This window comes from Lepus europaeus, chromosome 13, assembly GCF_033115175.1.
Source record: "Lepus europaeus isolate LE1 chromosome 13, mLepTim1.pri, whole genome shotgun sequence".
In the NCBI taxonomy this organism is placed as follows: Eukaryota; Metazoa; Chordata; class Mammalia; order Lagomorpha; family Leporidae; genus Lepus; species Lepus europaeus.
Genome location: NC_084839.1, coordinates 90,841,689 through 90,973,370, shown reverse-complemented (window position 1 = coordinate 90,973,370; position 131,682 = coordinate 90,841,689). Strand labels below are relative to the sequence as shown.

The following is a 131,682-nucleotide window of genomic DNA, read 5'->3' as shown; positions in this document are numbered from 1 at the left end:
ATTAAGGTACCACATCATAATCACCATTCCACACATCATTGGCCTAAGTGTTCAAGGTAGAACTGGTGACGTTAGACACAGTGAGACAAAAGCATGCATGAGAGCACTCGTTGTGTTAATAGCAAAGGCTCAGGGCTGGCGCCATGCACAGTAAGTTAATCCTCTGTCTGTGGCGCTGGCATTCTATATGGGTGCCGGTTCGAGTCCCGGTTGCTCCAATTTTGATCTAGCTCTCTACTATGGCCTGGGAAAGCAGTGGAAGATGGCCCAAGTCCTTGGGCTCCTGCACCCATGTGGGAGCCCCGGAGGAGGTGCCTGGTTCCTGCTTCAGATCTGCACAGCTCTGTCTATTACGGCCGTTTGGGGGAATGAACCAGCAGATGGAAGACCTCTCTCTCTCTCTGTCTCTCCCTCTCACTGTAACTCTGCCTCTCAAATAAATAAATAAAATCTTTAAAAAAAATTAGCGAAGGCTCCTGTGACAGGCTGAAGGCCAGTGGTGTGTGCATTGTTACACTCTTAAAAAGTACGGAGGATTCCAACGTGCTTTTGTCTACATAGTCTGTCAATATCACTTTATTAGAAGTTAGAGGGGTTTTTAAACATTTATTTCCAATTTAATTAACAACTGTAAACTCCTTACATGTTAACATAGATATTGGGGCTGGTGCTATGGTGCAGTGGGTTAAAGCCCTGGCCTGAAACATTCCGTATGGGATGTCAAATAAATAAACATAAATCTTTTTTAAAAACATAGATATCATATATTTTATAAAAAATGGCTATGTTCTCTAAAACAGACTCATTAAGGAAAGTGACCTTATTCTGTCTGGAAATTTCTTTAATGTCTGGCTTCATAGATGATGCAGTGGACAGTGGACTCTCATATCTGCTTTCACCATATAACACATCATGTCATCTCTGCACAAGTCCACCAGACATGAGTGAAAGAGTAAGAGTTCAAAAAGATATAATGGCAGGGGCTGGCACTGTGGCATAGTGGGTAAAGCTGCCACCTGCAGTGCTAGCATTCATATGGGCACCAGTTCGAGTCCCAGCTGCTCCACTTCTGACCCAGCTCTCTGCTATGGCCTAGGAAAGTAGTAGAAGATGCCCCAAGTCCTTGGGCCCCTGCACCCATGTGGAAGAACAGGAAGAAGCTCCTGGCTCCTGGCTTCAGATCAGCGCAGCTCCGGTCATTGCAGCCAATTGGGGAGTGAACCAGTAGATGGAAGACTCTCTCGCTCGCTCGCTCTCTCTCTTTATCCCCCCCCCCCGTGTGTGTGTGTGTGTGTGTGTTTGCGTGTAACTCTGATTTTCAAATAGATAAATAAAAAGACAAATGGCAGAGGGTGTTTGCACCAGCAGTAAGCCACCATTTAGGACAATCAGGACACCCACGTGCTGTGTCGGGGTGCCTGGGTTTCAGTCCTGTTTCTGTCTCTTTTTTTAACAGATGCCTGCTAATGCAAACCATGGGAGGCAATAGATAAATGGTTCAAGTAGTTGGATCTCTGCCACCCGCATGGATTAAGCTCCTGGTTGCTGGCTTCGGTTTGCCCAACACTGAACCAGTGCAGGCGTTTGGGGAGGGAACCTGCAGATGGACGCTCTCTGCTTTTCTCTGGCTCTGATTCTCACTCTCTTCCATTTGAACATATATTTTATTTCCAAAGAAATCTTTTATTTCATGAGTACAGATTTCATAAGTACAACTTAGTGATGCTTCCCACCACACTCGCCCTCCCATCCCACCTCCTCCTATATTTTTAAATGCAAACAAATTCTTAATATTATTAGGAAAGGAGTTCCAATTTCATAGATCTCTTCAAAGTCTTTCCCAGAGACTCCTAGGGCTTCCATACTTTGAATATCCATTTCTGAAGCTACAAGTGATCATTATTATGGTTCTCTAACCTCAGGACAAAGTGGGATTCATTTGTACACTCACTCTATTTAGGATTTATGTCCTCATCCCAAACAGAACCAAGACGTTATTTTTAAAAAGTCATCTGATCCACATACAGAACTGTTGTTAGGAGCAATGTAAAAAGTTGCTTCTGAATCTTTTTTATTTATGTTTTTTCCATTTCCTTTCATGAACACTTGTATTTGTGTCCTTTTAAAAAAATTATTTATTTGAAAGGCAGAGTTACAGAAAGCCAGAGAGAGAGAGAGAGAGAGAGAAAGAGAGAGAGAGAGAGGTCTTATCCATTGGTTCACTCCTCAATTGGCTGCAATGGCCGGAGCTGTGCCGATATGAAGCCAGGAGCCAGGAGCTTCTTCTGGGTCTCCCATGTGGGTGCAGGAGCCCAAGGACTTGAGTCATCTTCCACTGCTTTCCCAGGCCATAGCAGAGAGCTGGATCAGAAATGAAGCAGCCGGGACTCGAACTGGCGCCCATATGGGATGCTGGCACTGCAAGTGGTGGCTTTACCTGCTACCCCACAGTGCCGGCCCCTTGTGTTCTATCTTTTTATAGTTTGAGGAGTGCCATGTGGGCCAAATGCAATTGATGCAATTGCCACAAAGCACACCCCATTAGGATGGAACATCACGGTTACCTGGCAAGTCTTGGGTCTCAGGAAGATTTCTGAATTACAACTTTCCTAGTGATTCCCTAAATCTGAAAGTAATGCTTCCGGGGATAGTCTGAACATCAGATACATTTCCTGATACCCGGAGAATGAGTCATGTGGCTTTGGAGGTTTGTAAACTTTGCAATTAAAACCAATGAGAAAGCCTGGCGTTTACTGAAAGTTCCCAATCACCCTGCAAAACCCATAGACACTGATGGCTATGTATGCTGGTGAGAAAAGAGGAAGGAAGAAACAAACAAGATTTCTTTACAGAGGATTCAAGTAGCCAAGTTCAGGTTTGCTTTATTTGGGTCACGAGAAATGCTACTTTATGCTGAAACTTCCTGGATTCAATCATTTCCTTTTCCCACGCTGCTTTCCACTTTTACCTTTTTGATTTTATTTTATTTCATTTTTTAAAAGATTTATTTTACTGATTTGAAAGGCACAATAACAGAGGAAAAGGGAGAGAGAGATTGAGAGAGAGAGAGCAAGGGGAGAGAAGTTTTCCATCTGTTGGTTAACTCCTCAACAGCCTCAACAGTAGGAGTTGGGCCAATATGAAGCCAGGAGTCAGGAGCTTCTTCCAGGTCTCCCATGTGGTTGCAGGGGCCCAAGCACATGGGTTTCCTCCACCACTTTCCCAGGCACATTAATAAGTAACTGAATCTGGACCAGAAGTAAAGCAACCGGGACTCGAACCAGCACCAATATAAGATGCTGGCTTTACAGGCAGCAGCTTGACCTGCTACGCCACAATGCTGGCCCTCAACTTGTTTATTTTAAGTGCATATTGGGCAATATTATAGTTAGATAATTCTGAACAAGTCCTAAGTCATCTAAGCAAAACCCAACCTCAGAAACAGTAATCTTTAAGCTCCTGTATATATCCCTCCCAATCCCCCAATTCATTATTATTTTTAAAGAAAGATTTATGTTAGTTATTTGAAAGGCAGAATGATAGAGAGTGGGAGAGAAAGAGAGATTTTTCCATCTACTGGTTCACTTCTCAAATGGCAGCAGCAGACAGGGCTGGGCCAGGCTGAAGCCAACGACCCAGAACTCTATCCTGGATTGCATGGGTCCAAATACTTGGGCCATCTTCCGCTGTCTTAGCAGACACATTAGCAGGAAGCTGAATCAGAAGTGAAGCAGCTGGGAGTGGGACCAGTGCTCCCAATGGGATGCCCGTGTCTCAAGCATCAGCTTAACTTGGCTGTGTCACAACGCCAGCCCCCAACTCACTGTCTTACACGTGATGCTTATTGCTGTGATGTGAATGTGTGTGTGTTAAGTAACGTAAGGTGTTCTTGTGTAGGTTTTCTTACTCTTTTATATAAAATCTTCATGCTTATGTATTGAATACTTACATAACTTATTCACAAAAGCACTGCATTTATGAGACTTAAGCATTTTGGTAAGTGATGTTCTATAATCCAAGCTCACGGCTATAAGAATATATCCCAATTTATGTATCCCAATCCAAAATTAGTGCTGTATGAATACATCACAATTTATATGTCCCTCTCCTTTGGACATTTCTTCCTGTTTTTGTTGTGTTTCCAACTTCTTTTTTAAAAAAATTATCAGCCTGCGCCGTGGCTCAATAGGCTAATCCTCCGCCTGCGGCGCCGGCACACTGGGTTCTAGTCCCGGTCAGGGCGCCGGATTCTGTCCCGGTTGCTCCTCTTCCAGTCCAGCTCTCTGCTGTGGCCCGGGGGTGCAGTGGAGGATGGCCCAGGTCCTTGGGTCCTGTACCCGCATGGGAGACCAGGAGAAGCACCTGGCTCCTGCCTTCGGATCAGCGCGGTGTGCCGGCCGCAGCGCACTGGCTGCAGTGGCCATTGGAGGGTGAACCAACGGAAGGAAGACCTTTCTCTCTGTCTCTCTCTTTCTCACTGTCTACTCTGCCTGTCAAAAAAAAAAAAGAATAAAAAAATTATCATTTAATTGTACTGTCATTGTGTGGCTATTTGAGAGGGAGTGCAATTGCAAGATCATTGAGTTGATGCGTCTTTTGCTGTATTAGCAAGTCTCTAACTTTTCCATAGTAGTACCTTTTAGAGGATAAGGGTTTTATTGCTTCACGTTCTTGCCAATATTCGCTAATGTTAAACTTTTGTTGTTTTTGTTGAGAGGCAGAGAGACAGACAAATCCCCAGAGAGCGAGAGTTCCCATCCTCGGGTGCACTTCTCAAATGCCCATAAAGGCTAGGGCTGGGCTCCACCAGGCCACAGCGGGAGCCTGCAACTTAATCCTGGTCTCCCACACAGGTGGCAGGGATCCAACCGTTTGAGCCACTACCTGCTGCCTTCCACAGTCTGCGTCAACAGAAAGCTAGAGTTGTGAGCTGGAGCTGGGGATCAGACTCAAGCTGTCCAATGGGAGAAGCAGGGTTCTTAACCACTAGGCCAAAGCCTGGCCCCTATTGTACTTTTAAGACTGTCATTGGGCTGGTGCTGTGGCACAGCGGGTTAACACCCTGGCCTGAAGTGCTGGCATCCCATATGGGCAACAGGTTCGAGACCTGGCTGCTCCACTTCTGATCCAGCTCTCTGCTATGGCCTGGGAAAACAGTAGAAGATGGCCCAAGTCCTTGAGCCCCTGCACCCACATGGGAGACCCGGAAGAAGCTCCTGGCTCCTGGCTTTGGATTGGCACAGATCCAGCCATTGAAGCCGTTTGGGGAGTGAACCATCGGATGGAAGACTTCTCTCTCTCTCTCTCTCTCTCTCTCTCTCTCTCCCCCTCTGGCTCTCCTCTCTGCGTAACTCTGACTTTCAAATAAATAAATAAATCTTAAAAAAAAAAGACTGTCTTTTGATTTTTATTTTGTATATATCTCTTTACTGGTAAAGTGGAGCATGATCACCTGTGTTTGTCAGCCATTTGTGTGTCCTCCATATGAATTTCTTCCATGTTTCTCCCTATGATCCATTTGGTTGTGTGCCGTCCTCTAGTGGATTTGTAGAGAACATACTACATCCCACCTCTGATACCTCGTGGGTTACTGTCACAGGGGGCTCTCATGGCCATCTCACGGCCCGGATTTCCCAATTCCAGCAGCAAACCTGAGCTATGAGATAGGGAGGCCACAAGACCACACCCACTTTTCCAGAAGCAACACTAAGAGCTCCTAGGCAGAGTGCCTGAGATGTAATAGATGCTAATGACAAATTCACGATTTTTATCATGGTTCTCCCATCGACTCACGTGCAGTGATTTTTGCAATGGGATCATTCTTAGTTGTTTCTCCCATCAGTGACCAGCTATGGGTGACAGACTCTTACAATTGGTTTATGTATCTTCTGAAGTAAGTCAGCTCCCTCTAGGGAGTCATCACTTTATTCCAGGAGGAAGCATAAAGCAATGAAGCATTGCAGAGTTCTGATTGCTGAAATTCTACCTTTGATGCATGTAATCCTCGGAGCACGAAGTGATATATAATTCAGAGTAGAAGGGCAATAGTTTTTATTAAAAATTTCATATACAAATGGATATTTTACATAAGGCAAAGTGCATTGGGATTTGTTACAACTAAATATCTCTTGATTTTCCTTTGGACATAAGTTGCAGGTAAAGTTTCCCAGTGAGAATGGAGCAGAAATGTGTTTACACAAAACGATCAAGTGAAGACATTGCTTCGGACTCCTGCATCCTCCCTCAGAGTACCTGATTTGAGTCCTAGCTCTGCTTCAATTCCAGTTTTCTGCTAATGCACACCCCAGGAGGCACCAGATGATGGCTCAAGTGCTCGGATCCCAGCCACCCACGTGGAAGACCTGAATGGAGTTCTGGATGCCTGGCTTTGTCTTGGCCCATCCCCAGCTGTTGTAGGCTTTTGGGGAGTGAACCAACAGACAGAATATCTACTTCTCTGCTTCTCTTTCTCTCTCTCTTTAAAATTTTTTTTTTTGAAAAATGGAGATAAAAGAAATTCATTTTACTACAAAGACATTTTGAAATCCATGCACAGTTGTCTCATAATACACATTTTCCACAAACTCTTTGAAGTTCCCTCATATGCACGGATTTTCAAAAGATTTGCCCCAAAATAAAATTATCTTTTTAATTTCACTTCTTGGGAACATTTTGAAGTACCCTTGAATACATTTCAGGTACTTAAATTCTCTTGTTTCTTCTCTGTGAGGCTTGGGAAGATGGAGCAAGAATTCGGTGGTGAAATGAAGCTGGCAGGCCAGAGGGTGGTGCTGAAAGCATTTGGTTCCCTGTTGGCCTGGCCCTAAGCTTAGTCCATTCACAAACATTAAATGCTCCTATGGTTCCCACAATGCGCCCACTGGTGTTTCAAGAGTTGGAAACACAGCTGAAGAGAAGGCAGATCCCCTTACAGCTACAGTCACAGTCCTAGGTTGTTAAGGAAAAATTTAAAAATGGTTTCTGCTTGGTGAGGCAAGGAAAGATATCAAATATGATGATAGTACGGGTGCTGGGGACAACCCAACTGTGGCAGTGATGGCATAGCTGAAGCTTGAGCTATGACAGGGAGTCCACCATGCAGAGAACTTGAGCTCACAGCCAATTGCAAAGTCTCTGAAGAAGGGAAGTCTTGGCAAATTTCAAAGGAGCAGAAATGAAGCCAGTATAATGAGACTACCACAAATAAGGCGGAGAGTAGGGTGATTGAAATCATAGGGTAGAGATGAGCTGGGCCATACAGGGGCCTATAGGCAAAAAAAAAAAAAAAAAAAAAAAAAGAGGGTTGGGGCTTTATTCTGGGCAAAATCAAAAGCTGGCAGAAAATGTAAAGCAGGAAACATATAACCCTATTTACATTTTTTAATATTACTAAAGCCAAAATTATAGAGACTGATAATACCAAGACCAATAGATGAAACCCCATTGGACAGTATTGCCCAGAGAGGTTTGTTTTGGGGAATTCCAGGTCCAGGCAGGGAAATGCCAGGCTGGGGGCAGAAGGTATGCAGCTTACATGTAACTGAGCAAACACGGAACCCAACAAACTGCAGCTCACCTGGCCATCATACAAATTCCCTGAAGAACACAGCACCACCAAGCGACCAAAGAAAGGTCACAAGCTCCACTGGCCAACCAAGAGCTTGGACGTGAGCTGAACACACACCCTCAACCCCAAACTCAATCTATGAAAACCTTCACTGCTAACTCCTAGTGGGGCTCAGGAGTTAAGCAATAGCTGCTCATCTCCTTCTCTGCACTTTGTGATGAATGCCTACTTTCTCTCACTGATTGGCTTTCTGCACGGTGGCTAGAGGACTCAGGTTTGGGAGTTCCGTAAAAACACCTCCAGGTGGGTTGCAGTGTTGTTCTGTAACAATGGTGAGCGTTGATTAGAATGTTACAAGCTGGAGCTCTTATAACTCACTGATAGTAACACAAAGTGGCACCACCACTTAGGAAAAGCCATTTGGTAGTCGCTACTAAAGCTAACTCAGCACATCCGTGTCGAGAGATACCACAATAGAAATGCACACATAGGTTCACCAAAATAGACACTTGCTAAAATACTCATAACAATGATATTCAAAACAGTCAAAAACTGGAAATTTCGGTAGATATTTGAGATACCAACACCCCATATCAGAGTTGCCTGGGTTGCAGTCCTCAGTCCAATCCCAGTTCCAGCGTCTTGCTAATGTGCACCTTGGGAGGCAGCAGGTGATGATATAAGTGCTCAGATAATAGAATAGGTAAAAAGAATATTAAGGGGGGTTGTGGCCTAGCAGGTAAAGCTACTGCCTGCAATGCCAGTATCCTATACAGGTGCCAGTTTGTGTCCCAGCTGTCCCACTCCCAATCCACCTCCCTGTTAAAGGCCTGGGAAGAGCAGTGGAAGATGGCTCAAGTGCTTGTGCAGACCTGGAAGAAGCTGCTGGCCCCTGGCTTCAGCCTGGCCCAGTCCTGATCATTGTTGCTATTTGGGGAGTACACCAGAGGATGGAAGATCTCTTTCTCACTCTCTCTCTCTGATTTTCAAATAAAGGAATAAATATTTTAAAAAACAATATTAAACTCACACACTGAACTATTATACAGCCATGAGAAAGAACTACAAACAAATATAGGCAACAAGATGGATTAAATTCATAGATGAATCTCATAATAACATAAATAAAAAGGAGACCATACTACATGATTCCATTAACATAAAGTTTAAAAAAGACAAAATTAATTTATGCTGTTGAGCATCAGGATGATGGTCTCCCTTGGGGCAGGGGCAGTAGGGGGACAGCCCAAGGAGGATGTTCCCCTGTTGATCCTTTCTCCATCTGGGTGCTGGTAGTGTGGATGTGATCTGTGTGAGACTTCATGGTGCTGTTCACTCATAATAATATGTGCTGTTTCCTAAATGTACGTCATACTTCAATAACAAGTCAAAGACCGTTCAGTCCGCTGTGGAAAGAATTGGTTCTGAAGGGTGGGGTGAAGACTAGAGGGGTGAGGAGACATGGCCCCAATGAGGAGGCTGCTGGGTAGAGCAGCAAGAAGTACCATGGTTAAGTCTGGGCCCAAGACACTGGAGGTGAGTATATGGAGATCCATTTGGGATCTATTGTTTCTCAGTTTCAACTTACTTAAAATTAAATTCGGAGGCTCACAAAATCACCAGGTTGGAATAGAACCTAAGGTTTGGCTCTCACTTGGGTAGAGTAATGAGCACCCTCCACATACAGGGCATGAGTGGTGCACGAATCAACACTTTTAGGTCTTTACAATTTAATGACCCACACACTTGTTCATTAGGCTTAGGCTTGAGAGAACTCACTTCTTCCAAGGGAGTCCATTCCCAACTATGGTCTTGGAAGCAAATCAGAACTTCCTTATGAGAAGAGGAAAACACATCCCTATAACTTCAGTTAGAGATTCTTCTTACCCTCAAGAATCTGGTATTCCACATTGCCATGCATCTAACCTTGCTAATTCTCCCCTTCTTGGATCCTTCTCTCCAAGACAAGGATGTGGTAGGCAAGACTCCTGTAGGCCTCAAGGCCACTTGACTGCCAGCTGGTGTCTCCTAGGCTGTCAAACAGGGGCAGACTAATACCCTCATCCCCACCGTTCTACTGGTTGGACTTGTGCTCATGTGGCCTATGGTCTGGTTGGGTTTGCATGTGTTTGGGTTTGTTTTTCCTTCTACACTGCACATCCACTCATTCCTTCTGGGGTTAAGGTATACCAGCAACCTAAATTTTTTCTCTTTTGTTGCTGTTCAGCTCTATTTTGCACTTGTGCATATGCACTTTCCTTGTCAATGTCGTTTGGTAACAGTGGTTGCTTGGACAAATCTGGAAGTCAGAACACCTTGGTTCAAGTCTTGGCCCAATTATTAACTGGAGCATGTTGAAATGAATTTTAGGGCAAGGACTACTTCCCCAGGAGCTGTCATTGTTAAGTGAGACTTTCAACCACATTACTATTTAACTGCTAATGAAATGCTCATCATAAAGGACATCCTTTATGTCTATCAAATTGGCAGTGATTTTAGAAATGAGCATTTCCAGGGCCACACACTGCTTGTGGGAGTGCAGAGCAAATGTCCACACAGGATGCAGTTAGTCAAGCTAGAAAGCTCCATTGCCCTGAGGCCACACATGTCACATGATCAGAGAAGGGGACAAACGTATCTGGCCAATTATGACTATGTCATTTTAACTTCTGATAACTATGAACTAGAAATAATCTAGATATCCAAACAAAGCAGAAAAGCTAAATGGACCACTCATTTTATAGACTTACAGACCATGGGTAGATCATATATCTAATAATAGTAATGTGGGCACATATTTTTGCTAAGTTTTAAAATCTTAGGGTATTAAATTGCATATATTATATGATCTCAGGCATATCCATAGAAATATTGAACTATTACTATTACATGAACTACTACTAATTATTTTTAGGTTCTAAGGTTATGCATAACCTCAGAATATTTTTTATGGATAACCTGATTTTTTTTTCTTTTTCAGTTCAGAAATGTCTATATTGTCTCAATATATTATGTATTCCATAATACAAAAAGTTTCTTTTAAATGTGTTTATATAGGGGCCAGCACCATGGTGTAGCAGGTAAAGCAGCCACCTGCAGTGCTGGCATCCCATATGGGTGCCGGTTCAAGTCCCAGATGCTTCACTTTGAATCCAGCTCTCTGCTATGGACTGGGAAAGCAGTAGAAGATAGCCAAGTCCTTGAGCCCCTGCACCCATGTGGGAAACCTGGAAGAAGCTCCTGGCTCCTGGCTTTGGACTGGCGCAGATCCAGCCATTGAAGCCATTTGGGGAGTGAACCATTGGATGGAAGAGTGCTCTCTCTCTCTCTCTCTCTCTCTCTCTCTGCCTCTCCTCTTTCTGTGTAACTCTGACTTTCAAATCAATAAATAAATCTTTAAAAAATGTGTTTCTAGGCCGGCGCCATGGCTCACTAGGCTAATCTTCCACCTTGCGGCGCCGGCACACCGGGTTCTAGTCCCGGTTGCCCCTCTTCCAGGCCAGCTCTCTGCTGTGGCCAGGAAGTGCAGTGGAGGATGGCCCAAGTGCTTGGGCCCTGCACCCCATGGGAGACCAGGAGAAGCACCTGGCTCCTGCCTTAGGATCAGCGCGGTGCGCTGGCCACAGCGCACCGGCCACGGCAGCCATTGGAGGGTGAACCAACGGCAAAAGGAAGACCTTTCTCTCTGTCTCTCTCTCTCTCACTGTCCACTCTGCCTGTCAAAAAAAATGGGGGAAAAATGTGTTTCTATAAACAATAAAAGCACTTCTAAGGTAATCAACACACAGGAAAGGGATCAGCAAATACCTCCCTACCTAACTTTTTACTACCTCTTATTTCTGCTACAATGGTGCTTTTCAATTTTATTCTTTATGCTGAATGTTCTGCCAACCAAAGGTTGTCAGTATTTCCCACATACCTACTCCAAATGCCCAAGCCCACGTGCTAAGTCAAGGATTTAAGGTTCTCTCTCTTATGAATTTGTTTCCTAATTGATGTTATCTTACAACACTAGTTAGTTTTGCATTTTTTCTTACTTTGTAATTAATATATTGCTAGGTGTGTGGTTAGCATTTTTCAACTGTCTCAAAGTAAGTTTGAGAGCAAAAATGTTTCATCTCTGTTTTGGAACTTGAACCAGGACATGGCAACTTGTTCGAGAAAACTCAACAGTTCAGAATTATAATGGAGGATATCACTTAACAATAACACAAGTTCAAATCAGTGGCCGCTGTCCACGGCTTTGACGACAAAGGAGAAGCTCGTCTGTGTCCTGCTCAGCAAGACAGGTGTGGAAGGTGGCTGAGGAGAGAACATGGAAGTGGTAGCCAAGGCAGGATCAACCACATGGGCAAATGCAGACGTGCAAGGGACTGTGAAACCTGCCATCCCCTCTCACTGACAGCATGAAGAATTCATTCTCACGTTGGATGAATGGGGCCCCGACAAACCCTGAGGAATGGTAGCCAGTGCAACTCCTCCCAGAACCGGAAGCTAAAATGAAGTGACACTCAGGATCACTTCCTGTTCAAAGGCTCGATGAAAAACAAGCTTCTTGGACTTTCCCTCTATGAGTAAGTTAATCAGACATGGTGCTAGAGAAGTCAGCAAGATCCCAGGAGCCTAGACCCAAGTGGAACAGGTTCAACTGGTCCAACAGCTGCAAATTTTAGTGACTTGTGTTCATGTGTTGGGTTCGGATTTAAGGTGAACATATGGGATTTGCATACCTTAATAAGCCAAGCCTTCTTGAGAAGAAATGTGATATGTGGTTAGATAAAGTTTCATCATTGTGGTGTGCTTAAAAATCTACTGGAGCAGGCGTGGTGGCACAGCGAATTAAGCCGCTTCTTAGGACACCCACATCCCGTATCCTAGTGCCTGGTTCTAGTCCTGGCTGCTCTGAATCCAGTCCAGCTTCCTGCTATGCACATCCCGGGAGGCAGCAGATGATGGCTGAAATACTTGGGTCCCTGCCACACCCAAGTAGGAGAACTAGCTTGGCCCAGCCCTGGTTGCTCAGGGCATTTGGAGAGTGAACCAGCAAATGGAAATTCAGTCTCTCTCTCTGCCCCTCTGCTGCTCCCTTGCCGTGTGTGTGTGTTCTCCTGGTTTTCAAATAAGTAAAAATAATTTTTTTAATCTTTCAAGTAATATTTGGGAAAGCTGCTTTTCAAAAATGCCAAACTGGGGGCCGCTGCTGTGGCGTAGCAGGTAAAGCCGCCACCTGCAGTGCCGGCACCCCATATGGGCGCCAGTTTGAGTCCCAGCTGCTCCACTTCCAATCCAGCCCTCTGCTATGGCCTGGGAAAGCAGTAGGAGATGGCCCTAGTCCTTGGTCCCCTGAACCCATGTGGGAGACTGGGAAAAAACTCCTGGCTCCTGGCTTTGGATCAGCACAGCTCCAGCCATTGCAGCCAACTGGGGAGTGAACCAGCAGATGGAAGATCTCTCTCTCCCTCTCTCTCTCTCTCTCTCTCTCTCTCTCTCTCTCTCTGCCTCTCCTTCTCTCTGTGTGTAACTCTGACTTTCAAATAAATAAATAAATCTTTAAAAAAAAAGAACAACTGAAAACAAACAAAAAAAATGCCAAATTGGCCTCAAGGTTCAGTATAGTAGTTAAGACTACTTGTGTGCTTTGTCTCATATCAGAGTGCTTGCGTTCAAATCCCGGCTCCACTCTCAATTCCAGCTTCCTGATAATGTGCACCCTGGGAGGCAGCAGGTGATGGGTCAAGTATTGAATCCCTGCCACGTACAAGGGAGACCCAGATTGAGCTCCCTGGTTCTGGCTGTGTCCTGGCCCAGCCCCAGCCATTATGGGTATTTAGGGAGTGAGCTAGAAGATCAAATAGGATCTCTCTCTCTCATATATATCATATATATATATATATATATATACATGTGTTTATATATATATATGTAAGTAGATAGATATATAGATCAGATAAGTAAATGGAAATAGCCCAGTTTTTAAAAAACACTGAACCACATCCTGACTTGCTAAAATTGGATGAAGTTGAAGCTATTATCATTTTTCAAAACTAACACCAAGATTGTCCTCATGTACCGAATTATGACATCTCCATGACTGACCACAACAATGGTGCTGTAAGATATTACCTGATGATGTCACAGCTGTCTGAATTTGTGCAAGTGCCCTCTTTGATGTGTGCACAGTGGCAAAAGCACCTAATGAGGCACTTCTCAGAGGGTGTCCCTCTCATTGGGCGACTGTGACTGTATATCCCCTCCTCTCTCCATACCCAAAACCCCAGAATTTGAAGATGGTACATGCTGGATAAGAGGATTTTCTGTTTTATCTGTACTCTTCAAATGGAACAATTAAGAAAATACATTTGAGATTCTATCTGAAGCTACCAGAGAGAGGCTTTCCACATAGAAACATCTTACTGGGCTTCAAAACAACCAGGTAGTTTGCTCTAATTTCAGAACTAAAACAGCTCAAGAATTTATACCAGGCTTTTTCCCCCCTACCTGATGGCACTCCTTTTGATAAAATAAAGCTATTTTGCATTTGCTCAAGAAAAGTTATCTGACAAAGAGAGGGGAGAAAATACGACTTTGAAATGGTGGATAGCATTGCTTTTTCAAGTGGATTTGATAAAAGATAAAAATACACATTAGCTGATAAAATAAAGAGAACCTGATAACTGTATTCTTTTGGTGAGCAAGTCTGGATAGGCAAGTTTTCTAGATAGCTGATTCCTAACTCTTTATAAGTTCTTGCATTTTTGTTATTGAGAGCTTTGTTTAAACATCCCTCAGGAATATCTTAAATGAATCTGTCTTAATTTAGACTCCTAAACATCCTTTCTCCTTTGGGATTGGTAATGGGGCTACAGGCTGAGCAAGGCCCCTGGCCCCTGGATGCTGTATGAAGGCATGGATTTTCAAATGTTGTGCCCCAAAGTAAATGTACATTTTAATTCTGCTTTTTGCAAGCCTTTCACAAAGAGCCCTCATATATTTTATTTTGATATCTGCTATGGTTTGAATACTGAATGCTCCCCAGAGGCTCATGTGTTAAAGGCTTGGTCCCCAGGGTTGCACTACTGGTAGGTGGTGGAATTGTGAGGAGTCAGACTGGTCAAAAGGCAGTGAGGTTGGTCCCAGTAGAAAATAAGGAAAGGAGAGTCCCTCCAAGAGGGTGCAGATGTTTGCTTTCCACAAAAGTTATCTTTAGCAATATCAAAGTGCCTATCCTGTTCCTTGGGAGCTTCCAGTCTTAGGGGAATACCAAGGGAGTGGTGATCCCACCCTTCTGATTTTTTTTTTTTTTTTTTTGTCTTATCATAAGCAAGCAAGACAGGACAGGCAAGATTACAAACCCAGACTTTTGATGGGTTTTGTCCCCACCTTCTTTTTTTTAACTTTCATTTAGCAAATATAAATTTCCAATTACAGCTTATGGATTACAGTGGCTTTCCCCCCCATAACTTCCCTCCCACCAACAGCCCTCCCATCTCCCGCTCCCTCTTCCATTCCATTCACATCAAGATTCATTTTCAATCATCTTATATACAGAAGATCAATTTAGTATATATTAAGTAAAGATTTCAACAGTTTGCACCCACACAGAAACACAAAGTGTAAAGTACTGTTTGAGTACTAGTTATAGCATTAATTCACATTGTACAACACATTAAGGACAGAGATCCTACATGGGGAGTAAGTGCACAGTGACTCCTGTTGTTGACTTAACAATTGACATTCTTGTTTATGGCGTCGGTAATCACCCTAGGCTCTTGTCATGAGTTGCCAAGGCTATGGAAGCCTTTTGAGTTTGCCAACTCCAATCTTATTTAGACAAGGTCATAGTCAAAGTGGAAGTTCTCTCCTCCCTTCAGAGAAAGGGACCTCCTTCTTTGATGGCTTTTTCTTTCCACTAGGATGTCACTTGCAGATATCTTTCATTTAGGTGTTTTTGTTTTGTTTTGTTTTGTTTTGTTTTTTGCCAGAATGTCTTGGCTTTCCGTGCCTAAAATACTCTCATGGGCTGTTCGGCCAGATCTGAATGCCTTAAGGGCTGATTCTGCGGCCAGAGTGCTGTTTAGGACATCTGCCATTCTATGAGTCTGCTGTGTATCCCGCTTCCCATGTTGGTTCGTTCTCTCCTTTTTAATTCTATCAGTTAGTATTAGCAGACACTAGCCTTGTTTATGTGACCCCTTTGACTCTTAGACCTATCATTATGGTCTATTGTGACCTGAAATTGATCACTTGGACTAGTGAGGTGGCGTTGGTACATGCCACCTTGATGGGACTGAATTGGAATCCCCTGGCACGTTTCTAACTCTACCATTTGGGGCAATTCAGATTGAGCATGTCCCATATTGTACATCTCCTCCCTCTCTTATTCCCACTCTTATATTTAACAGGGATCACTTTTCAGTTAAATTTAAACACCTAAGAATAATTGTGTGTTAATTAAAGAGTTCAACCAATAGTATTAAGCAGAACAAAAAAATACTAAAAGGGATAAAGTATTAAGTTGTTCAACAACATTCGGGACAAGGGCTGATCAAGTCACTGTTTCTCATAGAGTCCGTTTCACTTCAACAGGTTTCCTTTTAGGTGCTCGGTTAGTTGTCACCGATCAGGAAGAACATATGATACTTGCCCCTTTGGGACTGGCTTATTTCACTCAGTACGATGTTTTCCAGATTCCTCCATTTTGTTGCAAATGACCGGATTTCATAGTTTTTGACTGCTGTATAGTATTCTATAGAGTACATGTCCCATAATTTCTTTATTGAGTCTACTGTTGATAGGCATTTAGGTTGATTCCAGGTCTTAGCTATTGTAAATTGAGCCGCAATAAACATTAAGGTGCAGACAGCTTTTTTGTTTGCCAATTTAAATTTCCTTTGGGTAAATTCCAAGGAGTAGGATGGCTGGGTTGTGTGGTAGGGTTATATTCAGGTTTCTTAGGAATCTCCAGACTGACTTCCATAGTGGCTTTACCAGTTCGCATTCCCACCAACAGTGGCTTAGTGTCCCTTTTCCCCACATCCTCGCCAGCATCTGTTGTTGGTAGATTTCTGTATGTGAGCCATTCTAACCAGGGTGAGGTGAAACTTCAATGTGGTTTTGATTTGCATTTCCCTGATTGCTAGTGATCCTGAACATTTTTTCATGTGTCTGTTGGCCATTTGGATTTCCTCTTTTGAAAAATGTCTATTAGGCCGGCGCCGCGGCTCACTAGGCTAATCCTCCGCCTTGCGGCGCCGGCACACCGGGTTCTAGTCCCGGTCGGGGCACCGATCCTGTCCCGGTTGCCCCTCTTCCAGGCCAGCTCTCTGCTGTGGCCAGGAAGTGCAGTGGAGGATGGCTCAAGTGCTTGGGCCCTGCACCCCATGGGAGACCAGGATAAGCACCTGGCTCCTGCCATCGGATCAGCGCGGTGCGCCGGCCGCAGCGCGCCTACCGCGGCAGCCATTGGAGGGTGAACCAACGGCAAAAGGAAGACCTTTCTCTCTGTCTCTCTCTCACTGTCCACTCTGCCTGTCAAAAAAAAAAAAAAAATGTCTATTGAGGTCCTTGGCCCATCTCTTAAGTGGGTTGTTTGTTTTGTTGTTGTGGAGTTTCTTGTGCCCGCCTTCTACCTGATTATTAGCTTGTGTTCCAAAGTGTGCTTAAAAGACTCAGCCCCTTCAGATCACTCCAGCAGGAGGTTTCTGACATAAATAAATCCTGCTTTTCTCTCCGCCTTGTCGACCATGGAAATTCTCTTCTCATGTGAGACAAAGAACCGAGGTCATCTTTCTTTGCTGCCATGTCACCTGTAACAGAACTCTGAGAGGAGGCCTGGGGGGAGGGCCTTGTGCCCTGGTCCTCAGTAGGCAGCCTTCATAAGAGGGTTGTTATAAGAACTTGACTTTGAGCTTAGTCTCTCTCTCTGCTCCCTGGCTCGGGATGTCCTCCTCCAACATCTGCTCCCACCATGGCCATCTGCCACCCTCACCAGAGGCCAAACCAATGAGGCCATCTGGTTGTAGGCTTGAACCTCCAGAACTAAGTCTTTTCTCTTTATAAAATTAGTTGCCTCAGGTATGTCATTGTAACAGCAAGAAGCTGAGTAATACAGCACCTGTTGCTATTCCTAATTAATAACACAGTTCCATCCCTCTCTTTATAGATTATAACATGCCTTGAGAGGACCAAATTTTTTCATAGAACTGCTGCTACCAAAGTGACAATTTTATGAGGACCTACACAATATGTTGGACACCATGCCTGCCATAATACACATCATGTTTTCAACCTCCCATAGGAATGAGGTTTTAGACCCATTTAACCAGGCGAGGAAGTTGGGGCTTGAGTACTGTGTTTAAGGTATCTGACAGTTACCGCTGGTTTGAACCCCAGGAACTTGTTCTATTGACGAGGAAGTGTGAGGCCAATGAACAAAAAGACAAGAAGGCGACTAGCAAAGCATTTTATTGGGAAAAAAAAAAAAACATGAAGAGTCAGAAATCCCTACACATGATAGACCAGGTGGGTAAGGACAGAGACCCCAGTCGGTATTCAGGCTGGTATTTCTATGGACATGAGTATGGGTCCCCCGGTTCTTCTTCTTCTACAGCCTCTCTGGGATACCTGGTGGAAGGTTTTCTGGGTGTGGAATCCCTCCCACAACCTCTCAATAGTCCTCTTGGTGAAGGGCGGATGAGATTCCCCAGAGCTGCCCACAGAGTGAGGGCTGAAACCTATCAAACAGGGTTGTAACCCAAGATCAATTATTTAAGTGTGGAATTTCCCTAAGCGAACTCCTCTGGGCAGTACTGGCCATCAAGGTTTTAAATCTATCACAGAAGCACATGTCTCCTTCAGTGCAGTGATCAGAACCTTGTGGAGCCAGCTGGATTTCTTTTGATAAAGGATAGGCAAGGCTACCTTGGGCTAAGGCGGACAGACCACAGGCTGGGTCTTGCTTTCAGAACTTGTTTCCTCATCCCAGTGCACATACATTGATTTTTCTTTACAACTTCTCATTTTCTTTGGCTGCTCTTTTATGCATAGGCTAATAGCTACCCGGGCAGGTAGAATTCACGGCGGCCTCTCTGGCTTTTAAGCTGACATGCCACTTCCCCTTCTCTTGGGTACTGACAGAGCCACTTTCCATTGCAATTGCTGGGAAGTAAGAATCAGAACGGGGACCAGTGCTGTGCCATAATGGGCTAAGCCTCCACCTGTGGAGCCAGCATCCTATATGGGCATCGGTTCGAGTCCTGGCTGCTCCTCTTCTGACCCAGCTCTCTGCTTATCACCTGGAAATGCAGTGGAAGATAGCCCGAGTTCTTGGGCCCCTGCACCTGCATGGGAGACCTGGAAGAAGCTCCTGGTTCCTGGCTTCAGATGGGCCTATCTCTGGCCATTGGGGCCATTTGCAGGGTGAACCAGTGGATGGAAGACCTTGTTCTCTATCTCTCCCTCTCTGTAACTCTACTTCTCAAATAAAAAAAGAATAAGGAGGCAGTGACAGGGACTAAGGGCTCTCTGATCATTTGAGTTTACAGCATGCTTTTTTTTTTTTTTTTTTTTTTTTTTTTTGACAGGCAGAGTGGACAGTGAGAGAGAGAGAAACAGAGAGAAAGGTTTTCCTTTGCCGTTGGTTCACCCTCCAATGGCTACCGCAGCTGGCGCGCTGCGGCCGGCGCACCGCGCTGTTCCGATGGCAGGAGCCAGGTGCTTCTCCTGATCTCCCATGGGCTGCAGGGCCCAAAGACTTGGGCCATCCTCCACTGCACTCCCTGGCCACAGCAGAGAGCTGACCTGGAAGAGGGGCAACTGGGACTAGAACCTGGTGTGCCGGCGCCGCAAGGCGGAGGATTAGCCTAGTGAGCCACGGCGCCGGCAGCATGCTTTTGAGAAAAGAAATGGAAGCCTTTGGTGAAGTGTAAAAGTCCATACAGATGTTGCCCTTAGTATTTGAACAGGTAAAGGGTTACTAATACTAAGTCATGGCTTAACTGATTAGAAGGAGGCATATATGGGAAGTAGGCTCTTTGCTTGGTGAGCTTCACTCCCATCCCCTCCCGCAAGGAGAACTCTCTGCAGTGGGTGACCCTGGCCACCCTCAGGCCTAGGATTGTGCAGGAACATTGTGGGGAGAGCAGCAAAGAAGTGGGTTTTCAATGACAATAATCACTCCATGGTTTGGCAATTTTATTGGAAAACAAGTACAGTCTATTGATCAACAATGTGTGCTGTACGTGAATTTGGCGTTTTGAGATATAAAAATATTTGACATCTGCTGCAGAAGTATACAAACAAGTTTTAAAAATACCCTTCATCATCAACCAGTACAAACATAATACATCAACAATGTCATTTACAAAATGGCTCAATACTTTTCCTCTTATTGCAAATAAGATGAAAAAGAAAGGCAGGATAGGGGAAATCCAGATTCTGTGCAGTCTGTTTTATGGTCTGGTAATGAAATCCTCTGTTGCCTTTGCAAACCCTTCATCAACACATAGGGTCGACCTAGGAAAAAAATCACTAACACAAAGTGCAATGCAATCTAATCAACAGGGAAGGAAGAGCTTTCAAAAGTTTGGGGTGGGAGAGAGGAGACAAAAGGCAAAGGAAGTTCAAGGGACCCTGGAATGTGGCTTCTTCCTCTGGAATCCTCCCAGGTACCCTGAGAGTGACATTGCACTTCCTGTTTGGGAGGCACCTCAGCTGGCCCAGGCTTCTCCCTTAACTCTGTCCTTTCCCAGATTCCAGGGACTGGCTACTTGTATTCCATGGTTGTCCCCCATTTCCTTATTTTCTGGCCCGTTTTGTCACTACTTGTAATGTTTAGGACTGCCTTGCCTTCCTGGCGCGGTGCGTGCCGACATGTTTTCCAGAAAAGAGACTAAAAGTCACCGACCACACTGCACTTTGAAAGCGTCTCACAGACGCAGGGGACAGGACACTCCTCTGCACCGCTGTACGCTGTGCTGCCACGTGCAAACCAGGCCTTTCCCTCAAAGCAGCAGCTGTGGGACAGCATTATCACGGTGCTGTCAGGCCAGACAAGTAGAAGTGCAAATACACCCATAAGATTGCACATGAAAGCTAGAAAACATGTCCCTGGTCATATACTTGTTCAAACTGTGCAACTGTCCTGCAATAAATGGCCCATAACCTTGACTTTGCCGTTGTGTGGGGGGTTTTCCGAGTTATCCCAAGCTCTGAAATCATACTAAAAATACATATTTGTTCTATATTAAAAAAATGTCATCTTTGATTAAAAATATTTAAAGGAAAATTATAAGAAAACAGGTTTTATAAACTCTAAATATGATTTTTCATAAATTCTAACAATCAAAAGTTTGGAATTTGATTTCTTAAATACAAGTATTCCCAGATTCATTAGCTTCCTAGAAAACTATCATTTCTTCTCTCAAAAATATCGAGTTGGGGGTAAAAGGATCAGTTACGGACCTGAAACCTAAACACTCAGAACCCCAGGCCGAAAGCCAGACACACAAGTCCAAGTCCTAGTTGGAATAGAACTAACGGTGTGACTTTTTAAAAATAGGTCACTTTCTCCATATATAAAATTTGAATCATTGCAAAACTTAAATAAGATAATCTAAGAATGCTTTAAACCCTAAGGCATCACTCAAATCTACATCACGTGTGCAAAGTACTTGCAGAAGGCAGTGAGAAAAAGAGGAGCGACACCAGGGCCCCTGCAGCAGAGAGCAGATTGCAGCTGGAAAGGGAACCCCTCTAAGGCGGTCACCAGCAGCAGCACTCTCACACTGGCAGGAGAGAGAGGCCGTCACGAGTTGTCTCTCGAGGAACATCCTGTGGGGACTGTGGAGTTAGACTCCGTTCTGTATTTCGGTACGTGTTGGGCTGACTAGAGAAAACACAAGAAGGAATTCTAGGTGCAGGTGCCAAGAAACCAGTCTAGGTGGAGGAGCGCTGGGGGCAGGTGCAGAGGCTCAGGACGCTGACCCGGAAATTCACAGTAGCACAGTTTGGGGAGGTCAGGAGGAGGCAGCAACGGGTGGGAAAACTCCAACTGTAGCTCCTGAACTAAAGCTCTGAGCCCTCGGGAGCTGTTTCGCAGAGCAGCATTTTAGGAAGGGTGGTTTATCTGAGGGGTGTGCCTGCGACAGAACAGAGCGGGGAAACCCTGGGAAGCCGTCCTTGCAAAGGAGGGATGAGCTGAGTAAAAGGCAAAAGAATACGGAAGAACAGGATGGCCACCCCGGGGAGAAGAGCCCTAAGAGGTAAATTAGTTCCCTGCTCCTGTTGCTTTTAAAATTGTTTCTCTCCTGTGGAAAGCCAAGGGGATTTCAAACTGTTGGAATCCCTTTGTTAAAATGAGAGTTTTCAAGTTCCATAAAGGGAAAAGCCATCTTTGGAAACCGACTGCTGGCCATGGGCATATAGGGGACTTGTAAGTCCTTGGAAAGTTCTCCAAGAAGTTGCCCTTCTTGTGTGTGCTCTCCCTGCAACCCTGCCCAGCTCAGCCACTCCAGGGCCAGAGAGGGCCACAGCCACGCCCTGGACTTCACAGAAGCATCTACAGATGGTGATCATGTCCTGCGTGTCCTTTCCGCCAGGTATATCTCCAAGACTTTTCTCAACAGAACAAACAGAGCATCCTCTTGAAAGGCCCTCCCCAAGGCCTCTGCTCTGAATTGCTTTGCCTGCTACGTCACCACGCCCTGCTCCCTTAACAATCTGATTGCAGGTGACGCTGGGTATAAGGGACCGTAACAGGGCCAAGACAGCAGGAGGCACAGCCCCACCTGCAGTGCCATAAGACAAGAGGCAATCAGAAAACCCCAGCCTCCCCAGGTTAGCCGAGAGGCAAGTGAATTTCTCTTTGCAGTTTCTTCTTAGTGTCTGGGTTAGAGGCTGTGGCCAGAAACTGGCGACTGGGTGAAGGCACCTGCCGCTGGACAGGCATGTGGTACCGGACATTTTTCCAGAACCTGGTCTTGGCGGACTGTGGCCCCTCTTTGAAGTCCCCCGACCAGCGGATGGCCCCTTGCTTCTGCTTAATGAATTTAATGGATTCTGGCATCTTCTCGTAGTTGTGGATCTTCTCCAGCTCCAGCAGCATAACCTTAATTCCATCCTGAACGAGGGCGTTGTACATGGCTATCTGCTCTTCCGATGACCCACCCAGCCAGGTGAAGTTTGAGGTCTCTCTCACTAAAATCACAATCAGTCTTCTGCTTTTCTTTATATGTTCATTAGTGACCTCAACAATGTCTGGAAAACAGGCATCACAGCACAGTAAGTACAATGCTCATTTACAACCATTAAAGGGGTTTCCTAGTATATAAGTCAGCTCAAAAACTGGCCCACACAAGCAGAAGATTTCATTTAGACTCAGAAAACTTGAATTCAAATTAAAAAAAAAATCTTGTCAAATCATTTAATCTCGGGCAGGCATTTGGTCTAGCAGTAAGATCCAATGAAGATGCCAGCATTGTAGACCAGCAGGTAAAGCCATCACCTGCGATGCCAGCATCCCATATGGGAACAGGTTTGTGTCCCAGACACTCCACTGCCAATCCAGCTCCCTGCTAATGGTCTGGGAAAGCAGCAGAGGATGAATCAAGTGTTTGGGCCCCTAACACCCATGTGGGAGACCAGATGAAGCTCCTGGCTCCTGGGTTTGGTTTTGTCTAGCCCTGGCTGTTGCGGGCATCTAGGGAGTGAACCAGCAGATGGAAGATCTCTCTCTGTGTCTCTCCCTCTAATCTTTCAAAAAAAAATAAGTAAATATTAAAAAAAAAGGCTGCATCCTACATTGAAGTGCCCAGGTTTGAGTTCTGGCTCCCCTCCTCATTAGGCCTCCAGCTAATGAGCTCCCAGCAACCAGCACAGCTTGGCTCAGCCTTAACTGTTAGGGGAATTTGGGGAGTGAATCAGCAGATGGAAGCTTTTTATCTCTGCCTCTTATTTATGAAATTTATACAACCTATACAATAAATTTATTAAATAAATAAAAAATGCTAAAAATCATTTCATCTAGATCACTCCTATTCTATTGTATCAGTGGTAAAGTAACAATTGTGGTTAACTAGTAAGTAGCTTTCCAAAAAGTCGGGTAAAGTCAGCTAATTATTGTTCCAACAATATATGAGAGAAGTGAACACTCTGTATGTAGTAACTGTGAAAGTCGTCATCACGGGTGCCGGCACTGCGGCACAGTGGGTTAAAGCCCTGGCCTGAAGCGCCAGCATCCCATATGGGTGCCGGTTCTAGTCCCAGCTGCTCTTTTTCCAATCCAGCTCTCTGCTATGGCCTGGGAAAGCAGTGGAAGATGGCCCAAGCCCTTGGGCCCCTGCACCCAAGTGGGATACCAAGAGGAGGCTCCTGGCTTCTGGCTTCGGACTGGCACAGCTCTGGCCATTGCAGCCAAATGGGGAGTGAACCAGCGGATGGAAGACCGACCTCTCCGTCTCTACCTCTCTCTGTAACTCTGTCTTTCAAATAAGTAAAATCTTTAAAAAAAAAATCCTTAAAAAAAAAAAAAAAGTTGTCATCAGATACCACTGAAGAGGTTCTTAAGATTGTCAAAATGTGCACCTATGCCACAGCCTTATAAAAGATCCCAAACTTTAGTAATTCATTTTACAACATAAGCCTACTGCTTTTTTTTTTTTTTTTTGCGCTGTTACACACGTACCTTCCCCAACGTAGTCATCCCTTCCATAAATGAACAGCTTATACCCAAATTGTTTTTCCAAGACTTCAGGCAAGACTTTAAACACAAAAATATCTGAGTTAGAGGTGGACTCTTCTGTGAGGGTCTTTGGATATAGTATGTATGCATCATAGGTCTTTCCATCTGGAGCTAAAAGCAAAATGTAAGTATTTAGACCGAAAGGAAAACTAGGAAGTCTGATAAAGTCAGTATGATAAGCATGCATTTGTTATTATCTCTGTGTATGATGGCATGACTGGAGCAACAATACCAAAAACACAATTTTAATGCCTTTGGGGAATGCTTGTCTGTTGTAAGGTTTTTATTTATGGTGCTTTACTATGAAGCTATTCTTATGTTGAATTTTATGACCTCTTTCTTTACATGCATTTGGTATAAAAATATCCTTATCTTCCTGTTATTTATTTCCATACATTCCAGCCCTGAATTCTATTCATTCTTCCCTGTATATATTGTTGGGGTGTTAGCCTTTTTGTACGGTTTTAACAAAACTACAAGAAAGAGCCTTTCTGATGCATGAAAATTGAGTCATATATTTCATTTGTAGGCAGATCATGAAGCGTTCTATCCCTAGCCCAGCTCAGAACACGTCCTCAATGCTGGCTTCTGAATTACTGAGTTTACAAAGAGCTGCTGCAAACACATGTCTGTCTACCAATGTGAATGCTAAGGAAGTAATTCCAAAAAAAGGGGCAGGCAGCCGAGTCAGTTATGAAACTATAATTATGTAGAATAATCACTATTCCTGTATAAGCTACCTTTGCCCTCTTAGTCATTGTCTGCATCTCTGACCAAACACATATATTGCATAGAAAATAAAATTATACCTTTCTTTGGGAGGAAATCATAGCAGGAATCCCTGTACCAGAGTACAATGTCAACTTTGAAGATTTTATAGATGAAAACAGAGCACGTAATTAGCACTGTTAACATGACACATATCCCGATCGTGTGCTTCTGGAAATCGGGGACTACAGTAGAAAAGATGGAGAAAAATATTAGGACCAAAACAAAAAAAAAGAGCATAGCAAATTGAATATTCACAGCCCAGAGAAACCGTATTTGGGATTGGTCTGTATTCGGACAGCATCAACTCACTCGTTATTATCACTTAATAATGGATATTCATGTGCAAACCAATCTAGTATGGGTGCTATAGAAAACTATGGTGCCTTGTATTGAGCTTTCACCAAAACAGCATAACATACAACAACAGAGGGAAAATATCCAAGACCATAGGACAGAGCACTCTATAGTAAAACAAGTTGAGGCTAAAGTCTCTCAGAAGCCTCCCAAAATTTCCTGGGGTAGGAAAGGCAGTTGGGAAAAGCCAGTCTCTGGGATAAAAAAAAGAAGAGGGGAGGTGCTTTAAAGACTGGTTCACATTTCCACATCCTGCTGGCCTCTCTAGTTATGCACCCCATGAATCCACTCAGAGGGGCAGGGTCCAGGGGAAAGTTGGAGGTGGTGGTGGTAAGGTGTGTGGGGGGCGGGGGGGTTGGGAGCAGGGAGGAGAAGCAGAACCAGAAAAAATAAAGAAGAAAAAATGCCTTCTCAATGCCAGGGATTGTGTAGAAAGAGAATCGCAAGCATCAGTTTTCCAATTTGGATCTTTGATATGTCTGGAACTGATTTTGGCACAAAGTGGAAATGAAGATGTGTCATTTTCCAGACTAACTTCCAACTGGCCCGGTTTACAGACCACACTGCTACAGCACCATGTATGATCATGATAGTGTATGTAACATGCATGATCATGATAGTGTATGTAACATGCATGATCATGATAGTGTATATAAATCTCCAGGTTTGTTGTTCTTATTTAAAACCGTCAGCTATTCTTGGTCTTTTACATTTCCATATGATCGTGAGAATGAACTCTAGTGGCCACCAATGCAAACACACACTGTTTCTCAAATACAGCATAGAGTTTGGTTGGAATTATTTTGAATCTACAGATTCACTTGGGAGAACTGACCCCTTCTTAATGTCGATTCTTTTCATCTGTGAGCATTTATAACCTCCTAATTATTTAGGTCTTCTCTAACATATTGCAATAATTTAGTTGACTTTGTATTTGACAAGTTTTGAACTGCTTTTGCTAGACTTATTCTTAAGTATTTGATGATTTTTTGATATTACAAATGTCATCTTTTACATTTAATTTCTTATCATATGTTCTTGGCATTTAGACATACCCAGAAATTATATATAGTAAGATCATTCTATTGATTATGCCAATTCATGAAAAATTAATAATTTCTGGCATCCATTTTGAATAGTGAATATTTACACTTCTGTGATGCATCAAGTATGTAGTCACTCAATTGAAAATATTCAGTGTCCCAGACTTGAGATGCTACTACTTCTGGAAGTAGGAAAATTGTACAGACTAGGCTCCATCACAGAATTTAGGCAAGTAAAGAAGACCAAGCTGGACAGTTGCTGTGATGGGAATCTAGGGAGCTGTGGAAAACACAGCAGAGATTCTGACCTTGTGTGTTTAGGCAGACAGCTGGGTCAAGGGCAGACAGCGGGACAGAAAAGCTTCTGAGAAGATTACAGTTCAGCTGAGAAATGAAAGAGGACTGAATTTAACCCAGGGCAAGAGAAAATAAAGAGAGTTCTAGGTAGAGAAAACAGCATTGCAAACTTCAAGGTCATGCAATCTTAACCACAGTGAAACAAAATTGCAGTTCAAAGAAATAGGTGGCTGCTTACCTGGATGTATTAATTTGATGTATGCTACATTTAAGCCATATGTGTTCTTGGCTAAACAAATAAATGGATATAGATAAAATCTACTTTCCACTTCCAAAATGTTGAGCATTGCAAGTTGGGTACTTCGTTTTTTACATGAAGGATTTTCCAAGCTGTTCAAAAGAGAAAGAGTAAATAAAATTGTGTAAGTAAATTACATCAACTACACATAAGACACATAGAGCTGCCTCATTACTTTACTTGTAATGAAAATAGCAACTGAATTAAACACCTGCTCTAAATAGAGACATAACAATCAGACACAGTTGGCAACAATGGCCTGAGATTTTTACAGTCTCCAGATCATATCAGGAACGGATTCAGTAGCACAGGAATCAAATTTAAATCACCAGCCTCCAAGAAGAAAAACCTGGATACAGGCATTTTGGGCATAAGGAAGACTATATTAAACAAAAGTGCATCAGGGCAGATACCAAAGGTGTCTGCTCATGTTGCAAAGGGGAGAATAAAGGAGGCCAGGAGAGCCTGGTCCCACACGCAGGTGCACTTGGAAGCCAACAGTGACCTCTGAGAAGTGGAATGCCCGATTCTCGACCCTGTTTAATGGGTCTTTTCTAGACTACATTTAAAATATGAAGAGCAGTTCAGGAGAATTTCTTCATTAGAATTTGTAACATGCAGAACCCAGTTTACAAGAAAGAATTCTAAGTGGTGTAGCATTAATGACCCAATGACATGAAACTACTTTTTCACCTCCAAACATACAAGATGTCATAAATCCTATGTAACTCAGCCAAATTCAAAAAGGGCAGCAAAAGATTAGGATGAACTGATGCCAAATAGCTCTGGATATCAGATTAAAACATGGAGTGGAGTTTAATACCAGAATCTGACTGGCATACTTACAATTTATATTCTTCTTCCAGTAGTGGATCCTCCTCATCAATTCCCGACCCATTCCACTTCCAGTAAACAGCATCACTGTACTGCCCAGTCACATTGCAGATCAGTTGTATCTGAGATCCTGCAAAGCAGTGGAGTTTTAATCATAGCATTAATTGATTTTTAGACTAACCTATCTATGCAAATTAATAAATGGCTATTGAACAAAATGTTTAAATTCTAGAAAAGCACAAAGAAAACTGAAAATTGTCCTTCGACCCCAGCAGCAGAAATAACCACTATTAACAACTTTTTGTACCTCATCCTTTTTATTCTCTATGCATATAAGCAATTTTAATTTTTTGTTGTATGTATTTTTATTTGAAAGGCACACAAGAACAAGAGCGAGAGCAAGAGAAAGAAAAACAGAGAATGATTTTATCACCTGGTTCATTCCCCCAAATGCCTACAAGAGCCAGAGCTGGGCTAGGCTGAAGCCATGAGCCCAGAACTCCATCCAGGTCTTCCATACATGAGTGGCAAGGACTCAAATACTTGACTTATCATTTGATGGCACACATTAGGCCGCTGGATCAGAAGTGGGGCAACAATACAAACCCAGGAATTTCAATATAGGACTGTATTCCAAGTGGCATTTTAACCAAATGTGCCAAATACTCACCCTTAAGTAATTTCTATTGTTTATTATCTTGTAATTACCATTAATTGGGAATTTTAGCATACTTGATCAATCTTCTAAAACAGGCTGTTTCATATTTATAATCTTGACATAGTGTAACAATTTTTCTGTTGCTGAGTACAATTCATTTCTAATTTTTCATTATATTTATGAAGATTATTTATTTATTTGTTATTTGTTTGAAAGGCAGAATTAGAGAGAGATCTTCCATTTACCAGTTCACTTCTCAAATGGCCAAAATGGTTGGGGCTGGGCCAGGCAGAAGCCAGAACACAAGATCTTCTTCCAGGTCTCCCACGAGAGTACAGGAGGCCAAGCACTTGTGCCATCTTCTGCTGCTTTTCCCAGGCCATTAGCAGGGAACTGGATCAGAAGTGGACCAGCTGGGACTTGAACCTGTGCCCATATGGAATGCTGATGTCACAGGTAGCAGCTTTACCCGCTATGCTACAATGCCAGCCCCTAATTTTTCATTATTATGATTAATATTCCAATGAACATCCTGATACATCAGTGACTCTACATACTAGACTAGTGTCAGTTTCAATAAAAACTCTGGAAATAGAATTTAAAGGAGACACTTATTGAAAATACCAGCACTCCTCCATCACGGGAGGCTATCCCAATTTGTGCTCCCCGGCACAGCTACAAGCACCCTTGTCCCCCAAACCTCCAGCTAATGAGTGTTTTTGGTCAGTCATTGCCGACTAAGAGAAGACAAAATCCATTTAAATGTAGCCTTGAATTCATGGTGAACTAACATGTCTTGCTCATTTCAATTTTTACTTATTTATTTTCATTTGATTTGAAAGGCAGAGAGATGGAGACAGACAGAGCTCTTTCATCTGCTGGTACACTCCCCCAAATGCCAGGGCTGGGCCAGACCAAATCTAGGAGCCCAGAACTCAATTCAGGTCTCCCACAGGGGCAGCAGGGATCCAGGGATTTGACCCATCACCTGCTGTCTCCCAGGGTGTGTACTAGCAGGAAGTTAGAATTGGAAATGGAACCAAGACTCAAACCCAGACACTGAAAGGGGTATCCCGAGCAGCATGTTAATCACTATGCCAAACACCACTTCTCACACATTTTTCATATGCTTATATTCTTGGCCTTTCCTTTAAGAATTATCATGTACACTCTCTATTTTTTAATTGCATTCTCCTATCACTGACATGTATGAGCTCATTACTTATCAAGGATGTTAATTCCTTATATACACAAAAACAATTCAAATATTTGCTAAGGTAGTTGCTTTTTCTACTTATGAAAATTCTTTGATGTAGATCTTTTACTTTTTACTTAATCTAATTTATATATATATATTTTTAAAAAATATTGTTACTATATTTTTCTAAAATTGCTCTCTACCAGCAAATCAAGAAAATACCTAAGTATGTTTTCTTTCAAGTGAATAATGTTTTCTTTGGTTTATTGTTTTATATTTTTAAAGATTTATTTATTTTTATATTTGAAAGACAGGATTACAGAGAAAGAGGAAGAGACAGAAAGAGATCTTCCATACACTAAGTCATTCCCCAACTGGCTTCAAAAGCCAGGGCTGAGCCAGGCTGAAGTCAGGAGCTATGAGTTTCAATCAGGTCCCTCATGGGTGCAGGGACCCAAGCACTTGTGCCATCCCCTACTGCCTTCCTCGGTGCATTAGCAGGGAGCTGGATCAGAAGTGGAGCAGCCAGGACTCAAATCAGTGCTCATGTGGGATGCTGCCATTGCGGATGCTAGCTTAACCTACCGCACTGCAATACCAGCCCCAGACTGTTTTAAGTCTTTCATTCATCTAGAATATAACTGCCTAGAATATGAGAAGAGCTTTTCCTTAATATTTCTATCCAAATGCTTGATTAATCATTCTAGAACAACTGGCTGATGCTAATTTCCTGCTAATTTGTGATGATGCCTTTATCACAGAATAAATGCTACGTCTATCACAAAATGTTTATTTTGGACTTTCTCAGTCAGTCTGACCACACGGGCACAAAGGATATCAAACTCGTAATCATCGAGGTTTTAGAGCAAAGACTAACACATAGGAGCTCAATTATTTCATGTTATCTTAGCAAATCTCACCTCGATATTCTTCCTATTGGAGTCCCTTGCCAATTTTTAAGTTCACTCATATTTTACTAGAATTCTATTAGATTTATAGATGAATTTTGAGAGTCAACATCTTTATTATTTCTAGTTCTTCATACAGGAAACACATACATATCTATATTGTGGTTTTGTTAAACCAGTGTTTCTGGAGATTGTTTTCAAGTTTGCTCTCTTTGGAGTCTTTATAGACTTTTTTTTCCTAATTGCACCTTCCTCACAAATTTTTAATACCACAGATATAAAATATCTATGTAGATTTCAGTTTTCACTCTCAAGCCAATTTTCTTTTGGTTGGATATAGTGCTGCCCCTGCCTCCCCTGAGAACGACTAATTTAAATCTTAATTTTTCTCTCATTCACGCTTCAAAGTTTTGGGGAGTTTTTCCCTCCTTTATATATCTCACATAATTAAAAATATTTTGCTAAGATATTTTACAGGTATTTCTAAGCTACTTCCACCACAATAGGATCTCTTTTCCCATTATATTTTCTGGTTGATAATATAAATAAGAAATATTTATATTACTTATTTATAAGTAATATTTTAGAATGCTAAATAAGTGATATTTTAGAATATTAATTTTATGTGTCTACTTAATAAAATAATAATTTAATTTTTCCGAGTAATTATCTTAGGATTTATAGGTAAAAAATTATATAGTCTGAAAATTAGAAATTTTGAAAGTATTTTTTCCTTAGTGAAAGCACACCTTGGTTTTTTCTCCAATCACAGTGGTGGATGCTTTCAGACCCTGTTACGTAATACTCGTTATGTGAGCGCCTTTGTCTTGCTGGAGACTTCCACGAGGAGGTCTATGACGTTTCACCGTTTTTAAGAATGTTGGTGAAGCCAGCCAGTGCAGGTGAAGCCACAGCCCGCAGCGCCGGCATCCCATATGGGCGCCAGTACGAGTCCCAGCTGCACTGCTTCTGATCCTGCTTCCTGCTGATGAGCCTGAGAAGGCAGCCAACAATGGCCCAAGTACCTGGGCCCCTGCACCCACCTGGGAGACCTGGAGGAGGCTCCTGGCTCCTGGCTTCAGTCTGGCCCAGCCCTGGCCACTGTGGTCATCTGCAGAGGGGACCAGCAGTTGGAAGACCTTTCTCTCCGCCTTTGCCTCTCTGTCTCTGTGACTCTGACTTTCAAATAAAATAAATAATTTTTTTAAAAAAATGTCTGTGATGAGGCCAGCACTGCGGCAATAGGGGGTAAAGCCAATGCCTGTGATGCTGGCATCCCATATGGGCACCGGTTCAAGTCCTGGCTGCTCCACACTTCTGATCCAGCTCCCTGCTGATAATGCATCTAGGAAAGCAGCAGAGGATGGCCCAAGTGCTTGGGCCCCTGCACCCACATGAGAGACCAGAAGAAGGTCCTGTCTCCTGGCTTCAGCCTGGACCAGGCCCAGCCCTAGCTGTTGTGGCCATTTAGGGAGTGAACTAGCAGGTGGAAAACCTCTCTTTCTGTCTCTCTGTCTCTCCTTCTCTCTCTGTAACTCTGCCTTCAAATAAATAAGATAAATCTTAAAAAAAAAAAAAAAAAGAGAGAAAGAATGCTGGTGATTACTAGTCTGTATTGATTATTGTTTATTAAGCTTAAGGATGTATCCCTTAATTCTGACTTTTCTAAGTGATTTTAGTGGTGATTTATATGGAATCTTATCAAAAGCCTATCTGTATATCTTTAGGAGACCCCAGGACAGATTGATAATGTGCCTCTGCTTTCTTGCTAATGTGATACATTAAAATAATTGTTTCTACTGTGAAGATATTTTTGGTTTTGTAGATCAATACAATCTATATTTCAGAGCTCTTAATTCTACACTTCTAGAGAATGCATTTTTAAGAGGGGCCATGGTCAACAGGGGCAAAAAGTGGTTCTTGGGGAGGGAGGCAAGAAAATCAGAGATAAATTGGTTTGTGGCCATCCAAAGGGCTGGGTACATCCACAGGTACATGAGACAGGTGTGGTATTAACCTTCTGAGAAAGAAGAGAGGATTAGGAATACAGCTTTCTCAGGCAGTAGAGAGGAACAACCCCAAGAAAGATTGAGGAACACTTCTCTAGATTCTGCTGGTCCACATTTAACTCTGAGCTTTGACATCTTTGTTTCCACCTAAGAACGTCTGTCTGTTATCTTCCACCGTGAATAGCTGGCTTGGCTGACACCGAATTCACAGGCTACAAACTTAAACCTCGTAATTGCTGTACGATTGTTCATGGTCTTCATCTATTACCATATCGGAAGATAATTCCAGTCTGTTTTCCATGTTTGGACCAGTGGTTTCCAGTAGAACTTCCAGCAATGAAAGAACAGTAGTCACTAGTCATATGTGCCTATGAAGCCCTTGAAATAGACCAAACGAGGCTAAGGAACTAACTTTTTTTTTTTTTTTTTTGGACAGGCAGAGTTAGACAGTGAGAGAAAGAGAGACAGAGTGAAAGGTCTTCTTTTCATTGGTTCACCCCCCGAAATGGCCACTACAGCCGGTGCGCTGTGGCTATCCGAAGCCAGGAGCCAGGTGCTTCCTCCTGGTCTCCCATGGGGTGCAGGGCCCAAGGACCTGGGCCATCCTCCACTGCACTCCCGGGCCACAGCAGAGTGCTGGACTGGAAGAGGAGCAACCGGGACAGAACCGGTGCTGGTGCTGCAGGTGGAGGATTAGCCTAGTGAGCCATGGCACCAGCCAGGAACTTTTAACTTAACTAAATTAATTAACTGGCTGAATTTCATTTTACCTGTATGTAGCCACAGTGGCTACTCCATTGAACAGTACAGGTTCAGGACTCTTGTAGGTTTCTTTCTTTATTCTCAAAACAAAAACTTCTCATCACCTTAGAAAAGCATTTTTCTAGACTAACTCTCATCTTTTAGGCTTTCAGTGTTACTCTTCAGCCAAGAACTTAGCTTTGCTCCTAGGAAACACATCCTGTGCCAGTGAGATAAATTACAACATTTCTCCTTAGGCCTTCTAAACTTGGCCTTTGGTGCATGTTTTCAGGGGCAGTAACCATCCGCAGAAAAGTAGGGGCGGGAGAGTCAGACAGGGCTGGACTTTTGCCACAAGAGGTAAGAAATTAAGAAATCAAAACCATCTTAAGATATAATTTGTGCCACTTTGCCACTAGTAATAAATATTCAGTAAATGGCCTAGCAAAAACATATGTGTAGTACAAATATATCTTGATCTTGAGTTCAAAAATAATGATTTCAGCATGTCCCGGCCGGAGCCCACTTACCCATGACCACTTCCATTGTCTCATTAGCTGGACTCATAATCACTGGCTTTTGGGGCTTGTTTTCCTCTGGAGGAAAAGAAAGCATCCACAGGGTTACTCGGTGTCTGCTAATTAGAATTCCAAGTGATGACAATACTTGGCAAAATATGTGAAAAATGCTATCTGGCCAGATGGTCCCCTGAGCGCTGAAAGACCACATAACAAGAGAGAGGAGAAAGCCAAAGCAGAGGCCATGGCAAACGGTAAACACCCACAACAAAGCTGGGACCCTTCCAAGGCAAGAGGTGTGGTGCTGTTGAAGAAACACGACACATCATCAGGACCCTGGGTCTCCAGACAAGCACCTCTCTTAAAGCGAATCAGAAAGGGTAGAAAGCCACAGAACGGCACGTCCCTGCACTCAGCACAGTAGCCCAGAACTCAGAACTTGGTCTGGTTATGGCAGACTATCAAGCAATTTGGCGTACTTTATTAAAATAGGCAGAAAATCATCAAAAGCTTCTGAAATAAATCTTGAGTCTTCTTGACAAAAAGTTTGGCTTTGCTGGTGTTATGGTGTGGCTGGTGAAACCGCCCTCTGCAGAGGCAGCGTCCCACGTGGGTGCCGGTTCAAGTCCCAGCTGCTCCACTTCAGATTCAGCTCCCTGCTAAAGCGCCTAGGAAGGCTGTGGGAGATGGCCCAAGTGCTTGGGTCCCTGCTCCCATGTGGGAGACCAGGATGAAGCTCCTGGCCTGGCCCTGCCCTGGTCATGGTGGCCATTCGGGGAGTCAGTCAGTAAATGGAAAAATCTCTCTCCTCTGTCTCTGCTGCTCTCACTGTAACCCTTTAAATATATACATATATATATATATATATTCATTTATTTATTTGAAAGAGTTACACAGAGAGAGAAGGAGAGGCAGAGAAAGAGAGAGAAGTCTTCCATCAGCTAGTTCACTCCCCAATTGGCCTCAACAGCCAGAGCTGTGCCAATCTGAAGCCAGGAGCCAGGAGTTTCTTCCGGGTCTCCCATGCGGGTGCAGGAGCCCAAGGACTTGGGCCATCTTCTACTGCTTTCCCAGGCCATAGCAGAGAGCTGGATTGGAAGAGAAGCAGCCAGGACTTGAACCGGCACCCATATGGGATGCTGGCACTTCAGGCGGAGGCTTTATCCGCTACGCCACAGCGCCGGCCCCACTGTAACCCTTTCAGATATATAAATGTCTTTTTTTAAAAAAGAAAGGAAGTTTGGCTTCAAGGGTTGATCTGCGGCCAAGTGAAAACCATGAGAAACTATGAACTTAAATGCCCCGGATTCTACCACAGTCAAATAAATAAATGAATGAATTCCACAAGTATACAAAGTTGTTTCTTCTTCCCTAATGTGTACCTAAAATAGTTGGTGGTATATGGTAGATGCTTAACAAATAGTTTTGAATGCAAGAATGAAAAAAATGCACTAAGCATCATTGGAATAAGCCTTGGGAAGAAAACAAAATGCCTCACTTCTGAATAGAGTGCAATGTTTACAAAACTGGGATCAGAAAAGAGACAGAGAGTATGTAAAACATACTTGAGTTTTTTAAAACAATTCCTCCCCCCCCTCCCCCCCCCCCCCCCCCCGTGGCCAATTCTTCCCAGAGTTCTACCTGCTGGTTTGGTTACTGTGGCTCAAGAAAGACAAATCAGAGTTAGACAGTGACCAGGGACTAGCTGCTAAGAACTCAAAAAAATGGTTATGATACAAAGACCACCGAAAGTTTGGATTCACTGATGCTTGTCAGACTAAGGAAAGAAATTAATTTTACCCAATAAAACATGAATATAAACAATCATATGTAACAAAAATATAAACAAATTATTATGTAATTAGAAAAATGGAGGTATATGCAGCATTCATACTGAGTTTGCAGGAGATAGTCTGAGTTTATAATTGCTGTGCGTGCATAATTATTGATAGATAACCCCTTTAACTTTCCAATTTTAGTATATGTGCTGCCAAAGCGAGCACCCCTTTAGCTTTCAAAAACATTCTGGTTAGAATAACTCTTCTCATACTATTTAAGCTTTCAAAATCCTGCTATTTCCAGAAAGATGGAGCATTCTGGCCATCATCAGGTACTTTGCATTTTGGTTCATTTAAACAGTTTTGACATGAAGCATGGTTGACATAGAATTGAAAGTCTCAGGAAACTTAACCAGGACTATCACTATACATATGTCAGTTGCATACCTGTTTTTCACCAAGCATTGCTTTGCACCAGGCACAGAACCACAAGCTGAGGCAATCTCACCTCTAATCTTCCCAAGAACTTTGGGAGGTCGTATCACCTTTTTCTTTTCTTTTCTTTTTTTTTTTTAATTTGACAGGTAGAGTTATAGACAGTGAGAGAGAGAGAGAGACAGAGAGAAAGGTCTTCCTTCCATTGGTTCGGTTCACTCCCAAAGTGGCCACCACAGCCGGCGTTGTGCCAATCTGAAGCCAGGAGCCATGTGCTTCTTCCTGGTCTCCCATGAGGGTGCAGGAGCCCAAGCACTTGGGCCATCCTCCACTGCCCTCCCGGGCCACAGCAGAGAGCAGGACTGGAAGAGGAGCAACCGGGACTAGAACCCGGTGCCCATATGGGATGCCGGCACTGCGGTGGAGGATAACTAAGCGAGCCACGGTGCCGGCCCCATCATATCACCTTCTAGCAGAGAAGGAACCAGGCATAGAGAGATTAAGGCCCTGGGCTAACAGGGAACAAACAGGAGGTAGATTCTGGAAGTATAACTTATTCCAAAGCCTACTACTAATGTCCTCTCAATCCGTGCCAAAGGTGCTCATTGCTAGAAAATCAGACCCCCCAGGTGTAGGTACTCAGAAAATCCCCACATACTAGCCCAAGGAGCTCTCTAGAAGAACCCTCTGTAGGCATATCAAAGAACAAGCCTCTTAGATCAGTGGGAAAGCTAAGCTCATAATGTTTCTGTTTCATTAGCCCTGCATCTGAAGCAAGAATGGAAAATATTCACACAGTATTCAGCGACATAAACAACTCAACTAAGCACAGTCTTTGTGGAGTCATGGAACTTCTCTAGGACTCAGTTCCTCCATGGATGATCAAAGTGGTATTAGGATCCTTCCTGGTCTCTGAGCCTTCCCAGACCTAAACTCCTAGTTAGGCAAACATGACTCACCTAGAGTAATGAATTCTATTACCCGGCTCACAGGATACTGCTTTCCCAGGTACGTGTAGGATGCGCGACAAGTGTATTTCCCTCTATGCGTTTCAGTCACATTCATCACAATGAGCTTATCTGTGACTCCAGAGAAGTGTACATTGTCAAGAACTAGAGGTTTGCAATCCTAGACCAAAGAAGAGAAACACTGATAACCAATGAATAACTTCTCCCAATTGACCAGTAAAAGGAACTCCATTTTGTCCCATAAGCAAATATTACATTTTGCAAAAAGTGATTGTAAAGATCCCTTGTATACAATAAGTTTTAATATTATATGTGTTTTTCAGGCAGAAAAGTTAATTATCTAGGATATTAAATTTGCATTACCACAAGCCTTTTTCTCTGGTGGCAAGTGAAGACAAATTTATTTTGCCAGAAAAACACATTTCAGGAAATCATGCTGCCACTACAGTTTCATGTCAACAGTACAATTCCTTTTTTCAAGGATAATCTCCAAAAATAATCTCTCATTGAAGTTCTACCAGACTAGCTAACAAAACACATGTGTTCCACGCAATGCTAGTCAGCACACTTATGTTTAAAGATTTATTTATTTATCTATTTGAAAGGCAGAGTTACAGAGAGGTAGAGGCAGAGACAACCATCCGCTGGTTCACTCCCAATGGCCAAAACTGCCGGAGCTGGGCTGATCCCAAGCCAGGAGCCAGCAGCTTCCTCCAGGTCTCCCATGTGGATGCAGGGGCCCAAAGACTTGGGCTATCTTCCACTGCTTTCCCAGGCACATTAGCGGGGTGCTGGATTGTAAGTGGAGCAGCCAGGGCTTGAACCGGTGCCCATTGGGGATGTCAGCATGGCAGGCAACGGCTTTACCTGCTACACCACAACACCAGCCATCAACCCACTTTTAAAACAGTTACAGAAACTACAAGGTTATTTAATAAATACTTAATATCTTTAATACAATACAGATACGATATTTTATAATAAATAGCTATCTTCATTATCTTATATTTACTATCAGCCTTCTCTTTAAATATGTTTCAATTTTACTACTACTTTTCTCAATTATATCTTATGAAACAAATCAAGAACAAGCCTTTAAACTACAGATTAAATGAGTGCAGATTTACAATTGTTTTTATATTCCCTATTAAGTTTCACCATTAAAGAAGAAACATTTTCTTCTGTCTATGATAGAGAACTTGGATTTACTGGAAATGTAATCATCATATTTATAACAAATTTACCTTATACCACTGTATTTTAGGAAAATTGTTATTTTCATCTTTGAAAAAATCCATATAAGGGCATACAAGTCCTCCATCTCCGGCAACGGGTAGTCTCTGTTGGAAGAGAGCTTGTGTGTTATAACACAAGTTAGGTTCATTCTCCACAAATTTTGTAGTGATTCCAACTTTGAGGCAGGAAGTTGCATTTCTATAATAAAGCAAGAGAGGGAAATTAAGCACACCATTAAAAGATGGCCCCCTCCCTCACTCCTGCAGGTACCCAGAATGCATGTGGGGAACCTTACCTTACTACACAGTAGTAACGCCCTGAGTGCTCTGCCTTAGCAGGAACAAACCAAAGGTTATCTTTGTGTTGATGGATGCTACCGTCTTGTTCCGTAGATATAGGGATTTCACTATCATTCTTATACCAAGTTATAGTGCCGATCCTTTCATTTTGGTTAATAGGACAGGAGCGAACACCTATTTCATTTGCAGACGATACTATAATAATTGCTTCTTCACGTTCCTTGCAGTTATCTTAAAAAGGGAGAAAGAAAAAGAAATTTTGCAAAATCTGCCAATGTTTCTTAAAAGAATATCTACATTTAAATCGATCATTAAATACTTTGACTCGTAGGATCCATAAAAGCTTTATAGCCTGTGATTAAGAGCATTATCTTGACAGTCTGAAAAATTTATATTCAAATCCAGTTGTGTGTGGTGTGTGCTGTGCCCTAGGGTCAGTTATTTAACCTCTCTCACTCCCAATTTATTCGCTTGAAATAGAGAGATTATGTAACAGGAAAGACATCGCTTCAGTAGATGAAACATTGAAGACTGGGTTTATCTTCCCACCTGAACTAAAAAATGGACAAAGAATATGAAACAACATTGTTTTAGATGTTGAACATCAGGAAACAAAGGACATAAATGCCAGAAAGAGCTGAAACAAAGGAAAGGAGCCCTACATTTGCCCCAAATGACTGCCAATCCACGGCACTGCAGCAAGGAAGCACAGTGCAAAGCCCACTGTACCCTCTGAGTTGAGGAGATGGGACTGGGAATCTGGAAAATGCAGGGCAGAGCACCTGAACAGTAAGAGCTGCACAAATCTAGAGGGAACACATGCAGGGCTACAGTCTCCTCTGGGTTTTCAGCTAAGCACTAACCAGCCAAAGGAAGGAGGGAGGGAGAGAGAAATACAGAAAGAGATCGAGAAAGAGGAAGGGAGGAAGGAAGGAAGAAAGACAAACTACCTGAGACTCATTTGAAAACTGCCTAAGGATAGAGGGAATAATACTTGGAGCCAATCAGTGCTGGGAATAGTTGCTCCTGCCAACAGCCAGAATGAAAAACCTAATTAGTCATAGGATTTCAGGTTCAGAATGGTCCTAATTCAAGAGCTGGGGAAAATTGGGCCTACAATAAGCCTTTTTCTTACCCTAGTAGGCTTAAAAGCAAGACTTGAAAGGACCAAGCCCCTTCCCAAGGCACAAGAACATTTGTAATAATACAGAAATTTCCAGCATCCAATAAGGTAAGATCTACAATGTCTGCCATCCAATCACAAATCATCAGACATGCAAAGAATGGGGGTAATATACAACCCATAATTGAGAAGGGAACAAAATTAAACAGCCAAAACTGATACAGAGATAACAAAGGTAAGAAAATTAAAATAGGTATTATTACTACTGCATTTGATTTTCTCAAGAGGCTAGAGGAAAGGACAAACATGATGAGTACTAACATAAATAAAGGAGGTTAAAAACAACTTTATGGGGGCTGACATTGTAGTGTAGTGGGTAAAAGCCCCTGCCAGCATCCTACATGTGTGCCAGTTTGTGTCCTGGCTATTCCACTTGTGATCCAGCTCCTTGCTAATGCACCTGGGAAAGCAGCAGAGGATGGCCCAAGTCCTTGGGCCTCTGCACCCATGTGAGAGACCCAGAAGAAGCTCCTGGCTTCTGGCTTAGGCTTTGCCCAGCCCTGGCCATTGCAGCCTTCTGTAAGTGAGCCAACAGATGGAAGACCTCTCTTTTCTCTGTCTCTGTCTCTGTCTCTCTCTCTCTCTCTCTCTCTCTCTCTCTCTCTCTAACTCTGACTTTCAAATAGAGAAATGAAAAAAAAAAATATGGCTGAAAACTCCATGCATTGTTTGTTCATAATATGTATTATCTATAAAGTATTTGAAGATCCTTCATATATGTGGATCTCAAAACGTTTTGCACCAAACCAAATGTATCTTTTAATTCCACTTACATAATTTTTTTAAAATACTCTGACAATGAAGAAATGGAATTTGTAGTTAAAAACTTTCCAACAGGGACAGGCATTTGTCCTAGCAATTAAGATGCTGCCTGGGTTGCCCACACCCCATATTAGAGTGCCTAGAGTTGAGTCCCGGCTCCTTCTTAATTCCAACTTCCTGCTAACTGTACCCTGAGAGGCAGCAGGTGATAATGCAGGCAGGGTTCTGGATTGAGTTCTCAGCTCTTACTTCAGCCTAGTTCAGCCCCAACAGTGTGTACATTTGGGGAATGAACCAGTTGATGGGAGATCTCTCTCTTTCTCTTTTTCTTTCTCTCTGCCTCCCAAATAAATACTTTAAAAAAAAACTTTCCAACAAAGATAATTTCAGGTATATATGGCTTCACTAATATATATTACCACAAATACAAGCACCCACTAGCATTCATTAAAGAAATAATTTGAAATTTACAAGAACTCTTCCATAAAACCAAAGGAGCAATACCTCCCAACTCATTCTATGAGATCAGAATTATTTTGATACCAAAATCAAACCAAGACATCACAAGAAAAGAAAATCACAAACCAATCTTTATTATGAACACAGACCCAAAATTTCTTTTAAAAGTTTTAGCCACTGAATCCACAAATATTTCCAATAAAGAAAAAATCCACTAGGAAATGGAATATATCCTAGCAATGCAAAGTTAAATTCAACTTCAAAAAATCTATGTAATTCTACATATTAAGAAAGAAATGAAATGTACCTTTTATGTAAATGGAATTAAAAGTTTATGTAAATGGAATTAAAAGATACATTTCTTTTTCTGAAAGAAAGCCATATACAACAATCTCAATAGATACAGAAAAATTATTTGATAAAACCTCCATTCCTGAGAAAAACTCTCAGCAAACTAGGAATAGAGATGAATATACTGAACCTGACAAAGAGCAGATATGAAAAACCAACGGCTGTTATTTATAGTAAGACTAGGAACAAAGCTATGACTGCTTCTATTTAAAAATGTAATGGTACATCTAGCTAGTGTGCTTAAGCAAGCAAAAGCAATAAATGCCATCCAAACTGGAAAGGAAAATGAAAGGATTTTCACTTGCAGACAACATGATCAAATGTGTAGAAAATGGTATGAAATCTACAAAACATCTAACATTAGTAAGTTGTAGGATGCAATATGGTAAGGCAAAATTGTGTTTAGTTTGCTTATGCTGGCAAAGAGCAGGTTGAAAATGATACGTATCTTATAAATCTGAGCAGTAGAGAAAAACAGACATTGCACTCTCATCTGCTGGCTCACTCCCCCAAATGCTTACAACAGCCAGGGCTGGACTGGAGCTGAAGCCAGGGTCCAGGAGCTCTATCTAGGTCAGGAACCCAAGGCCTTGAGCCATTATCACTGCCTCCCACAGTCTGCTATATCAGGAAGGTGGAGTCAGGAGAAAGAGCCAGGAATTCAACCCAGACACACAGATTGGCGAGTGGATGTCTTAACCACAAATGCAAACACTCATCCCTGAAACTGATTTTCAGAAAAAATCACTTATAATAGCACCCAAAGATACAAAAAAATGAGCTTGTCTGACAAAATATGTTTAATGTAAGATTTATACAATGAAATTTACACATTGTTCCTTAAAAATTTTTTAAAAGATCTAAATAAATGAAGAACTATATACTCTGTTAATGAATGAGAACTATTAATATTAATAAGATGTCCATTTTCTCCAAACTTATTTATATTTACTATCAATCAAAATTTCATTGGGATTTTTCACACACATTGACAAGCTGATTACAAAATGAATATAGAATTGGCCCAAACAACTTTGATATATAAAAGAGCAAAGTTGAAAGAATTACAATACCTTACTTTCAATACATATTATAAAGCTGCAGCAATTACAGTGTAATTGAGACATAATGATAAGCAGATCACTGGAACAGATTAGGGATCCCAGAAATAATTCACAAAAAATATATTCAACTGATTTTTGATAAAGGCCAAAAGTAAATGTGAGTAGAGAAAGGTAGTGTTTCTAACAAATTGAGTTTCCCTATGCACAAAAATTACTCCACAGGCAAGAATTCCAAAATGGCATAGAGTTTCCAGAAATCAATCTTCCATAAAAGCAACAAAAAGTTGACAAAAATTTCAAAAATCAAAGGCTTGAAGCAATCAGGAGAATTTATTAAACAAACAAACAAACAAATCACTTGCTAAATCAGAGTAGAACAGACCAGCTTGGGCTTTGTCAAAAGTCTCCCTCCCAGGGCATCACCACTCTTCGACCCAATGGCAGTTCCTGGAAGTCATATTCCCAGGAGAGCCACAGGAAAAGCCCTATCCCCAAAGCGTTGGCTAAAACAAAACAAAAACAAAAACAGACAAACAAAAAACCACATCTATGTCAACTGTCTAACATGACAGCAGCCAAAGGCTGGGATGCCATTTGGGACAAATAGCCATAGCTCCAAAGTTCTGACATATTCTACGGGAATCTATAAAGCTACCTTTGTATGCAGAGCTTTGCACATGCTTAACAAAAAGCAGAGTAGGTGTGAGCCCCTCACATCTGGGGGCCTCTACAGTCACACGAAGCAGAAAGTGATACCAAGGCAGAATTGTAAGCCTAAGTGTTGACAGCTCCAACAACACAGAGAGCCCCTCGGCAGAGTGCAAAATGTGTTGGGTCGAGTCATTTAAAGACAATTGCTGGGCGGTGAATAAAGCAACCAAGAGTGGCTTCAGGGGCCACACACTACAGGAAATACAAGACTTTGCAGAATTACTGCAGGAAAGTCACCAAACAAATGAACAGAAGCGATGGCCGGATACCAATAATAGCAGTAAAGTTTGAGTGTGCTACGGGAGTGAAAGGGATACTTGATGTCCGATTCCCAAGATCATACTATCTAAAATGTCCAGTTTTCAACAAAATATTACAAAACATGCAAAGAAACAGTAAAACATGAACAAGAGAAGCCATTCCAGAAGGGTCCAGATATTATACTACTAAAGATGCTAAATCAGCACTAATAATAATTTTAGAGATAGGCATTGTGCCAGCACTTGGGAAGCCTGCATTCCATTTTGGAGCACCTGGTTTGAGTCCTAGCTACTCCGCACTTCCAGCCTAGTTTCCTGTTAATGTGCCTGGGAGGTGGTTCTTATATTTTCAAACAACCTTGATGGCTGCCTTCAACCTCATGGTTCTCACTTGAGGTGCTTTCTGAGGTCTTCAATTGCATACTTCCACCCAGACCCCTGTCCCAGGCTCTAGACTGTTCGCCATTGTTACCATTCAGACCCCTGCACTGACCATGTCCAACATGAACACCTGTTTACCCCATCCCATCATTGGCAATGGCGCCTTGCCTTTGCCAGGCCAAACCTTTGGAGTCATCCTTAAGTTTTCTCTTCACCCCACGTCTTGCATCCATCGCATGTGCAAACATCTATTGGTGCTATCCTCAAAATACAGCCCCAATTTGGCTGCTTCTTCCTCTTCGCTGGCACTCTTGAAGAAGCCGCTGTAACTTCTTGCCTACAACAAGTCGCCGTCACAACTTGCCTGGATTATCCTAACAGCCTCTTCGTTGGTTGTTTATGCCTCTTCATTCTCTGTTTATGTCTTTGCCTCCCTAGGATCTATTCTCCAAACAATCCACAATGATCCTGGTAAAATGTATATCATCACATCACCTCTCTGGTCTTCAACAAAGAACTCTGCCCTCAGTGGGACTATAACCAGAGATCCTTAAACACCCACACCCACTCATCAAAATAACCTCGTCTCTTTGAAGACTCCTCTCACTTCTCACTATCTCCAACCACACTGCTGTTTTACCTCCTAGATAAAGCCAGGCCTTCAGCCTCAGGATCTTTGCACATGCTGCCCAGAATATTTCTATACCTACAACCTGTTAGCTGTATAGCTCCCTCTTTTAGGTGCCACTCAAAAGTTAACTTCTCAGCCAGGGCTTTTCTGGCTACATACACTATCAACAATTTAATCTTCTGCCCACTCCAATCTCAAAACCTTACATTCACCTATACCGATTTTTCTTTCCCTATGCTTATCTCTATATAATATGATTTATATTCATTTACTAGTATATTATCTCCTTCCCCTATGGCTATTCATGGCTATCACCTTAGCATCCAGTACCTGGAACATAGTAAAAGCTTAATAAACTTGTGGTAAGGATGTGGCAGGGAAAGGAAAAAAAAATATGAAGAGAAAAACAATCAGTATTTCTTGGTTTCCAGCATGGGCTCACTAACACTATTGCGTAACATTTCCTCCAAACAGATGCCAGGATTTCCTGTATCCCCTCTTCAATCAGCAGCAAGATGGAAAGAGGCCTGGACGAACTATCGGAGTTCTGGATTTTAGCCATTGCTCCGAAGCTAGAAATAATTCACAAAAATATATTCAGCTGATTTTTGATAAAGGGACACGCTCAATGCCTTAGAGAAAGGTGGTGTTCTTAAACCAACCAGGCCTCAGTTTCCCAATCTGCTGATAAGAGTACGAGAGGTGAAGACGTTCAGAACACTTCTAGGGCTAGGAGACCCTGTTTGTTGGGCATGCAGAATCAGCTCAGAAAACCAACTGCATTTCATGGATTCTCAGTCAGAGCCTTACTGCCCACAGGAGAACGAGGACATGCTCCACTTACCAGCCTCCAGGGAAATCAGCAGGGTCACGACACAAACAAGCCTGAGCAACACATTCATATTCTCCTGGAAAAATGGAGAAATGGAAGAGAAACTCGTTACTATTCCAGCAAGTCTCTGGAAATACAGACACCCCGTCCCCACCCTCACCTACCGGGTCGCACTGGATGGGTTCGTTTTCCTACATCATCAGGATAATCAAAACTGGGAGGAAGGGGAGGCTAAAGGGCTTTAATAGAAGCAGGGGCAAATTTGAAAACTTAAGATTTTAACGTTATCCACCACCTATTTCCATGGACATTTTTAGTGCTGCATCCCACTGAAGTTCCCCCCAAATCTAGCCTACGTCCAAAACAGACCACAGTCAGCCCTTCATCCTGCATCCGCCAATCTAATCCATCATGGATCAAAACCATTTGAAAATAAAATTGCATCTTTCCTGAACACATGCAAACTTTCCCCCCTTGTCATCATTCCCTAAGCAATACAGTGTAATATAGTATTTACATTATCTTAGTTATGGTACATCAACTAGAGATGGTTTAAAGTATAGGACAGGAAGTGACAGGTTCGATGCAAATACTACATCATTTTATATAAGGAACTTGAGCATCTCAGATTTTGATCTCCAGCCCCTGCTGATACTAAGGGACGACTACATTCACCTCACCCTGGGTGTCCCCTGCTCCTATGGATTTGCTCCCTACTTGGAATCTCCCCTGCGGCAAGAGTCTTCTCCCACTTCCTGGTCCTGCCTTCATTTTACGATGCGAGATCCAAAGCTGTTGGTACAATATGATACAGCTACCCAGAATGCCTCGAAAAAGACTAAAGTCAGTGATGGGTTCTTGTGGTTGAGTGGTTTTCCCCTTCTCTGGGACTTTTTATACCTTCTAAAATGTCTACAATGAGGATACCCAAATCTTTTTCACAAAGGAAAAAAGAGGGGAAAAAAACAAAAAAACTCCACAGCCACTGAAAATAGTTCCAAAGGCCGCACCTAGAGATCATCAGCTACAGAGCCATTGGTTGCCCAGTGAGATCCGGAGACTTGTTAGTTTAATTCCCTGGCCAGCATCGCGGCTCACTAGGCTAATCCTCCACCTGTGGCGCCAGCACCCCAGGTTCTAGTCCCAGTTGGGGCGCCGGATTCTGTCCCAATTGCTCCTCTTCCAGTCCAGCTCTCTGCTGTGGCCTGGGAAGGCAGTGGAGGATGGCCCAAGTGCTTGGGCCCTGCACCTGCAGGAGGAAGCTCCTGGCTCCTGGCTTCAGATCAGCACAGTGCGCCGGCCATAGCGGCCATTTGGGAGTGAACCAATGGAAGGAAGACCTTTCTCTCTCTCTAATTCTGCCTGTCCCAAAAAAAAAAAAAAAAAAATTCCCTATCTCTCGGGCCACATGCAGGGCAGACAGTACACTAGGATTAGGTACTTGCCTGAGACAGCAAGTCTAGAAGGGGAACATGCCCGTTGCTTCATTTGCAAAACAGAATCACTAAAGTAACAGCAACTAAGCGTGTATGAGACAAACAAAACCCTCACTCTTGCTCACCCTTCCAGACCTCTCAAGCCCAGAGGAAATAGACAGTCTGCCTGAATGTTCCCAATTCGTGGTCCTGAGTGGGGACGCTGCCACGCCGATCATGCTACAAGGCTCAGTCCCGTCCCTCCAGCTAGCTTGCTCACAAATCCTCCAAACAGCTTGATAGTGCCTCAAACTCTCCAGCCACCCCCAAGACCACACTCACTCATCTTACCACACCTGGATCCCCAACATGCCCCATTGCAGTCCTGCTCCAGGCTTCCAAAGCACTCACACAACAAGAGACCCAGGGCCCACAGCCTCCCTTCCCCCAGCCGCGCTCTCGCTGTGTCTTAACCATCTTTCTCCTTAGGCCACCAAGCCCACCCTCTGACTCAAGGCCATGGTTAATGCTGCTTTAGCGCTAGCCATCTTCCATTCATTTTTGGCAATATTGGGTCCATATTGGTCTCCCTGCCCATGGATTTGTGTCTTCCAATCAAGCCAGAGAGCCTACGGACTATCAACCACTGAATGCTGTGTCCGATCGTCCAAACTCCCTGGCAAAGCATGTGGGGTCTTGATGCCAAGGTTCTGACTCCACTCCTCCAGGTTCCCCACAACATGCACCCCCTGCACACTGCAGATGCCAGCCCTCCCCGCGTGGTGGGTCCCAGCCTTGGAGACTTTACCTTCAATCTTGCCCTGTGAGCTTCCCACCCACTATCCTGACTTCATTGTCTGAGCACCCCCAGCACCCTGTACATGCACTTGCCATGGCCCTGTGTACACTGCCTGTACTTAGCCCAGGACAGGACCCCTAGGAGGACAGAGCTGAGACCCGCTCCTCTCTGCCCTCAGAGATAATACCAAGCAGACCAAGCAATTCTGTGCTTTGAAGAAAATCTTCCTTTTAAATTTTCACTGGAGATTCAGTTTGCCTATCATATCACTAAGTAAACAGGCAAACACAAAATATTCTAACCAAAACAACACTCCTTTAGACTCTAATAACATGACATCCATTGTATATTAGCTGGACAATGTTCTATTGGGGAAGTTGTATTAAATCAGCACAACATGCTTTTCAAACAAATACGGAGAAAAGATTCTCTGGCATGTGAGGCACACCCATTCATCTTCTCGAGCTTCAGCCCCAGTATGAGGACGATGAACCCCAGGTCTGGCTCAAACCTTGAAACCCAGCTCGGAGCAGTCAAACTGCATTCCTTACCCTGTAATTCTCACACTTGACGCAAATTGGCTCTCTCCCAAATTCGCCCGGCTTTATCGTATTATTACGGCATTTACCTTAAACTGTATTCAGATTATTGAATAAGAGCCTGACTTAGTATGTCTTTCTGGGATTGCATGGAAGTAGGCTTTACGTCTTTATGATAGAGAGGAAGAAAAGAGAGGTTCCAAAGTTTCCAGCTTAGCGCCTCAGTCAGTTGCTCGCATTGGCTTGTCAACACCAAAGTAAGGGTGGTCTGAAACCATCCAAACCGGCTGCTGGTTACAAGATCTGACTTGTTGGAGCATCAGACTGGGCAGAGGGAAAGTTAGAGGCCAGACTGAACTTCGCAGAAAGTGTATTTCAAAGTATATTTCCAAAGTAGTCGTGAGCAAACAGCATTCCACCATTAGAGCCGCACCATCTCGATCTCCTCCCTGAGCCTCCCTTTCCTCATTGGCACAGGGGAGACGATGAGTCAGATGATCTCAGGTGACTTCCCGCTCCAAGGACTGTAAAGCAGGGGCAGAGTCCTGTGCATCCTGGTTTCGCTCTGCCCCACCGCTGTTCTGCAGACAAGCAGCAGGGTGGGGAGTGGCCCCTTGCCCTCAGCAGGGACCTTTCTGAGTCCAGATCAGTTCCCAGGACCACGGAGTCAGGACTCAGGGCCAGGCTTGGGGATGTACATTAGGGGTGACAGGACCTAAGGCAGTGGGGACATCAGCGGAAAGGAGGTGAAGTTCACACCAAGACTAAACTAAGCTGACCCCAGCCAAAAATGAACACAAACCCAATACCCTCAAATAACAGGAACTTCAAAGTGGAGCCAACCCAGACAGCTTTCCCAGCACCAGGGGTCAAAAACACATCTGAGCCAAGAAATCTCTTCAGCAAGATGACTCAGCTCCTGTGCCTCAGTGTCCCCACTTTGTGCAATGATAACAGTATTTGTCGTGGGCAGTGGCCATGAGAGTGAAATGAATTGCCACGTGGAAAGACCTTAAAATCTTGTCTGGCAAATGCCATTCTTAACGCAGTAGCTATTAAGAAATGCTCTGTGCTGGATGGCAAACACAAGTTAATTCAAGTCCTGCCCCTGGAGCATTGTAGATTGAATATTTATGACATGCCTGCCTCCAAACTTGGCCATGGAAATAAAATAACGCTCCCAGCCTTGGTCCAAGAAGCTCAGTAGCCACAGGGCGAGTGGACACATGAATAGGAGACAGGTGGGGATCCTAAATCAGCCTGCAGGAGTGAGAGGGCAGGCCCAAGCAGCGTCACACGTTGGAGCATAAGCCAAAGGTGATGCCGAGCTGTGAGAAGGGCTGCTCAAAGGGTCTTGTTGAGGAGTTGGCACTGTCACTTGCAGGTGGCAGAGAATGGCTTGAACATTTTACACTGCAGGGTGGGGCATGGCTGGATTTTCATTTCTTTCTTTTTAAGATGTATTTATTTATTTGAAAGGCAGAATTAGAGAGGTGGAGGCAGAGAGAGAGAGAGAGAGAGAGAGAGAGAGAGAGAGAGAAGTCTTCCATCTGCTGGTTCACTCCCCAGATAGCTGCAATGGCCAGAGCTAGGCTGAAGCAAAGCCAGGAGCCAGGAGCTTCTTCCTGGTCTCCCATGTGGGTGCAGGAGCCCAAGGACTTGGGCCATCTTCTACTGCTTTCCCAGGCCATAGCAGAGAGCTGGATCGGAAGTGGAGCAGCTGGGACTCGAACCGGCACCCATATGGGATGCCGGCACTGCAGGCGGCAGATTTACCCGCAATGCCACAGCACCAGCCCCCAGATTTTCATGTCTTACAAATGTTCTGGCACCTCTGTGGAACGTAAACTGGAGAAGAAGGTGGCGGAAAGAGCGACTGCCGTGGGGGCCTAGGAGAGAGGGAATGCAGGTGGATCGGCCAGTGTGGAAAAACAGGCAGATGTAGGGAAAAGAGAAGGAGTGACACACCGGTCCTGACTCACGGTGGTGGGGCCAGGGAGAGGCAGGTCTGGATTAGGAGGGCAGGCTCAGTAGCCACAGAGAGCCCCTCTGGGGCAGTGCTCAGAAGGTTTCAATACACACATCACCCCTATGCCTCGTCTCCCAGGACAAGGCAGTAGATTGCTGCCTAGAGACATTAAGAATCTGAGCATGCAGCCAGTGCTGTGGCATAGTAGGCTAAGCCTCTAACCTGCAACACCAGCATCCCATATGGGCACCGGTTCAAGTCCCAGCTGCTCGTCTTCAGATCCAGCTCTCTGTTAATGTACCTGGGAAAGCAGCAGAAGGTGGCCCAAGTCCTTGGGCCTCTGCACCCACATGGGAGACCTGGAAGAAGCTCCTGGCTCCTGGCTTCAGATCAGCTCAGCTCTAGCCATTGCTGCCATTTGGGGAATGAACCAGTTGATGGAAGACCTTTCTCTCTGTCTCTCCCTCTCTCTGTCTGTAACTCTACCTCTCAAATAAATACATATTATAAAAACAAAAAAGAATTTGAGCAAGAGGTGAGGGTGATGTGGAAATAGACTCTGAGGCGTGGAATGTGCTAGAATTGAGGAGAACCCTGACATTGCACGGGGAGCCAGTGTGTCTCAGAGGTCACAGCTGGAAAAGTGGGCAAGAACCTCTCCACGCCTCCCCGTGGAATCAGCTGCAGAGTCCTTCAAAAGCAGGGTAAAACCTCTGTCTAGCCCCCCTCACCTCCACCTTCCCAGCCTCTCAGGACCATCTATGAAATCTACTTTTTGAGCTTCTACATGGGCCACAGTTGTCTTTTTATGCCTGGATTATTTCATTTGGCATAAGGTCCTCCTGTTCTATCCATGTGGCCACGGGAGCCCATTTATTTGCACAAATATTATGTGCCAATTTTGCAAATTTTGAATTTAAAAGTTTTGAAGTTGATAAGTCCACAGGATTGCCCCCAAGAAAAATGTTCCAACAGAAACAACTTTTTTTTTTTTTTTTTTTGCATACAAAGGGAGCTCTTGCCAGGCTCCTGGTAGCTGAGGATGGGGGGTGGGGGGCATCTGCTATTGATGGGAAATGACCAGTGGAGGTCCCCCCAGGGTGACCCAGCCCTGTTACCTTCATAAATGCCTTTTCCTGTACAAAGTGTTCCTGCTTCTCAGGAGGGAGTCACCATCTTCAGTGGGCACATCCACCTGCGAGGGAAGCACACAGCAGGGAAGCTTGAATGAAGAGACCAAAGACACAACGACCACCAGGACCTCATGAGGGTCACCGAGGTTGTATATGCTCATGAAAATAAATCAAAGGATTCAAAACCCGGGCCTCGGGACACAGCAGGTTCTAAACATCACGACACAGAAGGAAGACATCCACAAGGTGTTTTGTATTTATTTATTTATTTTTATTTATTTATTTATTTTGACAGGCAGAGTGGACAGTGAGAGAGAGAGACAGACAGAAAGGTCTTCCTTTACTGTTGGTTCACCCTCCAATGGCCGCTGTGGCCGGCGTACTGTGCTGATCCAAAGCCAGGAGCCAGGTGCTTCCTCCTGGTCTCCCATGAGGGTGCAGGGCCCAAGCTCTTGGGCCATCCTCCACTGCACTCCCGGGCCATAGCAGAGAGCTGGCCTGGAAGAGGGCAACTGGGACAGAATCCAGTGCCCTAACTGGGACTAGAACCCAGTGTGCCGGTGCCACAGGCAGAGGATTAACCTATTGAGCCTCAGCGCTGGCCTACAAGGTGTTTTTGATGAAACTCGTGCCCTAGGTTTCTCATGCAGGTGACAGGTACCCAACTACCTGAGCCATCACCACTGCCTCCCAGGGTCTGCATTAGCAGGAAGCTCAAGTCAGGAACTGGAGGTAGGACTTGAACTCAGGTACTCCAACATGGAGTTTTCTCAGGCAGATTAGCAGAGAACTGAATCAGAAGTGGAGCAGCTGGGACTCGAACCGGGCCAGTATGGGATGCCAGCATTGCAGGCAGCAGCTTTACCCTCTACCCCACAGCATCACTGGATGGGTGGCAAGAACTCAGTTCCTTGAGCCATCACTGCTGCTTCCCAGGGTATTCATTGGCAGGGAACCAGAGTCAGGGGCTGGAGTCAGGGACCAAACCCAGGCACCCCAGATGTGGAATGTGCCAACTTACAGAGGGTCTCAACCTCTAGCCAAAATGCCCTCTCCACTGCAGGGGGGTTAATCCGCCTGCTACTCCAGTGTGGCACGTGGGCATGTTAACTGCTAGGTCAAACACCCACCCTGATCAAGCATTTTTTGGAACAGGCTCACTGGTTCTGAGTCCCTAGTCTTCTTTATACCAACCAGACTAATGTACCTGTACCCCAAAGGACATAATATAAAATAACTTCAAAAACATTTGATGGGGCCAGTGCTGTGGCGCAGCGGGTTAACACCCTGGCCTGAAGGCCAGCATCCCATAGCTCTCTGCTATGGCCTGGGGAAGCAGTAGAAGATGGCCCAAGACCTTGGGTCCCTGCACCCACATGGGAGACCTGGAAAAAGATCCTGGCTCCTGGCTTCAAATCGGCACAGCTCCTGCCAATTGGGGAGTGAACCAGCAGAAGGAAGACCTCTCTCTCTCTCTCTATCTCTATCTCTATCTCTCTCTATGTATGTGTGTGTAACTCTGACTTTCAAATAAATAAATAAATCTTTAAAAAAAAACATTCGATTACCCTCCTGTTACAGCCTATGGACATCCCACTGTTTCTTCACCTATAATTTTCTTTTGTTTTCCTTTTTTTTTTTCCTCACCTGTAATTTTCTTTTACTGTTTTGGAGTCTAATTTCAGCTTTTCATGAATCACCAGGAAGCCTGAAAGGCCTAAGCATATGACCTTTAAATGCCCATCAGTAAAACAGCCTAATTCCATGCTAAGCATTTTGCTTAAACACACCAAACCCCAGTTTCTTATTTACTTACCAAGTAGTACACAGCATGACACAAAGCTATCCAAGGCCCAGAGGCTCATCAACAGGAAGCAGATCATAGCACAAAATTGATACTGTCCTGCTTATTAATAATTTTTCAATATTAATAAGCCTTGTGGGTTCTCGCCACGTATTCAGAGACTTCTGAATACTGGCTCAAACAGACCAGACAACGTGGTAAGCTTTAAGGATTTTATTCAGTAAGAGAAATATGCAGGAGAGTGGGAGCTTTATTTAGGGGAGAAAGAGAAGTCTAGAAGCTAAGCTGGGTCCATACCAGGCAGAGAGCAGGCCAGGAGCAAGCCACGTGCAGCAAGCATGCAGGCAGGAAAGTAGGGAGCGGGTGCCCCGGCCATGGGCCCACGGGGCAACAGAAAAAAAAGGGAGGGGCCCACCATGTCCCAGGCCTGTTACTCACTCCCAAAGGGGAGTGGTTACGTAGTGTGATTGGCAGGTGGGCATCCAGGTGGGGTCAGGTGGGAACATGAGATCACACAGGGTGAAGGCATGCGCTTCCAGCTCACAAACCTGATCAATTTTTATCCTATCTGCCGGCCTACATCAAAATTGAAGCTTCCCAGATCCTCCTGGTGCCAAAGGACAGGGCCCTCCCAACCCCTGTGAGCTGCCCCAGAAGTGACCACAGCCAATGGCAGTGATACAAAGGCCACCAGAGGGAAATGAATGGAAATGGGGAGAAAGCAAAGAATGGGGAAGAGGGATGAACTCGTCCAGAAGGCCCCCGAAGCCTCCTGCAGAGAAGCTGACTCCCTCCACCCTCCGACTTCCACACTGCCCTCTTTACCTCTTTGGCCCAGAAACTTCCTGCAGGTATTTCTGAACTCACTGTCACCCATTGCTAAAACCACACCACGGTCAGCCTTCTGTACTGACTACTCCTCTGAACAGCACTGCCCAAGCCCCTAGTCCCTCCTCGGTTCAATCTCTGTTGAACTGGACATTTCCACACACCTGGCCCACCCAAACCCTTCCCTCCTGGCCCCCTAGGGTGAAGGCCAGCCCCACCCTACTCCCCTGCTGCCACCTCTTAACCTGCCCCTCTTCCTCCTCGCCCCTGTAGCACCATGCCATTCTGTCTCCCAGCGCCTCTGTTCAGTTCTCCCAGTGCTAGTCTGATGATGTTCATCGAAGGCAGCTGGGACTTCTGATGACTCAAGGAACTGAGTTCCTGCCACCCATCCAGTGGTGCTGTGGGGTAGTGGGTAGAGTCACCGCCTGCAATGCTAGCATCTCATACTGGCCCTGATTCGAGTCCCGGCTGCTTCATTCCTGATTCAGTTCTCTGCTAATCTGCCTTGGGAAACAGCCGAGGATGGCCCAAATGCTTGGGACCCTGCACTGAGCTCTGGCTACTGCAGCCATTAGAGGAGTGAACCAGCAGATGGAAGATTCTCTCTCTCTCTCTCTCTCTCTCTCTCTAATTTGGCCTTTCAAATAAGCAAATAAATATTTCTTAAAAAAAATAAATAAATGAATGAATACATAATGCCCTCCATTCAGAGGCAATTTAGTAAGATCCATTGTGATTTTTAAAAATGATTTATACAGATTGACCATCTCTGATCTGAAAACCCCAAATCCCACATGCTCGGAAATCTGACTCATTTTGCGTAGCATGTTGATACACAGTAAGTTTCAGCTCTTAGAGCATTTTGGATTTCAGATTTTCAGACTCAAGATGCTCAACTCAGCAGAGTGTGCCAATAATTCACAATGTGAGAAACTCCAAAATCGGAAACACTTCTGCTCCTGTGCATTTCAGATAAGAGATGCTGAACCTGCAGTAAAATCCAACATACACACCTTTAGAAAATCCTCTTAACAATAAAGGTCCCCGATCTAGTCTGCTGGGTTGCATTGCAGATTGAGTTTTCCACATAAAATAAAATGGTGAATGAAGAGAAAAGGAATAATTCACCCAATAAATTAATAAGCTGCAACATGATGCTGCCAGACCTAGCTCAGGTGCAATAGCGCCTACCTTAGGCATGAAATGTGTTGGAGAGATCAACAGCCCTGGGGCAATCGGCAGGGCTTCAGACCACCAGGAGCCTGTGGCTGGCCCCTCCCACTGCCTTGTCCATCTATCGCAGTGCACCACAGCTTTATTGGATCATCCCATGAAAAAGCTAGCGATTGTGAAGGCCTTCCCAAGTCCATTTCCTATGGCTTTTTGGTGGTTATAATGTATTTAGAAATATCAGTGCATGACATGCTAACTACACACACCCAGAACACACATACAAAGCTACTTGGCTACGGAGGCTGAGATGAAAATGCACATTCGAGGCATAAGGCGATTTCCTACCAGGCCTAGCATGAGAAAATTTAGCATGCTGTGAGCTCAATTCCCAAGGTAGGAATTAAGCACAAGGATTGACAATGAACATACTGGCCTTCAGCAAAAATCCCTGCTTCCCACCAAGGCTGACCTCATCAAAAACCACCAAGAAATTTCACACGCAGTGCAGGCACAGGAGAAGTGGCAGCTGGGAACAGAGGGCCATCACCAGACCCCAAGTCTCTTCCTCAACATCCAGGGCCTAGTGTAAGGGGTGGAGGTATTTCCCCTGCTTTGTGGCCTCCCTGCATCTACAAAACACCTTAGTCTTGAGGAATTATCCACAACTGAGGAATTCCCCTGCATCGGGAAGTCTGCCTTCCAGCCTAGAAACCAGACACAGGCCAAGGGGCACACATCAGGTGTGCCCAGATAACGTCAGAGCATTTGTGGGACACCGCGCTGTGTGGGTCTCCTCTCGGCAGTGTGGCAGGAAGCTTGTCCTCACACCCAGTGCACAGTGTCACAGCACAGGCTGTACTGTCCCCGCACAGGGACCAGCACCCATAGCAGCTTGCGCTGTTGGCAGCTCAGCCTCCTAACCTCTCTCTCCAGCTTTCCATCATCCTTCCCATATTGGGGAGAGGGGGGCGTGCTGGGTGTCTGCTAGCCAACACCCCAGTCCTCACCTCTACACACAGCCTCCTCCATACATCCCTGGCCACTGCAAGCCCGACAGACACACTGGCAGCAGAGGGCATGGGAACAACCCAGAAAAGGAGTCTGCACAGCCTGCATCTCCCAGGCTGTGTGGAGACGGAATTCAAGGGGCCCTGGGTACCTGATGCACGGTCAGCAAGAGGGCTGTGCTGGGCACAGGTTCCAACTGGGTACACCCTCTTGGCCACATAGATTCTACACCATTTTGAGGATGTGGTTGGCTGAGCTGCAGAGCAGAGCCCTCCAACACCCAGGACCTGTACCTAAGGGAAGCTCCACAGCAGCCATACCTCAGAACTCAAGAGGAGAGAGGAGGGGCTGCAGTGGGAGACTCTTCCTCCTTCCAGGGACCTGCAGTGGCCAAGCCCCCAGTATGAAATCTACAAGCCATTTATAAGTCATTCTTCATCTATTTGCTGTGACTATAGAAGAATCCCTGAGACTTGGTAACTTACAATGAGCAGACATTTGTGTGGCTCCTGATTCTGGGGCCAGGGACATCCAAGACCATGGGGCTGACATCCAGCAAAGGCCTCTGTGCTGTGTCACCCCATGGCAGAAGGTGGAAAGGCCTTGGGGCCAGCACTGTAGCATAGCGGATAAAGCCGCCACCTGCAGTGCTGGCATCCCATATGGGCACTGGTTCGAGTCGCAGCTGCTCCACTTCCGATCCAGCTCTCTGCTATGGCCTGGGAAAGCAGTAGAAGATGGCCCAAGTCCTTGGGCCCCAGCACCCACGTGGGAGACACAGAAGAAGCTCCTCGCTCCTGGCTTCGGATCAGCGCTGCTCCAGCTGTTGCAGCCAGCTGGGGAGTGAACCAGCGGATGGAAGACCTCTCTCTCTCTGCCTCTCCTTCTCTCTGTGTGTAACTCTGACTTTCAAATAAATAAATAAATCTTAAAAAAAAAAGAAGGTGGAAAGGCCAGAGAGGGCCAAACTCACTTTTACAGCAGCCACACTCCTGTGATCACAAACTCACAGCCACAATGCTGACATCTTCCCACTCATGACAGCACAGCCCTCAGGACCACACCCCTCCCACACTGCTCCCTTGGGGGTTAAGTTACCAACCTAGGGCCTTTGAAGAAATATTCAAACCAAAGCACCCACTTTCCACATTTCCACCTCCTACTAACGCATTCTTCTAGCTGCCCATAGACTCACAATACATCTACAACTCATTTACTCTCTCATCCTAAACAATAATCAGTGTGTGTGTGTGTGTGCGCGTGTGTAGATTTCATGTAGCTGGGAAATATTCAGAGGGTTACCCTCCAACTAATTTGAAATCCCCTAAAAGTGAATGTGTATGAGACCCTGGAAAATGAAAGTTAGATTCTTTAGTTCGTGGAATGTCACAATCTACATGTTCTATCTAAAAGCCAATGGAAATGTGTACAGGAATGGGTTCTAGTACTGAAACTGAGACCATAATTATGATGGTTTCCTGTTACTCCTTTGTTATAAGGATTTGAAAAGCTACAAAGCAGTCTTCAGTATTGTTAAGACCAAAAATGTCAGCTTAGAAGACAAGGTAAGAATAAATTTACTTACAAAGCCACAGAACCAAACACTTGTAGGAAACAGTTTAGAATGCTATCCTGACACAGCCCTTGCTCCTTAAACCAGAATTCACAAATCCCCTAAGAGAATCCACAGGCAACCCCTGTAGCCTCAGGTTCCACATCTTCAGATGCTGCATCCACTATGTCAACCAATGTGGATCGAGTATATTTCTTGTCATTATTCCCTAAGCAATGAAGAATAACAACTACGTACACGGCATTTTCATTAGCAGCTATTGTAAGTAATTTAAAGACAATTTAAAGTACACAGGAGGACATGCTTAGGTTTTATGCAACTACCAGTACATATGTGAGTGTATGCATATGCCATTTTACATAAAGGACTTCAGCATCCATGGATTTGAACACAGGTGAGGGATCCTAGAATCAGTTTCCCTGTGGATACCAAGGGACAATGGTAAACGCAGGCAGAAAACCCAGAGTCCACCTTATTGGGGTATTGATTTTACTCAATGGTCCAGGTTGAATAGGATTCACCTCCTAAAAACCTATACAGCTACGTAAGCTCTAATGTCTTAATATTAATGGTCAATTAAAGGGGGAAAATCCATCTATGTTGTTGTTGTTGTTGTTTAAAGATTTAATTATTTATTTATTTGAAAGTCAGATTTACTCAGAAAGAGAAGGAGAGTCAGAGAGAGAGAGAGAGAAGTCTTCCATCTGCTGGTTCACTCCCCAATTGGCTGCAATGGCCAGAGCTGCGTCAATCCGAAGCCAGGAGTTTCTTCCGGGTCTCCCATGCAGGTGCAGGAGCCCAAGGACTTGGGCCATCTTCCACTGCTTTCCCAGGCCATAGCAGAGAGCTGGATTTGGGAAGTAGAGCAGCCGGGAAGCGAACTGGCGCCCATATGGGATGCTGGCACTGCAGGTGGCAGCTCTACCTGCTACACCACAGCACCAGCCCCAAGACTCCATCTATTGATGGCATGTAAGAGGTGGAAGTATGTGAACCAGGAGGGCAGTCTAGCTTATCCTGGTCCTCACTCTTTTCTGACCCATCACGTGATCCTGCCTCCATGGATGCCAGACTGTGGGGCTGACTCATCCTGGAACCTGCAAGTGGGAGCTCAAAGAATTATTTTCTTTCCCAAAGAAGCTGCTCTCAGGTATTTGAGTTAAAGTAACAAAAAGCAGACTGATGAACAGGTCTATTTTTGTTTTCATACTAGAGCAAACATGGCTATCTTATCAAGTGGGAAGAAAAATCCCCATGATTGGTCTAAGATAAAACACCTGGCAGCAGAGAAATAGTAGGTCTGCACCTCTGGTGCTGGACTGAGCATTTACTTTCCATTTCCCAAGAGGCATTACCCTAAGGAATTGCACATGGCCATCTCTCTACAACCCCAGCCATGCCAGGGGTAAGCCTCAGGACTCTACAAAGTCCCACCACAGGGCAAGACGAACAAGCAGGGAGGGCCACACTCAAGATCGGGAAGGAGAAGACGGAAACAACCAGAAAGGGGACCGTGTGCTCCAGATGTGACTCAGCCATTTCGATTCTGCAGTAATTGGTAACACACACTGCTCCACATGCAGATATCCTAAAAGCCCTACTGAGTGTTCAGTTTGGCCATGGCTCATTTTTCTCCCAGGGTGCGCTTTGTGACATAGAAACCAGGAAAATCAGTCCCAGACTTACAGAAACTCACTCATTAACCCAGAAAGGCCAAGAAACACCCAGGCTGGTGACTGTCCCATCACAGATGAACCTCAGGACCGCTCAGGGCAGATGGATCTGGTTTATTTTTACCCACTCACCCTGGACAAGGAAAGTGGGCTTTCCTCAGCGACCATGCACAAGAGCATGGAGATAACAATAGCAATGGGGTCTCTGGTGTTGCTACGAAGTTTGTATTATTCATCTATGACAAGCTCACCAGATTGGTGGTTTCAACAAAGGCACAATGGTGAGGCTGGCTCTGTGGTGCAGCGGATTGAGGCCCTTGGCCTGAGTGCCGGCATCCCATGTGGGCACTGGTTCTAGTCCCGGCTGCTCCACTTCTGATCCAGCTCTCTGCTATGACCCGGGAAAGCAGCAGAAGATGGCCCAAGTCCTTGGGCTCCTGCACCCGCCTGGGAGAACTGGAAGAAGCTCCTGGCTCCTGGCTTTGGGCGGTGCAGCTCCGGCCATTGCGGCCAATTGGGGAGTGAACCATGGGATGGAAGACCTCTCTCTCTACCTCTCTCTCTCTCTCTGCCTCTCCTCTCTCTGTGTAACTCTGAATTTCCAATTAAAAAAAACTTAAAAAAACAAAAATAACAATTAGTCCAGGTGCATTTTGGATGCCTAGCTTAGACCTTGCCAGTGCCCTTCCACTTCAGGGCCCACTCCCAGGCGATGCAGACAAAGCAGTGGTTCTCAGCATTGTAGGGGCGGCACCTGAGGGAGTCCTCCAGAAACCACAGGGAAGAAAACACGTTGGGTGATCCTGATGCACTTGGTGTTGGAGGCCATGGGGGCTGGATATTTGGACCACTGCAAGGCAGTCCTGCTCAGTGCAGACTTGCCCCACCCTGCACGACCTCCAGGTCTCCCACAGACCCCCGTCCCAACAGGATCCACACTTGTAGTATTTGGAGCGTATCCCCTAACTCGAATCCACATTTATGTGAAATCCACACTGTTGGCACAATTTTCCTGTCGATGCTTTTTCAGGACTGCAGTGCAAACAGAGAAGACTGGTTTTTGGGTGCCATTTAGAACTTGGCCAGGAGTGATGCATGCTTCAGTGGTATCTGGCTGGGCACCATGACTCACTGGCTCCACACTGCAGCTGGAACTGTCACGTGCTAGGCTGTGGCGAGCCACATAAAGCACTGGGCAACCTCCCCAGGTTCTAGATTGGCTCAGCCCACGCATCTACGCAGTGAAATAGATCATTTTAATACAAATTGCTTTTATTTCTTTTTCATGCTTAAGGCGTTGCATTGATTTTTAAAAATCATGCTGTCGGTAACTTATTATATCAATATGGAATTAGAAGAGATGTTTTAAAACATTTACATGGTGGGGGTGTTAGATTGCTGATGTGTGAGACAAACTAATCAAAAGTGATAGCATCTGGGGGCTGGCACTGTGGTGCTGCGGGTTGTGCCACAGGTTGGGACACTGGATTCCCATACTGGAGCACTACTTCAAGGACCAGCCACTCTGCTTCTACTCCAGTCCCCGGCTAATGTGCCTGGGAAAGCAGCAGAAGATGGCCCAAGTGCTTGGGCCCCTGCCACCCATGTCGGAAACCTAGATAGAGTTCTAGGCTCCTGGCTTCAATTGGCCCAGACCCAGTGTTGAAGCTATTTGGGGAGTGAACCTCTCCCTATCACTCTGCCTTTCAAAAGAAAAAAGAAACTTCTTAAAGAAAGGGACAGCACGTGACTCTGCGCTTAGCTCCTGATCAGGAGTCACTGTGACATCTTCAAAGGTCTCAGGTTTGGGAGGCCAGATGTGCAGAGCCCAGACTGGCTTGACCGCTCCAGCTGAGCTGTGGTCCCCGCACTGCCCTTGAGGGGCAGGTCATTTTCAGAGGCAACCCAAACCTTTCTCTTTCCATCTCCAGAAGCAGGATTTTGGGAGAATGTGCCCCCCTTGGCTTCGTACCACTCTGCCTTGGTCTCTCCTGAGCACTCTGCTTTTGTCTTGAAGACACTGACAGCTCTGCCTGCCAGGGTTCCTCTCTGTCACTGAAGCAAGAAGGGGTGTGTGTGTTGTCAACCTGGGCTGGACCTTAGAATAACCTGGCAGCCTTCAAAACTACCCATGCCTGGCGCACCCCTCCTCCCCAGAGATGCTAATTGGTCTGCTCTCCACCCAGTCCTGGCCTTTCTCAGAGAGCCGTGGACAAGGCCCCAGGGCAGGCAAGGCTGGAGTGTCAGGCTGGACTCTGCATTTGCAGCTCTGCTTGGACAACTTGATAAGCACATGGGGCATCCAGGCTGACATTTTACACCTGTCACTTCATGCGCCACGGCATGCCCACTGTTGCTTTGCTTTCATCCTACTTTTAATGTGTGGCACCCTGTAAACCATTTCCAAAACAAGTAGGGATGGCAGAGTGTCTCCATGATGTTGGCACGTGCGTTCCCGTGGACATGCACGGAGAGGAGCCAGTGCACAGTCCAAAGGCATGCAGTTAGTAGGGGTCTTCGGCTCCTTTCCAGGACTCAGTCAGATCAGTCCTCCTGCACACTATTCCCACGCACTGCGCATGGACAGGAGCCTGTGAGCAGCGTCTCCTGGGGTTACAGCAGGCAACCAGAGGAGATGACACTGCTGACTCAGCAGATCCTCATCCTTACCCCCAGCCAACCCAACAACTGTGGAGAAAGGAAAATGAAAAAGAAGCACCTGCTCATAGCAACAGACGAGTAGCATCGTGGGGTTAGGCTATGGCCAATGAGTCACAGGTGCCCCTGACAGTTTCTCTCCTTTCAAGTGGTAAGTTCACTGTGATCCACCATGCAGCCTAAGAACGAGCAGCTCTCTGCACATCCTCACCCCTCCACCACCCACGGTAGTTTCACTGCCACGGGCCAGCTTTCCCTCTGATGAAGGAGATGCTTCCTTCATAGCATCTCCACTTCCAGGGAGACACCTGCCTCCCACTGGTGCACCCCAGCAGCGGATCTTCCATCTGCCCTGGTGCACACACATGGCTGAGCCACACCCCTGCTATTTCTGAAGGGGCCACAGAGCTCCATCTGTGGCCACCACAGGTGTCCCCCGAGCAGCCCAGGCACCCCCACCCTGTGAAATGAGGCAGATTTCAAAGAGTCCCCTTCCCATTCACATCCACAAGAGCACAGGGACTTTTGTTTTATTCACTGCCCCTTCCCCAACACTTGCTACAGTGCCTGGCACATAGGAGATGTTCAAGAAGCACTTGTTCAACAAATAAGTGAATCAGTCCATAAATACATGGTGTTTCACCAATCACATCCACCCCCAAAGACCCCACTGTCTACTCTAGCACGAAAGTTAATATAGGAAACACACACATAGTACACAGTGGAATACCAAAGGGGACATCAGAAGAGAGACCGGATCAAAAGAGGAAAAGATGCCAGCAGCTGCCGAGCTGCTGCCGTGCGGAAGGGAGTAGCAAATGTTGCCCACACCAGCGGGGCTTTCCTCAGCTCGTGTTCAGGGAGTTTCATCTTGTACATCCTCCTTCCAGAAGCATGGCACTAAGCCAGGCAGCCCAGGCCTCATGTTGAATGATGGACAGACCTGGGCTCACCTTTAGTGTCAGCGTATCCATGGCCTCAGTTCACAGCATCCCTTGCTCAGTTCCTAGGAAACAGAGCTAAACCCATTGAAACGCACCTCTGAGCATCCCCTACCCCCAGGAAATGCTCAGAGAGATGCCCCTGGCAGGACTGGGTGTCCACTCACCCTGCACAACAGCCCTCCTCCCTTGGGGCAGCCCGGCCACTGTGGGAGCCATGTGACACAGTGTCAACACTCCAGGATTGGAGTCCAGAGACTCTCCTTCTCCATGCTGGTCCTCCAATACTTAGTCACATCTCTAAGCTTTTCTGCTGGTATAAAACAAAGCAATAATTGCACCTATCTCGCAAGATTGCTGGGAGGATAAAAAAGCAGAGTGTATAAAGGGCCTTATAAACTGTCCAGTGCAAGGGCATCGTGGGTGTAAACAACCAGTGTCTTCCCAGTGTTTACCTGATTGTAGTTACCATACCCAGTGTCATTCTTCATCTGGAGGGGAAACAACCCACCCTCGGCAGAGCCTTTAAGACATTCACCCCTCATCTTGTTAAGGAGACTGGCTCTTTGGAGCCCAAACCCTTAGGACCCTTTCAGACCCTGTTCAGCCGCCTAGAAGCAAGATACGCAGGGGGCACGCACACACACCTCTAAGGATCTGCAGAACCAAAGCCAAGTTCCCCCAAGGAGCCTGGATAACCCATACGTGGCTTCACACAGGAAACACGCGCTGAGATTTAACCACCATCGCCCTCTTACACAACAAACCCCGGGCACCAAATGTAACTTGGGGAGGAGGCTTTAGGGCGCCCCGCAGAGCCGGGCCCTTCCCCCTACCCCAGCCAAAGTGTCAAGGCCGCTGTCAGTCCCTACTCGGACCCCAAGCCCCTAGCACCGCGATTTTCTCCTCCTACCTGAGCGAGCCCCGCTGCGGGGGCATGCGAGGATCGGAGCCCGGCTCAGCCCGGAAAGATCAGCGGCCCTGGGAGCCGATGAGGGTGCTCCGGGGCGCGGGGGCACGACGGTCACATTCCTGCCACTCCTGGGGGCGCGCGGGGCAGGCAGGCGCCTCGGTGGCCCAGGCCCCGCCGCGCCGCGCGCTCCGAGTCGGATCCGGGCGCCGGGCAGGAGCTGCTCCCGCCTTCGCGGTGGAGAACGACCGGGCGCGGCTCCGGCTCCCCGGCTCCAGCCCAGCCGCGGGGGCAGGGAGCGGGCGGGCGGAGACGCGGGGCGGGGACAGAGCGAGCTGGCAGGCTGCTCCCACGAGTGACCTCCCGGGCGAGCAGACGAGACTGGGCTGCCTGTTCGCATCCCCCGCGAGCCCGGCGCTCCTGCCCGGGGTCCCGCTGACGCCGGGGCATCCGGAGGCTGCTCGTGCGCGCTTCCAAACCACAGCCTGGGAAATCGAGGGGCCGCGGCGGGCGTCCCATAGAAGCCGGTTGGCACAGCTCACCTGTCACCTCGCGACTCCGCTAGACCTCCGGGTGCGAACTGAGCTGCCCACCGGCGGGGCGTCAGATCCGGAGACCCCTGTTAACACTGCTGCGCCTTCCCACTGGCCTTTGAGAACCAGGTCACTAATTTTCTGGTAGCTCAGTTTCTTCTTTTGTGAAAATGGATTCTAACAGCATCCATCTCACCGAGTGTAGGAGAGATTAGATGAGCTGGTGCGTGTCACCCAGTGGCCGGCACCCTAGGACAAGTGTTAGCTGCTAGTTCTACTGTGATTGCTAAATAAATCAGTTCACCTGCTGTGCAACCATGCTATCTGACTTGGGTCCAGACCCCGATGCTTCTTTAAGCTGAAGAGCCGCTTACTCCCACCCACTCACTCGGCTCTGGGAGAACTGACAGCCAGCTAAGTGCAAAAATGGCCAAAGTCATATGGCCAGGCCAGGGCCTGGCAGACTCTCACCTAGGACTGGGTTAGGGGGAGAGGGTGACACTGGGGTCCCAGGTGCAGCTCTCTTGGGCTCCAAGCCCAGCAGCCCTGGAACTTAAAACCTGTTCTATTCCTAGAGCATGAAAGCTGCTCTCCTCCTCCTATCCGTGGCCCTCCAGTCCTCACAGGCCATCCTCCAAGGAGGTCCTGGGTGGGTGATGCTGGCTGGTTTCCTTCCTTCCTTCCGGGACACACCGCCCCTTCCTGCATGTCTCCCAGGCTGGGCAGGCTCCTGTTTCCCCGACCAGTTCCTCGAGCCCCCCTCTCCCTTCAGAAAGTCAAGGATGGAGGTGGAATGGGCTGCAGCTGGCTGGGACAGCTGCCGATTGGAGGGAAACGTGGAGGAAGGACCAGCAGTCACTCATCAACCCCAAAAGCTGGCTTGTGGTCTGCTGCGATGACTGTTTCTCATTTCTTATTCTATCTGGTTCCAGAAGCTTAGACTATTCCCTTTTCTCAGGAGAGCAGGCTTCAACCTGAAACCAGTGACACAAGATTATGAGAATTCATTAACTGCTCTCATAGCCTTGGCTACAGGAAGCACCGTGGGTCAGGGGATGGTTGGACACACCCAGGCCCAGATCAGCTGTGTCAGACTCTCTGGAGCCTAAATGTCAGTGTTTTCAAAGCTCCGAGGAGATTCCACTGTGCAGCCTCCAAACTCAGTGATACTGGCACCCAAACTCTCCGCCTGACAGCTACTACAACAGGTGTGTCGGAAGCGGCAGGTAATGAAAGCTACAACAGCTGGGCCTGGTTTGAGGCTGTAGAACCGGTCGGGAAGCCCTATGTTTAGTGAACATGACCTTGTCTTGCTATCTACATAATGAAGGCTTTTAAGCAGTTTACAAGTGGAAAGTGAAATTGGTTCATGCAGCAACAGAGAAATAAAGCATCACACGTTTCTTTTACTCCTAAGTGTTAATTTTTCCCACTCCCCTCTATCCCAAATCTCCTGATAGACACACAGGCTTCTAGACCCAGGGGGAGCCTCTCAGGCTGGAGGCTCCCATGAGCATCTCTCTCTGCCCTGGACTCAGCACCAGGCATGGATTCTGAACACAGCCATGTGCTTGCACCTAAGTCACCACTTACACTGGTGTTGTACACGTACAATGTGTCCAAGGGCTTACATCATGGACAAAAAGGAGAAAGAGAAGTAACACCTAAGGGTGCCTCTGGACACTTTCTGGAATCTTCCCATCCACTTCTGAAACAGTGACCATCTGGGAGACTTGAGTATGTGCCACCCACCGAGATCTTGTGGCCTGAGAGTTTTTGGTCTCTCCCGGACCTGGGGAGCAGCTCAGCTCCTGGGATCCTCCTTGGGAGGAGTCTTTAACAATGCACATGAGACAAAGTCATAGTGGTCAATCTAACATGAAAAATAAAGCATTTCCAGGCCGACACTGCAGCTCAATAGGCTAATCCTCCGCCTTGCGGCGCCGGCACACCGGGTTCTAGTCCCGGTCGGGGCACCGGATTCTGTCCCGGTTGCCCCTCTTCCAGGCCAGCTCTCTGCTGTGGCCCAGGAGTGCAGTGGAGGATGGCCCAAGTCCTTGGGCCCTGCACCCGCACGGGAGACCAGGAGAAGCACCTGGCTCCTGCCATCAGATCAGCGTGGTGCGCCGGCCGCAGCGGCCATTGGAGGGTGAACCAACGGCAAAGGAAGACCTTTCTCTTTGTCTCTCTCTCTCTCTCACTGTCCACTCTACCTGTCAAAAAAATAAATAAATAAATAAATAAAAATAAATAAATAAATAAAGCATTTCCTATGGCCCATATGGCTGGAGAATATTCTGAAGGATTGTCCACTCTACAGATTCACACTAGGCTTGAAAGTAGGAAAGTGGAAGCATGTTTTTGCTTGTTTCTTCGAACCCCCAAAGCCAGAACATCGAAAAAGCTAAACTGTAGAGTCTGTATTGTAAGACAGTAGAATGCATGGAAGTCTAAAGTTATTTTTTCCTACTCAAAAGAGCAGAAAATATCAGCAGAGGAGAAGCAGAGGAAGGTGGCCCTGCAAGTTCTCAGAGAGTGGCCAAGCGCCTCTGTGCTCCACTAACACCACCAATCAGGAGAAATCCTGGCCTCTTCCTGAAGGAACAGATTGGTGGGGAACTCTGGGAGGGAGAAATAACACTTGGCAACCTGGGATATGGCCGTGGAGACCCCCTGTGTCATAGCAAAGCCCTGTGTCCAGCATGACCCAAACCAGGGAGTACGCCTGACTGCAGAGCTGACCAGGTGTGAGCACAGCCTGCCTCCCAGGGTGCGGGTCATCCTAGCGTGGCCACGCAAAGTGGCCAAGAGGCCTCAAAGTGTACACAGGGGCTATGAAAGGACTGAGAGGGCCGCCCCCAGAAGCAGCTTTGCAGTCTGGGCTGGCAGGGCAGGCATGGCCTCTGATGAAGTGTGTAAGAGCAGACGATGTGCAGAGAGCGTTCTGCCAATACCAGGGCAACACTTCATCACCTCCAGGCCCTCCACCCTAGCACCCCCAAAGAACCCCAGTTACCCTTTAGAAAGAAACAAGGGGAGATTGAAGAAAACAAACTGGGAATAGATTTTGTCATTTCCCCCTCAAAGAGGCTGAGTCTTGGACCAGTGGAGACAAAATAAGTCTAAATTGGAAAGATTTTTTTTCTTTTTGCCACCACATGGAAATGGATATGCATAAGTGAAGTTGACTACGATTGCAGAGAAGGGTTTCTGTGACCCTTAATTGGCTACACCTGCTTATTTATGACACTGCCAGTAATGTCTCACAGAACCACAACATAGATTTAAAACCACTGTCCTACATGGACTTCCTTCATCAGCCCAGAGTGTTTTGCTCTTCTCGCAATTTCCACCTACTGACCTCCAAATAACCACTCTTTGAGCTCTATCTCCCATGATCTTCCATCACAGTAGCTTCTCAGTTTTCGTTGACTCAACAGTCTTCCTTGACCTAAGCAGTTATGTGTGGGCTTCTCTGTCATCTTTCCATTCAAATTCCTGCAATTTTCTAAGACCTTTACCAAGCAGGAAGCTACCAGGGGACCAGAGATGAGAGCTGATGGGGAAGTGTGACATGGGTCTCAAGACTATACGGGCAATGAACCATTTCTTATCCTCCTTGGTAAGAGGAGGAAGAAAAGATGGATGCCAAGGCAGGCAGATGGGCTAATTTTTGTTTAATCTTACTCAATGAAGGCAATTGACTGCAAGAGATGGCTTGCATCTGATTGTCCCTATGTGAACATAAACAGGAGAGGAAGTTCCAGAAACAATAGACCTGGCTACTTCCAAGGACAGCTGCACCTGACAGAACCAGTTTAGTGATCTTTCTCTTCATGCCAGCTGTCCTCTATTTGATGAGCGCTCTAACACGGGAAAGTCGAAGCACCAGTAACTGAACCACCTACTGCTACTGAGAAGGCAGTCCTTACCAGCTTCCCGACGTCATCCAAGAAATATGAGAGGACTTCAAAAAGTTCATGGAAGATGAAATTATGAGGTAAGTTTATTTGAGTGCCAAAAAAGTTTGTAACCTGAGATGGTATTTGGCCTGGAGGTTAAGACATCAGTTGGGACATCTATATCCCATATCAGAGCACCTGGCTTCTGCTCTTGATTCTAGCTTCCAACAATGTGTATCCTGGGAAGCTGCAGTGTTGACGCAATTGGTTCCCTGCCATTCATGTGGGAGACTTGGATTGAGTTCCAGCTCCTGGTATCAGCCAGAGTATTGTGGGCATTTGGAGAGTGAACCAGTGGGTAGGAGTTGTCTGTCTCTGCCTCTCAAATAAATAAATAATCATTGAAATCCATGCATAGTTTTTTTAATAATACACATTTTCCATAAACTTTTTGGAGACTTCTCAAATATGTGGATTTCAAAACTTTTGTGCTAAGAATAAACTTATATTTTAGATCCATTTTCCAAGAACTTTTTAAAGTAACTTGGTATGTATCGAAACACTGGTACTGTCATTTGGCAGACACATAACAAAAATATGGCTCTCTTCAAATTTTTTTAAAATGTAATACTCTTTCTTTTTTAAATTTATCGATTTGAAAGGCAGAGTTACAGAGGGGCAGAGGTAGAGAGAGAGAGAGAGAGAAAGTCTTCCATCCTCTGGTTTACTCCCCAGATGGCCACAATGGCCAGAGCTACACCGATCCAAAGTCAGGAGCCAGGAGCTTCCTCTGGGTCTCCCACATGGGTGCAGGGGCCCAAGGACTTGGGCCATCTTCTACTGCTTTCTCAGGCCATAACAGAGACCTGGACTAGAAGTAGAGCAGCTGGGACTTGAACCAATGTCCACAGGGGATGCTGACACTGCAGTCTGGGGCTTTAACCCATTGTGCTACAGCGCTGGCCCTTGTAATACTCTTTCTCTTATAATTCCACCTTGTCCCACCATCTTTGGTTCTCTTCAAGTTTTTGCGAATTTTGTCACTTTTCCTTTCACAACAAGCACCTTCTAAAATCTAGACCTTCATCTTGGGATCTTACAAGGCTTTGATCTTTCCTGACTATAACTGCCAATTTATTTTCTCTATATGGCTTCCTTTAAATGTGATCACTTTGGTAAATTTAAAATGGCTCCTTTTTAATTTGGAAGAACCATCATTAATTGCTTCTCATCCAATTTAAAGGTGATGTCTAATTTCCTTCCCTGGGAATCTGGGCTTGTTTGGGGGACTCGTTTAACCAATTTCAGCCAATAGAATGAAGTAGAATTGACTTTCTGGGAGCTCTGAGCCTGACCATATAAGGCCTTTAAGGATTCTCCTGGACCTCCTAGAATACTCTGTCTTGGTGTTGAGAGCTTCCAGAACAGAACCGTTCTTTTACTTTTTTTTTTTTTTTTGACAGGCAGAATGGACAGTGAGAGAGAGAGAGTCAGAGAGAAAGGTCTTCCTTTTGCCGTTGGTTCACCCTCCAACGGCTACCGCAGCCGGCGCGCTGTGGCCGGCACACCGTGCTGATCCGAAGCCAGGAGCCAGGTGCTTCTCCTGGTCTCCCATGCAGGTGCAGGGCCAAAGCACTTGTGCCATCCTTCACTGCACTCCCAGGCCACAGCAGAGAGCTGGCCTGGAAGAGGGGCAACTGGGATAGAATCCGGCGCCCCAACCGGGACTAGAACCTGGAGTGCCGGCGCCGCAAGGCGGAGGATTAGCCTGTTGAGCCACGGCGCCGGCCTGTTCTTTTTCCTAAGACCATTATACTGCTAGAAAACTCAGCCACGTGAAACAAACCACATATGGGCACCCACGGCCCTGTTCCAACTGTGAGAATCAACCCCAGCTATGGGAGTGAACCACTTTGATGTTATTCCAATCAACTAGACACCAGCTAACTACACCCACATGAGAAGCCTCAAGTGAGCATCACCCAGCTGAGCTCCATCAAGCCCAGAAGTCACAAAAGACAAGAATGAATTGCCACCTTCAGACACGGAGTTGCAGGCTGGATTGTAGCACAAGAATAGATAATCAGAACACAACATACCCAAGAATGTGCCATGGTCCTCCACTCTGTACTGGATATAAAGTCATCTTAGTTCACATGGTGTCTCAGAACCAAAACAGTGTGTATCCTTTCTCCGGCACCGGCTCAGAACACTGCTTCATTGTGAAAGACTTCCGTAAAACTATGGAGATGCTCTCCCCAGCAAGCAAAGGAAAAATCAAAGCTATGAGATGGTCAGCTAGGTTTAGTTTTGAATATCCTACTTTGAGCCCAAAAAAGAAAAAAAAAAAAAAACAACTATGTGTTTTTAAGAAAATGCTAACAACTAGAAAGTATTTGGTTTCTAATGTTGTTATTGAATGATATTATAAGATACAGTACAAGCCATGAGAATTCAGTCCTCACTATTAAAGATACTTGAAAGAATGAAGAGAAGACCAGTCCTTCCATCAAAAAGAGCAAAAAATGGGGCCGGTGCTGTGGCGCAGTGGGTTAAAGCCCCAGCCTGTAGTGCCAGCATCCCATTTGGGTGCTGGTTTGAGTCCTGGCTGCTCCTCTTCCAATCTAGCTCTGGCCTGGGAAAGCAGTAGAAGATGGCCCAAGTCCTTGGGCCCCTGCACCTGTGTGGGGGACCTGGAAGAAGCTCCTGGCTCCTGGCTTCAGATCAGCTCAGCTCTGGCCGTTGCAGTCATTTGCGGAATGAACCAGTGGAATGAAGACCTCTCTCTCTCTCTCTCTCTCTCTGCCTCTCCTTCTCTCTGTAATTCCTCTTTCAAATAAATAAATAAAATAATTATTTAAAAAAAAAAAGAAAGAAGAAGAAGAGCAAAAAACCTGGCCAGACTCAGATGTGCCACACCAGTTGAATCATTTCATCTAATGTCCAAGATGATGCTAACACACAACTAGTCTTCTTGTCTTTCTTCTGAAAAAAATAAGTAAATAACATGACAACAACTTGATAGCAGGTACACTGCTGCTGAGTAATAACCACTGTTGCACTCTTGTCTGTCACTGATATGAAAGTCTAGATTGTCGTACCACTGATGCCTTTCTTGCCCTTGCACTTTAAGCAAATCCTTGTCATAAGTACCTGGGTGGCAAATGCTGTGTGACTCCTACTCTGGGGCAGTTGAACTGGCTGAAGAGCTAAGCTTTTGTCCAGCACACACAATGGTATCGTCCTCAAAGAGGCCAAGGCCACTGGATGTTGAATGCTCCGGTGAGTGACAACTGCAGAAACCTGTGGTCCCAGTTCCCCAGTAATGACACAAAAAGACTTGAGATCCATACTGACCACACTTCAAGACACAGAGGGGCTCCTAGTGACACTTACCCATGGGTTCACAGGAGATGGCTACAAAGACTCCTTCTCGTGTTCCATGAGATTACACAATGTATTACACAACTCATGTAGTTTCTAGAAACGTGGTAATTTAACCCTAGATAGAAAATTCAGGGTCTCAGTTGTACTGGCCACATGTTGCTAGTGGCTGTCACATTCTACCGAGTACACACAGGACATTCCATCACGGCGAAGATAGTTTCTTGGACATTGCGGCTCAAAGTCCAGAAAATTCTCTGACAACTCTGGAACCAAAGTCGTGCTCTAGAAACCTGGTCCTGATCCAAAGTGGAAAATCCAGTTGTTTGGAGTCCATGCATGAGCACAGATCCTTCACACCATCGCTCTTTCCTATTGATCGACCACATCATCCTTCTTCCACTGCTCAGCTGCATCTACCTGCTCACATGCTCTCTCAACAATACAGGTCTCCAGTTCCTTTATGATTATAACAACAACCTCTAAGTGAAAACGTGCCCACAGAGAACCCAGGCTTTCCTAAGGGCAAGCCCAATGGGACGAGAGATTTATTTTTTCTATGTTGTCCAAGGAAAAGAGAATCCCAGGGGGAATGGTGATCAAGAATGTATTGGATGCATTTTCTGTTTTTGTTTTTTTTTTTTTGTTTTTTTTTTTCAGAAAGGAAAAGAAGATCCAGTAAAACCCAGCGATTTGGGAATGGCCCTGAGATGGATTCTTCAGAGAGAGCAGGCTAAACCAGGGAGGGCAGGGGGCTGAGGAAATCACCAAGGGCAATGCCAGGACACTGCAGGCTCTGGACCAGAATCGGCTCCACTACCACCATCACATCACCTACATCCTGCACACCTTTTGTCAGATTTATCCCTAATGTTTTTGTAAGTGGTATTGCTTTGTAATTTCAATTCCTGGATGTTCATTGCTAGTATATAGCACACATCTGGCTTTTAATGTGTGCATCGTGTAAGCTATAAAACTCACATATTGTTTCTGGTATTCTTTTTATTGATTCCATAAGATTGTTAATAGAGAACAGGTTGTTGTCCACAAATTCAATTTCCTTTCCAATGTGGATGCTTTTTACTTCCTTTTCTTGACGTTTTTTACACAAGCTAGAACCTTTAATACAATGCAAGTGTTGAATAGAAGCAGGCATCCCATCTCCAGGGTATTTCGTTATGTATATGCAGGAATTCCAAGTCTGAATTTGATCCAAGCATTTTGGATAATAGAGTCAGCTGGTAGCTGTCAGTGGCAATGGCCTGAAGTCTTCCAGCTTGCATTATTTCCATGAGAAATCTGCTATCATTCTTCTACCTCTGCAAGTGCATTTTCACTCTGACCGCTTTGCAGATTTTTCTTTATCACTGGTTTTAAGCAACTTGATTATGATGAAACTTGATATATATTGTTCATATTTCTTGGGGTTCATTGAGCTTCTTGGATTTGTGGGTTTATTGTTTTCACTCATTTTGGAAATGTTCTACCCATTATTGCTTCAATTTTTTTTTCTGTAACTGTTCCTTCATTTCAGGGACTTCAATTACTTGTGTATTTTGGCCACTTGAAACTGCTGCATTTTTTCAGTGATGCCCTGTTATGTTTCTCTCCCTCCCTCTTAAATAAAGAAAAAATGCAAAACCAAGATTGTGTCTTTTGCAGCAACATGGGTGAGACCTGGAGAACATTGTGTTAAAAGAAATAAGCCAGGAACAGAAAGACAAATGCCCTGGGTTCTTATCTATGTGGAAGCTGAAAAAGCTGATCTCATAGAAGGAGGGAGTAGAACAGTGGTTACCAAAGATTCAGAAGGGTGTGGGGGAGAGGGCTAGTGAGCACTGGGATGCAGGAATAGCAGGAAATAACTTCTATAGGCTCTATAGTAAGATAACTATATAACAAGTAGCTGTATATTCCAAAATAGAAAGGATTTTGAATGAACCCACATAAAGAAATGGCAAATGTCTGAGGTGATGGATATGCCAATTACTCCAATCTGAGCAATTACACACTATATCCATGTATTGTAATATTCCACTGTATCCCAAGAATATGTATTCAAAAATTTTAAAGGAGAAAAGATATTCTATTTGAGGGGTTCTTAAAGGTCCCTGGGACCCTTTCAGATGATCCTCAAATCAAAACTACCTTCCTAAATCAAATGTAGTATATGTCTTTTTTATACACATTCTCTCACAAGTGTATAGTAAAGTTTTCCAGAGGCTATATGCTGTATCACATCTCCAAGATCATATGTAGAAGCAAATATGAGAATTCAACTCTCACACTGGGTAAACATGAAAGAAATTTCCAGAACAATTTAAACATGTAAAATAATTCCTTTTTTTTTTTTTTTTTTTTTTTTTTACAGGCAGAGTGGACAGTGAGAGAGGGAGACAGAGAGAAAGGTCTTCCTTTTGCCGTTGGTTCACCCTCCAATGGCCGCCGCGGCCGGTGCACCACGCTGATCTGAAGGATCCGAAGGCAGGAGCCAGGTGCTTCTGCTGGTCTCCCATGGGGTGCAGGGCCCAAGGACTTGGGCCATCCTCCACTGCACTCCCAGGCCATAGCAGAGAGTTGGCCTGGAAGAGGGACAACTGGGACAGAATCCAGCGCCCCGACCAGGACTAGAACCCGGTGTGCCGGCGCCGCAGGTGGAGGATTAGCCTATTGAGCCTCAGCACCGGCCAATAATTCCTTTCTTAACTTCTTAAATTATGTTGTAAATATAGTGACTTTATGTCTAGGTTAATGAGTTTATCTAATAATCAAAATTTGTATTTTAGGGGAAAGTGTTTGGCATAACAGTTAAAATGCTCTTGGGAGAGGGGAAGCGGAGTTATGGGTAAACTGCCACCTGGGATGCTGGTACCCCTTATCAAAGCACAGGTTCAAGTCCCAGCTGCTCTGGTTCAATCCAGCTCCCCGCTAATGCACCTGGGAAAGCAACAGAAGATGGTTCAAGTAACTGGGGCCCTGGAACTGACGTGGGAGACCTGAATGGAGTTCCAGGATTCTCTGTCACTGTACTTTTCAAATAAATAAATATTTGCCTTTAAAAAAAATGCTGCTTGAGATGCCTGTACCCCATGTCAGAATATCTGACTTCAAGTGCCTGGCAACACTCCCAAGTCCAGCTTCCTGCTAATGCACACCTTGGGAGGCAGCAGGTGATGATTCAAGTGCTTGGGTACTTGACACCCACGTGGGAGACTCAGATTGGGCTCCATTTCTTGGCTTTTAAATGGCCAGGCCCAGGCTATTGTGGACATTTGGGAAGTAAACCAATGGGCAAGATATCTCTCTGTCTCTTTCTCTCTCTCCACCCCCATCCCTGTCTTTCTGATAAATAAAAATTAAAAAAAAAAACTTCTTAGATTTCTAATGTGGTATCATTGCTTATAAAGAAAAAAAAATACTAAGGTAGGTATGTAGGGTCTGGAGGTTTGCCGTCTAGAAGTAGAGGAAGTATAGCATAGTAGTTTCTGGCATAGAAAATTAAGCTTGACCCCCTTACTCAAATATTGTACTCCAGTTCAGATCTTAGGTCTATCGCATATTATTTTTGTGGCATTGAAAAATTTAGCTTCTCTTGTATCTCAGTTCCCTCAATGATAAAATAACCTGGATTGAGTTCTGGGCTCCTGACTTCTGCCTGGCCCAGCTCTGGATGTTGTGGGCACTGGAGAGTGAACTAGTGGAGAGCTGATCTCTCTCTCTCTCCTTCTCTTTCCCTTTCTTCTCTCTCTCTCTCTCTCCCCCCTCCCTCTCTACCTCCCTCTCTCTCTCTCTTTCTCTTTCTGCTTTCAAATACAACAAAAATAAAATTTTTAAACGTTCATGGAAAATGCATTTTATAAAAAAACTAACAGATTACAATTTTTTTGCCTCAAAATCAACCTATGTTTTAATTCCATTTTTCCATGAACTATTTGGAGTACCTTTAGGTAAGTACACTCCATGATGCTCATATAATGAAATCACCTGACAATTTTCTCAGAACATATCCCTTTTCCTTAAGTAACACATGAGTATATTAATAGTCCCCACTTCAATGAGTTGTTGTAAGTAGTAAGGTGATCTGTCAGAAGTGTTTAAACATTATCTGACACATAGTCAAAGGTAGAGACAATTATTATTTAGTGTACATTAGCTGTATTTGGGTACTTTACCCAGGCTCCGGGAGCCTGTAGAATGGATTTGGTAATACCTGTCTAGTTACATCAGAGAGTTACTGAGAAAATTACAGATAATTAGTGTACCATATTTTTAATATTATGCACATAAGCAAATTATTACTGAAGATGTATTGGGCATTAGCTCAAAGGGTGATATCATTTGGGAACAAGGAATTTTCTGCTGAAGAGGAGGCAAGTATTTCTGGGGAAAGGAGTGTACACCAATCACCACAGCTGATAAATTCCTCATTCCAAAAAACCAAACCACATTTAAAAAGCAGGTTATTTCTGCACAAACACTCAGGTTTAAAGTAACAACTATGAAAAACATAGATAACTTGATCTCTGTGTGACAGAGAATTTAACCAACATTTTGAAGAGCAATCAGGAACTGAAATATAAACAGTACTCAACGATAATAAAGGACTTAAAGAAAACAAAAGATCAGCTTGCAATGAGAAGTTTCACAACATTCTTTACGTAAATTCAGGAATTTAATTGTCAGCCAGAGTGGTTCTGTTTCTCTCTCTTTTTCATTGTTAAAAAGTTTTTATCCAAACTTGAATCATTTCCTGCCTTAATCATTGCAATATGTCCTTCTTGTTCCTCCTACACTATTAAAGTCCAAGTAACTATTGCCAAAGAAACCTCCCTCCCTCATTGCCAAATAGATAACACCATTGGATGTTGCACACATTGCTTGTGCCTACACATACACATCCCGCCTTATCCAATGTCCCTACTAGTGCTTTGTAGCACGTGTCACCATCTAATGTCTGGTGTCTTTTGCTTCTAAAGTTTGTTTGTCTCCACTACAAAGTAAGTTCTATGAAGGTAGGACTTTGGTCTGTTCTATCCACTGCTATATTGTCATTGTCTTGAATAAAGTTTGGCATGTGGTAGATGCATTTTAAATATTTATTAAGCAAATCAATGAAACACTTAACTCTGCCCATTAAAAGTCCCTGTACTTGATTTCAATATTTCTCAATTTTTTCTACTTAATACTATTTTATCTTTTCTTTTTTTAAAAAAATTCATTTATATATTTGAAAGGCAGAATCACAGACAGAGAGAGAGGGAGAGACAGAGAGAGAAGTCTTCCATCTGCTGGTTCACTCCCCAAATGGCTGAGACTGCTGGAGCTGGGCTGATCTGAAACCAGGAACCAGGAGCTTCCTTCAGGTCTCCTATGCGGATGCAGGAGCCCAAGCACTTGTGCCATATTCCACTGCTTTCCCAGGCCATCAGTAGGCAGTTGGATTGGAAGTGGGGCAGCCTGGACTTGAACCACCGTCCATATGGGGTGCCAGCACTGCAGACAGAGACTTAACATACTACACCACAGCCCAGCCCCTATTTTCTCTTTCCTACCCAGCTCTTTTCATAACCAATTATAGTTCTCCCAGCTGCCTTGGTTTCCGCTTACCACGCACTGTCTATGATTATGGACAACTTACCTGTCCTGATTCCTGCTGAAGGTGAGTGAAGAGCTTACTCAACCAATGGGACTTTAAGGGGTTGAGACCTGGAGCAAGGTGTCCCTTCCCTTGAATGTGACAGTGAGCAGAGCAGAGGATGGAGAACACTGACAGCCAAGTCATGATCAACCATCTCCAGGACTGCTACATCCAAAAGCCCAGAGGAGCAGTTTACACAGCTGCTCACAACAGCCACTCCATTTCATGGTTTCCTTCTTGGCTGACATTTAAAGGGCTTGGAAAGAGAAGTGACGCTATTGACATTCTTCATTGAAACACAGCGCCTTCAAACTCTGGATGCTCAGCCACTGGCCCAAGAGAAAGCAAGAAGATCTGGTGAATAAAATTGGAGCAATGGCTTGGATCCACAGAACCCATACATAGCTTTACTGCAGTGTTTCTTGGACATTCTTAAAGCTGAGCTGGCCAGAAGCCCTTGACAGTACCTGAGAACTTAGATATTTAAAGAGCTACTAATTGCTCTGCTATTGTTTAAATGTGTCCCTCAAAAATTCATGAAACCTAATGACAAAATTCCTATGTTGGATCTCTGTCCTTAATGTGCTGTACATTGTGATTTAATGCTATAACTAGTACTCAAACAGTATGTTTCACTTTGTGTTTCTATGTGGGTGCAAACTGTTGAAATCTTTATACTAAATTGATCTTCTGTATATAAAGAGAATTAAAAATGAATCTTGATGCAAATGGAAGGGGACAGGGAGCGGGAGAGGGGAGGGTTGCGGGTGGGAGGGAAGTTATGGGAGGGGGAAGCCATTGTAATCCATAAGCTGTACACTGGAAATTTATATTCATTAAATAAAAGTTAAAAAAAAAAGAGTACTTTCAGGTGAGGCCTTTGGGAATGATTGGGATTGGAGAAGGTTGTGAGGGTGGGGAACCCCTATGGATTTAGGGGCTTTGTAAGAAGGAAAAGGAGAACCAAGATAGCAAGCTTCCTTTCCCATCATGGAAAACCCCCTCTAGGCTATAATACAACCAGAAGGCCCTCACCAAGTTCAGCACCATGCTCCTGAACTGCCCAGCCTCCAGAACATGAGCTAAAGAAACCTCATCCTTTATACGTTACTCAGGCCATCACACTCAGTTATAACAGCAGAAAACAAAGACCTGCTCCTCACACCAACAAGCCCAGAGGATCCCTACAGGGATTGTGAGATAGTAGGTCTCTATGGGGAGATTTAAACAGAGAGGGTATTCCTGGTTGTATGTTTGAGAGGGCTCTTAGCAGAGAGAAGTTGAGTTTCTATACATTCTGTAAAACCAGGGATGTCACAATACCTACATCCTACAACTTTCAAAGGTCCCACCAGACCTGAAAGCAGCTATAATCTGACCCCAAATCAAATCCTGTTTGTTGCATAAACACAAAGTAATTTTTGTGCAGTTTCATCCACACTGAAATTTCCAGAAAGGCAGATAACACACAGAAGGGAAGTAGAACCTGATTTTCTTTTTGGAAGCTTATAAAAGATGTTTCACTGTGGGGGAAAACCACACCCCAGTGGCCACACCATTTACGACAGCTGAATCTCCACAAGGAACAAACTGTTTCAGTGTCCATTTTGAGCTACCACGCTGCACGCATCTCCTTGCTTTGCTGCCAACACCAGAGGACTTCTTTGTTTCTCCAACTCCAATCATGTTCACACCTGTAGGAGAGGACTTCAAAGTGTTCATGGAAAATGACATCAAAGGTTTATCCTGATGTGAACATTTTTAAATCCAAGCACGTTTACTCCATTTTCCTTGAATGTTTTGGAGACCCCTTGTACATGTGGAGTAAGTCTTATTTCTTCTTTACAGATGGCTAAGAAAATATATTTACATTTGTAACATCATATACAGGTAGGTTATCAATGAATTTCATTTTAGCATAGTAAAAGGGATATACTAAAAGTCATCTTAAGAAAAAGAGGATTAAATTTGTTAAAGTAAAAGACTGCAAAATGAAGCCACTGGTTGAAGATGAAGACAACATCTTTTTTTTATTAAAGCTTTTATTTAATGAACACAAATTTCAAAGGTACAGCTTTAGGAATATAGTGGTTCTTCCCCAAGGCTTTGACTTGCTCCGATTGTCTACTTGTTCACCCTCTGACTTTAACCTACTCCTCATTCATAGTATGTGATCTCTCTTCCAGGGAGAACCATTTCAAGTCCCACATCTAACAGGATCCCAGCATCACAAAAGAGGTTTTTTGTCAAGGATTGGGTCCTTGGGAGAATGCTTATTAAAGTCCCTTTACTTTGCTCAGCTCTGCTTTTGAAGCACAGATAATCACTACTTTCCTGCTAGAGGTTATTTTTATTAACATGAATCCTGCTCTGAAATATTACACTCAAGACCACAAAGAAGGCTTGACTCAATCATGTCAGCTGACACAGCATTACGCACCACAATGGGGGTAGAGGACTTAACATTTGAGGCTACTTCCCCTGCCTTAAACACTGGCCCTCTCCCCAGTATCTGATCTATGGCCACAGTGTCTATCTGCTACCTGTGACATCACTCTGAACACACCCCTGTGATTGCAGTTCGCTTGTGCCACCAACTCTTCCCTTCACTTTCTCCAGAAGCTCTCATGCTAAAAGACCATAATAAGGTTATCAAGAGTGAAGACCAAGGAGAAAAGGAGATGTTGTTTGTACCAGAATAAATCCAAGCTAAAAAGTGTTCTTTATACAATACCTTTTTTAAAGATTTATTTATTTATTTGAAAGCCAGAGTTACACAGAGAGAGAAGGAGAGGCAGAGGCAGAGAGAGAGAGTCTTCCACCCGCTGGTTCACTCCCCAGTTGTCCTCAACGGCCAAAGCTATGCCGATCCGAAGCTAGGAGCTAGGAGCCTCCTCCTAGTTTCCCACGTGGGTGCAAGGGCCCAAGGACTTGGGCCAACTTCTACTGCTTTCCCAGGCCATAGCAAAGAGCTGGATCAGAAGTAGAGCAGCCAGGACTCGAACTGGCGCCCATACAGGATGCTGTTGCAGGAAGTGGCTTTACCTGCTAAGCCACAGTCCCTGCCCCAAAAGTGTTCTTGATATGGAGAGGATGAAGGGAGATGCAAGAGTAAGAACCCCGTGGTGGTTTTCCCACCAAGGCTTCTATAGAGAGAAGACAGCACACACCAAACAATCAGCAGATTCCAAGATGTTGTGCAATAACCAAGCAAAAGTCTCCAAGAGACTGTCCCAGCCACCAGCTAAAGCCAAGACAGTGTCTACTCTGCCACTCCAGCAGCATTCTTGTCTAAGCTTTTCTTTCCTCAAGAATAGTAGGGGTAGCTCTGATATTTCACACTGATGCTCTCACCAACAGACCCCTTTCTCTTTCCATCTTCTCCTTTCCATTCTTTTGTCCCCTTTTTCTCTCTCTCCTAGTCCTTATCCCCTTCACAGCCAAGTCTCACTCCTTGCTCATCAGCAAAAGATTATCCAGATGAGACGATATACTTAGATTTCTGTATTTTATTGGAATTGCATTGTGTACATTATTTTAATATAGGCAACGTTTTACTATTGTATATATGCAAAGTATTATACTGTTCTCATTCAGAACTATTTCCCTAGCTCTGGCATTTACCATTAATATTTGTGGTGAATTTTGCCTAGATTTACTCACATTTGTTTTAAGCATGAGTCTGCAAATACCTCATTACACAAAAATTAACCATATCTGGAAGAAAACTCAGCTTTCTTCTCAAAATAAGGTTTATAATATTTTCCCAGTGAACTACAAACACAGTTTCACACAGGGAGCAAGGATAGCATGGTTTGGGTCCTCTGTGGTCAAATGTCTTTGAGTGGTGAAACTCTGGCATTCCATTATACCATCCTTTGAATCAACAGAATGCTGGATCGGAATGCCATGTCACCCTAAGGAAACGGAGCAAATACAGTGCTTTCAGCTCTTCTCCATTTATATAGATGCCTGTGGCTTGAAGTCTTGGAAAGTAAACCAATTTCCCTGATCTCCACCCCCAGTCTACTGCTTTAAAATATTCCACCTTTGGCCATAACAGATGGGGCCAAAGGTATTGATTAGATCTAAAGCTAGAGCACTCGCAGTCTCTCCCCCAAGAATTTTACTTTGAGACTGAACTACTCAGTTAATTCCTATGTGTTGCAGATGGAGTCAAAACAAAGTATTGTTTAGCTTTGAATTCCACTTGAGAGATACAGGGTGGCCATGTTTTCCTCCATTCAAACCAAGACATAAAGAACACTAGTTTTCAGAGATAGAGAAAAGCAAAAAGCAGAGAAAGAAATGAAGAGTAGGGGCCGGCACCGTGGCTCACTTGGCTAATCATCCACCTGCGGCGCCAGCATCCCATATGGGTGCCAGGTTCTAGTCCCTGCTGCTCCTCTTCCAGTCCATCTCTCGGCTGTGGCCCAGGAAGGCAGTGGAGGATGGCCCAAGTGCTTGGGCGCCTGCACCCGCATGGGAGACCACCTGGCTCCTGGCTTTAGATGGGTGTAGCGCACCAGCCGTGGCAGCCATTTTGGGGGTGAACCAACAAAAGGAAGACCTTTCTCTGTCTCTCTCTCTCACTGTCTAACTCTACCTGTCAAATAAGTTAAAAAAAAAAAAAAAAAAAAAGAAGAGTGACTCCATCAGACTGACAGGCAAAGGGCTCTGGCCCTTTTGGAAAACCTTGCTGTGTCCTTGTTCTAGAGTTCCAGGAAGCACTCTTGAATTCTATGATATTCCATGACATTCTGATTGAATAAAGCCAGCCTATACCTGATCTTGGTACCAGCAATTATCAACTCTTATTGCTTATAATCGTCAGCTCCTAACCTACTGCCCCTTGCTCCTGAAAACAAAGATTTTTTTCTATAGCTTTAGTAAGACTTAACACTCTCTTTCACATCCACTCCTTCATTATCATGTTTTATGTGTGTGTATGTAAAAGAGAGAGAGAGAACCAACACAGACAACTTTGGCCTCAGATTAGAAGTTTTAAAAGAAAGGCATTGCTTAAGATCAAATTCCTAGAAGGGACATCTGGTTAACCCCAACAAATCCTGCAAGATAGCCTTTGAACTACAGACTGATTTCTCCAAAGGACTTGCATCTCAGCCAGACAAATTTAGAAGTTCAGGCTTCTCAGTGCTCTCCAGAAACAGATGAACAAGTTTGGAATCTTGACTGCCAGCTAAAAATAAAACCTACAACTTCCAAAGAGACGAGCTATTCCTAGTCCCTGGCCCACACGTCCTCTTCTTCCAGGGAGGCTAGGCCTCTGTGAGATGGACCCTTTTTCTGTGGCTATATTTCCAGGTACAATGTGGAGTCGGGCCTGTGTTGTGGTGCAGCAGGTTAAGCTTTTGCTTATGATGCCTGCATCCCATATTGGAAGGCCAGATTGAGACCTGGCTGCTCTGCTTCCAATCTAGTTCCTTGGGAAAGCAGCAGATGACGGCCCAAGTACTTAGGCCCCTACCACCCACAGTGAGACCCAAGTGGAGTTTTAGCTTGATCTGGCTCCTAGCTTTAGCTTGGCCGGCCCAATCCCAGCTATTGTGGCCATTTGGAGAGTGAACCATTATAAGGAAGCTTGTTTTCTCTCTCTCTCTCTCTCTCTCTCTCTCTGTCTGTCTGCAACTCTGCCTTTCAAGTAAATTAATCTGTTAAAAAAATATTGGAATATAGTCTGCAGCCTTATGGTGGTCTTATCTCACTTGAATTGATTCAAAGAGTGATCTTGCATATCGGAAATTATACTTTTAATACAGGAAACAAATGCATGGTCTCTCAGGGCCACCCTTTCATTGTTTCTGGCTACTTGGAAACTTCCTACCTTCAAAGGAGAGGTTTTTAGCATTGGCAGAAGAAGATGAGGGCCAGAATGAAGAAGGTATTGCTCGGCTTTGAACTCCAGTATAGAGTTTAGGTCCATGACAAGATAATAGACTAAGCAAAATCGTCATTCGTTGTAATATGTACAACAGGATAGAAAAGCATCTGCCTAAAGGATTAGGACCTATTATCTGTTCTATTGCAAGATTCATCCTGATTTCAGAGATACTAAAATGTAGTGGGAAAAGAATGGGCCGGCTTTTGATTTTTAAAAAAATTAAAAAGCATTTTTTTAAACTCCCCCAACTGAGTTTTACATCTGGAGAAAGACTGGATTGGTCAGTGTTATCCTGGGACAGTGGAAACTTTGTTCTGTTTTAAATATGGGTTGCTCTCACCAAAATCCCTGTGGAGACTTAGGTGGGGACTGATGGGGGGTGACTGGGTCAGAGAAGCAGAGAGTTTCTCAGACACATACACAACACTCACAGAACACAAATACAAAAAAAAATACAATACATATATTCACACAACACAATATATCCTAAAACACACAAAAATCACACACCATATCCACATTCATACAACACATACAAAACACACATGCAAAACAAAATATACATAACAAACACAACCCCCAGACCCTTACATAATGCATATACAACAACACACATCCAAGTCTTCCTGGTGAAATATTTTCACTATAGAGACCACTGACCAAGATGGAGGTTGATTTAGCCAAATGCACGGTGAACTTTCATTAAAGGAAGGCAATAGATGCAAGCTCAGATGCTTCAGGGGAAACTTTAGGATTGAGTCGCTTCAGGACTACACCGTTTGTCCACCCGAGTTCCCAAGAAGGCCATTGCGGAGGCCCTTAGGGGATTCGTGGTCAGGGACTGATTTACAGGAAGTACAATGGTGAGTGCCCAGGGGGTGGAGAAGGAGCTGCTCAAAGCATTCAGTTACAAGATGGACAAGTTCTGAGGACCTCATGTACCCCACAGAGACTATAGTGAATGAAATTGTGCAGTATACTTGAAATTTCTGAGAGAGTTGAACTTAGATGTTCTCACTGCACCCAAAAAAGGTGATGGATATGTCAGTTGGCTGGGTTGTGGTGGCCATTGCACGATGCATGTTTGTTGAGTTATGTGGTATACACTTTAAATATACACAATTCTTTTTGTCAGTATATGTCAATAAGGCTGGAGAACACAGCCTCCTGCATCTGAGACTTAATAGACTAGACATGTTGTGTAACTTCCCTTAAGAGTCTTCAAACTAGCTCTGTGTGGCTGAGAAAGCCATCTGGCTCAGGTATATGACAGTTTCCCAATCTGTGGTGCTTAAACAAATGCTCAAGTGCATTTTGAACTTGTATTGTTGGACTTCCAGCTCCAGAACTTGATCTCACAGAATTAAGTTTACAACAATAATCTACTGACAACACAATTTGTTTTCTAATTTTCCGCACACCAACAGGAGAGCAATTTGGTTTCCATAGTAAACACTCCCAACTACACCAGGTCATCTGAAGTGTTGTGAAGTGGAAAACTCTCCCTGGACAAAGGAATGCTTTTGAAGAGCTTATGTTTTAGCTAGGTGTGCTTGAGTTACTGAAAGCAAGGGACCGGTCAGCTTCAGCGTGAGGTTTTTAGCATTCTCATGCCCTAACTGCTTTCTGGGCCCCTTGGAGAGCCGCATACTTAGTTTGAGCAATCTAAAAATATATGGGACATCAATAAATACCAACAATTTACAATTTTTCATTTTTCACACTTACACATCTGTGACTACATGTGCAAGGACGTAGGTATATAGGGGTGTTTTTCCCCAAGAAGTGATTCTCCATCACCAGTGCCTGCCCTAAAGCTCAATTCAACTCAGTTCTGACAATGATAGCCCTTAACCCAGAGGATAAAGGCTGAGTCTCACAAGACTGTTTTGTACTTCTGTCACCAGCTACAAGTGCCAGATTGTCACCTATGCTTCCAAACGCTGCCAGTCAGGCTTCCCACGATCCCCTCTTTAGGTTCAATCATATGCAGCTCACAGAATTTGGGGAAACTCTCATGGTTCCTGTTTTATATATACACTAAAGGTTACTGTGAAGAACACAGAGGAGCAGCCAGATGCAGAGATGCACAGGGGAAGGTATATGGGAAGGGACAGAGTTCCATGCCCTCTTCATGTGGGCTGCTCTCCATGGGCTCAGTAACCCAGAAACTCTGAATCTTGAAGTCTGGGATTTTGATGGCAGCTTCATTCCTTGGACATGATTGACGCTCAACTCAATCTCCAGCCCTATGCCCCTTGCCAAAGCTTAGGGTGTTACAGCTGAAATCTGCACAGCTCTAATCACGACTTGATCTTTCTAGGGAATGGCCCCATCGAGGAACCCACCAAGAATGAGAATTAAGAAGATCAAACACCCAAGAAATCTCAAGGGATCAGGAGCTCTCTGATAACAACCAGGCCTAGAGACATGGTTCTTAATATGTCATTAGATATGTGTGTTTATACATAGATAGATGTGTGTACGTGTGTGTGCACGCACACCCTTATATGTATGAGGGTACTTAAAAGCTTCATCGAAAATGGAATTAAAAGATAGTTATTACAGATTTTTTTAGTCTGAAAAATTCAAACCCATGCATAGTTTTTTCATGACACATATTTTCCATTAACTTTTTGAAATACTTTGATAAATATATATATATATATATATATATATATATATATATATTTCTTGTTACTTTACAACCCATTATTTGCCATGACAAAGGACTAATTTTGATGAAGAACTCCCAGGAGGTAGCAGCTTTGGTCCTTTTCCAAGGTCCTAATAATGAGGGTAACTCTTGAGACTCAAGTGCTGGGAACAATGGCCAGAGTACATGACTCCTGCCCAGCAGCATTCCCACACACACCCCCTATTTCTGAGAAATCCACTTTGCGCACCCCCAGCAGGACTGTACAGACCTGCACACATATTTCAACAAGAAACAAGCTGCCTTATGTTCTCTACGGAACAAAATGAGATTCGTCTAAACAAATAAATAAGCAGAGAACACGCCAGAAGAAAGCAGGGATGGTAATTCAAAAACAGCCCTTTTGGTTCAGAACTACTGACAACTACTTAATGATCAAAGCAGTGGGAAGCAAATAAACAGCAGCCATGTTTATTTTGCAATGTCTGTGAGTCAGCTAAACAACCAAGGTCCACGCACAAAGAGCACTAACTTACTAACAGAAGCCCCAGGTGGCCCCCAGCCACCTGCACTTCATTAGCCTCCATCCCCTCATCTGTTCTTGGGGATGATGATACCCACGTTGCAGGATGGTGAAAACACACATGGCAGGCTTGATGTGGCCATCAGCACATAGCCGATGCTTGCTATGCTATTTAGTCACCCTAAAGACAGACATAAAAAGCACTACAATGTCAGACATACCCTAAATAACATAAACATGCCATCCCCATCCAAAACTGGACAGGGGGTTTCATGAGCATATGGCACAGTCTTGTCCAATGTTTTAAAAACCGGGACCTTGCAATATTTTGTGTTTTTATCACTTAGCTAAGATTCATGTGGAATTAGCATCACCTTTTACGAAGGGATCTTTTTTTCTTCCTCATTGATCATTGATTCATTCAGACTTAATCATCGCAAGGGGACTGTGGATTAACATAAGAACACTAAGAAGCAGAACTGAGAAACTATAGATATGCAAATTTTACCTAGGAAAAGATTAGCCTGGTCAGGAAGAAAACAGGGACCCTGTATAGGAAATCTGAGAACATGAGTTCAACTGTTTCCTTCAATGGAGGAAGTCAACCTAGAGAGTTTTCAGAACAGTGGCCTACTCTCCTTCAAATTGTTTTTAATCCTTTCACATTTGCAACCCAGTGCAAAGCCCTCTATACACCAATATTGACATTTTAATATCAGACTTAGGGATCTGGACTTTAGAGAAGTTGATCTCTCTCTGCTCCCCTCTTAGGCTGAATCACCAGCAGCATTTACAAACTTTCCCGTAAATGAGATTCTCAGAATACATGGAAGAGTGTTTAGACGATAAAATCAATCCAGCAATATCACCTGGGGACGTGTCGGCCCCTTCTGCCGAAATCTGCCTGATCCTTAAACTTTATTTTTCTATTTTAAAAAGAAAATGAAAAAAAAAAAAAAGAAAGAAAGAAAATGAGAAGCAGTCACCTTACTAACTCAAGAATCAATTTGGCCAAAACTGAGCTCACCATCCCACCCCGGAACAGCTCTGTCTTTTCATCGTCAGGGTTTCGCTGCTAATACTTGCAACACCAAGATCATGTGGTGGCAGGGGAGGGAGAAATGTCTTAAGCTTCATTCTCAGAAAGGAGGTTGAGTAGGGACAATGAATGTGTTAGAAATTAGAGAAAAGGGGAGACGAGCAAGGCCCCAGTGCATTGGAGAGGCTAAACTCTGCTGGCATAATTCACCTGGTGCAGCTGTCAACTCTACCTATATGGGCTTCCTTTCCACCTTGCTAAAACCAAACAACGAGGCCAAACCACACTTTTCTTCTAAACAATTTGATGGGGAAGCTGCACCTGGCAAGCCCCTGTTTGCTTTTTGCTTCAACCTTGGTCGTCAAAATCTGCCAGCAAGGGTTCCCCAGTGCCTCCTGAATAGAGCCCAGATCACTCAGTCTAGCATCCCAGACCCTCCTTTAACTCCTCTTACCCCATCTTTTTTGAACATGTTTCTTTCCTTGCCTTTGATGCATCCGTGTATATTACAGACCCATGCCCTGGCCAATTTCTGCCATCCCTAGCTCTTCCCTTGCTCATGCAGGCAACTCCAGACAGGACACCAGCCTGTCTTTCTCCCTCTGCTTCCTAAATATCATGCCACCTTTTCCCACCTCTCCAACCAGGATAAATCAGCAACTATGTCCCAGTCCTCTGAAACCTTGGCTCTGCACCCTGCCCTGTCCCCTGGCACTCATCAGCCCCTACTTGGTCTTGCTTGAACTCCTCTCTCTTCTGCTGCCCAGTTGCCATGCTTAAAGGCAGGCTCAAGATCCAGTGACTAGAACTTGACCACAGCTGCCTTGAACATTTGCCACATGAATGGAAGTGCCTACGTTTTAGTCTAATTGTGTCCACAGAGGCTTAGAAAATTGAAAGCACACTTATTTGGTAAAGAGTCTTTGTTAACTTCCAGTGAAAAGGATTTCTGGGACCTGGACCTCAACTCCCCCAGGAGGCAGGATTTGGCAATCGTTCTGGGCAATCTTGATCCAGCCAGCTTCTTGTTTACTTGGGTGATTTACCGGCTTGATGGCTGTCTTGTTTCTGAACCAATGGTTCCTAAACAAACCATGCACCCTAGCTGCACAGTACAATCACCTGGAGGAGTTTAAAAAAAAAAAAAAAATCCGGGCTGTATCCAAACCCGTCCCATAAACCTCTGGGAGTGGGAGTTCAGGCATCAGTAGTGTGAAGGTATCCCAGGTGCCTCCCATATGTGGCCAGGGTGGTCAACTGTGGGCTGTAGCCAGAGAATGATTCTTTTCAGCAGAATGTGATCTTTTGCACATGTCGTTGAGTAGGATCACCAAGGTAATAAATGTTCATTTTCATGCTGACCCGGCAGACAAGGGTCAGGCTCGCAAGACAGTTCAGCTACACGGACTTATTCACATCCACCAGGTTTCCGTAAATAAGAACCTACCAACTGGACATCTGTTCCAGAATAAAGCCAGTGCTGGCCTCTACCCCAGCCCTCAGCATTTCTCACTATCTTATGAATCTAGTTTCTAAAGATGATTCATATGACCTCACCAATATTTATAACAATTTTAAACCCTGGGCAAAAAGTTTGGAATTCTGATCCTGCAGTTAGATAAACCTCTGAGTTTGAGGCTGATAAATATTCAAGCCCGGGGAGTGATGTTGGGTGTGATTTCCCACATTCTTAACACCAGCAAAAATGTCTCTTCTCCTCCTTATGAGTCAGCTCAGGAACCCACGGTGTTAATCTAGAGAAATGCTGAAACCTTGAGGAAACGGATTCAGAGACGTAGGCATGGCAAGTTCACACGAGATCTTTTTTAATTCAAATTCATTTCTATTCAAATGTGACCACCACTGACTATAATTATGCATTTTCCCTTTAGGAAAAAAAATCCTATGAACCTTCGCATATAGTTTTATGGATTATTCTTTAACACACAGGTGACACTATTTGTGAAACAGGGTTTCTCCCACCTACTGAAACAGAGTGTTTAATTGTTCCAGAGAATACCTACTGAGTTCCTACTTGAATTTGTACTTTACTGTTATGTATATTTCATTTGTATTAATTTGGGCTTAAATATTACCTACTGATAATTTCAGGTACTAAAAGGTAATGCTTGCATATGATACCTTTTGTAAAAACTAGCTGACGGGTCCGTTTGGATGATAGCTCTTAGAAGTGGAAGAAGGGAGCCTGGATCCTAGGCTTGACCTGAATGGACTTTGAAAACCCTTAGCACCCAGGGAAAAAAAAAAAAAAAAAACTATTACTAACGCAGACAGTTACTCACTTAAACGGTTCTACTTAGGATTTTTCAACTTACCGTGGTACAAAAGCAAAATGCATGCACTAGAAAACATACTTGGAGTATGGAATTGGGATCTTTTCCTGGGTGAATACAATGTACTCTGCTCCTCTCTGGTGATACTGGGCAGTAGCAGCAGCAGCTCCCTGGTCAGCCCCATGGTCACAACACAAAATAACCCATGCCCATGCTCTACAGTGTACTGTGGAACTAAGCAAGGATGTTTTCTAGGTCAGATGGATTCAATACATTTGGGACTTAACAACAATTTCAACTGATGACGGGTTCATCAAGGCATAACCCATGCTAAGTGGAAGAGCATCTGTACTTATTTAAAAGAACCACTAAACTTGTGTTTCCCTTCGTATGTCTCCTTATGTCAGCACAGTGACATGTAAGGAGGTTTGGAAGCTCTACAGACCCTCATTCAGATCCTCTCTTGTTATTTATTTGCTACAACATGAAGAAACTCACCTACAGCCTCAGTTTCCTTAGGAACAAATAGAAAATAATCAAACCCGCGGAAGGAACACAGGTAAGGCGTGTAGAGTTCCCAGCTAGAGCAGGAAGGATGTAAATGACTGTTGATCCTTATTCATTCTAGAACTGCCAGGTGAGGCGGTGGGCTGGGCAGGGAGGCTGGGTGCTGTTGGGACAGCCCCGGAGTGTGCACAGCTGCCAGCCAGCCAAGAGCAGAGCCAGTGAGATCAAGAGTTCCCACAAATAAAATTGCAGCCCGTAAAAAGTCTAAGAATAGTGACCCAGGATTTCCAGTCAAGTTCTGTTCTCTCACTAACTCCGGGAAATGAATGAGAGAAACCACATCAATCTTTGGGGGCCTAATTGTGGCTTTGTGTTGGTTTTGTGGCCATTGTTGGAATATGTCATTGGTATAAATGTCTGGGCGGCTCCAGTGATCAAAAGCAGCACTGCTGACCTCAACCGAGAAAGGACACAGCACCAAGAAGCTCAATGTCTTCAGAAAAAAAAAAAAAAAGCATAACCCATAATTGTGTTCACTTCCAATGCTTTCCCCTGAGTGATAAGAGAGGCAAACATTCCCCAAAAGGCACAAGTGGGCCATCCCCTAATTCTAAAGCAATCCCATCACTCAATTCATTCATTGATTCAGGTAATACTCAGCCATAACACTGGCTGAAGCCCTTACAGGAATTTAAGTCTTGAAGCTAGTCATTCCATAGTCATGTGCTGATGGGACAGAATGTCTTAGTCCGTTCAAGACAGTAAGCGTTTATTTCTCACCGTTCTGGAAGCTGTAGATCCACGGCTGGTGAGGGCCCGAGTCTTGGTTTGCAGATGGCTCGCTCCTTCAGGTATCTGGACCTGGCAGAAATACAGCTCTCAGTTCTCTGGCCTCTTATATAAAGCGCTGATCCCCTGCATGGTTAACGAATTAACTTCATTCTCTCCCAAAGGAACCACCTCCTGGTGTTTCAACATATGAATTTGGGGATGACAGGTGTGAGGAATGCAAACATTCAGTCTATTGGTTTTGCAAAACATCTCTGAATCCCTGGAAACAGGCATTTGGTGTAGTGGTTACGATGCCAAGTGGGATGTCACCATCCCATTTCAGAGTTCCAGGGCTCCAGTTCTGGCTCTACTTTCAATTCCAGCTTCTTGCTAGGAGGCAGCAGATGGTAGCTGCCTGGGTCCCTGTCATCCATATGGGAGACCTGGATTGAGTTCCTACATCCCCGCTTCTGCCTAGCTCAGCCCTCAGCTGTTGTGAGCATTTGGGGAGTGAAGCAAAATCTCTCTGCAGGAAAATCTCTGTCTCTCTCTTGAATAAAGAGAAAGTAAATTTAAAAAAAAAATCTCTGAATCCTAAAATACTTATTTTAGTTTATAATTAGCATAGACGCATTTCCAATGTTCTAAATGTTTTGGACTTTTGTTTGGTAAGTATTCCTTGTGCTACCTCTTTACCTGGCACTGTCACTTGACATCCCCACACCACGTTGGCTTTGCTTGAGGCAGTCGCGGCTGGGTTGAGCACCTGGAATTCAACCTGTGGGGCTCTTCCTTCTCAGAAGCAAGCCCTGCTCTCTTTGTCCTGAACCAGACGCAAAGCTCACAGAAGTGTTGGCTGACCATGCAGTCTCCCACATCCTGCCCTATGTTCCTGTATCCATGGAAACCAGTTCCATCAACACTCCTCAGGAGGCCAGTGCCGAGGTCTTCATCCCAAACACCACCACACCCACATACGCACATTAACCCCCACTTCGATCTGACCACAAAGGACCATTGAAGACAGTTTTGCCCTGCGGAGATCCTGAGCATTGAGTCAACAACATTTTGGCTCAGTATCCTGTGCTTTTTCCCAAGATGGAAGCATCTTTGGGTTTAGAGGCATCCACTCCATGTGCACTTCCGCAGAGTCCAGCAAATTCTACAGATTGATAAGTGGCCCCATAACCACGGAACCAAAGGGACCAGAACAAAAGATGACACGCAGACGAGAGAGAAGTTCTCTTCTATGCCTTCCTACAAATGAGAATTATTGGGGATTTTGCTCTATTTCCAGAGCACAGAGATCCATGGCCTCATTCAAGGGAGAGAGCAGTCTCAGCTCCACCTTGTGCCTACTGAGAAGTCCTGAGAAAAGTTCTCAACTCTTCACCCCTCAACCTAGAATAATGACCCCATCACACCTGAAAGCACAGGATAGAAGGGAAGCTCCATCTGCAACTCTCTCCTGGCTCAGGTCCCTGAAGAACTTACTAGCACAAAGCAGTCCGCAGGGCAGATTTCCCAGCGGCCCTTACTGGAAGGCCAGAGTTGAGTTCCTCTTGGCTGTCCTCTTCCTGGCTTTCTCTGTTGACGTTGGATGCAAGTTTGCAACTAGACCAAAGCTGCAACTGACCTTCTTCAACTTCTCATTTCCCCTTCCACCTTCTCTCCTCCTACTGTCCCTAGCACGGGTCACACATTAAGAACATGTCCAGTGATCAGTGAATTCAACAGTACATGTCCACAGTGAATGAGAAAGCTCTTTGTGAACCCAATTTTATTTCTGGGAGAAGCAGGAGGTACTTTTGTAAAATGTCTTCATGGCCATATTCAGGCAAAGCTTTGTCGCTTGTCTCACACTGAGCCCAGGGCTGGGCACAAGACACAGCACCCTGGGTGCCGGCTCCGTACCCAATGTCGTCCCTGTCATGTTCTCAGGTCAAATTGAACAAAGTTTGACATTTGCTTGTCCACAGGAACCGTGCCTCCCTGTTATCACCACAACCTAAAAGGAAAGAGTTGGCAGACTCTAGCTCTCTCAGCTCAGCACATGACCCAAAATCTACCAGAAACTCACATTAAAATCCAAATACCATGATTCGGCCTCGGCCTCTGCCTCCAGCTCACTGTGAACCTCCCTCCCATTCCCGGCACCACCCACACCTAGATCCGCTTCCTGCTCTTCAAACAGCACATGTAGGCTTCTGTCCCCTTGCCCTCTGCTATCGGGTTCCTTTTCGTACCCCACACCTCGGTCCTTCACCCCCAGGAGCCCTGATCACCCAGCTAATGTGTATCTTGGCCCATTAGTTGCATTGTCAGCAGCCATCCCTTTCTCCTGGTGCCTATTGCAACAGGCACTGACTCAAGCAGCAGCTACCTAGCTTGTAACAAGCAAGCTCTCCTTACCCGTGGCTGAAAACAACTGCCGAGTGAATGAATGTGATGACCACAAATGATTTTAAACTCAGGGGACAGATGCCCATCTCAGCCATAATATGAGACAGGAAAAATTTAAACTGAGTTCACCTCTTTCCCGTCTAAAATGACTACAGTTTAACAGAAATCTGCTTGCTGGTATGTGGTGTTGACAAGCATGCGGGAGAATGTTCTCTCTGACATTCCTGGCCGGGGTGTTCATTGGTCTAACCTGGGGAGGGGTGGATGAGCCACTGTGCGATAGATGTGAACATCACAAATGCACAGAGCATTTGACTCAGAAGTTCCACTTCTGGGAATTTAGCCAACAGATGCACTAACTCGGGCTTCTGCAAAATGCTACATTCATTACAACACTGGTTGAAACAATCTAAGATCGTAAACAACGTAGAGATCTACCAAAAGGTCAAAAATGAAGCACAGTGGACACAGAGTGGAGCGAAGTGCAGAACAGTGGACACCATTAATGTGAAAGAGGCCGCAGGAAATGCTTGTAAAAGTTCATGGAAGGTAGAATTAAAAGATAAATTTATTGTGATGCAAAAAAACTTTTGAAACCCACAGTAATATTTCCAAAATGCATTTTCCATGAACTTTCCCAAGATCCCTTATACAAGAAGCTACTAATAATATTTATGGGTAAGAAAGAGGGGAAGAGGATGGTTGGAGGAAAGAAAGAGTGACCATACTGAGTGGCCTTCTAAACTGTGAGTCTGTCCAAAAGTAAACAAACCATCTATCATGCACTTGGAGAATTAAAAAATTTCAAAATATTATGGAATGGTTTAGCCAAAAAATAAGCAAAATTTCCTCTTATACTATGTTCTTTTTAAAAAAAAAAAATGAGAGACAGAAATAGAGACTATGAGCTCCCACCCACTGGTTCACTACCCAAATGCCCACAATAGTAGGGGTTCAATGTTGGGACCCAGGAACTCAGCCCAGGACTTCCACATTGGTGGCAGGAAGCCAACTACTAGAGCCATCATTGTTCTTTTCCAGGGTCTACATTAGCAAGAAGCCAGACTATGAGTGTGACCAGTGAATTTAGAAGCTAAGTAAAATAGACTGCGTTTAGACTGATGGATCTCTCCTCTCCAGTTGGCAACTTTGGACCACTTACTGAACTTTCCAGGGTCGTGGCTTGTCTGGGCCTACAGCTAGAATAAGGATGCACAATGAGTATCCCACCTTTGGAATGTCTGGCCCCAGAAGTTTCTCGAATTTTGGATTTTTTTTTCCCCTTTGGGGTATTTGCACACACATAATGAAGGATCTGGAAATAAGGCACAAGTCTAAACATAAAACTTATTTGTTTCATGAATTAGCCTGAAGGTAATATCTTAATTATTTGGGGGGTGAAACAAAGTTTATGTATATTGAACCGCAGACTTGTGGGGTCATGTCAGTGCTCAAATTGTTTTGGGTTTTGGAGCATTTTGTGTTTTGGTTATAGTTTTGTTTAGTTTTGCTTTGTTTTGTTTTTAATCCTGCACCAACCATACAAGGTAGTAAGAAAGCCTAGGAACAACATATGGAAAGAACCCCAAACAGTGTCTGTTCCTTAGTGAGGAGTTTATGAATAGTAACTCTATTCCCCAGTCAACAGCACAACCAGAAGCAACAGCCCTCCAAACCACGCACTGTCTCTGTGGCTCAGGGAGACCTGCTCTCACTTGCCATGGGCTCCAGCAGGAGGCTGGCTGCACCGGGAATCCCAGCTCTCTACCAAAAACTCGTGTGACTTCAAGCATCACTTCTCCTGCGCCTCGGTCTCCTGATCAGCAAAACCGGATTAAAATTACTCCAGGGGAGCAGTGCTCAGCACCAGGTCTCACACACGGTAAGTGCTCTATTAGGTATCAGCTCTTCCTGTTATACTCAGTATGACGTTCAAACCACTGTTACATCAGTGTGGTCTTGATTCTTACAGCCCAGGACTGCATGGAGGTCAGAGTGATGAGCTACGCCCCACCTTGCAGTTGTGCAAATCCACGACACGTCCACGCCACATCCACACCACATCCACGCCACATCCACGCCACGACCACGCCACCTGCACTCACAGAGCCTGCACTCTCTGGTTTCCTGGTTCTACTCTGGATTGTGTTTTAAGACTTATTCCATAAAAATGAAGCCTGATCAAACTAAGCTAAACAACATATCCATTTTCCCCAGAAGAGCTCCATTTGGGTTGATTTTTTTTTCTTTTAAATCTTCTAATTCCTCTTTTTGGAATGTTCCTTCCTCTGCAGAGCTGTGTGAAAGTCCTTCTGTCTCCCCTTGCCTTGACTCATGGCAGACACATTCATGGGGCTCTCCCACGGGGCATCAGACCCCACACCAGGCCCTGCCTTTGAGGAACTCTTGGTGCACCAGGACGTGCACCGTGGACGATGGCAAAGCAATGTGAGAAGGAGGGCACTTGGCCCCTGGGCATATGGATAAATGAGCAACAAAACAATGTGTCTGCCAGCTGCTGGAGCTCACCAAGTCTGCAGCTGAATCTGAGAACCAAGACATGTGCATTTCCAGATTCGAATTAGCAGGTACCACTGAAATTTCAGCTCGCAGCTCCCAGAACCCATGCATTTTGAAGATTAAGATACATTGACGACAACAACAACAATAATTTTACCATCCAGCTTTAAAAAAAATTCAAAAGGCATCCTCTAGCCTCTCTCCTTGCATTCTCAGTATGATCTTGTGGAATGGCTAAGACAGGCTTTCTTTCTAAATTTTATACCTGAACAGGTAATAAAATCATAAAGAGAGGCTTGTTTCAGGTGGTTCAGGCAGTAAAAATTCAGAGGAAGAGCATCTGATTTCCCCACACTGTCTCCCAGACCTTCTGAGAGATGTCAAATGAGGTCACAGACCTCAGAAACTAGGTTGGCAGAAGTTACTGTAAGAGGAGAGACTTTTTGTGTTTGGCAATGAATAACCAAAAGAGATGAGAACCTGCAGGCAGAGGGAAATAATAGGAAGTCAAAAGGTTTTAATAAAAGGTTTCTCTAAGGTAAATTAAGACAACAAAATATCTTGCACCATTTGTCAGATTAGCACCCTGTTGAAAAAAAAAAAGATAAAATCTATGCTGGTGAGAAAGAATGTTGGGAAATGGCATTCATACAGTGCTGATGGACATAGAAATTAACAGCCCAGAGTTAATTCATTTAACAGCAGGGTTTAAGAGCTTTAAACATGTTCAAACCCTTTGCTTCTACAGTTCCACTTCCAGGAATTTATCCCAGGGAAATGCTCATTAAGAGAGGCAAAGATGTCGCTGCAGGGATATCAGTTTCAGTATTGTTAATAGTGGACAAGAAAACCATCAAATACCTATGGGTAAGATTTCAGAGTTGTGTGATAAAATGGAAAACCCTCTGTGAAAGGAAAGTCACTGCCCCCACAAGATGCTTACAATACATTGCTGAGAGGCCAGGTCTCAACCTGGATGAGAACATTCCTTCCAAATGTAAACGCATTCAAAGAAAACACATACTCACCAAAATTGTTCTTGTGCTTATTTCACAGTGGTGTGTGTCTCTTTATTTTTCACTTTTAAATTTATCCATGGGTATTCTTTTTGTTTTATTTTATTTTGTGACAGGCAGAGTTAGACAGTGAGAGAGAGAGACAGAAAGGGCTTCCTTCCGTTGGTTCACCACCCCAAATGGCCGCTACAGCTGGCGCTGCACCAATCCAAAGCCAGGAGCCAGGTGCTTCCTCCTGGTCTCCCATGAGGGTGCAGGGCCCAAGGACCTGGGCCATCCTCCACTGCCTTCCCAGGCCACAGCAGAGAGCTGGACTGGAAGAGGAGCAACCAGGACAGAACCGGCGCCCCAACAAGGACCACAACCCAGAGTAGCGGCGCCGCAGGTAGAGGATTAGCCTAGTGAGCCGCGGCGCTGGCCCATGGGTATTCTTTTTAAAATGTTTACTTTTTTCACAATGAGCATGTGTTATTGACATACATTTTTTTAAAGATTTACTTATTGATTTACTTGAAAGGCAGAGAGAAAGAGAGAGGGAGAGAGGTCTTCTAACAGCTAGTTTACTCCCCAAATAACCTCAATGGCCCAAGGTGGGCCAGGCCACAGGCAGGAGCTGGGAACTGCATCTGGGTTGCCCACAGAGGTGCCAGGGACCCAAGCACTGGGACCATCTTTCACTGTCTTCCCAGGCACATTAGCAGAAATCTGGCTCAAAGCATTATAGACAGGATCCAAACTGGCACTCCCATATGGAATGCCCGCCTAGGGAGCTGCAGCTTCACCCACCGCACCACAATGTGGGATGCCGTGTTGGCGTCCATTTTTAAGATGCATTTTAGAAGTGGGTCTTCAGTATTCCTTGACCATGCCCATCGAGGTCTTCTCCTCAGTAAACTAATGGGCTTGCATGCAACAGGGTTTGTGAGTTCAAAGATTAACAACTGCCTGCTGCATTAAGAAAGACTGTACAAATCTTTGAAAGCCAGCACCCTGTTCAGAAGTTCAAATGCATCCCAAGAAGTATTCTGGACCCTCTCTGGGCAGCTTTCTCTCAAAAGATCAACACATTCACCATGACCGCAAATCCTCCGCACGAGACGCACCTGTCACTGTGCCCCAGCTGCACCTGTCACTGTCCCCCAGCTGCCTGTTGGGTGAATGCTGTGACCCACAGAGCTCTCTGGTCCCAGCTGCCTCATTTGAGCCATCTTTTCCTGCTACCCAGAGTGTCACACTCTCACAAACAGTGCAAAACTAGCATTTTTGCACAAGAGCAGTATGGAATTACTATCAAGTTGGATGGAAGGGTAAATCTCATGGTGTTCTCTGGTTGTGTGATCTCCTTTCCTTATTCTTTCAGCTCCTGTCCCATTTTTGTATTCCTTCCCATGACACCATTGCAAAGAATGATGGAGCTCAAGGTATCCAGTAAAAAATACAAGCAGTGTTTGTAACACACACACACAAGCACACCGAAAATAATCTCTGTAACTATTGGTATAACATTTGCAAAGGCTTGAGGCCGGTGCCGTGGTGTAGTGGGTAAAGCCTCAGCCTGCAGTGCCGGCATCCCATATGGGCACAGGTTCAAGTCCTGGCTGCTCCACTTCTGGTCCAGCTCTCTGCTATGGCCTGGGAAAGCAGTAGAAGATGGCCCAAGTGCTTGGGCCCCTGCACCTGCATGGGAAGACCCAGAAGAAGCTCCTGGCTTCAGATCAGTGCCACTCTGGCCGTTGCAGCCAGTTGGGGAGTGAACCAGTGGATGGAAGACCTCTCTCTGTCTCTGCCTCTCCTTCTCTCTGTGTAACTCTGACTTTCAAATAAAATAATTAAGTCTTTTTAAAAAAAAATGCAGAGCTGATGGAAAAACCACGTGTATGCTTTTATGATGACATTCTAAGCCCTTCTTGCAGGAATCATGTCCAACTCTCGCCAAGGCAATGCACTATCGCTTTAAATGCAAGCAATGGATGCCTGTTAGTAACAGTACAATCCTTCAGTCAAACAAGGAGTGAGATTAGGCTCCTCCGGCCCAGTGAAGCTTACTGGAAAGGGATCAATGTGTCCCAATTCTAATACCACATCCCGTGGTGGGAAGATTGTGTTTCCAATCCCCTTTCCTTAACAAAACTCACCACTTAGCAAACCTCACATAACTCTGAATGGCTTTTAAGTAGTTCGTACTTATAAAATATAGGGCTTCTGTGTCTCCTGATTAATCTTCCATGGAATAAACACAGGTAAACACAGCTGCCTTCTTCATAGGACACGTCTTAAGGTTAAAGGTATTTACAAAGCCACGTCCCAACAAACAGCACAAAATCACCTTCACCCGATCCCATGGATCCCTCCTACAGTGTGTAAGAACATCACACATTAGAGGGAATAAACACAGAAACAAAACTCTGAAGGGCAATGAGTTATCTTACCGTCTCCGCTCTTCACCGCCGGGGCCCGCCGGGCTTGCAGGAGCTGCTAACGCACAAGGTATCCCGGCAAGATTCCCTCCCCCAAACGAAGCTGCTGTGTGGACGCTGGCTATGAAAAACAGCAGTGCGTTCTGGGGTCAGCCCTGGATAACACAGCTAGGGCCTGTTCTTTCTCCAAAGAAGCGCGGGGTCAGGTCCATGCCCCATGAGAGCGACAGCTCACATTTTGTCAGAGGGCCCAGGGAAAGTGGACTCCTGGCGACGCCTGTGTCAGAGCCTTTTAGGGTTTTACTCCTGCAGCAGTGACACATCTGGGGAGCTAGGAGCAGGAAACTCAGAGCCAGGCACACAGCCAGAATCATTCAGCAAACATGCCAAGCCCTTACGAAACTCAGTCCCCCCACAGCCCATTGCCTCCAGGGTTTGCCAAGGCTAGCTCACTTGTTCTCTCTCTGTCTCTCTGTCTCTCTCTCTGTCTCTCTGTCTCTCTCTCTCTCTCTCCCCCCTAATGTGGCCCCGGCTTATTCCTGGACCGGGCCAGCCATTCCTGTCCAGGAGATAAGGCATCCATGTCACTGAAGTCCTGACCAGTCTAAGCCTGGGGTCCCGTGCCTTTGCCCCGTCTGCCAGCCTGTCAGTCCTTCTTAGCGTGAGCACCACTGAGATGAGCCCCGAGCAGTTCTGCCCCTGCTCCAGGCCCGTGGCTCTGCCGTGTGCCCTGAGAACAATGGAAGTCTCTCTGCTCTGCAGCCTGGAGGTGAGGTGATCACTCCTCTGCTCAGGATGATACACCAAGTGCACAGGTTGGACAAGGCGGACTCAAGATAGCCAGGAGTTGGAGCCAGGGCCCCTGGCTTCCATGCATGCCAGCCGCAGCCACCAGAGGAGACTAAGTTGTTGGGATATCATGTTTATTTCTCTTTTAACCTCTCCTGTGCCCTGCAGTCAGATGAAGATTCTCAATATGGTAGAGTCCAGCCTGTCACAGGGCCACCTAGAGGCCAAGACAGAAGGTGAGCAATGCTCCCACTGGGCATTCAAAGCCTCCATCCAGCTGATAGTGACACACCTCGCCATCATTACTCCCAACCTTTCCCAGAACCCTTTGCATTAGAATGGATGGGCCGCTTCTGGCTCCAGAAGACAGTGTTCTGACTTTGTTCTTAACATCCCGCAGCCCCTATACTGCCATTCCCTCTCCTTTCCCCAGTGAACATGTCCCCGCTCAACGCATGTCCCGCCTCCTTTTCACGCCTCTCACTATCTTCCAGTCTTCAACACTGTTCACTCAAGTGCAGCCCCAACTGTACTCTGTGATAATTCTCCCTGCTCTGTATCCATGCCTTCTCTCTGTGATAGTAACAGAAATAGCAACACTGGGCACTCCTGTGCCACACTGTCTACTTAAATTCCTTGGACCCATTGTACAGATGAGGAGATAGAACATGAAAGGTACCTTTTCCAAGATTCCTTGGCCAGCAGAGAGAGAGGAGGGCCAATCTGGTTGCTCTTCAAGTCATACCTGATATCCAGTGCTATTTATTTGGGAAGGGTTCTTATCTACTCAGGAACAGTGCAATTTCCCGGCAGCCATTATCCCCACATTTCTTGGGATCCTTCCCAGAGAGCATCCCAGAATGCCTTCCTGTTCTAGGTAATTACCAAGCAGCTATGATTAATTGGTAGATTAATGAGCCATATTCCCATTTAGCTACGGTTAGGGATCTCAACAATGTGAAGAATAAACAAAAGGATCTCAAGGTTGAAGGCAATGACCATGCAGTACATTTGTGGACATTGCAGACCTATCTACAATGTGGGTGTTCAGGTCTAGCCTGCGCCTGATGAATCAACAGACTGCTAAGTACGCAGCCTCACCGAAGCATCAGAGAAGTCTCTTGAAGTTCAGCGGAACTTTCCACACTTCCTTCAAGGTGGAGCAGCCACGAGGCTCAGGTGGGATTGACTGCACCCCCACACCCCCATTCCCAGAAACTGGGCTCAGCAGGACAATCTGTCCTCTTCCCAAAGCCAACACAGTGCCCTTGTGCTCACGGTGACGGGCTCAGGGCTGGTCCAGTCAGAGCAAGGCCTGGGGTTGTGCTTGACCGTGGTGACAGCCAGTCGTTGGTGAGGGCTGCTGTTGGCGTCCTTCATGGGACAAGGACAGAAAGAAGCCAGAGGAGGAAGCCCACACACAAGGGAGGGGCTTCCAGAGACAGCCAGACAGCGAGCTGGAAGCCGACCCAACCTATATTGTCTCTGGACTGTTCTCAGGGCCTGGAGCCAGTATGGCCTTTTGGGTGTTTTTAAGCCAGGGCAGCCTAACCCGGTTTTCAACGATCTGCATCCCGAAGCGTCCTGGCACCCACAGCAAGGAGGAGGCCGAGGAGGCCCGTCCTGGGGGAAGGACTCTGACCTACTTTCCCTTGCACAGCAGCCTGCACGTTTCCGCCCCCAGCTCCTCCCTGCTCCTTCCTCCCTCCGCCCTTTCCTTAGCCTCTCCTCCGCCTCCCCCTCTTCCTGCCTCTCCCACCCTCTGACCCCTCTAATCTTCCCTCCCTCTCTTCCTCCTGTTTGTTTTGCCCTCTTTCAATCATTCCTCCCCTAGGGAAACCCGCAGGAAGCTCCAAGTGGACAAGAAGGGGCAGGAAGGAGAGAGGAGAAGCGGCCTTCAGCTGTAGTTTGCAGGTTTGGGACAAGTGGCTCCTCCTGGGCACCCACTCACGGCCAGGCTGCTCAGAGAAGCTCTCTGTGTGTTCCCGGCTGCAGGCCAGGAGCGCTGACACTGAGGGGTGCATGATGCTTCATTAAGAAGCCTGCTGGCTTCTGGGGGCGGGGGAGGGTGTGCACGGCCCTTTGCTAAGCTCCTTGGAAGAGCAAAACAGAGCAAGGAATCAGGAAGAACAGACAGGCCTGGGCTCCAGGAAGGTCACTCTCTAGAAGATAGGTAGTCTGTGGATGAGACACCGACAGGCTCAAACCTCCGTGGTATTTCTTCCCCCAAGTCGGAGTTTGTTAGCCCGATTTTTCTCTCTTTGGTTTAGCTGACGATCATTCCTGAACTGTGGAGGGGACAGACTTCCTTTCAAGGGTTTCTCAGGCCTTCTTTCCCACACTGCATGAGCTCTTCCCTGTTCCTCCTTCCCATGTCTCAGCAAGGAGAAAGATGTCAGGAAGCTCAGTTCCCAAGTGTGAACACACACACCAATGCACACACACGCAGCTGCCCAGGGTTTTGTCAGCAGCTCAGCTCCCCCACAGATTTCAGGGAAAACAAACCGTCATGGCTGGCAACAAAAATTCAGAAGTTAATGGAAAATCTCCAAAACACCAAGGTCCTTCAAGACTGCTGAGCGTAGAATTCACTGAACCAAGCCCAGAGCTTTTCGTCTAAAAACTATCACAGGCATCTTTGTAACATGATTTCATTGCTAAGCCTGGTCTTTGCAGGACTCCAGGATATCTGTATTTATCCATGAAATGTTGGCAATTACTCATGCTTTTCCTGGAATATTTTTATGGAAAAGTTTGCCCACTCAGAATTGGTTTGCATTTAAGAATATCTTTAATGTGGTCGCAACCCGTGTGCTCCTTACAGCTCACAATGGAAGGGAAGGGATAACTGGAAGGAGCGTGTACATTGTGTGTGTGAGCATGAGTGTGTGTGTGTGTGTGTATGCAAGTGTGTATTCAAATCTGCCTTCTAATCTGGGGTCTCTCTCCAGCTGCTATGGGTCAGCGAGAAAGGGGAGAAAGTCTCAGGTTTACCAGGTCCAGGAATTCCGTAATCAAATTAAATCATTTCTAACATGTCTTCTAGTGACCTGTTCCCTTCGTTTAAATTTTGTCTCTATGCGGAAACAGTTAACACTCCATGCCTGATGACCTCCTTGTGACCTTTGTGGTCAGAGCCTGGGAGAATCTGGTTGATTGCTTGCTGGCTGATTTCACTACCATTCCAGGCAATGACACACAAACAGTTCATACAATCTCCATGACTCCCCTAATCTACCAAACCACATCGCGTCTTCCAGCTCCCCACGAAACCTCTTAGGAGCATGTAGTCTATAATCTTTCATACCTCCCGACAGACAGCTCCCATATCCACTGCTGGGTTTGAGGGAGTTTGCAAACACAGATAAGGGAACAGAAATATTCCAGAATTATTATCACAGGGATAAATCTTTTAGCACCTAATGAAGCCATGATTGTTAAGAGAAAGTACGTACTGACTAAGGAACAAGCCAGGCCTGCTAAAATTCACTTAATCTTTCCTTTGATGGGATTTTAGATGTGAAGATTAGGTTTTTAGAACACTGTGGATTTAGTGAATCAGGACTTCATGAAAGCATTTGCAAACATCTGTCTTGTAAGGAAAATGAAGAACGTGGTTAATAGAGTTGGATATGTACTGGATATACCAGCCTCTGTGGGAAATGGGTCAGTCTGATGAGTGGGCTCCCCTGGAAGATCTCAGGGTCAGTGCTTTGTTCCCTCCTGGCTTCCACATGCATATAACCGATCTCTCATCATCCCAAGAAGAGGAATGAATTCACACTGGGTGTTCACATGGTCATGATTCCCCTTCAATCCTGCATGATCCAGAGCAGACAGATGCATGGAGGGAGGGAGGGTAGGTAGGAAGAAAACACATTTTCCCAAAAACTAAAACTCAAGGTGACATGGCTTAGATGTTGTAGTTTGTCTCCAAAATATTCGTGTGCTGGAAGCATGGCTCCCAGTGTGATGATATGAAAAGGGGTAGACCTTTAAGAGGGGGATTCTAGGGAGGGGTGACTGATTCATTAGAAGTCCCTTAATCCCTCAGAAGGGATTAAGTAGTTCTTGTTAGCTCCCAAAATAGCCATCACTATAAGAGAACAAGATTTGTCCCTCCCCAGTCACTGGTTCTTCAGTCGTCATATGATCTCTCCCTCTTGCATATTCCCCTGCCCTGATGGCATCCACCATGACACAGCACAGCCAGGGGGCCTCACCAGAACCAGCACCTTGCTGTCTGGATGATCAGCCTCTAAAATAGTGAGCCACATAATCAAAGCTCTTCTTTTTAATATCAAATACTCAACCTTGGGTGTTTTGATAAAGCAATGAAAAATAGACTATTTGCATAAGATCAGAAAACAGAACTAGAATCTGATGCCAAAAATATTTTCAAGTGGACATTGGAAAGGGAATCAGATAGTATGCAGGTAGATTTAGGTTAAGTTCATGGAGATCATGAATGCCCTAGAGGCAGGCAAGGGATGCAGCCATTGAGTCCCTGGGATGCCCACATATTGGAGTGCTTGGTTCAAGTCTCATATCCTCTACTTCCAATCCAACTGGAAAGCAGAAGATGATGGCTCAAGTACTTGGGTCCCTGCCACCCATATGGGAAACCTGGATACAGTTCCAGGCTCCGAGCTTCAGCCTGGCCCCACTCTGGTTCTTTCAGTCATTTGGAAATGACCAGCAGGTGGAAAATCTCCTTCCATGTTTGCCTTTCAAACAAAAATTAAAATTAACCAAAAATATGGATAAAGGATGCCTTACATATGAGGCAGAGGTTGGGGAGGTAACCCAAAGTGCAGAACAAGTTCCTACAGCCTAAGGGCAGAGCTAGTGAACCTATCACATTCGGGAGGGCTTAGAGTAAACACACAATGCAAACTCACTGAGTGAACAAAACCAGCACCTCCAAGAATTCCATTAGCCTAGAACCATAGGCCAAAGCAAACACCATGAAATTCAACACAGCAAATCTAAAATCTTACTGCCTAAACCTAATGTTGTAAGTGCCTGACAGGGCACACACCCACACAGAGAACTATAAAAGCATTCATTTAAAAAATGAAAGAAAAAAAAAACCCACAAGCAATTAATAGTTGGGACTTTGAACCATGTATGGTAGGAGACCGTATGCTAAGCTGTCCTAGTTGAAATGTAACGTCTAATTCAAGAGAGTGTAGGTAGTCACTCTCCAAAGCAATGCTTTCTAAACATTTTCCCGTCACAGCATTCAGAGAAAATAAAAGCAAGGGTGGCTCATAGCCAGAGAAGACCTCCTGGGCTCCCCCGTCAACTCAGAGGCTGCTAGTGTTATGGACCTCAGGTTCTTTGGCTCACTTGCAAAGAGAAATTGACAAGAGGTCAATGTGCAACCCAGACAGTTAGTTGATGGCTTAGGCACAAAGACAACAGTATGACAGGAAGAGGTTTCACTGACTGGCTCCCCAGCAGGAGACAAACAGGTGCTTTGATGGGGTTGGGGAGGCATGGCAGCTCCCCCTTGGTACACACCCAGTCTACAATTCTAGCCCATTCGCCCTGTGACACAATACTTTGGTTTACATTCAACTCGGTGTTCTGCACATGTGCTGTTGGTTTTTTGTAAACAACACACACAAAATGCCAGGGTCACTCACTGCTGTCACTCCAGGAAGGTCACATATGGGTCATGTTCACTATTGTGGGCATGCATATAAGTTGGGAAGGGTCTCACAGGGCAGTAGCAGGTCTTTTGTAGTCAGGATCTGAATGCTCTTTGCTCCCAACTGATTTGAAGCTGAAGCTGGACACATGGTCAGATTGGGAAAGGGACCCGTAGTCAGATTGCTCCTTGCTCCCAACTGGTTTGGAACTGGATATGGGAACCATGGCAGTTCAGGAGGGGCTTGATTTAGCAAGTCTTGCTTCTGTCCTCTCATAAGTGGGTTGACATTTGCATACCAGGAATCCATTGGTCTACAACAGGGATCAAAGTACCATATCCTAGAGAAGAAATGAGGACAGCAGGAGAGAAAGTTCAAGAAGTCAATATTAAGATCAACCTTTGTGGGGCCGGCGCTGTGGCGTAGCAGGTAAAGCTACCACCTGCAATGCTGCCATCCCATATGGGTGCCGGTTCGAGACCCAGCTGCTCCACTTCCGATCCAGCTCTCTGCTTTGGCCTGGGAAAGCAGTACAAGATGGCCCAAGTCCTTGGGCCCCTGCACCCACGTGGGAGACCTAGAAGAAGCTCCTGGCTCCTGGCTTCGGATCGTCTCAGCTCTGGCTGTTGTGGCCAACTGGGGAGTGAACCACCAGATGGAAGACCTCTCTCAGCCTCTCCTTCTCTCTGTGTGTAACTCTGACTTTCAAATAAATAAATCAAAAAAAAAAAAAAAAGAAAAATCAGTCTTTGTAACATGAGGACCCTTGGAGGCAAAGAGAGCCAGATCCAAAAATAATGTGCTTACCCCAACCCTGAAGAACTCAAATCTCAAACAAAGGCCACTTGCACAGGCAAGAACATGTCATGGGAATTGCTCCCGCCATCTCCTTTTGGCCTCTGATTTGGGGGTTCTTATTTTGCCCTCATGACCAATTGATGTGCTACACAGAGGACTTTCCAAGTATTCACATGTTGAAATAGGAAGCTGAGGTTCGTAGGACCAAACCCAGGACTGGAATTTGGATCTGCTGACTTCACCTCTATCACAGTGCCCCCATGTACACTGCTGTGAAGGTAGACGGCATTTTCAGCTCTTTCAATGAATAAGGAAGTTACTGTTTTTAATAAGCTTAGGATATATTATTTGTATTCATTATGTTTCCAGCTCTAAATATGAGTCACAGACCAATAAACGTGTCTGTTATCCCACTAAATGTTAGATGAAACTATATTGTCTCCATCTGTTCACTGGCAGGGGTCAACCAGTGTCCTTAGGTCTGCAGAAACATTCAGAAGTCTCTGATGATTGTCTATTTTTCAAATACTTTTGCTATAAAAATATAAGCAATATAAAAGATTACAGGAAATAAAGATTTAAAAGACGTTCATGACCTTGCCACCTAATCCCCATCAATGTCAGCATTTTGAAATGTTTCCATTTACTCTTTTCTTTTCCTATGCACATGTCTTTGTAATCCCTTTTAGCTTACCAGGTCACAAGTATTTTTATGCTATTACACAGAGTGCATGATTATTTTTAGTAGCACAGACTATCTTTTTAAGTAGTGATTCAATAAAACTTATCCCAACTTATTCCAGAATTCTTTTACTTGAAAGGGAGAGAGAGAGAGAGAGAGAGAGAGAGAGAGAGAGAGACCTTCTACCCATTGATTCACTCCCTAGACGGTTGCAATGACTGGGCCTGCGCTGGGCCAAAGCCAGGATTCTGGAACTCCATCCCACATGGATGGCAGGGGCCCAAGCACTTGGACCATCATCTGCTCTTTTCCCAGGCATATTAGCCAGAGCAGCCGGCACTCAAACCAACACTTTGACATGGGATGCCGGTGTCACCAACAGCAGTTTTTCCTGTGTCACAATGCCAGACCCTTAGTCTAGAATCCTTGACTATTGGATGTTCTCTAGCGTCTCCAGAGTAGAAACTAGGCAGGAGACAAATTCCTCGCTGTCCCTTACAAAGGGCAGGGCTACTGCTGCTTCTATGCACATGACATCCTATTCTGGCACATTTCCCTTCTTCTCAGCCTTAACTCTCTGTGCGATGTCTGTTTTACATTTAAAAAGATTTTATCCACACAGTAAACTGTGGAAGTCTGAAAGGAGAGACACCTCCATAGTTGTCACAGTGGTTCTTTGAGAAGGAAGCAATTGCCGGTACTATGAGGATATTGTCTTCTTCTTTATCCTTTTCTATGTATCATAGGTAGTTTACCCAAAACGTACATTATTTCTAATAAGAAGACTTTGAAAACCTATGGAATATGACAGTAAAGGCTCAGTCATGGCAAACTGAACATTCATGAGCTCCTATTCCCTCTGTAGCTGGCGTCCAAAGACACTGCAAATTCCATGATCTCCAGGCCAAGGAAATGAATACATCATTAATGAATACATCACTAATCACTAATGAATACATTAGCTGGATTTGCTTAATTTCCATGGTCATTGTCACCAGATGTTTAGGGAGGGGTGTGTGGTGTGTATGTGTGTGTGTTTGGTTGTAAAATGGCATTTGCCTCAGCATCATACCTACAACCTCAAAGATAAAGATTTTGTGAAAAAAAGCACTCATTTTCCTGCTTATAGCAAACTTGGTGTCAATTCTAGAAATCACAAAACCTGAAGTCTTTCCACATGTACCTAGTAGATCACAAAAAGCGTTCCTAGTTATGTTGACTCAATGCCATACCCTTTTGTTCTTTTGGAACAAGTAGTTCTTCTTTGAAAATCATCTCTGTATCATTAGTTCATGTCCTGTTCCCTCAATGTGAAGGAATCCTAACAGGTTCACAGATCCTTAGGTAATTCTGACTGTAAATGATTGTTTTGGATTCCCTTCAAACCACTTCTCTAAGAAATTCTCAAGTCCTTGGGCCTAAAGACACAATAGTCTTGGGCTGGTGCTGTGCTGTAGCTGGCATCCCGGCCATAGTAGTCTAAAGCGCCAGCATCCCACATGGGTGCTGGTTCGAGACCCAGCTGCTCCACTTCTGATCCAGCTCTCTGCTATGGCCTGGGAAAGCAGTACAAGATGGCCCAAGTCCTTGGGCCCCTGCACCCACGTGGGAGACCCGGAAGAAGCTCCTGGCCGCTGGCTTCGGATCAGCGCAGCTCCAGCCATTGCAGCCAATTGGAGAGTGAACCAGCAGATGGAAGACCTCTCTCAGCCTCTCCTTCTCTCTGTGTGTAACTCTGACTTTCAAATAAATAAATAAATATTAAAGAGAGAGTAAAGAGAGAGAGAGAGAGAGAGAGAGAGATGATAGTCTGCCCTGGCTCTAGAGCAACCCTCCAAACTGTTATGGTTTACTTTAAGCCAAAATTTAGTATTTCAGTTCTTGCCGCATACTTAGATAGGAATTCTAAGCACCGGCCCATGCAAGACAGACAACATGGTAAAATTCAAGATTTATCTGGAAAGTGAGAAAAATACACATGAACTTGAGGGCTTTACAGGGAGTTCCATCCTTTTCCAGGGAGCAGCCCAGAGACTGCTGGGGAGTGAGGCAAGGTGAACTCCAGCCTCTTAGCCACTTCCAAAAGGGGCGTGGTTACATAGTCTGATTGACAGGTGGGTGGATACAACTGAGATCCTGTAGGAGGCAGTGGGTGTGGTCTCCAGTTCGTGGGCCTAATCCTATCTACCTGATTGATCTCATATCAAAACCAGCTGGAGGACTTGCTATTATAACCCCCAAATCTGGGACTGCTCCCTTGGAGTCCAGAGTTGGAGGAAGTGGGGCATGTCCAGCCAGTGTCCAGGTTCCCAGCTGGTCTCGTGTGTGCCTTGGCCTTTCTTGGTTGGTCAGCGTTACCGTGCTCTTTAAGATGAGAAAGTGGGCTTCATTCAGTCTAGGGATTGCAGGCAATTACTCCACACCCTAGCCTTGGGATTCCCCTTCCCACACACCACCCTGTAAAAGCAACCCATTGAGACAATATTGTTCATCAAGAGGATCATTCTTAGAGAACTGTGCAGGGCCCGTTATACCACTCCCTCAATTCAGTGAATTACTTCAATTAGCAATCATAAGTAAGGACAAGGACACCTCAAGTTAAGGCTGGGAATCTGGGAGACTTGGACCTGGGGATACCTTGCACCTGCCTTCAAGGTCCTTATATGGGAGCTCAATTTCACCCTCTCCATTCCCAAGAGGAAAGATCCTTCCGTGGAGTGAGACATCAGGCTCTAACTGCAGCCTGAACCTTGGGGTCACAGACCTTGCCAAGTCTCCTCTCCCCTTGCCTGTCCACCCTCTTCTATAAAACAAGGCACAGGGTCAACTGATCCTCAAGCATTCCCCAGCTAAGAAGCGGCAAAAAGTCAGAGACTGGTTCATCACTTCACATGCCTGTATCTGGGACTTCAAGGTCATTGGTTTGGAGGTCAGTTTCAAAAGTCAAAGCCAGCCTACCTCTTATCAGCTGCGCAGCCCCAAGCAAGTTTCTTGGCCTCTCTGGGCCTTAGGTTTTTCATCTATAAAATAGCAACAGGCCGGCACTGTGGCTCAATAGGCTAATCCTCTGCCTGCGGCGCCGGCACACCGGGTTCTAGTCCCAGTCAGGGCGCCGGATTCTGTCCCGGTTACTCCTCTTCCAGTCCAGCTCTCTGCTGTGGCCTGGGAGGGCAGTGGAGGATGGCCCAAGTGCTTGGGCCCTGCACCTGCATGGGAGACCAGGAGGAAGCACCTGGCTCCTGGCTTCGGATCAGCGCAGTGTGCCGGCTGCAGCCACCATTGGGGGATGAACCAATGGCAAAGGAAGACCTTTCTGTCTCTCTCTCTCTCTCTCTCTCTCTCACTGTCCACTCTGCCTGTCAAAAAAAATAATAATAAAATAGCAACAAATATCTGTATGAGTATTGACTTCATTGTGTAAAGGAGAATTTTAAGTGGGAGAACTCACGTAAAGCACTTAGAACAGCATGGGGCATGTACAATTAACACTGATTATCCGTAACTTTGTTCTTTTTAAACTGCAATGCACCAGGTAAATAAATAAGTAAACAAAGGAAAGCTATCTGCACCACATAAACACAATGCAAACGAAATGTTCCCGTGGGAGCACTTGACTGCAGATTGCCTGCACCCTGAGATTCCTCCTACCTCTCGGGAGTTCGGTTCCTTCTGTCCTTGGACTCCACCTCTCCCCCCTCCTTTCCAGAAGCACAGACTCCTGGGAAATCACAGCTACAAGAGCTGCTCTCCTTTGTCATTGCACCCGCCAGTTCTTGGGCTCTGTGTGTGTGTGTTCGCAGTCCTTGCTTCTGTCAGCACCAGCACCCACTGGGGGCTTCTCCTTGTGGCTGTGCAGCAACACTCACTCACGGCAAGCTATAGCCAGGGGCCACGCTGGGCCTGAGCGGGCAGCTGGAAAATTGCCAAGTCAGGAACCTTGCCGTCAGAGACAGCCGCAAAGCAGCCCCCAGCTGGGTGCTGGGTCTCTCAGAGATGGAGTGCCTTGTCACAGGGATTCACCAGGATACCAAGTTGAAGGATAGGGCCCCCCTAACAAACTGCCCCCACACTGACTTCCCCCTTAACTCTCAGCACCCAGCACAGCCATTGGACTGCCCCCAACCCAGCACTCCCATCCTGCCCTAGCAGCTGCACAATCATAGCTCTTTCTTCACTTTTCTCTTTGCGTAGGATTCTGGAAACAGTGAATAGTTCCCCTGGAGGCTTGGTTTTACCTGTAAATCTTTCTTCAAGTACAGCAAAGAGAAAAAAGACACTTTTTTTTTTCAGTCACCATCAGTATTAATCACATAGTGATTTGTGAGTGAATATCTATGTACTTAATGGTTTATATGAGAAGCCAGTGACCTACGATTTCCTCCAAATGGGGTGGGGAGCCCTTTGCTCACAGACTCAGGATAAAGCCGCAAGCCAAATGGATTGGAAGCATCTCACACATAAAAGAAGAACTCAAGAAATGATGAATGGGGGCTGGTGCTGTGGTGTAGCAGGTAAAGCCGCTGCCCACAGTGCCGGCATCCCATATGGGTGCTGGTTCAAGTCCCAGCTGCTCCACTTCCAATCCAGCTCTCTGTTGTGGCCTGGGAAAGCAGTAGAAGATGGCCCAAGTCCTTGGGCCCCTGCACCCACCTGGGAGACCTGGAAGAATCTCCCAGGCTCCTGGCTTCGGATCCGTGCAGCTCCGGCCATTGCAGCCATCTGGAGAGTGAACCATCGGATGAAAGACCTCTCTCTCTCTCTCTCTCTCTCTCTCTCTCTCTCTCTCATCCTCTGCCTCTCTGTATCTCTGCCTTTCAAATAAAATAAATAAATCTTAAAAAAAAGAATTTATGAATGAAGATCAAAGATCGCCTGAAGCAAAGAGCAGAGAAAAATCGATTATCTCAGGAAGACTCCTGTGTTGCTATGTGGTTCCTGGAACACAGTGGCATGGGTTTGGAGCCTGATCTGTGTTTCTATGGTCTGAAAAGCCACAAGCCAGTTTACAGGCATGGCAATGCCTCAGTAAAGGGCAATGGCTATATCCCCTGGAGGAAATGCAATCTCCCGCTGGGCCTGAAGAAGTTTTCCCCTGACAGGTTTACAACAACTGGGAATCTGACTTCACTGTGATCCCAGACTGCCTGTTTAAGTCTCTGTTTTCTCTAGACAGCTTCTTAAAACATGATAGCACTGTGCGGGCCTAACTGATTCCGGGCCCCTCCAATCACAGCTTGCCGTGCCAGTGTTTCTGCATTCCAGCTCCCTCCCACCTAATCCATAAAAACTTTCCACAGCCCCTTGGCCAGGGAGCCTGACATTACTTTTTTATTTTTATTATTATTATTTACTTGAGATAACATGTTTTTAATTTCCATTACAGTCAAAGGCTTCATGTTCCATTAAAGAAAGGGCTCAACAAGTAAACAGTAAAAAGACCATAGTTCAGCAGGAGTGTAGACAAGGGTTATAAACAATAATCAAACAAAAGATTTCACTCACATGCAGTCCATTGTATAACAATCACCAATCATTAAAACTATAGTAGTGCATAATTCCTAAACACTGCTTGACAAGGATTGAAAACAAAATTTGATAAAAGACTATTTTTGTCACAAAACATACACACAGGCATGTCTTTCTTTTTTTATTATTTTTATATTTTTTGATTTGATTATTTGTGTGCGTGTGTTTATATATATGTGTATATATATATATATATATATACATACACACACACACACACACATATATATATATATAAAATATATATAAACCCTCAGAATGGATCCACAAGAGCGATCATCAAGGATGGAGGAGCCAGGACACAGACTTGGGTAGCTTGGAAAGGATGCCTTAGGGAAGGTCAGGGAGCCTCATTCCTACTTTGTTTTAAATGCTATACCTACTATACGCAACTAGCTTAGTTTTCCATTCACAGAGCTCTTCTGCCCCCACCCACTTACAACATGGCACAGCTACTGGCTGGCCTTATAACATCTCAGCTAAAGAACCCACTTGCTCAGAGGCTGGCACAGCAGTACTTGTAACTTGAAAAGATCTTGTCCCCATACAGTCTTGCTCTAGGCCTTTGGCTGACTGTCTTTATTGGATTATTCTTGATTCCTTGCTTGGCTGCCTTGCAATAGATCAGGGCACCAGTGATTGTCTTTCTGGTGTTTGACCATTATAAAAGTATAATTTTGACCTAGTGACAATGAATGTACATGGAAGTACAATACTACATTCATTGTTCCCTATGCATCGAGTATAACAATTTAGTTTGGGGGCTGTTTGTAGACAATAGCTCACCATGGTGGTTATGCTGACTACTATCTCAGATCTCTTAAGTAATCTAAGTGCACTTGTTAAAAAACAGATTGAGTAAACATAAAGGAGACAGATATTTCCAGATACAAATTCTGTGTAAAATGTGTGTCCTAAAATGAACGACTGTATTATTGAAAAATTTTCAAAAAATTGTTTATAGGTTTCAATTTTAAAAATTAAGCATCAGGGGCTGGCGCCATGGCTCACTTGGTTAACCTTCCTCCTGTGGCGCCTGAATCCCATATGGGCACTGGGTTCTGTCCCGGTTGCTCCTCTTCCAGGCCAGCTCTCTGCTGTGGCCCGGGAGTGCAGTGGAGGATGGCCCAAGTCCTTGGGCCCTGCACCCGCATGGGAGACCAGGAGGAAGCACCTGGCTCCTGGCTTCAGATTGGCGCAGCACGCTGGCCGTAGCGGCCATTTGGGGGGTGAACCAACAGAAGGAAGACCTTTCTCTCTGTCTCTCTCTCTCTCACTGTCTAACTCTGCCTGTCAGGAAGTTTTCTTTGACTTCTGGTAACTGTCCTGGGACACAAGGATTTTTGTGTTTTGCTGAGATAATCTCTCATATGCTTTACTGTCTCTATTAGATTTTTGATTGCTTGGGAAAACTGAGTCTTAAGAGAATTAAGATATTTTGATAACAGCTTATTGTTAAATGTTGAAATTCTCTATATTTCTGGTTAAGTCTCCCTGAATCAATGGGTAACTATTATTTCACAACGATCTTGGATCCCATTTTAAGCCTTTTAACATCTTTGGTAAGCTTTCTGAGAATCAAAATTCTCAATTAATTCTTTTTGTTTTTTTTGTTTTTGTTTTTGTTTTACTTTGAAATTTCCAGCTGGGTCCCTGGAGCTCCTCAAAGATGTATCCCTCATCCTGTAGAGATTCTAAGCTACTTGGGCTTATTAATACATGGAAAATACTATCAAACCACAAAATGATGACAAACTTTCTTTAATATCTATTTATGCAGGTATGTTATTGTGCATGTTCTAGAGATTATACGAAATCTCTCAAAGCCCAGTGTTCCTCGTGTAATGTTAGCAGTCATGACTGTTATCAACGGGCCATTCAGAGATCTCTGAGCCTGCCCCTCCCATCAAAGGCTGAGGGGGGTGATCATTTCATGGGAGCCCCCAGAGTGCTTTCTAGAATGCTGTCTGCAATGAAAATGATGAAACTCTCTTCTCCGGTCCTGAGCTGTTATCAAACTTGAACCATCACTATGATAAATCTCTAATCACTCACCCTTCTGATCCTTCTCTCACAACACTTACAATCAGATTCGTGGAAAAGAGTCTAACAAACACTCATGAATATAAGCTTCTGATAACTTTTTTTTATTTCACAGGTAGAGTTAGGCAGTGAAAGAGAGAGACAGAGAGTAAAGGTCTTCCTTCCGTTGGTTCACCCCCTCAAATGGCCGCTACGGCCGGCACGCTGCACCTATCCGAAGCCAGGAGCCAGGTGCCTCCTCCCAGTCTCCCATTCAGGTGCGGGGCCCAAGCATTTGGGCCATCCTCCACTGCCCTCCCAGGCCACAACAGAGAGCTGGACTGGAAGAGGAGCAACAGGACTAGAACCCAGTGCCCATATGGGATGCCAGCACCACAGGCAGAGGATTAACCAAGTGAGCCACAGCACCGGCCCCAGCTTCTGATAACTTTTTTTTAAAGACTTATTTGTTTGAAAGGCTGAGTGAACTGTTAATATTTATGTGTGTTTCTATGTCCTTTAATTTAAAACATGACTGTTTATTTACTGAAATGTTTTTGTCTTCTAAGTTAAAGTAACTTTTTCTGGAGAGTTCTACGAATAGCAACACTGTGGTAAAGTATACGTTTGTAAACCAAATTGAAAGGATTTATTTCTTCTCTCTACTTAATTCCTCCAAAATTAAAAAAACTATTTATATGTATTCGTTTTCAAGGGCAATGTGATTGCACAAGTTCAGTACAAATCTGTGCTCTTTATAACAGAATACAGTTGGAAACACAGGCATAGAAGCACAGAATCCCTGACATCCAGGCTTCTCAGCTTACAGTGAGGAAATAAAATTGACTCTTTTTTTTGTTTTGTTTTGACAGGCAGAGTTAGACAGGGAGAGAAAGAGAGAGAGACAGATAGGTCTTCCTTTTCTGTTGGTTCACCCTCCCCCCACCTTCCCAACGGCCACTGTGGCCAGCGCGCTGCACCGATCCGAAGCCAGGAGCCAGGTGCTTCCTCCTGGTCTCCCATGCGGGTGCAGGGCCCAAGCATTTGGGCCATCCTCCACTGCCCTCCTGGGCCACAGCAGAGAGCTGGACTGGAAGAGGAGCACCCGGGACAGAATCCGGTGCCCCAACCAGGACTAGAACCTGGTGTGCTGGCGCCACAGGAGGAAGATTAGCCAAGTGAGCCGCGGTGCCGGCCAAAATCGACTCTTCTTAGTAGGCCATGAAACTCCAAAATATTGAGCCCTACAGGTCAAAATTTAAATTCTGCCTTGGTTGGGCTTCCTATCATTGCAGGTTTTCTAAATATGCAATAACTGTATGGCAAATCACTTTTATTCCTGCACTTAGGCAAATGGTCAACCTTAAATGAAAATGTACCTGTTATTAGATTGTACCTCTGATCATTGCTTTTGAGATACAAACTCAACTTATTATGCCCTGATTGACTTTTTTTGTACTTTCCTTTTAACTTTTAGCCTGTTGCCAGTCAATTCCTCACAAAATAATGCTGGCCCCGTGCTTTGAGATGATGACCACTGCCTACAGAACAGGTGGAGTTAAACTTAATGATGGGCTACTTTGTGGGGATTTTAAAATCATATAAATCCATTACCATCTTGAGATTATCTTGGGAATATAAAGAAAGTTACATTTCAAAAATCTGTTAATACTGTTTGTCATATTTGTACATTAAGAAAAAATTTATATATTAAGGAAAAAATGCATACAAAAAAGTTTTTCCTAATATTCAATATTTGTTGTTGGTCATCTCTTGGTTAACTAGGTAGAAAAGAGGGCCATTCTTGCAGCCAGCACTGTGGCGCAGTAGGTTAATCCTCTGCCTACAGCACCAGCATCCCATACAGGCGCCGGTTCATAGTCCTGGCTGTTCCTCTCCAATCCAGTTCTTGCTACGGCCTAGGAAAGCAGGAGAAGATGGCCCAAGTCCTTGGGCTTCAGCATCCATGTGGGAGACCCAGAGGAAGCTCCTGGCTCCTGGCTTTGGATTGGCGTAGCTCCTGCCATTGCGGCCATTTGGGGAGTGAACCAGCATATCGAAGGCCTTTCTCTCTGTTTCTCCTTCTCACTGTCTGTAACTCTACCTCTCAAATAAATAAATAAAATCTTAAAAAAAAAAAAAAAGAGAGAGAGCCATTCTTAACCTGACCAAGGATGTCTCTCAAGATCTATAGGTAAATGTGGTATCCTACAGAATAGTAGTTCTCTTTAAATTAAGAAAAGACAATAAGTATCATTATTACTTCTTTTATTCAGTGTTTTGCTGAGATACTAGCCAGCACAGTAAGATAAGAAAAGCAAAATACTTGGTAACAAAATGAACAAAGCTGCTATTATTTGAACATAAATTAATGGTAAACTCTCAAAAATCTGCTGACCATATATAAGAATTAATAAGAGTTTAGTAAAATTGGTGAATTTAAGTTAACTATCCAAAAATTAGTTGCATTTCTATTCATGTAAAATTTTTGTTAGCAGCAAAAATTATGATGAACTGGGAATAAATATAGAAAAATATAAACAATACCTTCATGGGGAAAATATCATTAAACTTTAATAGAAAACCTTGGGGCCGGCACTGTGGTGCAGCAGGTTAAAGCCTGCCTGAAGCGCCAGCATTCCATATGGGCACCAGTTCTAGTCCCGGCTGCTCCTCTTCCAATCCAGCTCTCTGCTATGCCCTGGGATAGCAGTAGGAGATGGCCTAAGTCCTTGGGCCCCTGCACCCATGAAGGAGACCCAGAGGAGGCTCCTGGCTCCTGGCTTTGGATCGGTGCGGCTCCAGCTGTTGAGGCCATCTGGGGGGTGAACCAGTGGATGGAAGACCTCTCTCTCTGTCTCTACTTCTCTCTCTGTAACTCTGTCTTTCAAATAAATAAAATAAATCTTTAAAAAAAATAGAAAACCTTATATAAAGATTCCATTCCTCCTCAAATTGGTGTATAAGTTAGGAGATTTGATAATTTAATCCTACAGGAGTTTTTATTTTGTGAAAAGGTATGGGGCTTTCGTGGACTGCAATGGTAGGAAGGTCTTGGCTGAGGATGTCAGATTTCAATCAGTTCCAGAGTATGTTCAAATTCCCCACTCACTCCTTCAAACTCCTTAATAAAGTACTATGATTTCAAAAAAAAAAAAAAAAGCTATAGGTTGATTTTAATGAAAGAGGTAAGCCAAAAACAGCATTCTAACAATATTGGAAAGGAATGTCTGATGGGAGACTTGTACATGCAGATATCAAATCATAATATAAAGCTATAGCAATTAATGCATTTAAAAGAGTATGCAAATACAAGAATACTACAACAAGTTTGTAGACCTCTGCTGGGGAGAGGGATCAGCAAAGTTTTTAGTTGTTGCGTGGGGCCACTCAGAGAAACCAGAAATTTGGGGTGCCTCAAGGACTGATGACGAGTTTGCAAAATGGGACATTTGCTGAGTATGGGGGCAGTGCAGGTCGCTGTTCTGAAATACAGAGTAAGATCTGAAGTCAAGTAATTATGAATCAAAGACCTGCTAGACAGAGAGGCTCTGCCTCAAACCCACTACCTGTTCATCCTCAAATCGAGTGCCAGATTTTCAGTCTGTAGGAGAAAGAACACTGGAGAGCTGGCCTGTGCATCTCAGGGGTGTGCCAGGTTCTTCCACAGTTTTGCAGAAGTAAGGTGACAGTGACTCACAAGACTTTATGGAGAGCCTAGAAAAGCCAACAGACACACAAGGCTAGACCAGGTAAGGGCTAATATAGCTTCCTCAAATTGAAATCCTGAATGGATTGAGTTAACAGCATTCTATTCCATCTGATGAACAGAAGAAGAAAGGACTCTCTTTGATGGATAAATAGGGTTAACCGACGCCCCAACGCCTTCTTAGGCATATTGTCTGGCAAAATTGAAAACTTAGCGAAAAGACAAGGAAATCAGATCAATAATTAAGGGAGCAAAGCAGATAATAGAAGAAATTCACATCTGGTCAAGAAACTATGGTTACAGACCACAGATTTTAAAATGTCTATGATTAATGCATTCCAAATCTTGTGAAATAGAAGGAAAGTTCAACTCGAACTCAGTTTCTACTGCATTCTCACAACACAGATCACTTCTGATGCCAGTTACGTGCAAGTTTCTCTCCATACATCAAGCAAGTCATAAGTTCTGCTGGGTATCTACTAATTCAATTTATGCCTGACACTGTCTACCTAGATATAACATCACATTCCACAGGCTGGGGACTCAGTCGTCCGGACTTCAGATGCCAGCCTCAAGCTCCAGGTCACTTTACCTGCACTCCAATGCATCAGGGTTCCCATAACCCCCTCCTTGGCCTGAGTTAATTTGTTTGCACAGCTAACAGATCTCATGCAAACATTTACTGGTTTACTATAAGGGATACACATGAGGAAATGCAAAGGATAGGGGTGGGAGAAGAGGCATGGGGCTTCCAGACTCTCCTCCAAGAACCTCCATGTGCTCAACTTCCCAGCAGCTCTCCAAACCGTGCACTTCTGGACTTTTGTGGAGGTATCTTCGCATAGGCCTGATTAGTAATAGACTGGTTAAAGAAACCCAGAGAGGCATATCTGTTTAGATTATTCAACGTTCCTTATTCCTGGGTATGGACCAGGAGCCCCTTGGGGTGAAGAGGGTCCTATGACTGACTATCAGTTTCTATGTCCTGACTTGAGAAAGGAGTTATGATATTCCCATGAAGGATGAAAGCTGAAATATGTTTTTAATAATGCCACAAGAGAAGATGGAGCAAAGCATGATACAAAATAGGTGAAAGAACAAAGAATATCAATAAAGGATTGGAATCTCTAATAACTCTAGAATTGAAAAATATAATATCTGAAATAAAAATTGAATTGATGGGTTAATACCTATTTAAGTACAACACAGAAAATGGTTAGTGATTTGGGAGATAATTTAAAAGAAAATGCCTGGCTGGCACCGCGGCTCACTAGGCTACTCCTCCGCCTTCGGCGCCGGCACCCCGGGTTCTAGTCCCAGTCAGGGTTCCGGATTCTATCCTGGTTGCTCCTCTTCCAGTCCAGCTCTCTGCTGTGGCCCAGGAAGGCAGTGGAGGATGGCCCAAGTTCTTGGGCCCTGCACCGCATGGGAGACCAGGAGGAAGCACCTGTCTCCTGGCTTCGGATCAGTGCAGTGCTCCGGCCATAGTGGCCATTTAGGGGGTGAACCAATGGAAGGAAGACCTTTCTCTCTGTCTCTCTCTCTCTCTCTCATTGTCTATAACTCTCTGTTTCTCTCTCACTGTCTAACTCTGCCTGGCAAAAAAAAGAGAGAGAGAGAGAGAGAGAGAGAGAGAATGCCTAAACTAATGATAGTGAGAAAAAGAATCATTTTAAAAGAACATAACAGACATGTGAAATACATTCAAAAATCTGTCATATTTAATATAATCGATCTTAGAAGCAAAAAAGAGCAAGCTAGAAGCCATTTTTAAGGTTTTAATGGTCAATAAATTCTCCAAAACTATGAACCACATATTCACGAAGCTTGCAAACCAAAAGCTAACAGCATAATAATATTTTATCCAAGGGACTTCATTGTTAACTACCTCAAAGTAGAACCTTTGTGGGGATTAGGCTTACAGTGGCCAAAGTTCCTCTTGGTAAGTGGTGGTATGAGAAGACAAGTGGTTAGAAGGTCAAATTTTTAAGAAACTACACCTAGACCAATAAAAATAAAATGTTTGACCATCAAAGAGTAACAACTTAAATGCAGGCAGAGATAAAAGGTATGTGATCACCAAAAGAAGACTTACCACTGTCTTCTCAACAGAGATAGTGAAAACTAGGAAAAAATGAAATAACATATTTAAAGTGTGGAATGAAAATAATTACAAAATTAGAATTCCACACCTTGGAAATATACACTTCAAAAATGCAGGTGAGTCCCTCTCTTTCTCTCTCTTTCTCTCTCACTCTCTCTCCTTCTCTCTGTTTAACTCTGAGTTTCAAATAAATAAATAGATCTTTAAAAAAAAAAAAAAAGGAAGCAGAAGCCAACGACGAAGGAAATTGCACAAGGTACATGGAAAGGTGACTGGTGCAGAAAAGCTACCGTAGCTCTAGACCATGAATCACTAGGCTGCACACGACTGACTGTTGGGATTGTCTCTAGGGTGAAGTCTGCCGGTCTTTTGTTGACAGTTGCTCAGCTACAACCTCCTATAAAATATGTCAGTAGCTTCGCAGGCCTCAGCCCATTTCAAAGTTCACATTTCTGTGTATTTTTCTCCTGCCCAGTTCAAGGGTTCACATTCCTAGGCAGCTGCCTGACACGTGAGCAGGCCCGGATGTCCTAACGGCCTCCTGACTCCATTTTGAAATGCTCTTCAACAGCTACTTCTTGGTAAATCATAGTTTTCGTCTAGATTTCACAGCCCACACTTAGCAGAATGGTGGAAATGAAAAAGAGAAAATACCACATGTTATCAAGACCTCCAGGAACTGGAGCTCTCAAATATTCCTACTGAAAATGCCTATTTAGTAAAAGCTCTTTGAGAAACTGTGTCATGGTGTCTACCACCAAGGAACATAGGTAGGCATGTCCTATGACTCAGAAATTTCATTCCCAGGTTTATGAGCAATGGAAAATTCATATAAATGTTCACCAAAAGACATGTGCAACTGCTTGGGATGCTTGCATCCCATTTTGGAAAGCCTGGGTTAACTTCCTAGCTCTGCTTCCAATTCCAACTTCCTAGTAATGCACCCTGCAGGGCAGCAAGTGATAGTCCAAGTCCCTGTCACCCGTATGGGAGACCTGGATTGAGTTCCAGGTTCCTGGCTTTGTCCTGATCCAGCCTCAGCAGTAGCAGACATTTGAGGAGTGAACCAGGAGATGGAAGATCTCTGTCCGTCTCTGTCTTTGTTTTTTTAATAAATGGATGATTTTTAAAAGACATGGACAAGCATTTCCCAGCAGTATATATTTAATAGCTCCGAATTAGAAATCATACAAACATCCACACCTGTTCAGAGGATAAATAAATTGCAGCATATTCCGAAATCTGAGTTTGTAAACATCCAATGAGTTGTCTCTGATGAGATCACTTCTCTCTGTATATATTATACTTCATTTAAAGATTACAAGCTCATGTTATATAGAAGACTGGTCAATGTTACATAGCTCAGTGAAGTCATGTCACCTTTGAGGGTAAATTTTGAACCAGGCTGTATATTCTATCTGCAGCTCATGACTCTGTAAATTGTCTTGTACTGATGTTGGTCACAGGTCATGTCAAGCCAAACTACTTATTGGAAAATACTCTAGCATGGTACTAAAAGAATCAAGTGCTCATTATTTTGTTCCATTTCCATGTTCAGAACAAATGTCTCATTCTCCAGAATTCCTGTAAGCCCAGGAGGAAATGCACAAAACATGTCAAAGGTCTGTGTCTGCCTTAATTGGTTTTAATGGGCTTCCCACATGACTTTTGTTGTTTGAGCCTCAAATTACAGCTGCTATACCTCGGGTTTGCCAGCAAGGACACTGAGATTTTGAGTCTCAGTGAGCTTGACTAAGCCCATTGAGCCAAGGAGCAGGAAAAAGAAATCACTATTTGACAAAAGCATATCTTGAGATTTCCACTGTAACCTCAGCACACGTTGCAGCTGTATGAAAATAAAGAGGAACTGTAGTGTTAGATGCTTGAAGAAAATGCATGCTCAGATCTGTTGACCTGTTCTGACTCTTCAGCAAACGTCAGACATCAGACTAGAAGAGCCTGCAGATGGAAGAACCTGTATCTACTTATGTCAAGGCCAGCCCAGAGAGGACCTTGACCCCTGGACCTTCCAGCGACAGCAGAAGAAGAAACAGAGGGATGCATACACACAGGGATGATACTGCTCCACAACGGATGAGGCACCTGCGAGAAGACAGCTTCCCCAAAGGGAAAGTCGCGTCCTGTTCCAGACGGTGTCAGGACGAGTCATCAGCATGAGCAGGAAAGCTGCCTCCATCCGACGCTTTCTTTCCAAACACCCACGCAAAGACGTGTGCTCTGAAGTTTGGGAATGAGTCAGCGCGTGAAGCCAGCTCCTGAGCCTGCAGCAGAATTTCATGGAGCCCGCGGCAGGACTAAATGTCCTCAGGAAGCCAGTCAGCGTGTGCTTCTGTGTGCTGGAAGTCCCTTCCAGGGGTGCTAAGTCACGTTCTGGCCCCACCAAAGCTTAGGCTCCCCTGGGAGCAGCCCAGGCTAGCTTCTTGACCAGGAATCCCGACGCTTCTGACATCATTCCTGTTAGTGCAGAGAGCTGGCCCAGGTCCAAACCCCAGTCTTGAATACATTTCCTGAGAGGAAGTTGTTCTTCATACACAAACCTCTGGTTTCATAACACGCTTAGTTATTAGAAAACATTGAGAAACACTGACAATCCGAGTCACCAGCCTGTGTCCCACTCTGTCAGCTCCCACTCACATGAACCAATAGAGCTCTCTTCAAGCTCTCCCAGCACCAAATATTTCTGTACAGCTAGTCCTGGCAATGGTGTGTGCAATAGAGGCAGAAAGTAGGGCCAGCACTGTGACACAGTGGGTTAAAGCCCCAGCCTGCAACTCCCCGCATCCCATATGAGCTCCAGTTCAGGTCCCAGCTGCCCCACTTCCAATCCAGCTCTCTGCTATGGCCTAGGAAAGCAGTAGAAGATGGCCCAAGTCCTTGGACCCCTGCACCTGCGTGGGAGACCCGGAAGAAGCTCCTGGCTCCAGGCTTCAGATCAGCTCAGCTCTGTCCATTGTGACCATTTGGGGAGTGAACCAGCAGATGGAAGACCTCTCTCTCTGTCTCTACCTCTCTCTGTAATGCTGTCTTTCAAATAAATAAGATAAATCTTTAGAAAAATAAAAAAGAGAGAAAGTAAGGGCCAACTTTACAAGAAAAGGTAGGAAGAAAGTTCTGTCTCTCCCTCCCTCCCTCCCTTTCTCTCTCCCTCTGTTATTTTGGGGCAGAGCAGTTCCAATAGGAAAGAGCAGGAAAGCCATCCCCTCTGTTAGCACCTGCCTCATGAAATCACCATCACCCCATAACTAAGAAACTGCTTTTCCAAAGTTTTTGTATTACGTAAATAAATGTTTGAAAACCAAAGGAATGCAAAGTCCCACTTCATTCACAGACACACTACACATTCTTGGCTCTAAGACAATTATGTTTGAGAAAAATGTCACGAATATTTTTGTCCAGTGTTTTTCTAGTAAAATGGACCACATAAAAAACACTTTTCTGGGGCTGGCGCTGTGGTACAGCAGGTTAACGCCCTGGCCTGAAGCGCCAGCATCCCATATGGGCACCAGTTCTAGTCCCGGCTGCTCTTCTTCCGATCCAGCTCTCTGCTATGTCCTGGGAAAGCAGTAGAAAATGGCCCAAGTGCTTGGGCCCCTGCACACACATGGAAGACCCAGAAGAATCTCCTGGCTCCTGGCTCCTGGCTCCAGATAGGCGCAGCTCCAGCTGTTGTGGCCATCTAGGGAGTGAACCAGCAAATGGAAGACCTCTCTCTCTCTCTGCCTCTCCTCTCTCTGTGTAACTCTGACTTTCAAATAAATCAAAAAAAAAAAAAAAAAAAAACACTTTTCCAGAAAGAATGTTATGGGTGAAATGGCAGCGGAGAAAGATTACCTTGGTTCCTTGTCTCACATGGAAGAAGAATTTCCAAGCAGACAAGGCAGAGAGAAAAGCAAGATTTATTTGAATCAGAGACTTGTTGGTGGACTGGCCAGGAGGGGGACTCCAAGAGAGGCAAAACCCGATGGGGTTGGGGAGGGTGGGATTTTTAAGCACAATTTTGGGAAAGAAAAGCACTTGATAGTCAGCTTGACATTCAGTTACAAGGCAAGGACAAACCCCATCAAAAGACCTGATCTGTAATCTGATTTGCCCTGTGTAACTTACTCATGATAAAACAAAAAGACCATCCAAAGGGTGGGAGAGGTAACTTTGTTTCACAATAAACTGAGCTCAGGATGGAATCCCTGCTCCCTTGCTATTCTCACGATAAGATTGGAAGCTCCCAAGGTTCCAGCAAGAGGTGGCCTCTCGCGGGGGATGCAGTGCCAGTTTGCAGAAACTGCTTCTATCTGAGAACATAGCAAGGGACTAGTGATGCTGGCATCCCACAACCGTGCTAATTGGAGTCCTGGCTGCTGCACTTCCCCACCCAGCTCCCTGAGAATGCACCTAGGAAAGCAGCAGAAGACGGCCCAAGTACTTGGGATCCTGCCACCCACATAGGAGACCCAGCTGAAGCTCCTGGCAGTTGCAGCTATTTGAGGAGTAAACCAACATATGGAAGATCTCTCTTCTCTCTCTCTCTCTCTTCCTCTCTTTCTCTCTTCCTCTCTTCCTCTCTTTCTGGGTCTCTCCCTCCCTCTTTGTAATTGTGCCTTTCAAATGAATAATAAAATATTTAATAAAATTATTGTGAAAATAGATAAAATAGAGAACAGATAAAAAATGAAGAAAATCAACAAGACCAAATGTTGGTTCTCTGAAATTAGAAGCAAAATCAGCAAACATTTAACTACCCTGACCAAAAAAAGAGAAAGATGACTCAAATAACTAATATTACAAAATAAAGAGGATTGTAAGAAAGTACTATGAAAACTTGTATATCAGTAACTAATGTAGCTTAGATGAACTGGACAAATTGCTAGTACCACATTACTGAAATAGACTCAAGAAACAGAAAATTTAAACAGCACTACAACAAATAAAGAAATCACATTAGTAATAATAACGTAAAACTTCCCACAAAGCAATGCTCAGGTCCAGATGGTTTAACTGGTAAATATTACCAAGCATTTAAAGAAGAATTAACACCAATCATGCAAAAACCTATCCTAAAAATTAAGAGAGGAAGGAGTACTTGACAACTCATTCTGTGAAGACAGTACTCATGCTATCTTGATAATAAAACCAGACAAAGTATATGAGAGGTAAAATAAAGACAAATATCCCTTATGAATACAGATACAAAAAGTCTTCAGAAAGATACTAGAAAACCAAACAGAGAGGCAAATAAAAGAATTATACACCATGACAAAGCAAGAGTTACCCCAAGAATGCAAAGTTGTTTCAATATCCCAAAAATCAGTGTAATATAGCATATTAATAAAGAACAGAAACATGCAACCATTTCAACATATGCAGATGAAAATCTAATGTTCTCTCTTGTGAACAATCAACAGATTGAGATCAGAACAGGAATTCCTGAACCTGATAGCAAGATTCATGAAAACCCCACAGCTAACACTGCACTTAATGGTGAAAGACCCACCTATCAGGAGCAAGACAAGGATGTCTGTTTTCATAACTTTTCTTCTGCATTGTATCAGAAGTGCTGCAAGGCAATTAGGCAAGAAAAATAAATAAAAGTTATCCATACTGGAAAGAAAGATGTATAACTATTGCTGTTCACAAATTTTTTAAGTATCAAAATCTGAAGAGTGAACAAAAAATTATTAGAAGTAATAAACAAGTTCAATAAGGTTGTACAATATAATATCAATATACAAAAATCAACTATTTTTATACATCAATATGAGAAATTTTTTTAAGATTTATTTATTTACTTTGAAGGCAGAGTCACAGAGAGGAAGAGGCAGAGAGAGAGAGAAAGAGAGAGAAAGAGAGAGAGAGATCCTCCGTCTGCCGGCCCACTTCCCAAATGGCTACAACAGCCAGAGCCAGGCTAGGAGCTTCTTCCAGGTCTCCCACGCGGGTGCAGGGGCCCAAGGACTTGGGCCATCTTCTTCTGCTTTCCCAGGCCATAGCAGAGAGCGAATCAGAAGTGGAGCATCTGGGACTCAAACCAGCATCCGTTTGGGATGACGGCACTGCAGACCAGGGGTTTCACCTGCTGGACCACAGCACTGGCCCAGTAATGAAAAATTTTAAAACAAAACAAAGGAAACATTTCCATTTACAGTAGGATCAGGAAGAATAAAATATTTAATAATAAGCAATTGAAGAGTGAGAGTAGTTACAAGTACACTAAAAATACAAAACGTTGTTGAAAGATGTTAAAAAAAAAATACCCAAATAAATTGAAAGTCATCATGTGTTCATAAATCAGACGATTAATTCTGTCAATAGGGTAATGCTTTCCAAATTGATCTATAGAGTATCACAATCCTGATGAAAATGCAAGCTGTCTTTCCTACAGAAACTGAGAAGCTGATTTTAAAATGTATGTGGGCCGGCGCCGCGGCTCACTAGGCTAATCCTCCACCTTGCGGCGCCGGCACACCGGGTTCTAGTCCCGGTCCGGCCACCAGATTCTGTCTCGGTTGCCCCTCTTCCAGGCCAGCTCTCTGCTGTGGCCAGGGAGTGCAGTGGAGGATGGCCCAAGTGCTTGGGCCCTGCACCCCATGGGAGACCAGGAGAGGCACCTGGCTCCTGCCATCGGATCAGCGCGGTGTGCCGGCTACAGCGCGCCAACCGCGGCGGCCATTGGAGGGTGAACCAACGGCAAAGGAAGACCTTTCTCTCTGTCTCTCTCTCTCACTGTCTACTCTGCCTGTCAAAAAAAAAATTAAAATAAAATAAAATGTATGTGGAAATGCATGGGATCCAGAATCTTCAAAACAATCCAAACTAAGAACAGTGTTCAGGGGCCGGCACTGTGGGCTAAAGCCCTGGCCTGAAGTGCCGGCATCCCATATGGGCGTCAGCTCTAGTCCAGCTGCTCCTCTTCCGATCCAGCTCTCTGCTATGGCCTAGAAAAAAAGTAGAAGATGGCCCAAGTCCTCGGGCCCTGCAGCCACATGGGAGACCAGGAAGAAGCTCCTGGCTCCAACCTTCAGATCGGCTCAGCATCAGCCATTGCAGCCATCTGGGGAGTGAACCAGCGGATGGAAGATCTCTCTCTCTGTCTCTGGCAGTCTCTGTAACTCTGTCTTTGAAATAAATAAAATAAATCTTTTAAAAAATGTTCAATTACACATTACTCAATTTTAAAACTTCCTATAAAGCAACAGTATTCAAGATAGTGTGAGGCTATAACAGTATAAATATTAAAATCAATGAAATAGAATTGCGAGTCTAAAAACTAATCCCTACATTTATGAAGGGATTTCAAAAATTCATGAAAAATGGAACTAGAAGATAATTAATTTGGTGCATAGAATGATTTTTATTCAGATTTTATAACTAGAAAGGTCTGGCCAGTGCCACGGCTCAATAGGCTAATCCTCCGCCTGTGGCACCCACACACTAGGTTCTAGTCCCAGTTGGGGTGCCGGATTCTGTCCCGGTTGCTCCTCTTCCAGTCCAGCTCTCTGCTGTGGCCCGGGAGGGCAATGGAGAATGGCCCAAGTGCTTGGGTCCTGCACCCACATGGGAGACCAGGAGAAGCACTTGGCTCCTGCCTTCGGATCAGCGCAATGCACCAGCTACAGTGGCCATTGGGGGGTGAACCAACAGAAAAGGAAGAACTTTCTCTCTGTCTCTCCCTCTCACTGTCAACTCTGCCTGTCAAAAAAAAAAAAAAAAAGGTCTATAGAATGCACAAAAGCTATTAGATCTGATAAACTAATTCAGTAAAGTTGTAAGATACAAGATAAATAAACAAGTTTTTTCGTAATACACATTTTCATGAACTTTTTGAAGACATTTGGTGCAGGGTTTCACAATTTTTGGCATCAAAATAAACTCATGTTTTAATTCTATTTGCTGTGAGTTTTATGAAGTTCTCTTATGTGATCGATAAATTTCAACCAGGATAGTCAGGACAAATCATTGGAGGAGAGAAGTGTGTTCTCAATAAATGGTACTGAATAACAAATGAAAGGAAGAATCACATCTCTACCTTATACAAAAATAGCTTAAAAGGGATCATATGCTTAAGTATATGAAACATAACTATGCGAGTTTTGTAAGAAAACATAAATGGTATCTTAGATATGACATCAGAAGCACAATCTGCAGAACAAAAATAGATAAATTTCACATTGTCAAAATTTAAATATTTCATGTTTTTAAGCACACTTTTAAGGAAGTGAAAATATCACCCTTGAAATGGGATAAAATATTTGCAAATTATATATCAATAGTGGACTTGTATCCATAATATCCATAAAATATCCAAAATATTTTATAAACAACCAATAAAAAAGGCAATTTAAAAAGTAGGCAAAAGATTTGAGCAGACATTTGTCCAAAGAAGATATATAAATGACCAGTAAGATCCTGAAAAAAATGTAACAGCATTAATCATCAAGGAATATAAATCAAAACACAATGAGACATCGCCTCATATTCACTAGGATGAATAACATAGGAAAAGAGGAAACAATAAATGTCAGTGAGGACCCAGAGAAATTGAACCCTTACTACTACGGAAAGGAATGTAAAATGATGCAGCTGCTTTGCAAAATAGTTTGGTATTTTCTCAAAATGCTCAACATAGAATTACCATATGACTCAGCAATTCCACTCCTAGGTATATATTAGATATAGTTAACAAACAAAAACTTGTACATCAATATTCATAGCAATATTATTCATAATATCTCCAAAGTAGAAGGAACCCAAATGTCCATTAGCTGATGAATGAACAAACAAAATGATGGCATATTTCACAGCCATGAAAAGGAGCAAAGTGCTAGTAAAACGTATTACAACATAGAAAAACCTTGAAATCAATATGCTAAGTGAGAGAAGTCATCATAAGAGATGACGTGTTCTGTAATTCCACTTATATAGAATCTCTAGACCAAGAGAATCAATAGAATTAGATGATAGTTTAGTGATTGGCAAGTGCTAGAAGGAGGGATGATGGGTAGGGATTGTATTAGGTGCAAAGTTTCTTTGAGGGAGGTGATTAAAATGTATTGAAATTAGATCATGATGAATGTACAACTCTACAAATACTCTGAAACTCATTGAATTTTACACTTCTTTTAAGGAATTAATTAATACATTAGATTCTCAGGGTCACAGCAAATACATGACATAGTACAATATAACTCTCATCGATACTCATGTTACTATGAGAATAATACAAACAAAACAGATTCAATGTAGTTCATAGATACAAGTCTAGGAATATAATGATACTTGGAGCCTGCATTATGGCATAGCAGGTAAAGCCACCGCCTGCATCCCATATGGGTGCTGGTTCATGTCCTGGTTGCTCCACTTCTAATCCAGCTCCCTTCTCATGATCTGGGAAAAGCAGAGGAAGATAGTCCAACTTCTTGGGCCCCTGCCGCCATGTGGGAGACCCAGAAGAAGCTCCTGTCTTTGGTTGTTACTGCCATCTAGGGAGTGAACCATCAGACAGAAGGAAGATCTCCCTGTGTGTCTCTCCCTTTCTCTCTGTAACTCTTTCAAATAAATAAACAGATCTTTTAAAAATATATAATAGGGGCCAGCACTGTGACTTAGAAGGTAAAGCCACCTCCTGCAGTGCTGGCATCCTCTATGGATGCCGGTTTGAGTCCCAGCTGCTCCACTTTCGATCCAATTCTCTGCTGTGGCCTGGAAAAGCAGTGGAAGATGGCCCAAGTCCTGGGGCCCCTGCACTTGTGTAGGAGACCCAGAGGAAGCTCCTGGCTCCTGGCTTTGGATCTTTGTAGCCAATTTGGGAGTGAACCAGCGCATGGAAGACCTCTTTCTCTGCCTTTCCTTCTCTCTGTGTGTAACTCTTTCAAATAAATAAAAAATCTTTTTTTAAAAAAATTAAAATATTTAATAATACTCAAAAGGGAGATCTTTATAGTGCTTGAATGGTATCTCAATAAAGCTCTTATTAAAAATAGGAATATATAAGGGTACTATTTCTAAATAATGGATTCTTTAAAAATTTTGTAGCTATGTGCTATTATTTGAAACTAGTGAGAGAGCCTAGGATGTGAAGAGTTGGAAAAAACACCCATTGGACTACATCTGAGGCTCTTCCAAGACCCACAGATAACATCACCCAATTCGTGGGGCCCAGCGCCATGGCTCACTTGGTTAATCCTCTGCCTGAGGTGCTGGCATCCCATATGGGTGCCGGTTCTAGTCCCGGTTGCCCCTCTTCCAGTCCAGCTCTCTGCTGTGGCCTGGGAGGGCAATGGAGGATGGTCCAAGTGCTTGGGCCCCTGCATCTGCATGGGAGACCAGGAGGAAGCACCTGGCTCCTGGCTTCAGATTAGTGCAGCACCGACCGTGGTGGCCATTTGGGGGTGAACCAATGGAAGGAAGACCTTTCTCTCTGTCTCTCTCTCTGTCTGTAACTCTACCTGTCAAATAAATAAATAAAAATCTTTAAAAAAAAAAAAAAGAATCACTCAATTTGCAACATACCAGGGCATCTGCCTGTCTGGTTCCACAAAGATTTCAGGCATTGTTCTGCTCATGACCATATTTCCATCATAGAATCAGAATGAGGATTGAGTTAGACCACTCATACCAGCCACAGGAAATCACAGCCTTTTCCCCATCCTCAGTCAGAGGTTTGGGAAGCACCTCCACAACCCGTGAGTAATCCAGCTTCCTGCAGGGGAGAAGGCTAGTGCACTCTCCAACCCTGTTCAGGAGCCGGGATGAGCTAGGCACAGATGGTGACTCAGTCTTCGTGAGCCTATCACAGAGCATGTGCAGAAACACTTGCTGGCTGCCGCTGGAAGTTGTAACAGTCCCAAGTTGATGGTGAGTTTGGACTCAGCCGCCAGGTGATGTTCCAGCCACTGTAACTTCCTCTCTTGGTTAGTGAGCTTATCAGCAGCCACAGGATGAACTATCGTTACTGACCCATTCATCTGGGACACTTTGGAAGTATAGAAAAAAGAGAAAAACTTACTTCTATAGTTAAGAAGTTAACAGGGCCAGCACTGTGGCATAGCGGGTAAAGCCGCCACCTGTAGTGCCAGCATCCCATATGGATGCTGATTTGAGTCCCGGCTGCTCCTCTTCCAATCCAGCTCTCTGCTGTGGCCTGGGAAAGCAGCAGAAGATGGGTC

At 44.6% G+C, this 131,682-nt stretch overlaps 1 protein-coding gene across 4 annotated transcripts; it reads right to left on the bottom strand.

The window, feature by feature from the left end:
- Nucleotides 1-19,742: 19,742 nt before the first annotated feature.
- IL1R1 (interleukin 1 receptor type 1) lies at nucleotides 19,743-99,534 on the bottom strand. 4 transcript variants are annotated; one of them, XM_062210018.1, is made up of 13 exons: nucleotides 99,228-99,533; nucleotides 90,869-90,949; nucleotides 51,125-51,201; nucleotides 45,297-45,360; nucleotides 38,647-38,881; nucleotides 38,360-38,549; nucleotides 37,107-37,275; nucleotides 33,947-34,012; nucleotides 27,915-28,032; nucleotides 27,009-27,160; nucleotides 25,115-25,258; nucleotides 24,249-24,416; nucleotides 19,743-22,822 (listed from the first exon to the last, which is right to left on the bottom strand). In XM_062210018.1, the coding sequence occupies exons 3-13, from the start codon at nucleotides 51,128-51,130 to the stop codon at nucleotides 22,404-22,406; spliced, it is 1,731 nt and encodes a 576-aa protein (XP_062066002.1). In that variant the 5' UTR covers nucleotides 51,131-51,201; nucleotides 90,869-90,949; nucleotides 99,228-99,533; the 3' UTR covers nucleotides 19,743-22,403. The 4 variants fall into 4 exon arrangements, with proteins under 4 accessions (XP_062066002.1, XP_062066004.1, XP_062066003.1 ...); XM_062210020.1 differs by lacking the exon at nucleotides 90,869-90,949; XM_062210019.1 differs by lacking the exons at nucleotides 90,869-90,949; nucleotides 99,228-99,533 and adding an exon at nucleotides 63,714-63,847.
- Between the last annotated feature and the right edge of the window lie 32,148 nt (nucleotides 99,535-131,682).

Bases quoted from the DNA above. Each gene is read 5' to 3' on its own strand.
- IL1R1 (XM_062210018.1), bottom strand. The intron at 38,882-45,296 runs GTAAGTGGAGCA...TCCCTTTTTAAG, and splicing joins GCTGATTTCCCTGGAGGCTG to ATAACTGCAAGGAACGTGAA. The intron at 37,276-38,359 runs GTAAATTTGTTA...TCTTTGGTCTAG, and splicing joins CTAAAATACAGTGGTATAAG to GATTGCAAACCTCTAGTTCT.